This window comes from Peromyscus eremicus, chromosome 15 (assembly GCF_949786415.1).
Source record: "Peromyscus eremicus chromosome 15, PerEre_H2_v1, whole genome shotgun sequence".
Taxonomy (NCBI): Eukaryota; Metazoa; Chordata; class Mammalia; order Rodentia; family Cricetidae; genus Peromyscus; species Peromyscus eremicus.
Window position 1 is genome coordinate 22,881,058 of NC_081431.1, and position 127,489 is coordinate 23,008,546.

General features: G+C 41.4%; 2 protein-coding genes across 2 annotated transcripts; both read right to left on the reverse strand.

Annotated features, from left to right (window-relative positions):
• Positions 1 to 7,859: 7,859 nt before the first annotated feature.
• Slamf6 (SLAM family member 6) lies at positions 7,860 to 33,019 on the reverse strand. Its single transcript, XM_059281063.1, has 7 exons — positions 32,699 to 33,019; positions 16,761 to 17,126; positions 12,869 to 13,132; positions 12,144 to 12,210; positions 10,593 to 10,845; positions 9,080 to 9,151; positions 7,860 to 8,206 (listed from the first exon to the last, which is right to left on the reverse strand). Exons 1-7 carry the CDS (start codon positions 32,781 to 32,783, stop codon positions 8,165 to 8,167), a joined length of 1,149 nt encoding a protein of 382 aa, XP_059137046.1. The 5' UTR covers positions 32,784 to 33,019; the 3' UTR covers positions 7,860 to 8,164.
• A 12,595-nt stretch (positions 33,020 to 45,614) lies between these two features.
• Positions 45,615 to 89,443, reverse strand: Cd84 (CD84 molecule). The gene is made up of 7 exons (XM_059280349.1): positions 89,356 to 89,443; positions 69,607 to 69,945; positions 54,495 to 54,746; positions 54,003 to 54,134; positions 49,478 to 49,569; positions 48,521 to 48,583; positions 45,615 to 47,971 (listed from the first exon to the last, which is right to left on the reverse strand). Exons 1-7 carry the CDS (start codon positions 89,399 to 89,401, stop codon positions 47,909 to 47,911), a joined length of 987 nt encoding a protein of 328 aa, XP_059136332.1. The 5' UTR covers positions 89,402 to 89,443; the 3' UTR covers positions 45,615 to 47,908.
• Positions 89,444 to 127,489: the final 38,046 nt, after the last annotated feature.

Genomic DNA, 127,489 nt, shown 5'->3' on the forward strand with positions numbered 1-127,489 from the left:
GTGAGAGAAGAAAGGAGAGTGGGAAGAGATGCCAACCCACAGTCCAAGGAGCAACACGTAATGGGACGCAGGTAAAGCCACAGAATGCAGGGTGATACATAGATTAATAGTAGTGGGTTGAATTAAGTTATGCGAGCTAGCTAGCAAGAAGCCTGAGCCATAGGCCACACAGTTTGTAATTAACATTAAGCCTCTGAGTGATTATTTTATAAGCGGCTGTGGGACCATGGGACCGGGTGGGACCAGAGAAACTTCCAGCTACACACAGGCATGTAGAGGAAAAGCCCACGTATCTTCTGTGAGTGCATCTTCAGAGGGTCTGCAGGCTGGGAGTAAGGAAGAAAAAGCCTTGGCCACTGTCACTCAGAGATCCATTAGGAAAAGGTCAGTGACATGTTCTCCTCCCTTTCCACAGAGAGTGTCTTTGGCTAGTCTCAGGGAAGAGGAAGGTCAGAGGTCACACTTGCTTCATTTACATATGAGAAGTCATCTTCTAGCCCATTCTTCTCAACACCTTGAAACCCAAGATGAAATGCCTGTCCTATGGCCCCAGAGCAGGCTACCTTCACTCTGTTCTGCCTTCATCTGGGGCCATTTTCCCCAATTCAGCATTTATACTTGACCCCAAAGAATGGTAAACAGTTCTTTACCAAAAGCTTCAGGTAAGAGTCCTGGAACTATATAGATGTTGGTTTGGCAGTGGAATGGGGAGTGGACAAAGGGTTAGATATCGCTATTGGAGAGTACCTAGTGTGATCTTTTGACTGGTCTGAGGTGAAGCAAAGATTCATGGCTTAAGATAGGTGTTGGAGACGTAGATATCTTTAGGGACCAGGTAGATCTGACATGAGTGAAATAGGCAGAAAGGCCAGGGGGGTGAGGCCGAGAGACAGAGCCCCATTTAAAAGAGGACCCATACTTCTCAGGTAATTGCCATCCTGCAGGAACATGGTTCCAGTGTGACAGAGGCAGCAACTCAGAATCTCCAGGTGTGTTCCAGTTTCTCCTGATGCCAATAACAGAACAACTGAGAAGCTAAACGTCAGGATGACAAACCCCAGACTTTTTTCTTACAGTGACCTGATTATGCTACTGAAATCTCAAATTCGAAATTGTCCCCTCTTCTTCCCACTCTCCCTGCATCCTTGACTGCCACCCTTAGTCTCCATATGACCATCTTTAATTTCTTTCTTTTTTTTTTTTTTTGGTTTTTCGAGACAGGGTTTCTCTGTGTAGCTTTGTGCCTTTCCTGGAACTCACTTGGTAGCCCAGGCTGGCCTCGAACTCACAGAGATCCGCCTGGCTCTGCCTCCCGAGTGCTGGGATTAAAGGCGTGCGCCACCACCGCCCGGCGTCATCTTTAATTTCTTGTTCCCAGACCAACAAAGCCATTATTAGCGCTCCATGCATCCTCTCCTTTAGCTTTTCACTCACTGGACCAATATCCAAAGCAAAGAACCCCCACCCCTGAAGGGCTCTCTAACAAGCCCAAGCATTGCAAACACGTGCCAGAAAGTCTTGCTCTCCTCCCTTCCCCCTCCCTTGCTAAACCGTTAGATTACATTCCTAAAGCTAGCCCCTAAGCCCCATTCCCTTATTTGGCCACTTCCTTATGCCTGACTAAAACTCCAAGGTCCAACTATCAAACCATCAAGGTCCTGTCATTATCTGGCTACACTGGCTAACATGTCCAATCAGGACTTACTAACTCATCTTAGCATAGACTTCCCCTTTTCTCCTTAAAAAACGCTCCTGTAAAAACACCTGCTGCTGTCTTTGTCCAATCCAGAAGCAGCCCCCACGCTCCAACCTGTTTGTCCCTCTGGGGGTTAATAAATCTCCTTTGTGCTGAGAATTTGGTATCTGGGTGTGTTCTGTGCTGACTCTGAGGCCCCTTTAACTCCCATCCTAAAGAAATGACAGAACTGCACAGCAAGACGCAAACCTATCCCCACTTCTCTTTGGTCCATTGTCCCTTTCAATGGTACTTTCACTTTTCCAGACTTTCTCTCTACCTTACACATTACTAATCAAACCGCCCAGTTATAATGGCTCTTAGCCCACTCGCATCTCATCACCTCACCTAAGAAGCTCTTGGAAATGCAAATGACAGCGCTCAATCTCCAGAGACACTGATTTCATTAGTTTAAGCTGGGGCTGAGGCGACAGCATTGTTTAATTCCCCCAAGTGACTATAGCGTTCTTCCTAGGAAAAAAAAAAGAACATTCACTTTTGCATACAGAGTAGATGAGGGTAATTTGAGAGCAAATTAATCTTCTCAGTGAGGTGGCAGGTCCTCCACTGCCTTAAAAGAAGATGGATAGTGAGTGTATTTGTGGATTTGGGAACCTAAACTACAGTAGACACAGCCACCCTCTTCCCTCACTCACATTTCTATCACATCACCCATCTGCCACCCTCAGAGCCAAGGGATAAGGAGAGAAGAGAAAACAGTGATGAATAAGGAAGAAAGGGGGGGAGAGAGCGGGGTACGAGTATTGTGGGGACAGGAGGTGAAAGTCATGTACTAAGAAATGCTGGGTGCGTAGGTCAGTGTGTGTGTGTGTGTGTGTGTGTGTGTGTGTGTGTGTGTGTGTGTGTATGTGTGTTTCACTGTACTTAATTAGGGTTATTGAGTGAGCAGAGGTTGAGAATATCCATGAATGTACCTGTGGATACACCACTGAAGGGTAGGACTCCCCCTCTCCCTGTGACCTCTAACTGCCAGTAGCTGCTCAGGGAGGGCTGAAAACACTATTTTTCATAGGAACTTAGCGACCAATGAAATTATCTTCCCTGTTTGCAAATGCATGCTTTGTGTTGTGTGAACCGGACACCTGGGTCTTAAGGTATTTGCCTTCAGGACAGTGGGTTAGTTACAGTTCGTTAAAGCCACCTATTTCCTACAAGAAAAGAAAAGGATGGGCTATATTCTGAGCTCTATGTGGTCTTCAGACCTAAAAAGGGATCTAATCAAGTGCTATTGACTGATCTGAAGAAGGACAGAAGAACAGAGTTGGAGAAAAAAAATCAAGCGTTTGATTAAGAAATACTTTGATACACATACTAGAATGTAAGTGGAGACGCCAAGAAGGCAGTTGATACAAGCCGGGAGGCCAGGGATAAAGACATTCTTTTGTGATCGGTTAGCATATAAAGTGGCGTTAAGAAAATGGGAACAGTCACATCAGAAAAGAACAGGAAGATGGAGGTGACCTGAGTGACCTGAGTCTGAGCTCTGGCTCCCAGCTCTCTCTGTGGGTCCTGCAACGGAAGAGGCAGAAGAGGCAGCTCACCCAGGAGAGGCAGGGAAGCTGAGGGGACGCGGCATCGTGGAGGCCAGGAGGAGAGACTTGGCATCAACAAGTGTGCTGAAGGTTTGTAAGAAGGAAAGAAATGCCAGAGTTAGGAAGTCTCTCGTTTTGTTACTTGATCCACTGTGAAACAAAAACTCAGTTTTTCTCACACAGTTTCTTTGCCTGTGAGATACAAGTAGAGATGTTCCTAATTTTTGTTTCGGTTGCCATCCTTGATCCTTGCCAGTGCGGTCTAGACTAGCGTCTGGTCAATTTCCTGGTTCTAGATAGATGGACTGTCCTTTCCAAAACATAGGCCTAAGTCTGTTAGCTGGTTTGGGCACTCTATCTGTGGAATGTATTTTTCTTTTTTCCTTTCCTTTTCCTTTTTCCTTTCTCCTTTCCTTTTCCTTTCCTTTCCTTTCCTTTCCTTTCCTTTCCTTTCCTTTCCTTTCCTTTCCTTTCCTTTCCTTTCCTTTCCTTCCCTCCTTCCCTTTCCTTTCCTTTCCTTTTCTTCTTCTCTTCTCTTCTCTTCTCTTCTCTTCTCTTCTCTTCTCTTCTCTTCTCTCCTCCTCCTCTTCTTCCTCTCTCTCTCTCTCTCTCTCTCTCTCTCTCTCTCTCTCTCTCTCTCTCTTAAATGAATTTATTTATTTATTTACTTTACATCCTGGCCAAAGTTTCCCCTCCCTCCCTCCTCTCCTCCCAGCCCCTCCCCCCCACCTCCCTCTGTTCCCACTCTCCAGTCCACTTCTCCTCTGTTTCTGTTTAGGAAAGGGCAGGTCTCTCATGGTATCAACAAAACATGGCATATCAAGCTGCAGTAAGACTAAGCACCTCCCCATGTATTAAGGCTGGGAACTTAGTATGAGGAGCAGGGTCCCAAAAGCCAGTAAAAGAGTCAGAGACAGCCCCTGCTCCCACTGTTAGGAGTCCCACAAGAGGCCCAAGCTACACAACTGTAACATATATGCAGAGGGCCTAGATCAGTCCCATGCAGGCTCTCTGTTTGTCAGTTCAGTCTCTGTGAGCCACTATGAGCCCAAGTTAGTTGATTTTGTGAGTTTTCTTGAGGTGTCCTTGACACCTCTGGCTCCTACACTCCTTCCTCCCCCTCTTCTGTAGGATTCCCCAAACTCCACCTAATGTTTGGCTGTGGGTCTGCATCTGTTTCCATCAGTTGCTGGATGAAGCCTCTCTGATGACAATTGGGCTAGGCACCAATCTGGTCACAGGAGATGGCCAGTTCAGGCTATGTATCCACTATTGCTAGGAGGAATCTTAGCTGGGATTATCCTTGTAGATTCCTGGAAGGTTCCCTTGCATAAGGTTTCCTGACCCCCAAATGCCCCCCTTTCCATTAGTCTCTTTCAGTACTCTTTCCCTCCAACCCCCTCAATCTGATCCCTCCTGTTCCCATCCCCACCCGCCCTCAGTCCACTCATGAAATCTCTTCTATTTTCCCTTCCCAAGGAGATTGGGGCATCCCCCCATGAACCCTCCTTGTTACCTAGTCTCTCTGGGTCTGTGGATTGTAGCATAGTTACCCTTTATTTTACAGCTAATATCCATTTATGAGTGAGTACATACCAAGTTTGTCTTTCTCAGTCTGGGTTACCTCACTCAGGATGATTTTTTTCTAGTTCTATCCATTTGCCTTTAAATTTCCTGGTGTCATTGTTTTGGAATGTATTTTTCTACCTTCCTCAACTTTACAGATTTCTTCTCTGTGACGGTCATTGGACATCTTACTTACTTATTATTTTTTAATCACTTGATAAATGAAGAACACTTCAAGGTCTGGGTGGGAAGGTTAGCAGCTTTAGAGCAGTCAGCCAAACCTGATGAGTCAAGTTCAATCCTAGGAGCCACGCGGTGGAAGGAGAGCTCTCCCTAAAGTTGTCCTCTGTGCAGGACAGTTTTATGTCAACTTGATACAAGCTGAAGCCATCAGAGAGAAGGGAACCTCAGTTAAGAAAATGCCACCGTAAGATAGGGCAGGCCAGTAAGGCATTTTCTTAATCAGTGAATGATGGAGAAGGGCCTGGCCCATTGCTGGGTGGTACCACCCCTTGGCTGGTAGTCCTGGGTTCTATAAGAAAGCAGACTGAGCAAGCCATGAGGAGCGAGTTAGTAAGCAGCACCCCTCCATGGCCTCTGCATCAGCTCCTGCCTCCAGGTTCTTGCCCTGTTTGAGTTCCTGTCCTGATTTCCTTTGATGATGAACATCGATATGGAAGTGTAAGTCAAATAAACCCTCTCCTCCCCAACTTGCTTTTTGGTCATGGTATTTTACCATAGCAATAGATACCCTAACCAAAACATCCCCTGACTCCCACATGCCTGATAAGTACACAAGCACACATACATGTAAAAAAGCAAAGGAAGACACTTCATATTCGTCCAGTGAGTCTTCTTCCATGCTTTAGGACATCAGCACTCGGGAGACAGAGATAGGTGGATCTACATGAGTTTGAGACCAGCCTGGTCTACAAAGAGAGTTCCAGGAGAGCCAGGGCTACACAGAGGAACCCTGTCTCATAAAACAAACAAACAGAAAAGAAAAGAGAGTTGAGGGCCATGGGAGGGGTTTAAAGGTTAGCTAGGAGGACCTGGAGAAGGAAAGGGAGGAGGAAGTGGTGTAATTATATTTCAATTTAAAACATTAAATTTTTTAAATTAAAAAATAAAACATTGATGAGAATTTGGTTTTAAAGACCAACAGAATGATGCTTTGTTTTGTAATGATTTAAGCATTTCATGTATATGTAGAAGAAATCGAAAGTTAGGATGTCTCAGAGTAAAAAATTATCAATGGATTGTCTAAGGTAGTGGTTCTCAACCTTCCTAATGTTTGATCCTTTAATACAGTTCTTCATGTGATGGTGACCCCCCACTATAAAATTGTTTTTCTTGCTACTTCATAACTGTAAATTTGCTACTGTTATGAATTATAATGTAAATCTCTGTATTTTCTGATGGTCTTAGGTGACCCCGTGAAAGGGTTCCTATGTAGTCCAGGGTGGTCTTGAACTTAGGATTCTTCTGCCTTAGGTGTTGAAGCTATTTAAAAAGATTCTGTGACTTCAGGAGAATAAAATTTAATAGTGATGATAACAATAGTGATAAGATCAATTTTGTTTTTGAAACAAGGTTTCATGTAGCCCAGGCTGGCCTTGAACTTTCTGTATAGCTGAGGATGACATTGAATCCTTTTGACTCCACTTCCCAAGCATTGCGGTTCTAGGAGTGCCATACCACATGACACCAGGTAGACCTTGCAGTTAGACATGATATTTCTTGAGCTTTTTAATGTGCCAGGCCCTATGCTAAGGGCTTCAGGCTTACAGCCATCCATTGGTATCCCTGGGAGATTGTTCTAGGCATCCCTAGATGCCAATTCTTTATATAAAATGGGATAGTCTAGAAATTATGTCTACCTCAAGGGAATAATAAGAAAAAGCATGTATATACTTAGTATAGATACAATTCTTTCTCAAATATTTCAGTTTGCAGTTGATGGAATACACAAAAGCAGACCCACAGTTGCAGAACCAACTGTATTGTCTTATTTAATTCCCACACAAACCAATTACATATGCATTCGTTTATTAAAAATATTGTTTGAACACTTACAATGTACTAGGTATTAACAATTACAATGTCATTAATTAACACAATGTACTAGCAATAAAATAATTATTGTCTCTGATCCCACAAACTTATGCTTTAATGAGGGAAACAGATATTAAAAATAAAAATAAATATTTGGTGACATGTGATAAACAACACGGAAGGTTTAAGAGAATGAAAAGGAAACCCACTTTAGGTAGAGCACTCTGGGAAGGTCTCTTCCAGAAGCTGACATGTTTAAACTGAGGCCTAAAGAACAGGAGGAACCCAACAGGCAGAGGGAGGGCTTTGAGGCAGGTGTAAATGACTATAACATGGAGAACTTTCTTCCCTCATAGAGGAGCTGAAAGATCACAGAGGCCAAAAAGAGAATGGAGAGAGAGTGATGCTAACTGTCTGGGATGTGTCAGACCATCCTGGGCCATGGAGACTGGCTTTCACACTGAGTGTAATGAGGAGTCAGCAGGGTTATGAGCAGGGAGGAGAAAGAGCTGGTCTATGTTGGGGACATTGTGCCGGTTGTATTTCGGACCATGGGTTGCAGGGAGACAAAAGCAAAATTAGAAGAGATGTTTAGAGGTTGTTGGAGTATTTAGGTTCCAGATGGGGCGGGTTAGATATAGGATGATGGTCTACAAGTTGGAAAGAGATACGTTTAATGTATTTTGGAGGTAGAGTCTGCAGGGCTTGGTGATAGAGAGAGGTTGCAATCAAGGATGACTTAGATTCCTGGCTTGAGCAACAGACTCAACGTACTGCTTTCCTCCTCTTATTTTTGGCTATGAGATTAAAGCACCAAGAACATAGAAAACATCCCAGGAGGCCTGTCTAGTAAATGATTTGTAGGATAGGAGTGTGGGCCCATCCAACGCCAGATGCTCCACACTTAACCAAAACATCGTGCTCCCTCTCCAACCAGTCACATCCTGCTTGCCTTCTATAAGGAGAGAAATGATTACCTGCGGAATTATAATCTGTCAGTCAAAACTCTGTTTGGTTATCAAAGAGAAAGCAATATGTAGGTGTGTTATCCAAAGCAGGATTTGTCCTGGAGTGGATTGGAAAGCAGTTTGGGGGTTCCATACTGGAGCTCTTGCTATTCCCCAAGCATCGTCTGACGTGCTAACTCTGGATATCCAGATTCCATTGCCAGTAGGGAACCATGCTTCTCTGATCTCTTCCAAGGAGTCAGCAGATGTGCTTGCTCGGCCTGAATTCCTTTCAAGTCTTCCCCAACTTACTTGATGTCCTTAAGAGTATCCATCCTGGGAGAAATGGGCTTGTTTTATGAGAAGAGAAAGAAATAGATTAATAGGCAGACCATAGCCTACCCTCTACAGCTACAGAGAGGACATGAGAGCCCTGCTGGTCAGATAGTAGGGTTATTAATGGATGAGTCAGGATTACATTAAAAAACAAGTAGGTTAATTATAATAGGTGATCCTAATACAAGATAACAAAAGGAGTTATGTATTTGTGTATGTTTGTGTGTGTGTGTGTGTGTGTGTGTGTGTGTGTGTGTGTGTGTGTATGTGTTTATGTTTCTGCTACAGAGAACAACTTGTGGGAGATGGTTTTCTCCTACAATGTGGGCCCTGGGGATTGATTGAACTCAGGTCATCAGGCTTGGTGAAAACTGTCTTACCCACTGAGTCATCTCAACAGTCCCAAGATCATTTTTCATATTTTGGTAATGTCCCAAGACTTTCTTTCTTTTTTCAAGTGGTATTTGGATATCTATAAAATGGATCTTTTACTTTCAGTTGCAAAATCATAGGTTTGAGAGAAGAATCAAAATATAAGAACATAGGGCCTGGCAAGATGGCTGAGTGGATAAGAGTGGTTGCTGAGCAAGGTTGCTGAGGATTGGAGTTCAAATCCCCAGTGCCCATGTAAAAAGCTGTGCATGTGCTTGTAATGCCAGCACTTTGGGGGTCAGAGGCAGAAAGACTGTTTGGGCTTTCTGGCCACAGGTTTACCTTCAGGTTCAGTGAGAGGCACTGTTTAATAGGGGTGAGATAAGAGAATGGTAGAGGAGGGGACTGGCTGGGGTTGTTCCGATCCTCACACAGATGAATGCAAACCACAGACACACATTACACACATATTCACACATACAAAATAAAAGAAGATAAAGCAGTTACGGATTTACCTGTCTGGAATGATTAACTATAGAGTAAATTGTCATGGAATCATTTTTCACGGATTTTGGGATTTCCATTTCCTGTAAACCACAACGAAAAAGAGTCACATGCATTTGGCTCTCACAGAGACAAGGAGGTCCACGCAGACACGTCTTTGGGGAAAGGCACTGTGACGAAAGAAGTGGCATGCCAAGAGGAGGTGGGGACTAAGCTCTACCAGGTCAAGCCTGTGAGGTGTTAGCAACATTTCCCGAGAAGCAGACAAGTAACCTAAAGAGGAGAGCAACATCCCAGCAATCCAAAGGTCCTGACCAGAGAGCAGCAGAAAGGTGGCCTCGTGTGAAGGGATGAAAACATTCTCGCCTTGCATCTGAATCTATGTTTGCTCCTCCCATCTTTATGAACTTACATGTCGGACACTTATGGCATCCTATCTTTTGTCTCAGTCTTTACTAGCTGTAACTGGAGCCGCCCTCTTTGCTGCCTCCATTTATCCCTGTTACTCGAATGGCCCAGTCACCACGTTGTGGTCGTGGTTGGGAACCAGATGTATAGAAACTCCTGGTTTTAAGAATGGCTCTCTAGAGATACACTAAGCAGTAGAAAAACAGAAATCCCAGGCCCTAGATGACATGTTGACGTATTTTGATACTTTAAATTAGAGAATAATTAAGACCCCACAAACTCTCCAATGCTTTTTCTTTTCTTTTTTTTTTTTTTGAAAAGAAGCTGACAAATGGACTAGACATTAATGTTTTGGGCTTGTTGGAGAGCTTGCTCCCAGCAGGAGTTGGGAACAACAATCGAGTAAGTGGTATGAATGCCCCTTATTGTCCTTTCTTTTAGGAGCCTACTCTATAAAGCCTGTGAGTTTGGCCAGGAGTGTTTGCTTAGGGGAATCCAAGACTTCTAGCTGGGCTGTTGCTTCCGTTATTTTGAGAATGCCAAGTTTTTTTGGCTTATTTGTCAGAAAACTTGAGAACTGGCTCCCTAGTCTGTCTAGTTATTCAGAAAAATGTCCCTACAATTGTCTCATTCATAGGTAGTGGGGACAGAGGATTTCCTGGCACTTGACCAAGGCCATTCTATTATGTTGAAGATCTCTTGCTTTAGTTTTCTTTATTGTGGAGGGGTTGTGATTCTTGCCCCCCTCTTCTCTTGAGAGGCCACTTTAGGCTCTCCTAGTACTCTTCTACCTGGATGACAGCTCCTACTAGGGTTCAATCTCCTCTGTCTATTCAAGTGTTCATTGAGTGTCATGCTACATGCCGTGAGGGAAAGGGAGGATATTTAATTTGTACTTTCAAGCTGGTTGTCCCTTCCCCTTAGTGGAACACTAAGCAGTCAAGAGAACACTGGGAAGCAAGTCAGAGTAAACATTCCCTTAGAGGTGATCATCGCAGAAACTGGGATGGTCAGTCCTGCGGTTGCCTTCTCCAGTCATGAATGTTGATAATTATAATGACAAGTTTGTGAGTAATCATAACAGTAATGATGGAGGACAGAGTGGAAAGGTCTTACCTGTACTGGATGAGTGACTTGTGCATACACCGTGTTCCCTGGAGAGCCTGGAGTATCTGTGTTCTGGGAGGAATCTATGGTCAACACAGAAAGGTACAGATGGCTGTCAGTGGTAGGACTGTGGGGCTGCTTCCTGCAGGATCTTGGGTCTTTCTTGTCTCCAGAGCACTTTTTTTTATCCCCAAAGCAGTTGTTTCTAGCTTGCTCTTCCCTAAGGACTTCCGTTCTACCTCCCAATCTTTGGAGATGTAGGCTGAACAAGAACTTTCATATGGTCTATTTCTAACCTCATTTCTTGGGTGAGTTGACAGTGTTCTTATGACTTAGCATCTCAGCGACTCCCTCATGGTCAACACATGAAGGACTAAATGCCACACCCCACGGGATCTCTGGAGACACTGTTTTCACAGGCAGTTGTGACAGATTTGACTGTTTTAGAGATGAAGAATTGCAGGTTCAAGAGTATAGCTGAACTTTTCCTGTGTCCCACCTGGTCCATAGCCGCTCAGACCCAAGTAAATACACAGAGGCTTATATTAATTGAAACTGCTCGGCTATTAGCTCAGGCCTACCACTGACTAGCTCTTACACTTAAACTCAGCCCATTTCTGTTAATCTATACGTTGCCACGTGTTTTGTGGCTTTACCTGTATGCCATTACATGCTGCTCCCTGGATGGTGGGCTGGCATCTCCTGACTCACAAGAGAGCTCAGTAGACCTGTACAAAGTCACCCAGGAAGCAGTGAGACAGGAACTGGAATGCGAGTGCCCGACCTTGTGCCCTCTCTTCAACAATGGTATCTTGAAACTATCATCCATGGGATGAGACTTAGAACATGAACCTGCATTCCCATCTCTTTATCACACCTTATTTTTCAATGGTGTCTATCCACTGGGGTCTAAACCTTGATTGAACATCAATGGTGTAGTCACAGAGCCTGATTTTCAGTGTTTCATGCTCAAGCCTTATTTCTGTCCCAAACCAGCTGGGTATCAGGGGATTGTCCATGGATCCTTTCACTGGCACTTATTTTCTCCATCAGAAAGGAAGTGATCTTGACTTTGCAGAAAACCATGTTGTCCCTCACATGCTTGGGAGAAACTCTATAGGTCTCATGGTGACCAACCAGGCTCTCTGACACCATAGAGTCCAGCTGAACAGTGATGTTCTGATTTCTCTCCTCTCTCACTGTTCAGCTCTCTGGCCAGCCCCTCTCTCTCCTCTTTCATTTATCTCTTCCTGTCTGCTTTAAGTTTTGTAGTTAAGAGCATGGATGCTCACCTGGATGTTGGCTAGTCAAAGAAAGAAAACCTGAAAAATAAAAGCAGGAAGTTGAAATGCATGACTTCCAAGAGGGAAGTCTCCTGCCCCCCCTCCACTTCCCCAACAGGTGTCTTTCCAGAGGATGCAGGTGACAGGTCCCAAATGAAGGGCAGGTGAGCAAGTGCATCCTAAGGCTGTGTCCTGTTTTTCTCAGTAAAATACCTCCCTTGAAATATTAACAGATGTATGGCCACACCCCAGGGGTCATCCCAATGCATTAACTTGCCAGAGGTTGTGTCCACCTTCCCTTGACCCTCGACAACCAGGGGCCCCAGACTCTAAACACTTGCAGTCTTAGAGGAGATAGAAGAATGCAGAAGGAAAACTTACCTGTTCTTTTCTTCCAAATACATATGCATATGCACATCAAGACTATAGCCAGCAGCAATCCAATTATAAGCAATATTTTATCCTGGTGTAGCTTTTCCTTAGTTAAATCACCTAAAAAGAAAAAGAAGGAGAAGGAGGAGGAGGAGGAGGAGGAGGAGGAGGAGGAGGAGGAGAAGAAGAAGAAAAAAAAGAAGAAGAAGAAGAAAAAGAGAAGTGAAACTTCTTAGGATACATAAAATGAGGGCTCCTTTGAGCTTGTTTTAGGGTCTCTCTTGAGTGTCTTCTGGGCTGCCTACAGGGGCTGGGTATGGTCATTTATACTCCCATCTTGGGGTCCTGTCAGGCTTTCTGGGGATCCTTGGGGAAGCAGGACAGGTAGGGCCTGGCTGGGGGAGGGAGAAACCCATCCTGGCTCCTGAGGCCTTGCTCTTGGAAGAGGATTTGGGGAGGGAAGGAGGGAGACTAATGAGAGGCACAGAGTTTTAGAGCTTGTCTGTCCCCCTCCGCAGGAGTTCGGCTCCTCCCCTTGCCACTGTCCAAGCACTCACACAGGCTGCAAATCCATGCTATAATACTACACCACTGCTTGACGCTCTCAGAAAGACCCAAGGTAGGCGTTACCTGTGCAAAGACTCTGGGCAGAGACAGAGATGGACAGATTGCTGACAGCGTTCTCGGCTTGGCAGGTATAACTCTGGTCATTGGAATTCTTCGGGTCCCAGGAGACAGTGAGATTTGGTTCCCTTAAAGAGGTGCTTCCTGACGCCTGCCATCCAACTGAGACAGTATGATTTGGATTCTCCACAATACAGGTCAGGTGGATTTCACAGGTCCCATTCTCAAACACGCGAGTATGGTTGGTAACTTCTAAGTTACTCAGCCGTTCTGTGTAAAAAGACCTTAGTTAAGGACACATGACTTGGGCTGGACAGATGGTTCAGCGGTTAAGAGCACTGACTGCCCTTCCAGAGGATCCTGGTTCAGTTCCTAGCACTGACATGGCAGCTCACAACTCTAGGATCCAACACTCTCATACAGACATACATGCAGGCAAAACACCAAAGCACGTTAAAAAAAGAAAGGACACAGGGCTGTTGTGGAATATTATTTTAACTAGGCAAAGATGTGTTACATTTGTTTAAGCTGTGGAATATTACTTTAACTATGTGAAGGTGTGTTACATTTGTTTCTGCTGCCTTTGTTAATGATTCAAAGATGTCTTAACGTTTGTTTGTGCTGCATTTGTTTAATTATGTAAAGATGTGTTGCATTTGTTTCACCTTGCCTGCCTAAGGCTCCTGATTGGTCTAATAAAAAGTTGAACAGCCAATAGCTAGACAGGAGAGGGATAGGTGGGACTGGTGGGCAGAGAGAATAAGGAGGAGGAGGAGAGAACAAGGGAGAAAGAGAGGGGCACACCCGGGGCCAGAAGCCAGGCAGCCACCAGCCAGCCAGATATGAAAGTAAAAATACACAGAAGGGCTGAAGAGATGGCTCAGAGGTTAAGAGCACTGGCTGCTCTTCCAGAGGTCCTGAGTTCAATTCCCAGCAACCACATGGTGGCTCACAACCATCTGTAATAAGATCTGGCACCCTCTTCTGTATACATAATAAATAAATAAATCTTTAAAGATACACAGAAGGAAAGAAAGGTTAAAAAGCCCCAAGGCAAAATGTAGTTGAAGAGAAACAGGCTAAGTTATAAGAGTTAGTGGGACAAGGCCGAGCATTCATAACTGTAAGGGTGAGGACAGCCCCAAAGAGACACCCACATCTCAATTCCAGACTTGTGTTATCTTACTTGAATAAAAGGTCTGTGTAACGTTTATGTAAACTAGTTGAGGAGCTCATCCCGGATTTTCCAATGACAAGTGTCTGTCTAACAAATAAGCAAAGGAACATTTGAGACAAACAGAAGATGGGACATGAAGAGGTGGAGAAGGCTGAGGCAAGAATGATGGAGCCATGGCCAAGGAACATGAAGGAATCTATAGTAACCAGAAGCAGCGACACAAAGAACAGATGGCCTTCTGTCCATACCTAGAATGTCACAAGAGCTGATTGTGCCATGAAATTTGTGAAATTTTGTTTTGGCTACTTCAGGAAACAAATACATTGCCCTGAGAATACCTGACCCATTTTCGTGGAATCCTCTGCTCAGAAAATTTCCAGGCACTCTTTTCTCCCTGTCATACTTACTTGTTTTGTGTCATGTTCTTTCAGTGATGTGACTTTAACTAATGTAACAAGGCAAACTCACCAAATATTCAGGGGATATAAAGGTTAACGTGTAACCGATTTGTGGAGACATTTTATTTTAATGCTGCCTTTTAAAGAATTCCACATCTTAAGCCAAAGGGCTCTAAATGGATTTTAGATCTTGTGGACTCTTCAGTAGATAGAAATTACAGAATCTCAGTAGTCTGTAAAGTTGTCTAGTATGGAATCCAAGCCACATATTTATTTTTAAAATTGTAATAACATTTAATTTTAATTAATTTAATTTTTGTTTGTTCTTTTGAGACAGGTTCTCTGTACATAGCAACAGCTGTCCTGGAACTCACTATGTAGACTAGTCTGGCCTTGAACTCACAGAGATCCACCTGCCTCTGCCCTTGGCGTGTTGGGATTAAAGGTGTACACCATCATGACCAGGTAATATTCAGTTAATTTAACTATTTACTTTTATTTTATTTTTTATTTTTATTTTTATTTTTATTTTTTTGTGTGTGTGTGTCTGTCTGTCTCCGTGTCTCCTTCTCTCTCTCTCTTTCTCTCTCTCTGTGTCTGTGTACATGAGTGCCATGGTATGCATAAGAGGTCAGAGGACAACTTGTAGGAATCTGTTCTCTCCTTCCACCTGGACCCTGGAAGTCAGACTCAGGTCATCAGGCTTGGTAGCAAGCACCTTTGCCTACTGCACCGTCTCAATGCCTGTGGTAGTTCTAATATAATTGGCCTCCATAGGCTCATTGGGAGTGGAACTAATAGGAGCCATGGCTTTGTTGGAGTAGGTGTGGCCTTGTTGGAGGAAGTGTGTCACTGTGTGAGTGGACTTTGAGGTCTCCTATGCTCAAGATATGCTCAGTATTTCAGACCACTCCTATTGCCTGTGGGTCACGATGTAAGAACTCTCAGCTCCTTCTCCAGTATCATGGCTGCCTACATGCTGCCTTGCTTCCCACCATGATGATAATGGACTAAACCTCTGAACTATAAGTGAGCCACCCCAATTAAATGTTTTCCTTTATAAGAGTTGCTGTGGTCATGGTGTCTCTCCACAACAATAGAAACCCTAACTAAGAACACTGCCCCTGGGTAGCCAATTTAGTGCTTGGGTTTCCTGTAAAATACTGCCGCTAAGTGATTGTCCTAAAGCCTTCCATGGCATTTCTGAACGTCTCTAGTAGCTAGATTTTTCATGGTTTAGATTAATAAAGTATCTTGTTTCCATAATTTTATGTTGAAGATACTTTCATTCTTGAATATTAGGAAGGTAGGTTTATTTTTTTGAGACAGTCTGGCTATGTAGTCCAGGCTGGCCTCAAAGTCCTGGTTCTCCTGCCTCAAATTCCCACATGTTGGGTTTATAGATGTATATCATCACTCCAGTTAGAAAGGCAGTTTTTTTTTTTTTTTTTTGATTAATGATCAGTATAAGCCATCTTGAGAAATTAAATAACCTTGATAGAAAAAGTTTTCTATTAATTTTTCTATTAGTTTTTCTATGAATTGGCTCACCTGTGCAGAGCACTTCCTAAGTAGATAACTCTGCTGGGTCAGCTTGGCCTTTGTGTAATGAGAGACAGGTCAGTCACGTGGGAAATGTTAGCATTTAGGCTTCTGTACTGATCTGCTCTTAGGGTCCTGACAGGATACATCCTCAGCTGCAGCCACTAAGAGCACGCCCTGAGCGCATTCTCCCTTTCCTTATAAAAGGCGGGCCTCGTACACCTCCTGTCTCTTTCTCTTTCTTCGCTCTTGTCCCCAGGGACTGGTCTTTGTCTCCTTCTGTGCTCCTTTACTCCCCTCCCTTAAATAAATCTCCCACGTGGGCCCTGTTGTGTGGTTTGACTTCTTTGTGCCAGTTTTAAAATACAACAGGAAGTGCCACCACGTACCATCTCCGAGACTGTGATTAAACCTATGCTTTGGGCATAGGATTGTGCATACCTTGCAGAGCATTTGTAAGGAACATGTGATAGAGACCCACTGCTCATGTTAAGAATATCATCAAGTATTTTGCTTCTATTAACTCTACATTTCTGGTTGAAAGGGGGAATTGTAGTGACTGGTATAGAGAGCCACAAGAGTCAAGCTTCTAACTCAGCTCTGCTGCTATTTAACTGGCAGTGTTATCAAACCAGCTTGACTTCTGGACCTCACTGTGATGCCAAATGCCATCCTCTTTATCACTAGGCTACAGTGCATTCTTGTCGGCACATAGGGTTGCCATATGTGATTTGTACTTGTTTTTACTTTATATGTGATTAAATGCTGTATTTGGACTCACCAAAGACCCTTAGAATATAAATAATGAAGTCCGGTGGAGAGTCCTCTGTGATTATCTGGGCAGTGTATGATCCTGTGTCTGCCATTGTGAGGTTGCTGACTTGTAGAGCATAGGACTGGGTGATGTGCAGTCTCTTTCCCCACTCTGGATCAGTTTTCATGATGTGTGGATTTTCAGACTTATTTAGCTGGATGATAAGGATTATAGTGACATGTGATACTTTTCCTACGTAATTCGATGCTTCTCCTACGTAATGCCAGACGATGGCCTTCGTTCCTGCAGGAAGCTCCAGAGGAAGGGTTATAGACTCCCCTAGAACACCATTCATCACTGTTCTTCTTGTACTGTTTCGTGAAACTTCATTCCCTGTAAACACAGAAGAAGAAGGCTATAAAGCTGTCCCTGACAGCCCCTTCCATTCCTGTATACTTTCCCTTACTTCTGCCAGTCTGTTTAAGCTCTTTGGAAGAAAGCCAGAGGTATGATGAGGGAATAAAAAATGTTAGAAGTGTTGTAGTGGACATCACACCCCCGTAGCTCCACCTCCAGCAAAATATCTGGCAGTCTTGGTCAATAGGCAATTGGTCTAGTTAGATGATCCTGACTCATGGTCTACTTCTACCCTGGCTGGTCACACTTTTGTGACCTCAGCCTTTGAACTCTTTTGGCACCAATCTGTGAGAGGGATAAGGAACTTTATTAACCCCTTGACACAAACTTCAACAATCACAAGTCTTTGCTGATGGCAGTATTGTCAGGTCCAGTCATTTACAGTTTACCTAATGTCTGTCTTTGTGTCCCCATAAGATACAGTGCCCCCCTCCAGCAGGAAGTAGTGAGAGAAGCTATGCCCAAATTTCCAAATATACCAAGCTGGCTTTGGAGATGGAATTGGCTCACTCCTTCTCTAAACCCAAACATATTGCTAAAAAAAAAAAAAAAAAAAAAAAAGGTTAAGGGATACTTGTGTCCCAAATCAGAAGAACCCTCTGGTGTGGGACAGAGAAAAACCAATATTTTATTTAAAACAGGTTGATTATAAATGCAATCTCTTTCTAAAGAAGAAAGAGGGATAGTATAGATAATGATAGGATGAAAGGGTAGATTAATGAACCTACTTTTAAAGAGCAACTTGTTTTAAAATGTTTTACATTGCTATGGATTTTAGTTTATTGATACAAATTTAAAGTTAATTTTGTTATACTGTATGTGTATTTTTACTCTTGTTTAAGGTATTATGTTTATACAACTCATTTAAATTGTAATGAAACAATTAGTCTTCTATGATAGTCAAACTTATAGTCATGTTAAGTTTTCTAGGTATACATAGATGTATTTCAGTTAGGTAGGTAATCTTCAAATACTTCAAAGACCTACAGAATACAGCATTTAAAATGTTTTAAAAAATTTAGACTTTCTGGACAATGAGACATGTCTGCTCCTGGCAGCACTGATTTACTTCAGAGAGGAGGATGGGCATCAAAGACATTCTATATAGAGTTTATCTTCTTCTTGGCAAAAATAGCCATTTGGGCAAAAAACTCTTCTTGCCTGGACTGCTTGATCGACTGGACATACAGGACCCATGGGAAGGTGACCACTGAACTTTGCTTGGAAAAATGGTCCTTCAGGTTCTTGCTTCACAGAGGAAACTGCCAGACATTCTACAGGACACAGAGAAAAGTGACTGAGAGACTCTAGCCCTGTGGGCTGAAGACAGATGCCCCAACTTTACAGAGAAACTTTGGGTGACTGTCCAGGCTGCCAGCTGTCTCTGTCTACTCTTACAAGACTCCCAAAAGTTGCTTGCATCCTTCTCCCATTTCTCAGGTAGTATTATATCCTTCTGAGGTCTTTGATGTAGTTGAAGCTAGATATAATTTTCCTTAGTTATGATAAAAGATAAGTTAGATATGAAACCTTAGACTCACAAACATAGGATAGATAGGATATCTTATTTAATTTTGCCAAATACAAATAGACTAGATATTATAAATAGACTAGACAGTATAACTGTAATTCTTGCTTGATAATTGTTTTGTTATCTGTAATTTTACTATGTGAAAGTTAAAACCTTCCTTTTTGAAAAAAAGAAAAGGGGAAGTGCTGTGGGATGTTCTGTATGTCAAATGTGTTGCTCTGATTGGTTAATAAATAAAACACTGATTGGCCAGTAGCCAGGCAGGAAGTATAGGTGGGACAAGCAGAGAAGAGAATTCTGGGAAGTGGAAGGCTGAGGCAGAGAGACACTGCCAGCCGCCGCCATGACAAGGGAGATGTAAGGTACTGGCAAGCCATGAGCCACATGGCACAGTATAGATTAATAGAAATGGGCTAATTTAAGATAGATGAAGTAGATAACAAGAAGCCTGCCACAGCCATACAGTTTGTAAGCAATATAAGTCTCTCTGTGTTTACTTGGTTGGGTCTGAGCGGCTGTGGGACTGGTGGGTGAGAGAGATTTGTCCTGACTGTGAGCCAGGCAGGAAAACTCCAGCTACAGATGTTGATAACTGTCTTTGAGGCAGATTAAAAAATGTCTGTTTATGGATAAAGAGACTGAGATAGAGAGAGGTTAACTAACTTTCCTTGGTTATACATCTAAAAAATAGCAGAGCCAGGAAAGGGAGTTGGACCCCCTGGAACTGGAGTTAGACAGTTGTGAGCGGCTGTGTCGGTGCTGAGAATCAAACCAGAGTTCTCTGAGAGAGCAGCCCATGCTCTTAACTGCTGAGTCATCACTCCAGCCCCATGATTACAACTCTTTTTTTTTTTTTTTCTGGTTTTTCAAGACAGGGTTTCTCTGTGTAACAGCCCTGGCTGTCCTGGAACTCACTCTGTAGACCAGGCTGGCCTCAAACTCACAGAGATCTTCCTGTCTCTGCCTCCCAAGTGCTGGGATTAAAAGCATGTGCCACCACCGCCTGGCTGGTTACAGCTCTTACAGAGGATGCTTCTTTAGAGTCAATGCCAAAATTTTAGCACGTGTTACTCTGCTTTCTAGTGCTCTGCTTACTTGTCTACCTGTGAGTATTCTTGTATTTCAACACTTAGCACTTAGCACTCTGCACAGTGTTTGACACATGATCTGTGGAAATGTTTGGCTATCAGTCAACAAATAAACATGATTGTGACATCCACTTTCTTGGGGGTCTCTTGTTTTCCAGGGATTGGGTCATGTAACTATGTGTTTGTGGGGTGGTCCAGAGGATCCTGACACTTACTCAGCAGTTACATGACTTTGCACTTCTGCTTTCTGTCCTGAATTGTCAGACGGTCTCCAGGCACATCCGGATCGCCATCACACATCCCCTTCTGCACCGCATGTTTCCCATCAGCCTTTTGACACATGGCTATTTGTCATCTTGACCTCTCTTTCCTCTCAGAATCATATGACTAAACTATAACAAGCAAAGTCTGGAGTCCAAAAGGCTTCCTCAAGTAGTATTCTATTTATTTAAAATCAAAACCAAGCAAGATGAATCTGTATTGTTAGAAATCATAGGACTCACCAGGAACTCTTCCTCCCATTGCCTAGCATATTCCTTTAAGTTCTCTTGATTTTATAGATCAAAATTATTAGGTTTTTTGTGGTTATGGTTTTGAGACAAGCTCTTATATAGAGCCCAGGCTAGCCTCAAACTGGCAATCCTCTGCCTTAGACTCCTGAGGCCTAGGATTACAGGCATGTGTCACTATGCCTGGATTATTAGTTTACTCAAAAAGAACAATTGTATTCTACTATTTACTTAGTTTTATGCTAATTTAATGGGTGAAAATTTAGAAATTATGCCATCCAGATTGGTTCCCCTTTATATATCTACTTCTGGTCTGGATCTGGGGAATACATAGTTGTATCTATGAGCAAGATAGTCCCGATTTGCTGGTTTGCTATCTGACAGAGAAGACTGACAGGTGAATGAGTAGCTATGGTGTGGTGTGTAGGCATTGACTTGGGATTAGGTTTGCCTCTACATTGTCCAAGTACCACTATTATACCATCTATGTTGAGTACTCTTTATTTTTCTTTATTACAATTATGATGTTATTTCCTCATTTTCTTGATAAATGAGAGCAGGCATTATGCTTGTTTCCTATGTACTCTTACTGCTTAGCACAGTTTCAAGCCAATAAATAATGAATTGATGGAGGTACATATGTGCTTTACGGAAGCACAAATAGTGAATGATGGGCCCGGCACAGTTATGAAGGAACAAGCCACAACATATGATGTAGGAAGATTCTGAGTAACAAGAGGGACTTTCCTGTTGCTCAGTGACTTGTGAATTTCCTGGATGATTCTGCTGTGTTTACACTGCTGTCACTTCTGTCTGAAATGCTTGCCCCTTCATTTCTACATGGCAAGTGGTTACTTATCTTTGAAAGATTGCTGAAATACCTGTTTGCCTTTGATTATATTTGTGGAAGTTTTCACTGGTCCAGGGGGAGAAGAAGGGAACTGTGTTGAAGATAGAGAGGTACATGGACAGAAGGAATAGCAGGAGTAGTTCCCCACAGGTCTAAAACAAAATAATGGCAAAACCAGATTTGAGCCAACCTGCTTATAGTGCATGAAGATCAGAAGTTATGGAGCATGTTCAAAATGACCACCAGGTAATATGGTTCGGCCCAGAGGAAACACAGAATTTTTTTTTTCTGGAGATGCTTTTAATCACTCTGGGCCAATACCTTTGGTGTGGAAACTGTTCTGGGACATCCAAGTGCTCTGCTGGCAGTAAATATGGAGGAGTAGAGAACAGAAGAGTAGAAGTTGGAAAGGTGCTTCATGGTGGCTCTGGCTGTGGCAGGCTACTTGGCATTTTGCAGGGAGGCTAGGAAGAAAACATCCCTTTGGCACTCTATAAACCACTGCAGGACCACTGGGACTATGGAGAGGGTGCTGATATTCTCTGGTGATATCAAACCAAGCAAAATCATCTCACATCTCATAGTTTTTATGTTCCACCTAATGGATGATGTGTTTCTGGGAACATGAATGTCTGGCTTAGCTTTTTATTTCTCCAGAAGTTGCTTCAGAGTATCCAGTGAAAGCTATGCAGACTGAAATTAGAATTTAGAAAGTCTTAAAGGGTCACCTGAATAGCAGGAATTTACTTTGTCAGGTTTTAGTAAATGTAGAGTACTTTGGAGAAGTAGAAAAGTATATGGAAAACAGTGTTTCAGGAAGGATAAGGCATAGGTGGGCATACTATGGCCCTGAAAAGGAATGAAAAGTCGCAAGAAATCCTGGTGTTTCTAACCTAGAAGACTTAGGTCTGTTCATATGTGGGGCATTTACCCACCAATCCCACAGTTCGCCAGAGTTTTCTTGAGTGAGAGCAGCAGGAAATATTAGGTAGAAGGATTTAGAGTGTGGAGATAAACAGATAGAAAATACAGGATAGCCTTGAGAGGGCCTGGAACCTATTCCAATGAGCCCTGACTGTCTCTGCCCTAAGGTATTTATAGAAACTCCAAGGGGTGGAGCGAAAGACCTTCCCCCAGCACAGCCAAGTTCAGACCATCTCAGATACCTGCACTCAGGCCCATGTTCCAATCATCCTCTCTATGTGGACCTGTTGGGTAAAGCCACGAGGGACCTGAAAATGGGCTCCCACATTCATAGCCAAAGGGGATACAGTGGGCTGTCTTATTCCTAGGCAATGAATTCAGAATGAAAGAAAGTGGGGCCTGATTAATCAAGCAATTTGACAGAGAAAGGAAGAGAAACAGACCTTTTAGGTGGAGGTGGGACAAAGGAAAGGTAGACATTAGGATAGTTAGAGCCCTTGGTAAATTTAGAGAAAATGAAGCAGTGCGTGGAGAAGGGCTTTGAAGATATGGTGGAAAGGAATGTTTAAAACACAGAGTTGCTTCTGAGGAGGAAGCCAAAGTGAGCTCTGGAGCACAAGTGTGGTGTCAGTTTTGAATGGAGGTGGCTGTCTTCTGCCATCAAGGTAAGTAAGAATGAGGCTAAGACTTTAAGAGATTTATAGGTGAAGGGCAATATTTAGACACTTCAAATAGCTTGATCTCAAAGTTGTAAGATGAATTTATTGGATAGGTCCCGAAGGAAGATATTCTTGGATCATTCCCCAAGACAGACTATATGTGAAGGCACAAAGTCAGTTTCAAAGAATTCTAAAAGTCTCAAATAATAGAAAAACTCTTCTTTGACTACTATGGAATTAAACCAGAAATCAAGAACAGAAAGAAAAATGGAAAATTTGCAAATAATGTGTAAGTTAGACTTCACTGTCTAAAAACAGTCAATGGACTAAAGAGGAAACCACAGTGGGATTAGATTGTATCCTGAGAGACATGGACGTGAAAGCACAGTGTGTTAAAACATAGGGAGGCAGCAAAAGCGTGGAACAGAGGAGTATTTGTAGCTGTAAATGCTTATATTAACAAAGAAGGAAGATCTCAAGTCAATAATTCAACAACAAAGCCAAAGACACCAGGGAAGAAAAGTAAGGAAAGAGAAAGAAAAAGAGAAGAAGCAAACAAACAAAAATCCTTACTCTCCAGCGATTCTCAACCTGCGGGTTGTGACTTTGGAAAACACATATTTCCGATGGTCTTAGGAACCGAGACACTGTTCAGTAGCAAAATTACAGTTATGAAGTAGCAACAAAAATACATTTATGGGCCAGATGGTGGTGGCGCACGCCTTTAATCCCAGCACTCGGGAGGCAGAGGCAGGCAGATCTCTGTGAGTTCGAGGCCAGTCTGGACTACAGAGTGAGTTCCAGGAAAGGCGCAAAGCTACTGTCTTGAAAAACAACAACAACAAAAATACATTTATGGTTGGGAGTTTCTAGGACCATTGGAAATATGTGTTTTCCACTGGTTGTGACCTACAGGTTGAGAACCACTGATAAACTGAATGTGGGAAAATACTTAACAAAATATCAACAAACTGAACAACACTATATATATATATATCATGAGGTTATACATCATGAATAAATGAAATTTATCTCAGAAATGTCAGAGTAGTCAAACACACACACACACACACACACACACACACACACACAAATCAATGCAAATTGGGCAGTGGTGGCACACACCTTTGATCCCAGCACTTGGGATCTCTGAGTTTGAGGCTACCATGATCTACAAAGCGAGTTCCAGGACAGTCAAGGCTACACAGAGAAACCCTGTCTCGAAAAAAACAAACAGAAACAAAACAACAACAAAACCAAGACAAAACAAAATAATAACAAAACAGAGCAACACATGGATATTAACAAAATAAAGGAAAAAAAGACACGATATCTCCTGTGATATAGAAAAAGATTTGAGAAAACTCAACACTGAGAATCAGGGACAAAAAGGGAACATCTATAACCTGATAAAAGGCATTTATGAAAACCTACAGCTAGCATTCTACTTAATATGTGTGCTGGATAGTTGACTTGACAACTTGACACAAGCTGAAGTCACCTGAAAGGAGGGACTATCAACTAAGAAAATGCCTCCTCAGAGCCAGGCGGATCTCTGTGAGTTCTAGGCCAACCTGGTCTACAGAGCGAGATCCAGTATAGGCACCAAAACTACTCAGAGAAACCCTGTCTCAAAAAGAAACAAACCAACAAACAAACAAACAAAAACCAAACCAAACCAAACCAAACCAAACCAAACCAAAACAACAACAACAACAACAACAACAACAACAACAAATGCCTCCTTAAGATAGGGTTGTAGGCAGGCCTGTAGGCATTTTCTTAATTAGTGAATGATGGGAGAGGGCATAGCCTATTGTAGGTGGTGCCACACCTGGTCTGGTGGTCCTGGATTCTATAAGAAAGAAGGCTGTGCAAGCCATGAGGAGCAAGCTAGTGAGCAGCACCCCTCCATGACCTCTGCATCAGACCCTGCCTCCAGGTTCCTGCCCTATTTGAGTTTCTGCCCTGACTTCCTTCAATGATGAACAGCCATATGGCTCTTTCCTCTCTAACTTGCTTTTTGGTCATGATGCTTCATCACAACAGCAGAAATCCTAAGACAATAAGGAAGACCGAATGTCTTCCAGTTAAGACTGGGAGAAGATGATACCCACTTCCACCACTTCTATTCAGTGTTGTTCTAGAAATTCCAGCCAGAGAAAATAGGTTAAAAAAAAGAAACAAAAAGCATATCAATTTTTAAAAAAAGTAAAATGATTCCCGCTCAAGATGCTGTGGCCATATAAACAGAATTTCCTAAAGAATCCACAAAAGTAACCAGAGCTAATAAGTGAATTCAGCAAAGTTGCAGGTCACAAGATCACACATACAAAAACTAGTTTGGCTGAGTGTGGTGGCTCATGCCTTTAATCTCAGCACTTGGGAGGCAAAGGCAAGTGAATTTCTGTGAGTTCAAGGTCAGCCTAGTCTTCATAGTGAGTTCCAGGATTCCCAGGGCTATGACAAGAGAAATTATCTTAACAAACAAAAACAAAACCCCAACAAAAACTACTTTTTGTATTTGTCTACACTAGCAATGAAGAACAATCTAGAAAAGAAATGAAGAAAACAAATTCCACTTACAATAGCATCCAAAAAACAACATAGCGAGGGGTATATAGATTAGCACCAACCTTAGAAGAGAAGCGTCTTCTGTCATGGGCAACAATGAATGCCATGACTCCTAGTCAAATGGTGAGACTAGGTTGAGTGCTCATCCCTAAATAAGACATCTATTTCAACTTCGAAAGGCTCAGGAAACATCAGGGAAGATGATGTGGAAAGAATGTAAGAGACTGAGACTGTGGAGGGGAGGCTATGAAATGCTGTTTTCTAGACCCAGAAAGTTTCACTCCTGAACTCACTGCAACTATGGTTACTTGCACAAGATCAAGCCAACAAAACCAGTCAATATTCCAGCAGGCAGCACTAATTGGACTCGGAGGGCTACAGAAACAACACCACCCCACAAAAGCAGCTCAGTTCCAGGCACAGATACTCCATAGGAGTTATTGGTCAGGGAGGCCCTAGAGAAGCCTCAAACACACCGGCTGTTGCAATTGCTCTTGGTTGCCCACCATAACAACACGGTAAGACCCTATTGCTGAAGATACCACTCATTTTGGATATAGGACATAGAGAAATCAACCTCTACCTTATGAAGACACTCTCTTCCTGCTGGTGAACTTACTTAATGCCAGAAGGTACTGTGCAAGCTGCTAGGGGAGAAAAGCTGTCAATGGCCTCTCCCAGTGCTGAACCTTGTATGCTACAACATTGACATGTGGGCAAGATATGTCTTCTGGTTCAATCATAGCATGAAAGGTTATGGGGGGTAACCAACTATTTTCTGATCAGATATAAGGTCTGTTTCACAGGAAAGATTTTGTACCTGGTATGTTAACATGGTTAGAAGACTTTGACAGGGGAAATCATAGGCCCTAGGCAAGGAAGAGGGAACTTACTATTGTTTGCTAGCATTTTGCTAAATGTTCATTTGGTCAAACTGAGTTCTAAACGTTTGTGTTTATACCCACAGATTTGTGCTGTTCTCAACTTTGGTCAGGGAAGCTTCTTGTTGCAACAGGTAGTTAATGCAAAGACTCATAACTGGCCGAAGTACTGGGTATAAATAACTCTGGGTGCTCAATTGTGAATGGGTCATTAATATCAACTTCTCACTATTCAAGGCTCAGGGACTTCAAAGGAGAGGGAGAGAAAAGAATGGAAGAGCTGTGAAATACTGACTTCTAGACACGAAGGGGATGTTGTATGTAACGACTCACAGCACCTGTGGCTACCTGCATAAGAGAAGCCAGTCAAAATTTCACACATAGCAGAGGGTCTAAGGGGCAGTTAATGGCTGCTGAGGGAGAGAGATTCATTCTCCTTTGGGATTGTGGCTGATAGTAGGTTGTTCATGCCTCAGTGGATGGCTACACACTCATATGTATATGGGCAGCACTAATTGGACTCAGAGGGCCATTAATGGCAGCCTAAATAAAAGAAGAAGAAAGGATAACATGAAGCTGAGAGGGAGGTAAAGTGGGGTGGGGGTGCTAAAGGGGAGTGGGAGAGAGGAAGTGGTGAATGGATTGACCAATGTACACTGAATAGATGTATGGAACTTTCAAAGAAAATAAAAGTTTCCATATAACAAATGAGTCTATTAAGCAAATGTCAAAGCAACTTTCATAATGGAAGAATATCTCTACCAGCTGTATATCCTAGTAGAGGATTAATATCTAAAATATGCAAAGAACTGAAAAAAAATGAACATTAAAAAACAAACAACCTAATCAAAAAACGGGCTAGGGAAATGAACAGAGAATTTTCAAAAGGAGAAACACAGAATACTAATAAACATTTTAAAAAGTATTCAATATCCTCTCCCATGAAGGCAATGAAAATCAAAACTATTTTGAGATTCCATTTCAGGCCATTGAGAATGGCCAACATGAAGAATACAAATTATTATAAATGATGGTGAAGATGTGGGGAAAGAGAAAGCCTCGTCCTCTGTTAGTAGGAACGGAAATGTGTACTGTGGAGTTCCTCAAAATACTAGAAATAGAACTGCCATATGATCTAGCAATACCACTCCTGGGTATATACCCAAAGGATTCCACATCCTACCACAGTGAACCTACATAACTATGCTCACTGATGCTCTGTTCACAATAGCTAGAAAATAGATTCACCCTAGATGACCATTAATAGATGAATGAATTATTAAAATGTCATACATATACAAGATAGAATTTTTGTTCAGTTAAAGAAAAATGAAATTTAAGGAAAATGGGTGGAACTAAAATTTTCCTGAATGAAATAATCAAGACCTAGGAACACAAATGCCACATGTTCTCTCTTATATGCAAGATCCTAGCATCAATTTTTTTTTTTTTTGGTTTTTTGAGACAGGGTTTCTCTGTGTAGCTTTGTGCCTTTCCTGGAACTCACTTGGTAGCCCAGGCTGGCCTCGAACTCACAGAGATCTGTCTAGCTCTGGCTCCTGAGTGCTGGGATTAAAGGCGTGCACCACTATTTTTAGTTTTTAAGCTGAAAAAAGTGGTACAAAGTAATTGTTCAAGTCCTTTTACCAAACCAAAAATTTCAGTTATAAAACAACCTCAGGCAGTTAAATATTTCCCATTGTGAAAAAAATTAAAGAATTAGTTGCTATCCTTATGCCAAAATAAATAAATAAATAAATAAATAAATAAATAAATAAATAAATAAATAAATAGGAAAAGATGCTGGGACAAATGGATATCTAGATACAAAAGAATGAAGCGAAGTTTCCATCTCTCACACCAGCTTAAACTATAGCCAGTCGTGGTGGCACATGCCATTGATCTCAACATTTGGAGGCAGAGGCAGGGAGATCTCAATAAGTTCCAGGCCAGCCTGATCTACATAGTGAGTTTCAGGCCAGCCAAGACTACAAGTGAATCCCAACAAAATCTCAACAAAACAAAACAACAAAACAAAAGTCAAACTATGTCAAGTATCTGTAAGAGTTAAATCTATAAAACTCATAGAAGAAAATGTAAGAGCTGGGCTGGGGGTACAGCCAGTGGTGGTGTACTTGCTTAGCACTCATAAAGCTCTGGATTGGAACTACAAACAACCATATTAATGATCTTGAATTTGACAATGGATTCTTAGATAGGATACTGAAAACACAAGCAACAAAAGAAAAAATAAGTAAATTCTATTATATCAAAATTAAAAAAATATGTATCAAAGGATGTTAGGACACAATGTCTTAGCAGCAGATCCTTAACATTCGGTTAGATGAGACACAATAGGTCAGCCATTGTATGCTTTCATTTAGTTGCCCAATGGATGCAGGAAGCATATTGTGGTTGGCTAGGAGATGAGGACGGGAAGAAATGGGAAAATGGGAGGCAAGGAACAGCTTTCTCTCTTTCTGTTAGGTACGATCCAAAAGAATTGAAGTATAAACTCTACCACTGAGCTACATCCTCAGCCTGGAATTTTCTTTTTGAGCGATGGGCATTTTAAAACAGTAGAAGTGATGATTGTAGAACACGTGCTATGTGAATTTCATCTTGAAAATTAAAAAAAGGCCTTAGCATGAGTAAAGGAAACAACCTGAGCTAGATCTAGAGTGAGGGACCCAAAGCAGAGAGGTGTGAGGCACGGAAGGCTAGAGATCTCACGTGGGGGGAATACAGAGTCTGAGCAATGGAAAGTCATGTGTATTTGAGCATAATAACAAGATGGGAAACAGCACTCTGGCTTTGATGAGGTAAAATAATCACTTGAACATGCAGATGGTTGTTAAAAAAAAGATAACGGTACTCAGGGGGAGGGCCATCATAGACAACAAAATAATCTATTAGCACTAGAACCATATACGCTTTTGACTCAAAGAATTTCAGAACCAGGGCTGCAGGTGTAGTTCAGTGGCAGAATGATAACCTGCTCAAGGCTCTAGGTTGGATCCTTAGCTGCCAAACAAATGGAAGAAGGAAAGAAGGAAGGGAGAGAGTAGGAGGCAGGAAGATTTCAGAGCCAGCCCCATGTTTTTCCTTTACTTATACATCCAGCCACTGCTCTTCCCTGGGTCCCAGAGTACCTGCATCTGCTTCCTTCAAACTCACCCAAAGGATTAGTTCCTATTTTCCTCTGGCACGAGTTCCAGTGTGACTACATTTCAGAACCTTGCTACTCAAGGTGTGTTCCATGGGCAGGCAACACTATAACACCTGGGAGTTTGTTAGAAATGCCCGAGTCATAGCTTCCTCTCAGAGTCTCCATCCTAATAAAAATCTCAAGGTATATACACATTAAAGTTTGACAAATTCCTATGTAGAAAGAATAAATAGAGAAGTCGCTGAGATCCATCAAGTTGCTTGATTTCATTTACAACCATTGTTTTGCTTTTAGTAAAGTTTTTCTATTTTGGTTTGCTGTGTAGCCCAGGTTGCCTCAGTATTCTAAACTGTGGTTAAAAGCATGGACCATCACACTTGGATGTTAGACTAGTTTCAAAAAAAAATGTTTTTGTTAGGATCTATTAATTATATGTAGCAATAGGTTTCATTGCATTTTCATACATGTATATATTTTGATCATATTTACCCACAGTACCTCTCTGACCCCTTCCCACTCCTGTTAATCTCCTTAACTAATCCATCTTCTTCTTTTTTTTTTTTCCTTTTTTTCCCCCTTCTGATGAGCCAATGAGTTTCTTAGGGTTGCTTACAGGAACATGGGTAAAGGGTTATGTACAGAGGCCGGGACACCTTACAAGTGGCCACACCACCAAGGGAAATGTCTCTCCCTCCCCAACCAACCATTAACCATTTATAAGTCCCAAGGGAGGGGTGAACCTGATTGGTCTCCTCCATCTCCTTGACAGGATGTTGTTAGGCCTAATTTTGTGCATGTCTTGTGCTGATTAATCACAGCTGCCATGCACTAAAGAGGACAGCTGTCATGTCACGAGGTAGGTTAGTGTTGCCCCCAAGGAAATGAGTTCAAGGGAACAAAGGGGACTGGGGTGAGGGGTAAATCAGCAAAGTGCTTGCCATGTACGCAGGACCATCTGAGTTCAGATCCCCAGGACCCAAGGACAAAGCCCAGGGAATGTAATGTAAAGCCAGTGCTGTGTTCTCAGCACTGGGGAAACGGGGAGGAGCCCTGGGGCTTACTGGTCAGGCAGCCTAGCCAAGTGAGCAAGCTTCAGGTTCATTGAGAGCCCCATCTCAAAAAATAAAGGTAGAGAGAGGAGCAGTTGTTGAAGACACTCAATGGATGTCCTTCTCTTGCCCTTACACATGTATAAACACACAAGAATAAGTAGATGCTCATTTATGCACACAAAAGGAAACAAGATTAGATTTCCAACATGGTTCATCTTTGACCTAAGTTTCTTAAATGGAATCAGGATATGTCTCGCCTACCTGAAAGCTTGTAGTGAGAGAGTTATTCTCTCCAGCTTCTCGGAGAGCATCTTTGTCCTACATACTTGCCACAGTGGTCTTGTCTTTCCTCACTCACTCTAAACTTTCCTGCTACGTTTCCCTCCCCCTCCCATGTGTCTTTATTTGATTCCTTCCCTACTAAACTTCTCACATCATTTCCACCTGTTCCAGAAAGTTCTTCCTCACCACCCAGGCCAGAGCAGTTCCCTTGTTTTTGGTGTGCTGCCTAGTTTTACCTTGCAACCAGACTCTCCACTTTCCACCCCAGCAACCACAGCTCTGCTCCACTGAGCGGTTTCTGACCACCTGCAAAGTGCAGTCAACCATGTTCTTCACTTTACACCCTCCCCCACAGCTGCGTGGCAGTGAGCTGTTACTTAGGCTCTGTACCTTCTTTCCTCATGCACAGATGGGGACTGAGCCCTCATATTTCACAGGCTTGTTAGAAGAAGAATCCACAGAGATGTGGAGGAGGGATTTTAATGAGAGAACTCTCAGAAATTTCCAGTTTTACAGAGATAAACATGAGGTTAAAAACCCAAGTCGCGGGTCGGTCCCAGGATGAGAGTGAAATAATTCTCATCCTTTTCTGTATCTTGTATGTGTTTCCCGAGGTTCTGTCCTGGCTCCTCTGTTCTCCTCAGTCTGACTTAGTCTCTGTTCTCACAGCCTTAGCCTTGGGCCTCAGTTTCCAGCTGCTTTCAAGAACCTCCTCTTGGCTATTGCACTGAAACCATAAAACAAACAGATCCGAAGAGGAGCTGACCTTCCTCCTAGTGGCTACTCCTCGGTTCCCCCTTCCTACCTCTGTCCCCGTCTCTGACTGTCCTGTCTGCAATGTGACTTCTCTCTCCATTCTCTCTCTCTCCCTCCCTCCCTCCCTCCCTCTCTCTCTCTCTCTCTCTCTCTCTCTCTCTCTCTCTCTCTCTCTCTCTCTCTCTCTCTTATTTCTTCAAAATTATTTGTTGCTAGCCAGTGCACATTTTACTTGTTTAGAGCTTATCTTCCCTGCCAAGATGTTAATTCGGTAAGAACAGGAATTTTGCTGACTTAGGTCCTGATGTAGCTCCCGAAACGACTACAGTGCCAGCTGTCCAGCAGGCGTCTAATGAATGGTTAAATGGTTATCAAATGACTGAATGAATCTTCCTTTCCTCTTATTTCTGTTGTCAACTAATCTAGTTAGTTCTATGTCTGCAGTATGTCTTGATTTTTCTCATGTTCCTGACAGGTTGAGTCACTTTTTTGTTTGTTGTTTGTTTGTTTTTCAGCCTATTGCTGGCTAATGAAATTTTGGCAAGTTATTTAAATTATCGTAGTCTCAGTTTCTTGTGTCAACATGAAGAAGCTATTACTAGAATAAATTCACATACATGCCATAAGACTTCTAAACATAATGCGTGTTTAATATCTAGCCCGTTTCTGGAGCAAAACAAGTGCTAGCTATTTTTTTTCTCAGTGAACTCCCTCCAGGCTAGGTCTGAGTTAGCAGCCTTTTGTTTGAGCTCCTAGAACACTATACTTCAGCCCAGATAGACACCCTGTGACTTGCAGACATGATGTGAGCCTCCCTGCTCTCTCACATAGCAGGGAAAAGAAGCAGGCTCAGCCAGTCCCTTCCTAACTGCAGTGCTGGAGTGTCAGTATTTGAAGGAAAATTGAAGCTCAGAAAAGTTAATGAATTCCGCCCCCCACCCAAGTTACACAGTATCACAGCAGTTAAAATGTAGAAGACTTTTTTCCCCCCTTAAACTTATTTTTGTACCACGACATGCTGGTCACCAACAGTCCCCGACTTACAAAGACTCATGTTCTGTGCCACAGAAACAGTCAGCCGCAGCTGAAATGTTTGCCCTAAAGCAGGACCGCAGCAGTCTGAGGGAAGCGGTTTGCTATCAACCACCTTGAACTTCCTCGATCTCTGAACAGAGAACCAGGCAGTCAGCCCGATCTAGATGACTTAGACTGAGCAAGTTGTCCCAAAGAAGGGACTCATTCAGCGATAATATCAGTGTCCACAGACATTTACCTGAGCCAAGGCAGAAGATAAGCGGGAACAGCCAGATCATCATCTGACGGGCGGAGTCAGGCGCCGGAGCCCTTGAGACAACCATTCTTCACCAGCTTGTCTCTGAGACTTCCCTTTTCTCTAGTGATGAGAGCTCTTCCTCTACGCTGGCAAACCTCTGGTTATTGATCTTTACCTTCACACATTGCTTATAGAAATGCCTCGGATAAGTTAAGACTCCTAGTAATGGTGGATACAGAAACTGAACTGGCCATCTCCTGTAACCAGATAAGACTTCCCGAGGAGGGATTGGGACCCCAACCTGGCCACAAAACCTTCGACCTACAGTTTGTCCTGCCTGTCGGCTGTGCTGAAGAAACGGCGGCGCAGAAATTGTGGGAGTGGCCAACTAATGGCTGGACCTGCTTGAGACCCATACCACAAAAACGAGTCCACCCCTGACAGGGCCTGGAGAGTAAAGAACTAGAGGCTGGATAGCCCAGAGACCTAGGATAGAACCAAACACACCCGGAAAAAAAAAAAAAGACAATGAAATGATTCCTAATGATATTCTGCTATAGACAGGCACCTAGCGTAATCGTCAGAGAGGCTTCACCCAGGAACTGATGGAAACAATGCAGAGACCCACAGCCAAACATTAGGCTGAACTCAGGGAATCCCGGGGAAGATGGGAAGAAAGGATTGTAGAAGCCAGAGGGGTCAAGAAGACCTCAAGAAAATCCACAGAGTCAACTTACCTGGGCTCATAGGGGCTCACCGAGACTGAAGTGGCAATCAGGGAGCCTGCATGGGACTGACCTAGGCCATCTGCATGTATGTTATGGTTGTGTAGCTTTGTGTTTTTGTGGGATTTCTAATAGTGGGAGTGGGGGCTGTTTCTGACTCTTTTGCCAGCTTTTGGGACCCCCTTTCTCTTCCTGCGTTGCCTCGTCCAGTCTTAATATGGGGGAGGCGTCTACTCTTATTGCAACTTGATATACCATGTTTGGTTGACATCCCTGGGAGGCTGTGGGGCGGCTACCCACCAACCCCACAGTTCCCCAGAGTTTTCTTGAGTGAGAGCAGCAGGAAATATTAGATAGAAGGATTTAGAGTGTGGAGATAAACTGATAGAAAATTCAGGATAGCCTCCAGAGAGCCTGGAACCTATTTATTCCAATGGGCCCAGACTGTTTCTGCCCTAAGGTATTTATAGAAACTCCAAGGGGTGGAGCAAAAGACCTCCCCCCAGCACAGCCAAATTCAGACCATCTCAGCCACCTGCACTCAGGCCCGAGGTCCTGATCATCCTCTCTATGAGGACCTGCTGGGTAAAGCCACTCAGAACCCGAAAATGGGCTCCCACAGGAGGCCTGCCCTTTTCTGAAGGGAAATGGAGGAGGAGTGGGAGGCTGGGAGGGGAGGAGGTAGGAAAACTGTTGTCGAGATGTAATATATAAGAGAAGAACAAATAAATTAAAAAAGAAACACCTTTATAATTTTAACTTAAAAAATTTAGGGAGACTTGTATCATGAGTTGTCTTCTGAAGTGTCTGTCAGATCCTAGTGTTTTGTAGTGTTGCTCAGGTCCTCTATTTACACATTTCCTGTAGTTCTGACCCCAGAAGATTCATCTGCCGGAGCCTTGGTCTCCAGTGTGGAGACTCAGAGGGGTGGTGGGATCTCTGAGCAGTGGGTCCTAAGGGGAGACTATTAGGTGCTTTGACCGTGGGTTTTCAGGTGTGCAAATGCCTCTGAACCACCCGTATGCTCACAGATAACCCCTCACTCATGCACCGGTAAGTAAACCCAAAGAACCAATCTAAACTTGGCGTGGGCTCTTTCTTTGTTCTGTTGTCAGCATCCTATCTGGGGTGAATAGAGATACTTCTTCAAATCTCTCGCCGGGCGGTGGTGGCGCACGCCTTTAATCCCAGCACTCGGGAGGCAGAGCCAGGCGGATCTCTGTGAGTTCGAGGCCAGCCTGGACTACCAAGTGAGTCCCAGGAAAGGCGCAAAGCTACACAAAGAAATTCTGTCTCAAAAAACCAAAAAAAAAAAAAAAAAAAAAAAAAAAGAAATCTCTTCAGAAAAAAAAAAAAGTCACAATTGGTGCCTGAGCTGGGACAAACAAAATAATGATGAGTCTAGAGGAGGGTTGTGTGACCTCCCCTCCGCCCCATGGGTGAGACACGTGCAATAGTGACTGATCCAGCTGCAGGTAGATCATCCATGGGGCAATCCTGATAGGATAACTCTTCCCCGGTGGTATGGGACAGTGTGCCTCCTTGCTGGAGTCTCATGTGTCCCCTGATATGAATAAGACATGCAGCTGAAGCCGAGCATCTTTGAGGGGAAACCCAGAGTGGCTATCTTCCTCTGTGTGGTGTAGTTGGCATACCCCTTTTATGAATGTGGTCTGTTGCTCAAGTACAGGAATGCCCCCAAGGTGGCTGATGGACTAGAGAATCTATTGTAATCCCCCCAAATGATACATATGGCATGTGATTATAAGCAGGTCACGGAAATAGACACGTGGTCTCCGCTGGATGCCATAAGAGATGTTACTGAGGCTACGATTTCTGCCCAGAAGGAAGTGCCAGCAGAAGGGGGCGGGGATTACAATAGAAGGGACACATGGACGTTATACTCCACACTGCCTTCTGATTTGGCAGGAAAGGAGGGAAAAGAAGGATTGTTTCCCATTCTTTTTTTCCCTCTTTTCAGTCAGTTAAAGAGAGTTCATTAGGCCTGGACTAGAGAACTCTTCCTGGAACTCAAAAACCTTGATCCGTGAGAAGAATTAGACAGTGAGGTGTGAAGAGATGAAGTAGAAATGATAGAAGATATCCTTCAGGCCTAACTTTTAATCCATAAGAAGGAAAAATCTATGATTTAGTATGCAGATAGAAGCCTTAATAATTTCTCAGCCCAGGAAACGATGCTAGTCAGGGGATATTTGGCCCCTAAACTGCCTCAACAGGGAGAGAGACTTTTAAATAAGAAATAGCAGAACTTTACAAAGCCTGCCTTGGGAGGCCACGGGACATGGGGGAGGCAGATGGGATCAGCTTGACATTGTGGAAGTGAGAAATTGAGTGATATCATTGATTTTTCTCTTTCAGACACAGGCTGCAAAGTTTGAGTCAATGTAAGGGAAACCATTCCCAATGAACTGGCTTATATGAACAATTAGGGATGCTTGACTATCACTGGCTGCAATCTCCATGAATGTCAGGGACTAGAAGACAATGAAGGAATGATAGACATTGTCAAGAGAACTGTGTATGCAAGACAAGGTATCTGATGGCCAGGTGAGCAAGCCAGATGGGATTTTGTTCATAGGAGAGATAAAAACACTGATTCAGCAGCCACCCTGGGACTGGGATAGGGCAAGTGGTTTTGCTGAGTCTGATGCTGTGTTATGATCTTTTTTTTTTTTTTAAGATTTATTTATTTATTATGTATATAGTGCTCTGCCTACATGCCAGAAGAGGGCACCAAATCTCATTATAGATGGTTGTGAGCCACCATGTAGTTGCTGGGAATTGAACTCAGGACCTCTGGAAGAGCAGCCAGTGCTCTTAACCTCTGAGCCATCTCTCCAGCCTGTGTTATGATCTTTACAAAACTGGAAAGTCCATATGGATCTGACTACAGATTGTGTCTATATGGTTGCTGAGGTATTTAGGGAGGGATTAGAAAAAGAGAAACCTGGACTAGTGAGATGGTCCAGTGGGTAAAGGTGTTTGCTGCCAAGCCTGATGGCCTGAGTCCCATACTTAGCACTCACGTGGGAGAGGAAGAGAAATGACTCCTGAAAGTTGTCTTCTGACCCCCATCCCCACACAAAATGTCTCAGCACCCACCCCTATAAATGAACAACAAATAAATCAATGCAATTTTTAAAAAAGAGAAAGAGAGGAAAGCAGATAATGGAGCCTATTGCCCCGACGCAACTGTAGACAAATTCCGTGCTTGTGAAAGGCTTTAAAACACGAGTAACAGTTCACAAAAGGGGCGAAAGAAGGAGTGAATGACAGATTAGTGCAAGTGGAGAAGCTTGTCTTAGGATTGGGCAGTTCTCATCCAGTGTACAGTGTACATTTTTCTTCTGCAGGAAAGGGCGTTGGGAGTAGAGATTGCTTAGGATGGAGTTCTGTTAGAGGTCAGGGGTGACTGATGGAGGTGGCGGTTAATGAAGCAGCTTGAAACCTGTTTGATCCAGGGAGGAGGCTCCCTGAGTGGGTGAGGTGGATGACAGCATGGATTGGCTTTCCCTTGCCCCTGCGCAGAGCATCACAAACCAGCCCCATGGAGCCTATCAAGGTTGGGGAGATGTGTAGCTCCCCAGGATGAGGTACTGGATGACATACAGATTATAACGACTGTGGATGATAAAGATCTAAGTAATGTGGTACCCCCATCCTTGTATCTAAATTGCATTTTGGAAAAAAAAACCGTTGACAAGAGGGATGGGATGTTTTTCAGGCTATATTGCTAACTTTAAAAATATCCCTTCAGGCTGAATTCCAAGATCAATTAGTATTTGCTTAGAAGAGACAGTAATGGACCTTTAGAGGCCCTGCCCACCCTCTGTAAAGGGACTCATTACATGACGCTAAACTCTGTGTGTATTACAGATTTGGAAAAGCATCTAGAAGAACAGTAAAAATAGTAGTTGAAAAGTTTTAAGGAGTGCACCCTGTGTGGGTGGGGCAAAAGGCACTTCTAGGAACACAAAGTTGTTGAGTTAAAGAAATGAGTGTCAGGAGTAGATTACCTCTTGAGCAATTATTGGCCAGGAAAGTCCATGAGGACCCCATAAAATAGAAAATATTGCCACTGCTGTTAGCTACAGGTCAGAACTAGATGCTAAGTTTCTACAACTGAAGACACTGTGTACTTTGGTTGCAGGATGTTAAGAAATCAAATTTGGACTAAATTGAAAGCTTACTTCTTGTTTACTAGCTTTCGTAGTAACTTGAAGGAACTATAACAGGATTATGGAAGAGAATTGTGACCAACAGTCCTGCTTGGCTATGGACCTTGTGTGCTCTACTATTGACATGCCAGTCAGAACATGCCGTTGGTTCATTAGTGGCACAGCTGATGTAGGCTCAACCAACTGCTTTCTGCTTGGATTTGAGGCCCAACTCACAGGAGAGAACTCATATTTGGTACTGTAAACCAGGGTAAAATCTGTGACTGGGGGATTATAAGGTTGAGGGAGGCTACTGTTATTGTTTTGTTAAACAGGTATTTGTATCTCTTAATTTGCCTTCTAAATATTTATGTTTATACCCATACATTACTGCAGCACATTACTGCAGAATTCACCCCCCCACACACACATAGGTAGTGATTATTTTAGAAGTTGAAAACCAGTCAAAATACTGAGAATAAATGACTTTTGCTGTGGAACGGTGAGTGCCACAGTACTCAGCCATAAATGGAAGAGAATATCCAGACATCATTATAACTCCCTTAAGAAACCTTGTGGAAGAGAAGGTAGAAAGAATGAAACACCTGGAGGAAGGGGTGGAGGTATCGCATAATTGTTTCCTCTGAATTGAAGCATTTCCTCCAGGAGGGAGGAGGAGGAAGGTTCACAAGACCCAGGAAACTCATCAAGAAGAAGGCACAACTTACAAGGTTTAGGAAGCGCATTAAAAACTTAGAAGACCCAGGAAACCCACCACCAAGTTTATACAAGCAGCAAACAACTGTGGTAGGAAAGGGGACTCTTCAGCGGAGCTTCCTGCAAGTTGCTGAGGGGACTTGAGTGATGTGGGTTTCACGAGTTATCAGCCATGCCTGGGTGGGCTTTTCAGTGATGCAGCCATCTGCCCTGGAGTCACCCACGTGACTGTAAGTAACCTGTCGCCTGTGCACCTGAAAGCAATCCCAGTACATTCATGCCTCACCAAGCTAACCTTGGATGAAATTGTTCCTTTGGTTTATTATCAGTGCACTATCTGGTAGGAGTGGATGTTTTTGTATATCTCCCCAGGAAAAGACACACAACCCTTGGATAGTGTATAAGAATACTCACCGATCTGATCTATTTCAGTGAATGTATGTAAAGCAAAATCAGCCGAGGGAAATGACTTTACAAGGCATGTGCTGACAAAATGGCTCAGCGGGGAAAGGCATTTGATGTCAAGCCTGATGACTTGAGAACTGACTCGCACGAGCTGTCTTCTGATTTCTACATGCGTGGTGGCATGTGTGTGCCTCCCCTCATACAATAAATGAAGTATAATAATTAAAAAATAAAAGAGAGAGACAAGGGACAAAGACATTTCCTGTTAAGAGCTTCATAACGCACCTTCAGGTCCTGAAGGTTTTGTGGGTTGTCTTTGTCTAAAGCCTGGTTGTCTTTGTCTAAAGCCCAGTTTCTTAGTCCCTTTCTTCTAAGTGGTATTATGGGTGACAAATCTCTGGCTCCCTAGTCTCAGATCTAAGTATTTTGGGATTTCAGACTGCACAGGGCTTATGCTATGTTGACTGTCTTTTGCTGTTTCAGCTAGTTCATTGCTTCTTTCCTTGGGAAAAAAAGTCAGACAAATCAAAAGAAGCATTATAAAACAATCCTTATCAGATGCAGAGATCTAGGGCCAAGCACCAGGCTGAGCTCCAGGAGTCCAGCTGAAGAGAGGGAAGAGGGATTCTATAAGCAATGGGCATCAAGATCATGATGGGGAAACCTGCAGAGACTTCCAAACCAAACTCCTGGGAACTCATGAACTTTAGACTAACTGCTGTGGAGCCTCCTTGGGACCCGACTAGGCCCTCTGCATAAGTTAGACAGTTGTGTATCTTGATCTGCTTAAGGGGCCCTGGCAGTAGGATCAGGATCCATCCCTGGTACATGAGCTGGCTCTTTGAGGCCCACTACCTATGGTGGGACACCTTGCACAGCCTTGATGCAGGGGCAGGGGCTTGGATTTCCCTCAACTGAATGTACCAGGCTCTGCTGACTCCCCATGGGAGGCCTTACCTTGCCAGAGGAGGGAATTGGGTTTGGTTAGGGGGGAAGGCTGGTGGGGGTAGGAGGGAAGAGAGGGGGATTTATGGTCTGTGGTTGCTGTGTAAAATGAATAAAAAAAATTCTTAATTAAAAAAAAAAACTCCAAAAAAACCAAGACCCTAAAACCAAACCAAACCTGAAAACAAAACAACAAACAATGCTTATTTTGTTTACCTGATAAAATGGGGCTTGTAGTCCAATGTCTTAAACACTCACAAAGTAAAACTCATAGATAAGGAAATTTACAAATGAGTGATATAAAAGGTGACATGAAGAGAAGACAAGACACTGTGTTGCTAACTTCTGAGACAGGTTTAGTAGCATGTTTATTATTGTTGAGCATGGTCTTCTTGTTTGTCATGAACTAATCTAACAAAAAAATCATTTTGAGAATTTAATATTCATTAAGCCCAGAGAACTCAATAAATGGTGTAAGATAGGTTCCTGACCAAAAACCAATTCACTGACTAGTCAGAGAGACCGTTCGGAAAATACAACAGGATGTGGTGAGTGCTACCACTACATACTCAGGTATGAGATACTGTAGGAGTGAAAAATAGAGTGATATATAATTAGCTTTGGCTGGGGAATTTGGGAGGGATAACAAAGAGAAGCTACTCAGATTGACTCTGAAGACAGAGATGATATGAGCAAATGTATGTATTGGGAGTAATGATTTGGCAGTTTATGGACCCATGATAATTCTCTGCCACTGGAACCAGGCAGCAGCAGGTTCCCTCATCTTTTGTGGGGAGTGAATTCCAGTAAGGAAGAGGAAATTAAGTTATTGCTTTTTATGTGCGACAGTTCAGGTAGCACATGCCAAGGCTAGCAGGCATGCAAAAGAGGTCTGCTTGAGAATCAGGCAGATGGAGGGCATGAGCTTGAGATGAGCCACGTGGAAGAGTTGGGGTCGACAAAATCCAGTAACTGATTAAATACAAAGGGGAACTGTGATGTCAGGAAGAAGGAAAGGTCGAGATTTTTGCCTATTCAGTTAAATGAGTGACTTAACCTTTCTGTGACTCTCAGCTTCTTAATCCACGACACAGGATGATGTATCTGCTTAAGAAAGCAGATGGTTTTCCTGTTTCTCAAGAGCTTTAAGTGATTTACATGCAAAAGAGCACAGGGAGGGACGCATGCTGTGCACTGAGTGCGTGTGAGTCTTTATGTTTCCCCTGTGCTAGGTAGTGGTCCACTACCTAGCACAGGGGAAACAGGAGTGCAAGGTGGGGAGGTCAGGAAAGACTCAGTTCAATTTGGGGCACATTAAGTTAGGGGTGACTTTTGACATCTATAAGTAGATCAGGGTTGGAAATAAACAAAAGTGAAAGCGTTGAGACTGGGGAATGTTTAAGAAATGACAGATGACTTATAAGAAAAGACATGTTTCAGTTTCTCATTTTCAAAGGCAGCCATGTTGAGGTCAGAGGGTGGACCCATCTATACCCAGAGACTTGTATAGGGCTGTTGAGAACAGACTGGACCATCATCCAGCAAAAGTTTACTGCCATCCATGCATTTTTTTATGCATTCTTAAAGTAAACCTCTCAAGGTCTGAAAGCCTCAGATAATACTCTGCTCATTATTTTGCTTCTTTGGGTTATAGGTCAAGACTTCTACCAACTGTTATTTGTCAAAACATCTTAACACTTTAATGTATTTTGAAAAATCTCAAAGGCTTCTCATACTAGCAAGCATTAAGTAGTGTGGTGCAACCCTGCAAATTCTTACCTCTTCAGTTCCTGTTATTCTTATGATGTTAATGGTGGAAATACACACACTATTCCCCTCATATTGTAAATACTCACCAGAAACACACATGACTATGCTCTCTTGTTTGATATGAAAGCATCTCTGCTCAGAGGCAGCCGAGAGCTCTATACAAGCTTCTTCAGTTTGATAGGCATTGCCAAAAGAGAAGTTGTGTGGTTGACTACAGTACAATGGAGTTAACATGCCAGTATATTTGCATTGATATACTTCTAGTACCTTTACAATAATAGTCTATGCAAATATTCATTCAACAGAGGTTTGATGATCCATCTATTATGCAAAAATGCCAGATGTGTGTTACATCTGAGGCCAAGTGTCAAGCCTTGGGGATCCACAGCAGGTAACTGGAGGCTGTGTGTCAGGGTGCAAATGCTTGAAATTTCACATCTGACTCTTGTTCTCCCAGCTTTCTGATTTTGCCAACATATTTATCCCCTTAGTCTTAATGCAAACTAGAAGAATTAATTTCTACTTTACAATATACAATGTAGTAACAGTTGCCATGCAACATAAGCTCTCAGTGAATTGTTATAAACTCTTTGCCCTGCAAGAGCTCCCCATTTCATTTTAATTATTACTTAGATATAGCCCTTGTCCTTTCTGTCTCTTTGAAGACAGACTGGCGTGTGTGAATGACAGAAGGAATACATGGGCCTGTAACAAAATAGCCTTAGTTAATAGGACCCAGGACTTTACTGTGTTCTGGCACATTCTTATAGTAGCACCTCACTTAATGCTCACAACCAACCCTGCTAAGGTAGGTACTGTTAGCTACTTCCATTTTACAGATGGGCAACCCAAGGCACAGGAGGTTAAAGTGACTTGCTCTAAGGTCATAGGAAACTAGGTTTTAGATTTAGGTGCTCCAGTGTCAGAGCCTACATTTCTCATCATTCATGTTTTCTTCTGTTTTTCAAGCTTCATTTATACCCAGTAGAGACCATGTTCTCTAGAAAATTATACAAATTAAGGGAAATTCAGGAAAACATCAAACAGAAAAATAGGTATAAATTTGGAAGAAACTGGGGCCCAATCATTTCTTCTCACGAGGTTTTAGCTAAGACTGGATTCTGTTGACATAGACCAGACCACACGGGCTTCTTCGTGCCTGTAGTCATATTTCCAAGGAGGTCCAGCCAAACTCTTTTCTTGTGGGATGTCTAGTTTATGGATTTTTTTAGATTAAAAATATTTTAAATAGCTCAATTTTCCCATTCTTTGTGGAGCATGATTTGCACCTTCTCATTTACTTAGTTGAGTCCCTGATGAAGCCTTATATTTGTGAAGCGGGATCATCCTGGCTCACCAGCACTTTCCACTAGAGGGCACTGTGTAGGACCTCTCAATTTTGTGTGTGTGTGGGCACATTGTAGTCTAGTAAGAGATTCTGCTCTGAGAAAAACAATGCCATCATGAAATTTGGAGGCAAATGGATGGAGCTAGAAAACATCATTCTGAGTGAGGTAACCCAGACTCAGAAGGACAAACGTGGTATGTACTCACTCATAAGTGGATACTAGATGTAAAGCAAAGGATAACCAGACCGCAACCCACAGCTCTAGGGAGGCTAGCTAGCAGGGAGGACCCTAGGAAGGACACATGGATCACCCAGCGAAGGAGAAATAGATGAGATCTACATGAGCAAACTGGGGGTGGGGTGGGGGTAATGGAGGGCAAGGGATGGGGGATGAGAACATAGGGGAATAGGAGGTTCGAGCTGGAACAGGGACAGAACGGGAGAGCAAGGAAAGAGATACTATGATAAATGAAAACATCATGGGAATAGGGAGAAACAGAGTGCTAGGGAAGTTCCCAGGAATCCACAAGGATGACTCCACCATAGACTGCTGGCATTAGTTGAGAGGGTGCCTGAACTGGCCTACTCTGGTGATCAGATGGCTGAGTACCCTAACTGTCATCATAGAGCCCTCCTCCAGTGACTGATGGAAGCAGGTGCAGAGATCCATGGTCAGATGCCTGGCCAAGCTCCAGGAGTCCAATCAATGAGAGAGGGGGAGGGATTCTATGAGCAAGGGACATCAAGATCATGATGGGAAAATATACAGAGACGACTAGCCAAACTAGTGGAAAAGTATGAACTGTGGACCAAGAGCTGAGGAGCTCCCATGGTACTGGACTAGGCCCTCTGGATAGGCGAGACAGTTGTTTAGCTTGAACTGTTTAGGGGGGCCCCAGACAATAGGATCAGGACACATCCCTGGTGCATGAGCCAGCTTTTTGGAGCCTAGTGCCTATGGTGGGACACTTTGTGCAGCCTTGGTGCAGGGAGGAGGGGCTGGGACCTGCCTCACCTGAATTTACCAGGCTCTGCTGACTCCCCACGGAAGACCTTGCCTTGGAGGAGGTGGGAATGGGGGTGGGTGGGTTGGGTGGGGATCCTAGGGGTTAGAAGGAGGGAGGAGAGGGGAATCTGTGGTTGGTATGTAAAATGAATAGAAAATCTCTTAATAATAGAAAAAAAAAAGAAAAAACAAAAAAAATATGACAACAACAACAACAAAGAGATTCTGTTCTATTGAAAGTACACTTTTATTTTTATGGGCCTATTGGCCACAACCTAGTTCATTTAGAAAGATTTAAATGGGAAAATATATTATTTTATAACTATTTTAATATAGTTATATATTATATATTTTTATAACTATAATAATTATTTTTCAAGGCCGGCCTTGAACTGGTTGTGTAGCTCAAGCTGTCTTTGATTCCTCAGTGCTGGGATTATAGGCTTTCATCACTATACTTGGCTTTAGCTGGCCTCTTAGTTGGCCTGTGGTAAGGTCTTTTCCTTCCAGGTGCCCTTACATTAAGGCGATAGCTGATGTCTACATCTTTAAGATTAATGTTGAGTGTAAATTGGTTCCTCTATGTCTATTGGCTTCTATCTATCTCTACTTTCAACGTGTGTCTTCTGAGCTGACGCCTCACTTGGATTTCTATCCAACAGCATTTATTGCTTTCACACAGGCTACAATGTGTTACGTTGGGTTGTGGCAAATGCAAATGGAAATTAAGTAATAAATAAAAGTAACAGATTTTTTTTTTTAAAATTGTGTCTGACACCCAGAGGAAAACAAATAATTACTTCTTCTCTAAGTCAAAAATGAAATGAGTTAAAGTGAAAGAAGGACCAACAAGGGAGAAAAAGTGAAATGTTTTAATAGTTTATACCAGGGGAAGCTTCATAGAGGAGGTACCATTTGAGGTGGGAATTGGAGGACATGTAAGTAGACTAGGGTGGGGCCATATATCCTGGCTGAGGCACTGTGTTACAAATGAGCAAGGAGCTTGAGACCATGTGTGGTGTATCTGAGGAGGTTCCCACAGGGGCAGACCCCTGGTTAGTTTTCCTGCTTCCCTCATTTGGAGTCCCTGCCTTTTCTATCACATTCCCTTCTATGTGTTGAGGTCTGGCTTTAGGCTTGTACCTCCACTAGGTCTTTTCTGTTTTAGCTCATGTTACAGTTTAGGACTTAGATGTAGTTAGTGTCAGTGCTGGAATTGTCTCTTCAGTTAGACAAGGGCAAAATGTAGCTGGAGTTTTCTCCAGTCCTGTCCAGCCCCACGAACCCCACAACCACTTATAAAATAATCACTCAGAAAAAAAAAATCACTCAGAAGCTCATATTAGTTAAACTGCTCGGCCATTAGCTCAGGCCTACCATTGTCTAGCTCTTACACTTATACTCAGCCCATTTCTGTTAATCTATATGTCGCCACGTGTTCTGTGGCTTTACCTGCTGCCTTTACATGATGCTCCCTGGATGGCAGGCTGGCATCTCCTCCTCAGCCTTCCTGTTCTCTCAATTCTCCACTCTGCTAGTCCCGCCTATACTTCCTGCCTGGCTACTGGCCAATCAGTGTTTTATTTATCAATCAAACATCCATAGCAGCAAGATATAATGGTCATCTTATATTTTGGGTCCTTTCAGCCCTAGAAACAGTAATTGGTGCTAGAATGCTCTATGGATCCCTTCTTCTTCTTCTTCTTCTTCTTCTTCTTCTTCTTCTTCTTCTTCTTCTTCTTCTTCTTCTTCTTCCTCCTCCTCCTCCTCCTCCTCCTCCTCCTCCTCCTCCTCCTCCTCCTCTGCTTCTGCTTTTCCTCCTCTCCCCTCCTCCCCCTCTTCAGCCTCCTCTTCTTCTTGTTCTTCTTCTTTTTACTTTTTAAAGCTTTTTATTAAATTTGTTCTTGGACAATTTCAAGCATTCTGAATGCTGTCTCCTCCATATAGTGAGAATTCTTACAAGAGAACACTTTGTAAACAAACAAATAGGGAAATGAACAGAAGGTATTGAATGAACATGAGGACATGATTGCTCCTAGGCATGGTTGAGGAGAAGGAGAGAAGTTTTTATTGTGACATGAGGGAGAGTACATCTAGAGGCATCTGGAAGAGTTCAGAGCAGAGAGAAAAAGTAGCAGATTGAACATAACCAGCAGAATAGACCAGACCATGAAAGGAGAGAATGAAGGGTAGAGTGAGAGAGGAAGAAAAGAGAGAAGAGAGAGGGCCAAGGGGACCAAGAGAGTAGGAAGGAAAGAGAGAGAGAGAGAGACAGAGACAGAGAGAGACAGAGAGACAGAGAGGGAGAGACAGAGACAGAGACAGAGAGCTACAGAGAGACAGACCCACAGAGAGAATAACCAAGAGAGAGCAATTGCCAAATGGCTGGGTTATATAGGAATCAGAGGCTGGGGGAAGGGAAGTGGTACTCCTGGACTGAAGAGAGTTAGGCTAGGGGGAGGGATGAGAAGAGTAGAGAGGAGTCACAGGTACTGAGTGAGCCTGGCCAGTGTGCTCTTTGGTATGTTAATAGAACCTCAGTTATCCATTTGTCCCAGGTTTCTTTGGGACCTGACGGTATCAACAGATTTTCAACACAGAATGAATACAGTCATCAATAAGCATTTGGGCATGAGCTGCATTTCACTTACAAATGGTTAGAATACAGGAGAAAAATTCCCCTGTCAGATAGGCAGAGCAAAGATATATGGACACCAGCACACTTATTGGAAATAAAAGTCAATTTAACCTTTTCAGAGGACAATTTAGCAGTACCTCTCACATTTTCAAATGCCCAAGACCCTTGTGAGACACACAATTTTATTATACCTAAATACAGCTCATTCCTGCTGTGCAGTCTGGGATTGTTCATGGGCATTGGAGATTTAGCTGGTAAAGATTGACGCAAAAGATCACAATGTCCTCAAATGATCACATGCTGTCCTGTCCAGCTAGAGGATTCTTCCTCATGGCTAGTTAGCTGCTTTTGAGTGTGTAGGGGTGCTGGGGTGAAGGAACTCAATCCTAGCTTGAACCCTATGCCTCTCTGAGCTGGCTGAAACACAGGAGCCGGGAGGAACCCAGTTTCAGCAGCTGTACTGTCACCTCTCAGGTTCCCCAATACGTGGATGACTGCGATCTTCAAGATCTCTTGTTTTGATGGCTTGGTTGCACCCACTTCTCCCAGGGCGTCAGAAATGTAGTTGGCCAATTCTTTTTGGTGAGTAAGGCTCTTGGGCATGGTGTCTTCTTGCTGAGGCTGACTGAAGTAATATACAGGGAAAGAAAGCCTGGCCAGAAAAGAAATCTTATGAGGCTTCTGAAGATCTCCAGCAGTCTTAGTCCTTACAGAAAGAATATATTATAATGCTACACTTAGAGAATGTATCTGCCTGACTTAGGGCCACAACTCACAGCTTTCCAGGTAGCATAGCCACCTATATTTGGGCTAAAAAATAGTGACAGTTGTGTCCTGAATAATGGTTCCTGAGTTGAGGAATGAGTAGGGGTTGCCATGTAGCCTACACTTGGCTTTCCATACCATGCATTCAAGTGAGGGATTACTTATCTTCCAAGGATGTCTTTCCTAAGTTGCTTAAGGTCTGTAGCAACTGGTGGAGGCCTTGCATCAGGGTTCTTTACACATGTGGCATCTGCACAGAACATCTAGCTGGTATGCTATGGTGTGTTCCAGGTGTCCAAAATACTGAGTGGTATCTCCCCACAGCTGTTGGATGGTGATGCTATATCTAGACATGAGAATCCTCCAGCTATCTCCAGTCTTCTTTAAACATGAGCAACCTTGATGATTTCATCCAGTGTGCCATAAAAATAACTTCATATGATCCATGATGTTATAAAGCTTGGGAGGCACCATATTAGGGTATTTCTTGCCGTTCACATAGAAAGGATTTGGTAAGTAAGGGCAAGTGTCCATAAGTCCATCTGGGTACCATCAGTGCCCACCAACAGGTTTCCTGCTCTGCTTGTGTGTTTGGATATGGTGATTTGCAATGTCCTGATAAGGGATAGCCAAAGAAGGTCTAGGTCTCCAGGACACCTGCCCTATCGCTGGTTGTAACTTCGGTTCTCAGTGGGAGAATTCTGCCTGCTCACCTAGACAATTTCATTACCCAGAGTCTTGGGAGGGCTGTCATCCTTTGTGCTGTTTTTCTGCACCTGTGTAAGAGAGAGAAATGTGAAAACATGTTGGCTATAAGGTGTGCCTGGGTAAGTCCCATCCCATGAGGTACCAGGAGAGTTAAGAAAATGGCACAGGGTGATGTCTTAGATTTCCCCTGTGCTTTGGAAAATCTGGATGGCAAGGCTATTTCCTTTAGTGAGCCCTTTGCCTTTGCTCCAGCCACCCCATTTGGGAGTCTCAGGGAAGTTCTTAGGCCAGAAAAGATAAGAAGGAAATAGGAGTATTTGAAACTGGTTTTGATTGTTAGGCTTCCAGCAACATCCAGGCTGCGTCATTTGTTCCTAGTTCAGTCTTAGTGCTTTCTATTCTCCAACAATTCTGTTTTCACCCCCACATAGAGACAAGTAACTGCTGGCATCTCATCCCTACTAATGTCTCACGTGATCTGGTACTTAGGACGCTGTGAACAACTTTCCCATCACCTTGAGGAGACTTGGACTTTCAATCAAATATTGATGGATGGGATACACCAGGGTGGATAGAACAAATGGAAAAAGAGAGGCAAAAAGCCATACAGGATTTACCTTCTCAGAAAGCTGCACTGAGCAGTAAATGGTGTGCATTGGCTTTTCTTTGTGGGTCATCACCTGGAAAAGAAATACTTTCTCCTCAGTGAGATTGCAGAAGACAAACCTTCCTAATTCCACCCTCTCCATCACCCATTTCTGATCCGACTTTACTGTATAGCCTCCAACATCAGCTCTTGTTCCATCCAACTTTAGATTGGGTTAATTAGAGGTAAGGATGAATGGGTGGCAGTTGGCAAAAAACCTCCAAGAGCCAAGAGGAGGGTTCTGTGTAGTTTAGACTGAGTCTTGCTCAGTTGGGAGTTTAGTTTTCTGCAACTTATGTGAATCTCTTATAGCATCCCTGACAGTTCAAGTGCAGGGTCAAACTAACCAGAGAACCCTGAGTGTCTCCTGTTAGTCCTTGGAGACCCCAAGGGAGCAGGCTTGTGTAGACAGAGAAGGTGATCTTTGGTGGAGGTGAGGCACAACAGGCAGACAGAAGGCAAAAGGTGTGGGTCAGATGAATAAAGAGTCTGAGAAAACAAGCCTCTGATAGACCAGCTAGTGTACTTCAAGGGTGTCTATTATGTGTCCTTGGTACAACCTTAGCAATGACTTTGCCCTGTTGGAAACCCGTTAGTATCCCTCATCTCACAGTAAGGACTTCTTTGTTGTTTGATCCCTCTAGGGAGAGCTTCTTAGACACAAATCACATCTAATCCACAGCTAGGCCTTCATGTGAAACTCAGGGTCTTATATACCATGGAGGCTGCCATGAGGAGACAATGGACTATGTTTGCTTTCGTGGGGAGATCCATGGCATCATTTCCTTAGCATAGTGTTTCTTGATTGGTTCCTACAGATTCTTGGCTGTAGCTTCTTTCTATGCAATGGCAAATAGAGAGCAATTGTTGTCCAAGACTCCTAGTCTGCTGGTGGTGTAGGGTGTATTCATGAGTAGCACCAGCTCACCTTGGACTCAGGGATTTCATCATAGATTCTTGACTCTGTGGGATGATCACTTCTTGAAATTTGGGCATATATTGTTCCCTTTGAGACATCACCTGCCACAAATAAACATAGAACAACAGTCTGTGAAAGATAGATTTTTTTTTAGAGACTTCTTAGTCTTATTTTATCTTTCTGTGAAAAAGAAATAAAACCCAAAGGTTAAATGGCCCTCACCCTACAGAGAAGGGTGCTTGGATCCTCAGATGGTCTTCCCATCCCAAGGGTTGCATGTGTAATAGGACACATCTTGTTCAAGTCTCCCCTAAAGCCCAGTGGGAATTCTTTTTTATTCCTGAGGTCTAGTTTAGCCTAAAGAGAATTTCCCCAGTCCTGTATGGAATTCAAAGAGAGCTCTGGCATTGATGACCTTGTATGGCTAGTGGACTTTCCACGTCAGGATCTTAGTTGTTTAACTTGATTGATCCTAATTTTAGTCAGTGCTTTATTATCCTGGTGCATAGCCAAATAAACCACAAACATTCACAAGATAGTTTAGTATTTATTAAGCTTCTCGTGTGTGCCAGGCTCCATTGGAGGCCCCAGAGAAACAAAGAAAGGGTGCATAGATCCTTACTTGCAAGCACTTCTGAGCTAGATGAGGCATTAATCTCAAATATTCTTTTTCTTTAATATTAACACAGTGTTTTAGGTTCAAGTTAAAAAGAGATAGCCAGAGTTTTGTGCCTTCTTATTACAGGACACCAAAATTTGTACAAATAATGGGTTGGATACAAGATTATCACAGGCTTCAGTATTTCAGAGCTAGTCTTGTCTCTGCCCCAGACGTGGTGAGGGAGCCAGACAAAGCACTCTCAATCTTATTTGTGGATGCAAAGAATAGTCTGTCTCCATCTATCTCACTTTGTTTATCTCTCTCCTCCTTACTCTCTTGGTTGTGAGAGGAAGACAGATGTTTCTATGACTAAACTTGGAGATCATGCCTGAGGGACGATGGTATTTCCCTTTTGTGAATTCATTTGATTTATGATGCATGTCACAAAACCTTTCCCTTAGAATGCCACCTCTGTACCATACTCAGGCCTGCCAATTATACACCCAGGAACTAACACTTACCTAGTACCCATGTACCAGGGGTCAGGCTGACTATTGCATGTGTGTAGTCTACTTAATAAGTACATGCAGTAATCCTCATTACAGCTGATGAAATGGAATCTTACAGAGCTAAAATAACTGGCCAAATAATAGTCAAGGTGGGATTTCATCCCTACATGTATTTTGTCACAGTAACGGGAAAAGTAACTCATACATCAAGGGTGTACTTTAGTAGGACATGAGGAAATCAGAAAGAGAACAGCCCCCTTACAGTTTGTAAGAATGAAGGGGAACCTCACTCTCAAAGGGTAGTGCAGTGGGCAGCAGCAGCTTGTCCAGGGTGAATGTGCACATATGGTGAGGACTCACTCTTTCCTCTCCTCTCTCATTCCTTTTCCCCATTCAGGCATTGCTGTTACTCTCCAGAGCAGGTGGGAGCAGAGCCAGTGGTTAACGGTGTTTTCCCCTATAATTTCTGACTCTTGTCAATACTTCCCGATCCAAAAGACCCATAGGTAACCTAGTTTTCTCCTGGATGGTGAGTCCCCTTCTTTCCCTTATGACCAATCCACAGCAAGTGTGACATTGTAAAATTTTACCTTCAAGGTTGGTTTGGCTTCACTAGCTGGAGAGATTTAACTCTTGAGTGAAACCAAATTTAACCTCCACGAACCAGGAGAGTCTCTATTCTCTTATATTTTGGTTGTTAAGTCCAGCCTTTTCACAGCTGAACCATTATTTTTCCAGCCCGAGAGTCTTTATTCTCAAGGGAAACCTTAGTTTACAAGCACATCTACCTCCACTGAGTCAGTGTAGTGTGACCAGGTCTTGTCTTTGACACAAGAGTTCTGTTGCTCCCACACGTGGTGCATTCTGGGTAAAAACTTCACCCCTGGTAGAACCTACATGATAGGTCTCATGCCCATTATTCCTTCTGACTTAGCCCTGAGATGTATTCTGAAAAAGAAATTTGAATCACAGATTATCAAAAGAAAAATATGTCCCTTGGTTTTACTTTGCAATAAAACTTACCCCTTAATAGACACTCTCAGATCAAGAATGTTAATCACCTCAAGGCACACTGAGCTATAAAACTGGGTATTAAAATCACACCTCTTTTGTCACAATTTAGGTAAGGGCATAGATCTTTTCTATTTAAGCCTTTATGGCCTCATCACAGTGCCTCAAGCTGCAAGATGGATGTTGTATTGTCTTACTAGATAATCTCACACTAGTCCATCTCCTTTAAACTTGACTGTTCAGCTCTCTAGAGGTGGTAGGACCTGGAAGCATGGAGCCTAAAAATGAGGCAGACTTAAGGGTCAAGCAATAGCCAGCTTTATTCAGAGCCTCAGACATTTTATACTCTGAAGGTTAAGAAGAGTCAGCTGAGTAAAGTGTACAATCACAAGGACAAGCCATATGTGGCAAAGACATGTTTTCCCATAGAAGCATATGAACAAATAACAATCGCCAGTTGTAATGAATAATCTGAAGCAAACTCTCTCCTATCCACTATACCTGGGAGGAACACAAAAGCACATTCTAAGAACAGTTCTGTGTTTTAAAGAAGCTGGAGTCACAATACTCTTGTCTTGTTTTCTTGAAGTTTTCTCGTAAGCACTGAGACTTTTCCTCAGGTGACTCCATTCTTGTACCACATTCCGACACTCAACCACAGAGGACATCTTTGATCACCCTTCCTTTGTTGGACTCAAGCCCTTGCTCACCAGCCACTCCATCTAGCAACTATGATTCCTCCTCTCCTTTAAATTTTATTTGGCTCACTCCCTCCTCTCTACATGTGGAGTTCTCTCCAACCACCACCTTTCCTTATCCAGGTCCTTTTCCCTCACAGAGTCCTAAGAACTTCATATAGGGAATTCATGGAAGAATGAAAAGCCATCTTCTCTTTAGAGAAAACTCTTCCCCTTCACAACGTGGCTAATGGAGACCTTTGCACCATTTGGATACATATGTACACCAAGCCTCTCTAGATATTAAACAAAACCTTCAAAAACTAGACCAGGAATCCCAGACTCTTTTCTTCTCTTTATGAGACACAGTCTTTAATGATCAGGAGTTTCTATATATTTATATCTATCTATGTATCCACCTATAAATTAAATGAACACACACACATATATACACACACTTATATACATATATACATATGTATATGTATAGATTAAATAGACAAAGTGAGCCAGCCTCTGAAGGATGATTCCTTTTGAAGGGCACATGGGGCTGAATTTCCCATTTATTACCTTTCCTGGGTCAGCTCACCAGCAGAACTCTTATTCTTTCTGGTCCTTGTTTATTTAGCCTTCTGGTATAATTGATATCCTTCAGATTAGAAGCCTTTAAATTCCACAAGGCATTGTCTTGTGAGTATCAACCATTATCATCAATGTTAGCACCGTTTTCCATCATGATGACCTCTCAGTCAATAAATGATTCCTTAGTTTGTCCTTGAACTTCTCGATACTTTTTCCTCTATACTACTACTTAATCCTTTTTTTTTTTTTTTTTGCATTATGGTTCTTTAACCCTATGGCAGATCAGAAGCCCCAACCAGTGCCCCTTGTCACCCCCATCAGCTCTGAAGCAGCTCTAGTTAAAAAAAAAAAAAAAGACTCTCTTCTCTTGTCAGTTATTTGAGCTTGTTGATTTATAGGGTGAGGGGTAGAGATGGGGCTGAAGAGATGGCTCAGCTGTTCAAGACCTGCCTCACCTCCCAGAGGACTTGAGTTCATCTGTACCGACATTGGGTGACTCACAACTGCCTGAAACTCCAGCTCCAGGGGATCTGATGCCCTTTTCTGGCCATTTCAGGCATGTAGGTGTTCATATGTGCATGCACACTCATGCACACACACATGTATACACACGTAAATAAATATTTAATAATTTAATAAATACAAAATGTCCCCTCCCTCAAAAGCATACACACTCACCCTTTAACGGTTAGACCCTTGGGGCCTGACCTCAGTGACTTGTGACATCTCATGATTAGTCAAATGTCTAGTGTTAAGAAAAACAGCTGATATTGTAAAATTTACTACTTAACAAGATAGTGAGATGCCCAGATATGGACCACATGCAAATGTCTTGGAAGATAAGACAAAAGACCAAATAATTTCTTCTAACTGTTAGAAAAGAACTCCATTCTCTCTCATGGAATAGTCTCTCTCTGAGACTACCTACTGCATCTCTCTCTTGTAGCTTATTTTCTTTGTTAAATCTTGTGTGTGTGTGTGTGTGTGTGTGTGTGTGTGTGTGTGTGTGTGTATTTATTCTAGACTGGTAAACAGTTTTACCCCTGATCCTTTGGCTTGCTACTATGGTTCCCAAAATGATACTCTCTACTCCATCCCAGCTAAATAAATGACTTTACTCCTTGGAAGAAAGAAGACACATTCTCACATTTTACCTTCCAGGTCAATCCTCTTTTGTCTTCTCTTGTACCAATACAACAGAAATACTGAAAATGGAATGAGAATAAGCAGGAGAGCCGCCAGTCCACTTAGCAACATACGAGGGCGAAGGTGGTCACTTGGATTGTCTGGAAATAGAAATTGTTGTGAGTCTTAGTTATCAGAATACAGGGCCAAGATTCTGTGCAGGATTGTCCATATTCATGGCCACTGTCAAAATGAGATGCCCTTCAGAGAGTGCCAAAGTTCTTCAACTTACAATATGAATCAGAGTCAACCAGGGGCTCCTCAAAATACCTGGGAATGCTTAGTGTTTTATAGAAGGCTTTGGTCTTTTCACCCAGTAGGCTACCTGGGTGAAGATATACCTAGGGCTAGTGTCAGCATAGAGGAGGCACATACATGTAAAGATTAGTCAAAGGGTAAGCCTTGAAGCTTTTCAGAGTGATCTCTGATGCTTTCCAGAAGAGATGGACGGAGCTGGTTACCTGTGCAGAGTTGCTGGGTAGTGACAGAGTCAGAGCTGTTGCTGACAGGGTTCTGGGCTGTACATGTGTAAGTCAAGTTTTGATCCTTGGGGGACTCGAAGATTTGAAGGACATTGCTTTTCTCTCCTGAGGGACTCCAACTGTATGTCACATTCTTTTCTTCTTTCTCCACAGAGCAAGTCAGTGTGACATTACAAAAATTGTTTGCAGATGTTTTTAAACTCTGTGTAATTTTTGGTTTTCCAAGCCGAGCTATGAGGAGAAAACATACAAGCCTATAATGAGCTAAAACCAGCATCTATAACCTCCTGAGAATCAATTGTTAACTTTTCAGGAATTTGTATGATAGATATTAAACACAGTATTAAAAATTAAGTTATGACAACAACTTAATTATTTTTAAATTGTTTTTGATATATTATTATAGTTTATGTGTTGGCAGTGAGTTGTACAAATTATATCCATGCTCTGTAATGACATATAAATAAGTATGTCCTTTCAATGCTGTAGATCTTAAAATCAGCGATAGAAGATGGGTTTTTAAATGTTTTTTCTATATTTATTTATTTTTCTGTCACTCCCATTAAGCATTTCACAAGAACTGTTTTCTTTGCTTTTTGAGATTATAATATAATTATATTATTTTGTTCTTCCCTTTCCTCCCTCCAAACCTTTCCATATACCTCTCCATTTTCAAACTCATGGCCTATTTTTTCATTATTTGCTGTTACATGCATATATGTATACACTCATATATACATATCTATTTTTTTCAATTTTCCTATTTATTTATTTATTTATTTATTTATTTATTTATTTATTTATTTATATATTTATTTATTTGGAACAGGGTTTCTCTGTGTAGCTTTGGAGCCTTTCCTGGAACTCACTCTGTAGCCCAGACTGGCCTTAAACTCACAGAGATCCACCTGCCTCTGCCTCCCAAGTGCTGGGATCAAAGGCATGCTCCACCACCACCCAGCTTATTTTCCCTTTTATTGAAAATATATTTTTTTCTTATCTGATATATCCTGAGACAGAAAGGGAGGGGAGGTGGAGAGGAACTGGTAGGAGTAGAGGGAGGGGAAACTAGTCATGGCAGAAGTTCTTAAACCACAGAAATTTGGAAATGTAACTTTGGGCTTGATTTATCCTTTTCGTCATTGATGCTCTACACTTGAGAAACCAATAGAGGAAAGATACTAAAACAGATGAAACTTAAAAGCATATCATGTTTGTAGCCATTATATCAAAAAGCATATCATGTTTGTAGCCATTATATCATGAATATAAAACAAAACCCTCTACTGATCCAGTATCTGTAAAACATTTTTTTCCCTTGGTCCCAGCAATGAAGCTGCTTGTATTTAGACATGCAGATGAGTGCCTATAATCTTTGCATTTGGGAGTGTGAAGCAGAAAGATTATGAATTTGAGGCCAGCCTGGGACACCTACTAAACCATTCAAAAACCAAAAAAGACTGAATCTGAAAATTATGAGCATTGAAGGTGTGGTGGTTTGAAGGAAAATGGCTCATATGTTTGAATGTTTAGTCACCAGGGAATGAAACTATTTGAAACAATTAGAAGGATTAGGAGGTATGGCTTCGTTGGAGTAGATGTGGCCTTGTTGGAGGAATTGTGTCACTGGGGGTGGGCTTTGAGGTTTCAAAAAGCCCACACCAGGCCCAGCATTTCTCTCTGGCTCTTGGCCTGTGGGTCAGGATGTAGCTCTCAGCTCCTGCTCCAGCCCCACACATGCTGCCATGCTCCCTACCATGATGATAATGGACTAGACCTCTGAACTATAAGCAAAGCCCAAATTAAATGCTTTCTTTTACAGGAGTTGGCTTGGTCATGGTGTCTCTTCACAGCAATAGAACAGTGACTAAGACAGAAGAAGAACTCTACCCTGTGATGGTTGTTCTTGGTTGTCAACTTGACTACATCTGGAATTAACTAAAATTCAAAAATGGAGGGCACAGCAATGAGGGAATTTTGCTTAATCTGAAGTAGGAAGATCCACTTCTAATCTGGATCTTGAGGTGGGAAGACACATCTTTAATCTGGGCCATGCCTTCTGCTGGAGGCCTATATAAGGACATGGAAGAAGGAAGCTTTACTATGTGCCTGGTTTCTCTTGCCTTGTTAGCAAGTCTACTCCTCCACTGGCACTAGAGCCTACTTCTTCAGGATTCCAGCATCTACTGAAGACCAGCTAAGACATCCAGCATTGTGGACTGGGAAATTTCTGGATTCTTGGACATCTTATTTATAGCCAGCCATTGTTCATTTTGCTGAAAAACAGCCTGTAAGTCATTCTAATCCTCTTTCAACACAGAGAGATTCATTTTATAAGTTTTGTTACTCTAGACTCTAGAGTCTAAAGAACCCTGAATAATACAGCTTTTGGTACCAGAAGTGGTTCTAAAATAACAGAAGTATAAAGACGAATATTTTAAGTATTGGGAATAGGCTTTCCAATTTGCCAATACCTACAAGTACTGAACCCTCCTCAGTTACTGAAGCCTCTCCAAGGAGCTCAGAGAGTACTAAAAGTCCATGGTCTGAACTATTTTATGAACTTAAGGAGACAAGTACATTTGATTATTCTGATTCACTAATCATGGGTGGCAGTGGATTTGGTGACTGTATATAAAACTTTTGACAGTTTGTGGGAAAATGAGGAAAATTATATTGCTTTTTGTTTGCTCTTAGCATCTCTGGATAAATTGACAAAGGATAAGAATGAACTCTGTTGCTAAAATTAACCAACTTCCAGCATCTCAGAATATGGTGAAGGAAAACAATGAACTTAATGATAAAGCTGATCAGCTCCAGATGCACATAAATAGTCTAAAGGTTTCTAAGGGTGCTCTGGAAGAGACTCTTCTCTCCAGCAGCCACAGAGCTCAAGTTGTGGAAAATCAAACCAAAGTCCTCATTAAAAGGGAGTCTGAATGACAGTGAAAATTCAAGTCCCAGCCTTGAAGGGTGTACTTCATCTCACTCATTATTGGAGAATTCATTAGGATAGCCTTCATATACTTTAATACGTTTCCACAGCACTACGTTTCTACACCACTCCTCAAATGCCCCTCAATTCCAGCTAATTCTCCCTGCATTCTTTCTCTCAACCCCATTTTTCTCACTCACTACCTGATCCTCCTGTCTCTATTCTCATCTCCCAAACCTCCAGTCTACCCACAAATCTATTCTATTTCCCCCCTCCCAGGGAGATCTATGTGTCTCTCCTAGGCCATTCACAATACCTAATCTCTCTGGGTCTTCAGGCTGTAGCTTGGTTATCTTCTTTTTTTTTTTTTTTTTGGTTTTTCGAGACAGGGTTTCTCTGTGTAGCTTTGCACCTCTCCTGGAACTCACTTGGTAGCCCAGGCTGGCCTCAAACTCACAGAGATCCGCCTGGCTCTGCCTCCCAAGTGCTGGGATTAAAGGCGTGCGCCACCACCGCCCGGCGGTTATCATTTTTTTAATGCCTAATATTCACATATAAGTGAATACATATTGTAATATCTTTCTGGTCTGGGTTACCTCACTCAGGATGATTTTTTTCTAGTTACATCCATTTTTATGCAAATTTGATGATGTCATTTTTTAAACAGCTGAGTAGTACTCCATTGTGTAAATGTAACACATTTTCTTCATCTATTCTCCTGTTGAGGGGCATCTACATTGTTTCCAGTTTCTGGCTATTATGAATAGGGTACCAATGAACATGGTTGTGCAAGTGGCCCTATGGTATTTGAGTTGTCCTTTGGGTGTGTGCCCAAGAGTGGTATAAGTGGATCTTAAGGTAGATCAATTCCCAACTTTCTGAGGAACCACCATATTGATTTTCATAGTGGCTGTACAAGTTCACACTCCCACCAGCAATGGAGGAGTGTTTCTATTATTCTACATCCTCACCAGCATGAGCTGTCACTTGTGTTATTGATTTTAGCCATTCTGATAGGTGTAATAGAATCGCAAAATAATTTTGGTTTGAATTTCCTGAGGATGTTGAACATTTCTTTAAGTGTTTCTCAGCCAGTTGAGTTTCCTCTATTGAGAATTCTCTGTTTAGATCTGTGTTCCATTTTTGAATTGGATTACTTGTTTTTTTTTTATTTTTTTTATTGCTGTTTTGTCTTTAATTTTTTAAAGCTTTTTTTTCTTTTCTTTTTTTTTTTTAGTTTTTATTTTGCAATACAATTCAGTTCTACATATCAGCCACAGATTCCCTTGTTCTCCCCACTCCCACCCCCCCTCACCTTCCCCCCAGCCCGCCCCCCATTCCCATCTCCTCCAGGGCAAAGCCTTCCCCGCAGACTGACATCAACCTGGTAGACTCAGTCCAGGTAGGTCCAGTCCCCTCCTCCCAGGCCGAGCCAAGCGACCCTGCATAGGCCCCAGGTTTCAAACAGCCGACTCATGCAATGAGCACAGGACCCGGTCCCACTGCCTGGATGCCTCCCAAACAGATCAGGCCAATCAACTGTCTCACCCATTCAGAGGGCCTGATCCAGTTGGTGACCCCTCAGCCATTGGTTCATATTTCATGTGTTTCCGTTCGTTTGGCTATTTGTCTCTGTGCTTTATCCAACCTTGGTCTCAACAATTCTCGCTCATATAAACCCTCCTCATTCTCGCTAATTGGACTCCCAGAGATCCACCTGGGGCCTAGTCATGGATCTCTGCATCCAGATCCCTCAGTAGTTGGATGAGGTTTCTAGCACGACAGTTAGGGTGTTTGGCCATCCCATCACCAGAGTAGGTCAGTTCGGGCTGTCTCTCGACCATTGCCAGCAGTCTGTTGTGGGGGTATCTTTGTGGATTTCTGTGGGCCTCTCTAGCACTTTGCTTCTTCCTATTCTCATGTGGTCTTCATTTACCATGGTCTCCTATTCCTTGTTCTCCCTCTCTATTGTTGATCCAGCTGGGATCTCCCACTCCCCCAAGCTCTCTTTCCCTCGACCCTCGCCCTTCACTACTTCCACTCATGTCCAGGCTGTTCATGTAGATCTCATTCCATTTCTCTGTCATTGGGCGATCCCCGTGTCTTTCTTGGGGTCCTGTTTTCCAGGTAGCCTCCCTGGTGATGTGAGTAGCAGTCCAGTCATCCTTGTTCCACATCTAGTATCCTGCTATGAGTGAGTACATACCATGTTTGTCTTTCTGAGTCTGGGTTACCTCACTCAGGATGATTTTTTTCTAGATCCATGTCTGCAAACCTCATGATGTCATTGTTTTTCCCTGCTGAGTAGTATTCCATTGTGTATATGTACCACATTTTGTTTATCCATTCTTCAGTTGAAGGGCATCTAGGTTGTTTCCATGTTCTGGCTATTACAAACAATGCTGATATGAGCATAGCTGAACAAGTGCTCTTGTGGTGTGGTTGAGCATTCCTTGGGTATATGCCCAAGAGTGGTATAGCTGGATCTTGGGGGAGATGGATTCCCAATTTTCTAAGAAAGCACCATATTGATTTCCAAAGTGGTTGTACAAGCTTGCATTCCCACCAGCAGTGGAGGAGAGTTCCCCTAGCTCCACAACCTCTCCAGCATAAGGTGTCTTCAGTGTTTTTTTATCTTAGCCATTCTGACAGGCATAAGGTGGTATCTCAGAGTTGTTTTGATTTGCATTTCCCTGATGATTAGGGATGTTGAGCAATTCCTTAAATGTCTTTCAGCCATTTGAGTTTCCTCTGTTGAGAATTCTCTGTTTAGTTCTATAGCCCATTTCTTAATTGGACTGCTGGGCATTTTGATGTCTAATTTCTTGAGTTCCTTATATATTCTGGATATCAGTCCTCTGTCAGATGTGGGGTTGGTGAAGATCTTTTCCCATTCTGTAGGCTGTCGCTTTGCCTTGTTGACCGTATCCTTTGCTCTACAAAAGCTTCTCAGTTTCAAGAGGTCCCATTGATTGATTGTTTCTCTCAGTGTCTGTGCTACTGGTGTTCTATTTAGAAAGTGGTCTCCTATGCCAATGCGTTCAAGACCACTTCCTACTTTCTCTTCTAGCAGGTTCAGAGTAGCTGGATTTATGTTGAAGTCCTTGATCCACTTGGACTTAAGTTTTGTGCACGGTGATAGATATGGATCTATTTGCAGCCTTCTACATGTTGATATCCAGTTTTGCCAGCACCATTTGTTGAAGATGCTTTCTTTTTTCCATTGTGCACTTTTGGCTTCTTTGTCAAAAATTATTTGTTCATAGGTGTGAGGATTAATGTCAGGGTCTTCAATTCGATTCCATTGGTCCACATGTCGGTTTTTATGCCAGTACCAAGCTGTTTTTATTACTGTAGCTCTATAGTACAGCTTGAAGTCAGGGATCGTGATGCCTCCAGAGGTTGTGTTATTGTACAGGATTCTTTTGGCTATCCTGGGTTTTTTGTTTTTCCATATGAAGTTGAGTATTATTCTTTTCCAGGTCTGTGAAGAATTGTGTTGGTATTTTGATGGGGATTGCATTGAATCTGTAGATTGCTTTTGGTAAGATTGCCATTTTTACTATGTTAGTTCTGCCTATCCATGAGCATGGAAGATCTTTCCATTTTCTGACATCTTCTTCAATTTCCTTTTTCAGGGACTTAAAGTTCTTGTCATATAGGTCCTTCACTTGCTTGGTTAGTGTTACCCCAAGGTATTTTATGTCATTTGTGGCTATAGTAAAGGGTGATGTATCTCTGATTTCCTTCTCCGCTTTTTTGTCCATTGTATATAGGAGGGCTACTGATTTTTTTTGAGTTGATCTTGTATCCTGCTATGTTGCTGAAGGTGTTTATAAGCTGTATCAGTTCCTTGGTGGAATCTTTGGAGTTGCTCAAGTATACTATCATGTCATCTGCAAATAGGGAAAGCTTGACTTCTTCCTTTCCAATTTGTATCCCCTTAATCTCTTTATGTTGTCTTATTGCTCTGGCTAGAACTTCAATTACTTGGTTTTTTATATCTAGTTTCTTGAGTTCTTTATATATTTTGGATATTAGTCCTTTGTCAGACGTTGAGTTGCTAAGAAATCTTTTCCAGTTCTGTGGGCTGCTGCTTTGTCTGAATTATAGTGCCCTTTGTCTTACAGAAGCTTTTCAATTTTATGAGGTCCCATTTATTAGTCTTGGTTCCTGTGCTATTGGTGTTCTTCTCAGAAAGTTGTCTCCTGTGCCAATGAGTTCAAGTTCAATTCCCTACTTTCTCTTCTATCAGGTTCAAGGTGTCTAGTTTTATGTTGAGGTCTTTGATCCAACTGGACTTGAGTTTTGTGAAGGGTGATAAGTATGGATCTATTTGCATTCTTCTACGTGCAGCCATTGATTTGACCAGCACCACCTGGTGAAGATGCTGTCTTTTTTCCCCCAGTGTGTATTTCTGGCTTCTTTATAAAACAAACAAACAAACAAACAGGTGTCAATAGCTCTATTTATCTATGTCTGGGATTTCACTTTGATTCCACTGATCATCGTGTCTGTTTTTATGCCAATACCACACTGTTTTTATTACTATAGCTCTGTAGTACAACTTGAAATTTGAGAATGGTGAGACCTCCAGCAGTCCTTTTATTGTTCAGAATTGTTTTAGCTATCCTGTTTTTTTGTTTTTCCATATGAAGTTCAGAACTGTCCTTTCAAGTTCTGTGAAGAATTGTGTTCAATTTTTGATGGGGATTGTATTGCATTTGTAGATTGCTTCTGGTACGATAGCCATCTTTTTTAATTATATTATTCCTACAGATCCTTGAGCATGGGAGATCTTTCCACCTTCTAATATCTTCTTTTATTTCTTTCTTCAAACACTTGAAGTTCTTTTGTTGTTGCTTTTGTTTTGTTTTTTGTCTTTTTTTTGAGACAAGGTTTCTCTGTGTAGCCCTGACTGTCCTGGAACTAGCTCTGTAGCCCAGGCTGGTTTTGAACTCATAGAGATCCATCTGCCTCACCTCCTTGGTGCTGGGATTAAAGGCATGTGTTACCACCGCCTGGCTGACTTGAAGTTTTTGTCATATAATTCTCTTAATTGCTTGGTTAGTTACCCCAAAACATTTTATATTTTTTGAGGCAATTGTGAAAGGTGTGATTTCCCTGATTTCTTTCTCAGTCCATTTGTCATTTGTACCTAGGAGGCTCTGCTAATTTTTGTGAGTTAATTTTGTATCCAGCTACTTTGCTGAAAGTGTTTACTAGCTGTAGGAGTTCCCTGGTGGGTTTTTTAAGGTCACTTCTATATACTATCTACAAATATAGATACTTTGACTTCTTCCTTTCCAATTTGTATGCTCTTGATCTTCTTCAGCTGTCTAACCACTCTACCTAAAACTTCAAATACTTTATTGAATAGGTATGGAGAAGCTGACAAGCTTCTCTTGTTCTTGATTTTAATTGAAATGCTTTGAGTTTTTCTTCAGTCTCTTTGATGTTGGCTATAGGCCTAGTGTAAACTGCCTTTATTATGTTTAATTATGTCCCTTGTATCCCTAATTTCTCTAGGAGTTTTATCTTGAAGGGGTGTTGGATTTTATCAAAGGCCTATTATACATCTAATGAGATGATCATGTCTTTTTTTCATTCAGTTTCTTTATATAGTGGATTACGATGGTATCTCTGGGATGAGGTCTACTTGATCATAGTGGATGACCTTATTGACGTGTTCTTGCAATCAGTTTGAAATTTTTTTTAAAGATTTATTATGTACACAGTGTTCTGCCTGCATGTATGCCTGCATGCCAGAAGAGGGCATGAGATCTCATTATAGATGGTTGTGAGCCACCACGTGGTTGCTGGGAATTGAACTCAGAGCCTCTGGAAGAGCAGCCAGTGCTCTTAACCTCTGAGCCATCTGTCTAGCCCTAGTTTGAAAGTATTTTATTGAATATTTTTGCATGTATGCTCATAAGGGGAATTAATCTGTAAGTCTCTTTCTTTGTTGGGTTTTTATGTGGTTTGGGTATATGGCCTTATAAAATGAACTGGGTAATGTTCCTTTTGTTTCTATTTTGTGAAGTAATTTGAGGATGATTGACCTTAACTTTTCTTTGAAATTCTGGTAGAATTCTATGTTAAAATCTGGCTTCGGGGCTTTTTTTGGTTAAGAGATTTTAATGGGTACTTTTATTTTACTATTTAAATTGCTTATATATCTTAGTTTAACTTTGATAAGTGGTATCCACGACAAAAATTATCTGTTTAATTTAGATTTTCCGATTTAGTGAAGTACAGGTTTTAAAAGTATATACTTAAGATTCTCTGGATTTCCTAGGTGTCTGTTGTTATGTCCCCTTTTCATTTCTTTTTTTTTTTGATTTATTTATTTATTATGTGCCAGATCTCATTACAGATGGTTGTGAGCCACCATGTGGGTGCTGGGAATTGAACTCAGGACCTCTGGAAGAGCCTCTGGAAGAGCAGCCAGTGCTCTTAACCTCTGAGCCATCCCTCTAGCCCCCCCTTTTCATTTCTGATTTTGTTAACTTGGATATTCTTGCTCTGCCTTTTAGTTAATTTGGATAAGTGCTTGTCTATCTTGTTGGTTTTTCAAAGAACCAACTCTTTGTTTCATTGATTCTTTGTATTGTTCTCTTTGTTTCTATTGTATAGATTTCAGCCCTGAGTTTGATCATTTTTCTTACCTTCTACTCCTCTTATGTGTGATTACTTCTTTTTGTTCTAGAGCTTTCACGTGTGCTCTTAAGCTGCTAGTATGACATCTTTCCAGTTTTTTTTTAAAGTTCACTTAGTGCTGTGAACTTGCCTCTTAGATCGGCTTTCAATGTGTCTCACAAGTTTTGATATGCTGTGTATTCATTTTCATTGAATTCTAGGACATCTTTAATTTCTTTCTTTATTACTGTCTTGACCCATTTTCCATTCAGTAGAGAGTTGTTCAGTTTCCATAGTTTGTAAGCTTTCTGTTGCTTTTGTTATTGTTGATATTCAGCCTTAATCTGTGTTGGTCTGATAGGCTGCATGGAGTTATTTCAATTTTCTTTTCTCTACTGGGACTTGCTTTGTGTCTGAGCATGCGGTCAGTTTTGGAGAAAGTTCTATGAGGTGCAAAGAAGAAGGTATATTCTTTTTTGTTTGGGTGAAATGTTCTGTAAATATATGTTAGGTTCATTTGGTATATGAAGTCTGTTAGGTCCAGAATTTCTCTTATTAGTTTTTGCTTGGATGACAACGAGGATTTAAGGTCTCCCATTATCAGTGTTTGAGGGTCAGTATGGTACTTAACCTGTAGTAGTGTTTCTTTTACAAAGTTGGGTACCCTTATGTTTGGGTACCCAACATAAGGACAATTGCAATGTCCTCTTGGTGGATCTTTCCTTTGATGAGTATGTAGTGTCCTCCCTATCTCTTTTGATTAGTTTTGGTTTGAAGTCTATTTTGTCTGATATTAAAATGGCTACACCAGCTTGTTTCTTAGGTCCATTTGCTTTAAATATCTTTTTTCAACCCTTTACTCTGAGGTAATGTCTATTTTTGATGTTGAGGTATGTTTCTTGGATGCAGCAGAAGGATGGATTCTGTTTTCACATCCATTCTGTTAGTCTATGTCTTTTTACTGGGGAATTGAGACCATTGATATTGAGAGATTTCAATGACCAATGATTCTTCATTCCTGTCACTTAGTTTTTGTTGTTGGCAGGGGTGTGTGTGTGTGTGTGTGTGTGTGTGTGTGTGTGTGTGTGTGTATGTGTGTGTGCTTCCCATTTTTTGATTTTGCTGCTTTAAGATTATTTATTCCTTGTGTTTTTATTGGTGTAGTTAACCTCCTTAGGTTGGATTTTCCCTCTAGCATCTTCTGTAGGGTTGGATTGTGATAGATATTGCTTAAATTTGGTTTTATCATGGAATATCTTATTTTCTCCATTATGGTGATTGAAACTTTTGCTGGTTATTGTAGTCTGGGCTGACATCAATGGTCTTTTAGTGTCTACAGCACATCTGTCCAGAACCTTCTGGCTTTTAGAGTTTCAGTTGAGAAGTTGGGTGTGATTCTCATAGGTCTGCCTTTATATGTTACTTTGGTCTTTTCCTCTTGAAACTTTTAATATTCTTTCTTTGTTCTATAGATTTAGTGTTTTGATTATTATGTGTTGAAGAGACTTCCTTTTCTGGTCCAGTCTATTTGGTGTTCTATAAGCTTCTTTTATCTTTTTTTTTCCTCCCTGAGACAGGGTTTCTCTGTGTAGTTTTAGTGCCTGTCCTGGATCTCGCTCTGTAGACCAGGTTGGCCTCAAACTCACAGAGATCTGTCTGTTTCTGCCTCCCAAGTGCTGGGACTAAAGGCATGTGCCACCACCTCCTGGCTCAGCTTCTTCTTTCTTCTTCTTTTTCTTTTTTTCCTTTTTTTTATTAAGATTTTTTTCATTCATTTTACACACCAATTAAAGGTCCCCCTCTTCCCTCCTCCCTCTCCACCCCCAGCCTCCCCTTCTTAACCCACCCCCCATTCCCACCCACAAGAAAGCAAAGCCTCCCATGGAGAGGCACATCCAGTAGAGGCAAGCCCAAGTCCTTCTCCCTGCCTCAAGGCTTCATGAGGTGTCTCATCACAGGTAGTGGGCTTGAAAAAGCCCACTCATCCAGCTCAGCTTCTTATATCTTTATAGGCATGTCCTTCTTTAGGTTAGGAAATTTTTTTCTATGATTTTGTTGAAAATATTTTCTGGGCTTTTGAGCTGGGATTCTTTTCTTTCCTTAATACTGTCACTCTTAGGTTTGGCCTTTTAATAGTGTCCCAAATTTCCTGTATTTTTTTAAACATAATATTTTTATTTATTATTTTGGAATTTCACATCATGCACCCTGGTCACATTCACTTCCTAGTCCTCCCAGGTCCACCTCCACCCTTGTGTCCCCCTAAATAGGAGAAGGAGGAGAAGAAGAAGAAGAGAAGAAGAAGAAGAAGAAGAAGAAGAAGAAGAAGAAGAAGAAGAAGAAAAAGAAGGAGAAGAAGAAGAAGAAGAAGAAGAAGAAGAAGAAGAAGAAGAAGAAGAAGAAGAAGAGGAGGAGGAGGAGGAGGAGGAGGAGGAAGAGGAGGAGGAGGAGGAGGAGGAGGAGGAGGAGGAGGAGGAGGAGTCCAATTTTTGTTGTTCATATATTCACTGGAGCATAGTTAAACTTACAGTAGCCAGCCCCTTAAAGAAAAATGAGTCCTACTCCACCCGCAACTTCATAAGAAGCCGTCAGTTGTGGTGAGCTACACATCAGCATCCTTGTCACAAATTTTAGAGCTCTCTTCAATAGTTCCCTGTCTAGGCTGTTACATTTTTTTGGAGGGGTAGGGTGGGGGCAGGGTTTGTTACAGAAACCTTCTATGTCCCTGTTCAGTCACTGATGCAAAAGTAGTTTTCTTGCCCCTTTTTTGTAGCAGGAATCTTAGAGAGTCTTATTAATAAAATCAAACCTGAGGCCAGTTATTGGGGTGAATGCTGGAAGATCAGAGAAGCAAAACAAGCCACAGCTTCATCACCTCGACAGTTCCTCAGCTGTTCCTGTTTCCTCAGACTGGAAGCTTCTGTGTCCTCATCCCAATGGCTCTCAGCTGAACTGCTGCTTGAAAGCCTGAAGCTTAACCAGCTAAAAGCTTCTAGTTCCTGGTCTTCACGCCTTATATACCTTTCTGCTATCTGCCATCACTCCCTGGGATTAAAAGCTCACTTTCTGGGATTAAAGGCATGTGTCACCATGCCTGGCTGTTTCCAATGTGGCCTTGAACTCACAGAGATCCAGAGGGATTTCTGCCTCTGGATTGCTAGGATTAAAGGCATGTGCTACCATTGCCTAACCTCTATGTTTAATATTGTGGCTGTTCTATTCTCTGACCCCAGAAAAGTTCATTAGGGTGCACAATATTTTGGGGAACACAATACCACTACATTTTTTTTTGTCAGGAACTTTTTCTATTTAACATTTTCTTTGACTGATTTATCCATTTTCTCTATAATATCTTCAACACCTGATAGTCTCTCTTCCATCTCTCATATTTGTTGGTGAAATTTGCCTCTGTACTTCCTGTTCAAATTCCTAAATTTTTCCTCTTCAGAATTCCCCTTAGTTTGGGTTTTCTTTATTGATTCTATTTCTCTTTTCAGGTCTTTAACAATTTTATTCATTTCTTTCTACTGTTAGTTTGTGTTTTTATGCACGTCTTTAAGGAATTTGTTAATTTCCTCTTTGAAGACCTCTATGTTCTCCTCCAACCTTCCTTTCCCCAACTCCAACAGTATCCCATCCTCCAACAGGCATTCCAGAAAACACCAGCAGGCATTCCCTGCAAATATACCAGTTGAGCAGGCCAGGAAAACAGGTAAGCTAACAGAAGACCTTCACCAGTCCCTCCTCTCTTCCAAACCCAATACCCCAGTCTCAACCCCAGGTCCACAACGGAACACCTACTTCCTTCTAACTTCCCACCCACATATCTTGTGGCTCCCACAGACCTTCTCCTCCACCCTCCCTCTCCCCACTGGTTGCTCTATCCCGGCCCCCAACTCCAGCAGGCACTTCCTGCTAATCCACAGGCCACTCCTGCCAGGGAAGCAGGTAGGCTGTCTGTAGATCTTCCCATCTCCTTCTGTTCCTCTAGATCCAATCCCCTAGTCTTGTCCTCAGTGATATAGCAGATCCTCTGGGGTGACCTCTCTCTACTGACTCTCCCATTCCAAGGAGATGAAATAAGCAGATGCTAGTTGAATACTCTCCTCTCCTCTTCTGTGAGTCTCTTCAGCTCCCTAGCCTATCCCAGGTCCTAAGTGTCAGTTCCCAATACCCAGAAACACATTTTACCTGAAACCCTCAGTGGTCACAACTATCAGTTCCAAAGAAAATTTCCTACCAGACAACACATATCCATCACAGTCTCTGAAAATCCAGAGAGGAAATAAAAACAAGGAACAAAACACCCACCCCAAAAAGACAAATCCCCAAATCAGCACCTAGACTTATAATTATTCCAATCTCAGGTGCCTAGATGCCAGCATCAAAGCACAGTCAATAACAGGCAGGGTAATATGTCTCCACTGGACCCCGGCAACCCTACCACAGCAGGCCCTGAATACTCCAGCATAGCTGAAGCCCCCCAAAAAGACTATATTTACCTATTTTTAGAGAGACTTTAAGTGTGTGTATGTATGTATGTGTGTGTGTGTGTGTGTGTGTATGTATGTGTGTGTGTGTGTTGTGTGTGTGTGTGTGTGTGTGTGTGTGTGTGTGGTGTGTGTGTGTGTGTGTGTGTGTAGGGTAGGGTATTCATAATGGTGAAACTACAATCTCATTTCATTTTCTCAACAGGAACAGAGATGTTATCTGCACAAAGCTGCTGAGCAGAGAAAGCAAGGGTCGGGGCTGACAGATCTCCACCCTCCAAGCTGAGACAAGGGAATCTTGGGATGGTGCACTTAACTACCTTGATGGTGGTATCCAGTGCTACACACTTGATTAAGTTCTATAGGACTACAAGAGATTCTATTCATAAATAAGCGCAGATACAGGTGGAGCCTTCTAAGTAAGCTCTGCAAACTGCACTAACATCAACTTCCTGTTTTGCACACTGAACTGCAGTTCTGTATTAACTCTTACTGGAGGAGAGTGTTCAACTAGCACTTGTGCATTTCATCTCCTTGGATTCAGGGAGACAGTGGAGAGATGTCACCCTAGAGGGTCTGCTATAGCACTGGGAATCAGACGGGTGGGTTGTTGGATCTAAAGGAACAGAAGAGGGGAAAATGGAGGGCACACAGCACCTCCTTTTGTGGTTCTTTGAACTTTCCTACGCATTCTGCAATTATTTTGAAATAAGAAGCTTTGTAAAGACCACTTTGCAGATGGTATCTTACTAGAGTGTCATAATAACTCTTGTGAATTGAATAGTATGATTGTTGGCATTTAATAAAACAGGAAAATGAAGATCCAAGGACAAATCCTGCTGGAAAAATAATATAGCTAAAGTCTGTGCTGGCCACCACTAAAGTTAGACCTTTAGAGGTGCTGTTATGCTTATACAGTTATGAGTATGAAAGAGTTAGGAAACCATTCTCAGAAATATGGGTGTGCTTTAGATCAGAAATCTCCAAAGCAAAAGTAAAGTCTGCCCTCTGTTCTCCCATAACTTACAGTAGATACGGAGGTGGTAGTGCTTCGTGGTGGTGGGGATATTCTCTTCATTTATGTCTGCTTTGTAAGTTCCCGCATCCTCCATCCTCAGGTCTCTAATGACTAGGTCATAGTTCTGAGCTATGACATCTAGTCGTCCTTCATAAATGACCTGGGTCACAGTAACATCAGGTGGTGCTCCTTGGAGTCCTGGTTTTACAAAAGCAACGGATGATTCAGAAGTCCAGGCAATGTTCTTAACTTTCTGTGGCTCTTGAATGTTTAAGGGGAAAGTAACCGACTCCCCAAGAATCCCATACACCACGGATGAATCTGCGCCTCTTCCTGCTGCTTCAGACCCTGAGGATATAAATAGAAAATCATAAACCATCGGACTGTTGAAACACTTGTGTTCCTTCTTTCTTGAGTATCACTGAGGAACTTCCTCAGACACTGTTCATCCTGTGTCTTGAGGATTTCTTCTTTCATTCTAGGTGGTTTTTTTTTCGTGTGTGTGTGTGTGTGTGTGTGTGTGTGTGTGTGTGTGTGTGTGTGTGTGTGTGTAGGCCTGGATGTCCTCGAACTCCCTCTGTAGATCAGGCTGGCTTCGAACTCTAAGAGATCTGCCTGCCTATTCCTCCAGAGTGATGGGATTAAAGTCATACAACAACTGCCCGACTTACTTTAGGTATGTTTAATGTGCTATGACCACCAAAATTTAGCTAAATACCTGCAAATTTGTCTGAAACAAAACTATCCCTGAAGAAATACATGTATTCCTTCATAAATGAATGGATGAAGAAATGAACTTAGCCTATTTTGTAAGTTGCTTCAAGACAGTCTATGCAACACAAGAGTGAATTCCAATACTTAATTCACTCTGTAAGTGTGAGTATCACACTTTGATACTCATCTATTGTGTGTCAAATACTCTATGTAGTTTGGGAAGACAGAGGGAACAGAAAAGATACCCCTAAACCCACCAACTTAGGGAATAATTTTGCCAGAAATCTTTGCCTGTATCTTCTAAGGATAAAAGAAAAAATGTTATGTGTTTTTTTGAGGACCACAGTAAAAAACAAAAAACAAACAAAAAAAGCAGTGACCCACATACTCCTGGAACTCATCCAAAATTCTTCTATTACTGGGCAGAAGGACCAGAAAAGGGACGCATTTGATATCTTGGACCTAATGAAGGTTTCTGGTCTTTTTTTTTCTTGAATGCCTTCTAGCCTTCAGAATTTATGCATCTAGGAAAACATGTTTTAATACAACAGATCTCTTACTGGGGATTCTTTAATAATTAGCAGTGTTTGAGATTGGCATGGATGATACATGAAGTATGTAATAATGGATATGACATGGGAACTGAGCAGCCAGAAATGGTGTTAATCATGAACAACTAGCTGAGCTGTTTTCATGTGAAATAGTTATGTGTAAGCCCCAATGGCCAAGCCATGATTTCCACATAAGTGGGTTCTAGTTAACTCTAAAGTTGACATAGGGCTTGCTATACAGAGGGTCTTTTGAGAATGCAAATCACTAAAATGAAAGAATTTCTTAACCTGGTGGTGCTCTCACTGATGGCCACCTTTGCCCTTCAGCTCAGTAGCTACTGCAGGATCCCAGGACTGCTAACATGAATCTCTTTCCGTTTGGGTCAGTGGAAGGTTTTCCATCAGGAAGAATGTACTGGTGACTTAGTTGGAATGGGAAAGCCAAGTCAATATGTTTTAGGGCACTACAGCAAGGAGGGATGGGGCAGGAGGAAAGTAGGGACACTTTACCTACCAACATTTATTACGTACTACCTACGCATCCATGCTATGTTAGGACCACAGGGATAATAGGAAACCATTACAGCCCTGAGGAGCCATGGAATACAAAAGCTAACATGATGAGTGCCAAAGGGAAAGGATGATAAGAAGAAAACATACAGAGAACATTAAGTTAGGCTAATGCTATCTGTGGCAGCCACACTTTGCAGAAGTCCCCAACACCAACTGTCACCAGATCTTATCTTCCTGGGCTGATAGGGTTCACAGAGGGCACTTGGAATACCTTAGCTTCTGTCTCAGGTATAGATCCCAGAAGCTGGGCTCAAAGGATATTGAACTTGTTTTCTCCTGCTGTGTGACTTCCAAATGCTTAATGCATTTCAAACAGAGGGCCCCAAATTTTCATTTGGCACTGGGTCCTGCAAATGCCATAGCCAAGCCCTGTCTCAGATCTCCTACATGTCTCAAGGCTTTTTTGAATTGACGTCCTATGGCTTAACTGTCATTTGACTCTTTGGGTTTAAGTTAGGTATGAGATGAATCAGATATATTATATCTAATTCTGGCTACATTCCATCATCGCCTTCTGAAACACGGGGGCCATCTGCTAGGGCTGAGAACTTCTTGGTATTAGAGCAATCATGCAATCACAAGTGGTTGAATGTGGTGTTTGTGTTAAGCTATGCTCCACTCCCTACAGCAAAGTCATTCAGGAAATGATGCCAGGCTCTCAAAGAGCAATGGAGCAGGGAGGGTGATGTGTAGGTGACACTGTAGGGGAAATACTGCAGCTTTTTGCACTGCTGATGATGTTGCAAGACCTTGAGCTCTCGGAGAAAAAAACCAAAGAGTTTGAATAGGTGTGAACTGACTTTTCTGCTGCATTTAAAGGCACACAACTGCTCCAAGAGAGGTAGCTTTGGGGCTTCAGCAAGTAGCTGAAAAACATATGAGATAGGCTCCAGACTGGGCACCTGCTTTCAAATGGGGCAAACTCAATACAGTTACAAAACCTTTCTCAGTCTAAAATAGCTGTAACATTGGCCCCATCTACTCAGTGTTGTAGAATATTATTTTAAGCTGTGTTACATTTGTTTATGCTGCGAAATATTTGTTTAATGGTGCAAAGATGTGTGGCATTCTTTTATGTTGCATTTGTTTAACTCTGTGAAGCTGTGTTACTTTGCCTGTCTAGAACACTTGATGGTCTCATAAAGAGCTAAATGGCCAATAGCGAGGCAGGAGAAAGGATAGGCAGGGCTGTCGGGCAGGGAGAATAAATAGGAGAAATCTGAGAGAAAAAAAAAGAAGAAAGAGCAAGAGAATGAGGAGAGGAGGATGCCAGGGGCCAGCCACCCAGCAACCCAGCCATTCAGCCACCCAGCCACCCACTCAGCCATGCAGTAAGAGTGAAAGTAAGATATATAGAAGTAAGAAAAGGAAAAAGCCTAGAGGCAAAAGGTAGATGAGATAATTTAAGTTAAGAAAAGCTAACACTGGGCATTTACAATTAAAAATAATCCTCCATGTGTGACTTATTTGGGAGTTGGGTGGCGGGCCTTCCAAAAGAGCAAAAACAATCAACAACAACTAGTGAGCAGCAAACAGTGCAATGTGAGCAGAGGTGCTTTGTTAACTGTCCAAGTGAAACTAATGTGGATTATTCCTGGTGTTGATCACGAGCAAGTGGTACATGCATTTTCAAGATTGCATGGCCCTTCCCTATGAGGGCTCAGTGATGCTGAGGCCATATTGGATCTCCCTTAAACAGATTTATGGTATAGTTCAAGTAAAGCTCATCTGGATGCTTTTAACTGCTCTACTTGGCAGATTTCAATCTGCTCTTAAAACACTTCAGTTTTCAAAGAAAGGAATTGTCTGCCAATCAACTCCAATATTTATTTTTCTACATGCCACAGAGACTCGAATAGTATAATATCACTGGAGGGAATCTCAGCAAAATCCAATTTTGGAGAGAACTTGTGGCACAAAAATGTCTTGAAAGGGGGCTGAGATTTGCATGTCCTGTATGAAGCCCCACGTTTGAGCCTCAGGGGAATTAATACCAAGTTGGGGTGATGAGACACACACACACATACACATAAACACACACACACACACACACACACACACACACACACACACACAACTTTCCTTTGCAATGTGAAGTGGGAAATGTCAGGCAAATGAATGACATCCATCAATGGCAATTTCAGTCAAAACTCAAAAAAGAGAAAGAGTACTTTGAACTGTGGCTGTTAAAAAAAAACTTATTGGAAAGATAGAGAAGGAAAGGTGTCTCAGGTCTTTGGGTTCTGAATCCACGTTCACAAGTTTTGATGTCAATTGAGTCCAGATTTTCATGATAGGGGAGGTGAGGAGAGAGGGGGGAAGAACATTAGAAACATAAATTATGTTTGGATTTGGGACACTCTTAAATTTGAGTTTATCCAATAGGTAGGGGGATCTATTAAAGTTTTTAAGGATTAAGATTAAGATTATATGTTGGGGTAATTTAAAATACTAACGATGTACAGAAAGAAAAAGAAGCTTTGGTAATAGAGGAAATAGATATGCTGTAAATAAACTAGAGAGAACTTTAAGAGGCTAATGTAGCCATCAGGGCATGAACCAAGGGAGTTATAATAGGAAAGGAAAGGAAGGGCTCAGTTTGAGAGATAGTGCAAGGAAGGGAAATGAAGAAATAGGCACCTAATAAAATTCACTTGTTCTGCTATTTATTTTTAGTTTCTGCTTTCTGTCAGTGAAAACCTAATATTGGAAAACAGATATTCAGGAAAGATGTCAAAGGGAAAAGACAAGGCTAGTGTTAGAAGTGCTAAATCTGAGATGAGATTGGACCACCTAAGTAAGCAGTTGGAAGGAAGGATGATAGGAGAAAGTATGGTCTAGAGGTATTGTTGGATGGAAGAGAGTGGCAACAGAACCTGCTTGTCATGGGATATTTGTATACTGTATAAAGATATATTGCTGTAATTGGTGTAATAAAGAGCTGAACATCCAATAGCCAAGCAGGAGGTATAGGTGGGATTTCTGGGTAGAGAAAGGTAGAGGAGGAGGAATCTAGGTGTGAAGGAGATGCCAAGAGACACAGAGAGGAAACAGGAAGTACAAGATGGAAGAGGGGTAACACCACATGATAGAATATAGAATAATATGTGGTGATGTATTGTGTACCCTAATAAAATTTGCCTGAAGACCAGAGAACAGAACAAGCTACTAGATTAAACATAGAGTCCAGACAATGGTGACACATACCTTTAATCCTAGCTCTCAGGAGGCAGAGATCCTTCTGGATCTCTGTGAGTTCAAAGCCACCCTGAACTACATGAGATTGAGTCAGTCTAGGAGAGAAACAGAGTCAGGCAGTGGTGGCACACACCTTTAGTTCCAATACTTGGGAGTCACACGTCTTTAATCCCAGCATTAGGAAAGTTGAGATAGGAAATGATATGGCTGAATTGAGAAGGTATATAAGGCTTGAGGAGACAGGAACTAGAGGCTATTCAGCTGAGGCTTTTCAGGCTGAGAAGTTCTAGAGGTAAGACGTGGTGGTTGCTGGTTCCTTTGTCTCTCTGATTTTTCAGTATTTACCCCAATATCTGGCTCCAGGTTTTTCATTAAAAGACCTTTAGAAATTCCAACAACATTAATATAAATGGGTTAATTTAAATTATAAGAGCTAGTTAGGAGCAAGCCTAAGCTATAGGCTGAGCTTTCATAATAAGACGTCTCTGTGTCATTATTTGGGAGTTGGTTGGTGGGACAGAAAAAGACTTATTACACCTGCTAGCTATTTTCCAATATTTGTTCTCTCCTTCATCATAGTGACAGAATCCTTGATGGTTAAAAGGGTAGATAACCACCAGAATAGCCTATATTATCCTGTTTTCTGCTAGTGAAGTGTCATCATGCCACTAAGTTCTGGCCAACTGAATATAAAATATAAGTAAAGGTACTATATATGCCTTCAATGTCTTTTAGAAGAGGGAAAATATTCTCTCTATCTCTTTTTCTTTATGCTTTATTTTGTCATGGTAGCTGGGCCCCTGAGAAATGTTAGGAATCATAATGAGAAAACCAAGTATTGAGGTTGGTGATATAGAAAGATAAAAGTCTGGAGCTGAGCCTGTGAGAAGTGTCCACAGTTACAGAAGAATTATCAAAACAACAACAAAACAAACAAGCAGGCCAAATGGCAAGAGCGTCATCAGCAGGGAGCCTACTATAGTCTCAAGAAGGGGTTGTCTGTGATATAATGATTCAGAGTGTTCAAAGGCTGAAAACAGCTTTTAAATTTATGTGTTGGAAGGTGTGGTAGTTTGAAAGAAAATGGGCCCCAAAGAGAGTGGCACTATTAGGAGGTCTGGCCTTGTTGGAGGAAGTGTGTCACTGTGGGGGTGGGCCTTGAGGTTTCCTATGCTCAAAATACTGCCCAGTGAGTCAGTCCACTTCCTATTGCCTGCCGGATGTAGCACTCTCAGCTGGAGTCTGCCTGCATGCCTCCATGCTCCCCATCATGATGATAATAGACTAACCTCTAAAACTGTAAGTGAGCCACTCCAATTTAATGTTTTCTTTATATGAGTTGCCATGGTCATGGTGTTTCCTCACAGCAATAAAAACCCTAACAAGACAGAAGTGTATTGATGATCTTTAAGATTGGAAAGCATGTGAGATAATCCAATGGGAAGCCATATTATCCTTCTTGGGGAGGTGGAAGGGACAGGGGTTTGAGCCAGCTGGGTCTGTGTTGATTTGATGAGCCCCTTTTTAAAGTTGACTACAATATGGACTGTAATAAAGTCTGTTTCATAGAACTATTATCATAGCACACAGAAGATGCTTAAAACAGTAAACATTTAGTGTAGACGAACAAATTGAAAGATAATCATTCTTGATGGTTTCACCCCTTCAGTCATGTAGAAGGTGAGACCAGCTGCTAAGAATAAGGAGACCAGGGTCAAACTTTTTAGGAAGTCTGACAATAGGTACATGTTTTGAATTTAGATATATTTGAGCCAATTAGTATAATTTTGAAAAAAAATTATTGAAATCCAATGATCCTCAATTTTACATTTCTAAATGTGAATAACTATTTAATAACGTATGATGAAATAACACTTAGCACAATGTTTGGGTGGTACATATAAATGGTAGTTTCAATTATTTTGATGGGAAAACTTTGAGACACGGTCTTATAAGCCTACAAGAGATTGATGAAACAGGCCAAATGGTTCCAGAAACCCTGGGATCCAAGTGAAGAAGTGTAAAGACTTCAGCTACAACATCAGCTGACCAGATTCATTTTCAAACTTCCATATAGTAGATCACAAAAGGGAAGAGTGAGTGACAGACCACAAAGAAGAAACAAGGACTAGAAATGGCTACCACTGAGGCGGGTTTGAATGATGTCTGTTCAGATCCCATAGTGAGAGAACCTATAACATACATCAGAGGAGGGCAGATTTATTTTGGCTCCAAGTTCATAGTTTTTAGTCCATAGTTACTTGCCTCCACTGTTACAAGCTGAGGCAAGGTGGAATATCACAGCAAGGAGCATGCAGCAGAGGCTAGATTTTCTTCTCATGGTACCCAGTAACCAGAGAAAGAACAGAAGAGTCTGGAAACAAGGTATCCCTTTCTAGGGCATAACTTCCAGTAATCAACGCTCCCTAATTAGACCCCATCTCCTACTTTCTGTCACTTCCCAACACTGTCATCAGATTTAGAATATATCAAAGGATTAACCCATTGGTGAGGTTAGAACCCTTGTAATATGATCACTTCCCAAAGCCCAACAGATTAAAACTAAGGCTTTAACATGAGATTTGGGAGCTGGGGGGCAGATATTGCATATTCAAACTACAACACATGGTAAAAGTCTGTTTGCAGTGATCCTTTAGGTAGCTCTGGGGAAGAGGGAATCTGGAGCAGAGATCATGAGATGACACCAGCATGTTTAGAGCACCGTGGACAGACCCTCTGTAAAAGGCAGCCTTGCTCTCCTTCTGCTCTTTCTTTAGTCTGGAGTACTTCTCCTGTCATGACAGATCACTTCATGGGTTAGACAGTGACCTGTGTTTTATTGGATGATATATTCTGTGTCTGTGGGTGGACTTTACAAATGCACATTTCATGAATAAGTTAGCTGCCAAAAGCTGCTACTGGAAGTAGATGACAGAGATGATGAGAAAAGACATTTGAAAAAGAGTAAACAAACAAAAGAGTTTGAGAACTTGATGGGCTAGACTGTCTCCTTGTGGACCGTCTTAAGTTCTATGAGGAACTTACACCATGTCTGGTGGGCTTGTGAAATCACTTAGTTTCCTTTCACACACTTCACCATCGTCTGGTCCCTGCCAGATCAGACCTCAGTCACTCACCTCCATCCTTTCTCTCCCTCAACAGCCATATAGGCCAGGAGCACTTCATCTCCGAGCACGTGTATGCTCTGTTCTCTTCTCTTAGCTGACTCTCCAGCACTCCTTCATCTTATGTAGGTCTTGACTCTAGCATCCTCCCATCAGAAAGGAGCTTTCCTGACCATCACCACTCTAACAGCACTGGGACCTGGAACAATGGAGTCTAAAAATGAGGCAGACTAATGTCTCATGCAATAGCTAAGTTTATTTAGAGCCTCAGATAATTTTTATTCTGAGCTTCAAGCAAGGCCATCATGTAAGCAAGGCTCACACAAGTTCAGGCTACATATAATTACAAGGACAAACATATAATTACAAGGACAAGCTACAGTCAATGAAATGGGTAATCAGAAGCAAACCCACTCCCATTTGCTACACCTAGGAGGGGCACAAGAGCACATTCCAAGAACAATCCTGTGCTTTGGAGGACTGACGTCACAAGACTCTTGTGCTGTTTTCTTGGCGTTTTCTCACAAGCACTCATAATTCTCCTCACACAGCTTCACTCATGGACTGTGTTCTGACACCTGACCATCAGTGCTCAAGCAGCCCACTCCTTGTGTTTTGTTTCTGTGCCAGACAACACTACTGAAGTCTCAAATGGGTATATTAATTTATCATCACCCCTCCTTCCCTGGACACAGCCTCGTTTAATGCAGAGTCTTTGCTTTCATCACCAATATTTCTCCTATAACCAGTGGATGGTTTTTAAGTATTTCTTGTGGGGAGGGTGGAGAATAAACATGAATCCCTTTTCCTACTATAGGTACAATCACCCTCTCATTTGTCAATAGAAATATGAGATAAAACAAGACAGAAAATCTGACAGCGAAACTGCAAACTCTTCACTGGTCTCTCGGTCTTGGTCAGAGTTTAAACTGATTAATAAGAAGGGTCAGTCAGCCAATTGTAGCTTCCTTCTACTGGAACATCTGCTCTGTTTGAAAGGAAAATCCACATAGAAAACTATAGACTGGGGACCCACGAGTTAGCCACAGTGCCGCAAACTGCAGATCAAGAAACATATTCCATGCCAGGCTCTATTGCTGGTTACACCCAGTCCCTCATGATCCATGAGGAGGGAGAGAGACGGCACTTATGGGTTCCAAAGACTTTAATAAGTCACTACATAAAACAGTCACTGATCAACCAGGGCTTCAGGACAGGGCCTCGGGAGCCTTGTTTCTCCTGGCAGCCCCAAATGGGGGCAGAAGCAGGGTTTGTAAGCACAAAAATCACAAACATTTGCTGCCAAGTTACAGATACAATTTTCGCAATCAGAAGTCAAAGATCAGGGACTTTCTACTGTCAACTGACACAAAATGGGGGCTTTTCATTCCAACCAATCAGATTCATGTGTTCTTTCTGTTGTTAGGAATAGCCATAATGTTTTTAGAGAACTAAGGGACATAGCAGACTATTTGTCGTCTAAGGAGGAGATTGGTCAGCCATTGGAAAGTTCTCAGCTCCCTTAGGGCTTGGGAACCTGATCTTTATTTCACCCTGCAGGTAAAATGGAGTCTGAAAATGGCAGTTCTTAGGCCAAGGTGCCTTTGTCTGCCCCCTTCATTGCTGACTAGGTAGACACCCAAGAATGTACTGAACAGCTAAGTCTCAGGGTCCTAGCTGGTAAATGAAACTAAGCAGAGCTGTCATTTCGAGGTACTTGGAGGACTAGATAATGTGACAGATCTCTCCAGTTTGTGTACTCATGGGGAAGAATTCAGAGACCCTCAGGAGGTCTTGCCTTGAGGAGCCTCCTTGGCCTGCCCCTTTGTAAGTCACTGTTGACCTACTGTTTAAGAACATGACTTCCTGGATGTGACTACCAGTGTTATGTGATACTAGCCATCAGTCCTAGGAAAACTTAGCAACTCCTCCATGCCTCAGTTTCCTCAGTTTTACTATGGCACTAGGAATAACACTGACCTCATAAAAGTGTCAGGAGATGCTTTGCTGATGCCCATGGGAGGCCTACCCCTTTCTAAGCGAATACAGAGGAGGGGTGGGTTGAAGGGGTGGTGGTGAAGGGGAGGTAGGGGGAAGGAGTGAGAGGAGAAGAGAGGGGAAGCTGCAGTTGGGATGTAAAATAAATAAATTAATTAATAAAGAAGGGTCATGAGAGCTAACCAAGCTGGTATCTGTGGGCTGGCATATCCTGACCACTGTATTGCTTATTAAATGCGAAACAAATGAGAGGCTGGAGGGATGACTCAGTCTGTCAAGCAACTGCTTAGTAAGCATGAGGCCCTGGATTCAGATCTCCAGTACATCTGTTACTCCAGCACCATGGGGGAGTGGGGCGGGGAAGAGACGAGCAGATCCCTGGAAGCTCATTGGCCAGGGAATCTAGCTGAATCAGTGAACTCCAGGTTCAATTAGAGAACCTGTCTTAAAAAGTAAGGTGGAATGGAATCAAGAGAGACATTGTGTGTTGACCTTTGACCTCCTCATGCAGGTACACATATGCACTTGTGTCCATGGGCATATATACTCGTACACACACACACACACACACACACACACACACACACACACACCACACTCATAAATATTCACCAAACAAATAATCATTGTTGAAGGGACTAAAATAATACTTTAGGTTGGTGACATTGGGTGAGGTGGGAGGTTATGTTAGAGGAAGTAGGGACAGTTGAATATTGCTTAACATTCATTGCCACCCATTGTTTCTTCGTGTCTCTTTAAGTAAGCATTTCTTGTTCTTGTTTCGGGGGTGAGGCAGTAGCTAAACTCTCTTTTTTTTCTTTGTTCTCCATTCCAGAGTTAACAGTGTGACTAGCTCCCTCCATATTTGAGACCTGGGAGGATGAACAGATACAGCGTGAATCTACAACACTCAGATAAGAGTCAGTTATAATTAGTCAAAATAAGTCAAGAGATGTTGAGAGCAATGAGGTAAGAAAGGACTGGGCAGCAGAAATCCTATGTCACTCTCCATAACTATAGAAATTCTTATGTCACAGTTTTTTTAAAGACACCTACAACCTGCACAGCAGTATACCATTTTTTTCCAGATGTTTTTACTTTATGTCATCTTTATTAAGATTTAGGTTACTCTTAATCAATACTTTAAAAATCTAAATCAAACACAAAATCTCAAACAGGTGGGGACATGGCCATCCATTGCTTTACTAGTACTTTTCCTATTAGCACATACTTAAACTTTGAATAAAAGAAAATTCCTCACTTTTGGACCAAAGTACCTCTGAGTGTCTATGTATCAATGTTGTCATCTGAAAATGGGCTTATTAGTACTCTCCATCTTATAGGGTATCATGGGATTGAACAAAGTAATAATTGTAGAGGACTTAAAATTATGTCAGACATATAGTGATTGCCTCATATATGGTTAATGTTTGCTCTTATTGATGGGAGATAGGAGAAAAATCAAAGGGAAGGGTTGAACAAATAGATACAAAAATGAGAGGAGAAAGGAAAATAATCAAATCAATACAGAAAAGACTTGTAGAGAGAATGAGCAAGAAGCAAGGTGGTGGACTCTTCTGTAAAATGATCTGTCCCCGGAGGCTGACTAAGTAGCTCTAGGACACATGGAGGACAATCAGTCACAGAGTTCACTAAGCAATGAGAACATTGAATCAGAGCATAAGACTGGAAGTCTTGGTTTTGAAAAAGCTTCTCCAGCACAAAGAAGTCATGATTCGCTGTCTCCAACTTCCTTGAACCAGTGATTCCAGGGAAAATGGAGATGTCTACATGCATTTCTCCTTCAGCCCTTGGCTGTCTCATTGCTCTGATTGCTGGGGAAGGGCAGAAAAGCAGGACCATGCCCAACACTGAATAGAAGGGACCACTCTACCAGGGACAGCAGCAGGAGGAATTTAGAACATATCTTGCCCTCAGGAAGTATCTGTGAAATAACCATAAGAGGGGAAACATAGGTACACTTAGGGTGATCCGTACCTGACTTCTTTGAAAACAAGGCCTCACTCCTTTTTTTAACTATCCCTGACAAAATGAATATCTCATCCCTGGTTTCCTTTACAGAACCCCAATAGCCTGTACTCAAGCTCAAACTGCTACCACTTTTCTTCCTGTTTAGCTTCCTTGAACCATGCCACAAACAACCAAGTCCTGTCCAGGATCTCTGTACAACAGAACTCAGACCCTTCTTAAAAAGCATGAAACACAAGTATAAAACACAGCAACAGGATTAGCTAACATATACATGATTTTGAGACAGTGTCTCACTATGTATAGAGGACTGGCCTGGAACTCAATATGTAGACCAGAATGGCCTAGAACTCCCCTGCCTCTGTTTCCCAAATGCTGGAATTAAAGATGTATACCACCATACTTGGTTAATTTTTCAAGCATATTCAGACAAACACACACACACACACACACACACACACACACACACACACACACACCCCATCACCACCACCACCATTACCATCACTACCAACAACAATAGAATAGGAATCAACAATCATTTGTCACTGACATTTCTCATATCAGTGATCTCATTTCCTCAATAAAAAGATACAGACTAACAGAATGGATATGAAAACAGGATCCATCCTGCTGCTGCATCCAAGAAAAACAACCCAACGTCAAAAATAGACATTATCTTAGGGTAAAGGGATGGAAAAAGATATTCCAAAAAGATGGACCTAAGAAACAAGCTGGTGTAGTCATTTTAGTATCAGAAAAATTAGACTTCAAATGAAAACTAATCAAAAGAGATAGGGAAGGACACTACACACTCATTAAAGGAAAAATCCACCAAGAGGACATTGCAATTGTTAACAACGATGCCCAAACACAAGGGTACCCAAGTTTGTAAAAGAAACACTACTACAGCTTAAGTCACACACTGACCCTCACAAACTGATAGTGCGAGACCTTAATACCCAACTCTCACAAACAGACAGGTCATCCAGACAAAAACTAATCAGAGAAATGATAGCACTAACACATTATAAACCAAATGGACCTAACAGATATTTACAATAAATTTCACCCAAAAGAATACACCTACTTCTCTGCACCTTATGAAGCTTTGTCCACATACTTGGATATAAAGCAAGTCCCAATAGATACAAGAAAATTGAAATAACTCCCCATATCCTATCATATCACCATAGATTAAAGCTGGATATAAAAAAACAACAAACAACCAAACCAACCAACCAAACCCAGAAGCAACAGAAAGCTTAGAAACTTATGGAAACTGAACAACTGTCTACTGAATGAAAAATAGACCAAGACAGAAATTAAGAAAGACTTTCTAGATTCCAATGAAAAATGAATACAGGCAGTGGTGGTGCATGCCTTTAATCCCAGCACTTGGGAAGCAGAGCCAGGCAGATCTCTGTGAGTTCGAGGCCAGTCTGGGCTATAGAGTGAGTTCCAGGAAAGGCACAAAGCTACACAGAGAAACCCTGTCTCGAAAAAACAAACAAACAAAAATACAAAAAAAAAAAAACAACAAAAGAAAGAAAAATGAATACACAACATAACCAAACTTAAGGGACACAATTGAAAGTGGCTCTAAAAGGCCTAAAAACAAACAAACAAACACCTGTAGAGATCTCATATTAGCAATTTAACAGCAACCTAAAAGTGCTAGAACAAAAAGAGGTAATCACCCACAAGAGGAGTAGATGGCAAGAAATAAACTTGGGGCTGAAATCAATAAAATAGAAACAAAGAGAACAATTCAAAAAAATCAATGAAACAGAGTTGGTTCTTTGAGACAATCAACAAGATAGACAAGCACTTATTCAAAATAAAAGGCAGAGCTAGAATATTCAAATTAACGAAATCAGAAATGAAAACAGGAAGCATAAAAACAGACACTTGAGGAACTCCAGATAATCAAAAGTATATTCTTAAGAAACTTGTAGAAAATACTCAATAAAATACTTGCAAACTGAACCCAAGAACATATCAAAAAGATCATCCACCACAATCAAGTAGGCTTCATCCTAGAAATGCAGGGATGGTTCAATATACAAAAACTAATAAATGTAACCCACCATATAAACAAACCGAAAGAAAAAAAAACCCTCGTGATTATCTCATTACATGCAGAATAGGCCTTTGGTAAAGTCCAATACCCCTTCATGATCCTGAAGAGAGTAGAGATACAAGGGACATATCTAAACATAATAAAAGCAGTTTTCAGCAAGCCCACAGGCAACATCAAATTAAATGGAGAGAATCTCAAAGGATTTCAACTAAAATCAGAAACAAGACAAGCTTGTCTACTTCTCCACCCCTGGGCAGTAACACCTAAAGGAGTTCAAGGGCATATAAATTGGAAAGGAAGAAGTCACAGTATCTTTATTTGCAGATGATATAGTAGTATACATAAGTGACACTAGAAATTCCACCAGGGAACTCCTACAGGTAATAAACACTTTCAGCAAAGTAGCTGGATACAGAATTAACTCATAAAAATCTGTAGCCTTCCTATAGAAATCAGGGAAACAGTATCTTTCACTATAGCCTCAAAAAATATAAAATATCTTCTTGGGTTAACTCTAACCAAGCAAGTAAAAGACTTGTATGATTAAAAACTGTAAGATGTTGAAGAAAGAAATAGATAAAAATATCAGAAGATGGAAAACTCTCCCATGGTTATGGATCAGTAGGGTTAACATAGTAAAATTATCATTCTATAAAAAGCAGTCTACAGATTCAGTGCAACCCTCATCAAAATTCCAACACAATTCTCCATAGAACTTGACAGAAGGACAATTCTCAACTTCATATGGAAAAACAAACAAACAAACAAACAAAAAAACCAGGATATCTAAAACAATCCTGAACAATAAAAGAAATTTGTGACGTCTGACCATTCCTGATTTCAAGTAATACTACAAAGATATAGTAATAAAAATAGCATGGTATTGGCATAAAAAAGACGTGTTGATCATTGAAATTGAATTGAAGACCCAGACATAAATCCACAGACCTTTGGATACGTGATTTTTGAAAAAGAAACTAAAATTATACAATGGAAAAAAGAAAGAATAGTCAACAAATGGTTCTGGTCTAATTGGATGTCTGTATGTAGAAGAATGCAAATAACTCCATACTTATCACCCTGCACAAAACTCAAGTCCAAGTGGATCAAAGACTTCAACATAAAAATCAGATATACTGAACTGATGGAAGAGAAAGTTGGGGATAACCTTGTACTCATTGGCACAGGAGAAGACTTCTTGAATGGAACATGGATAATGTAGGCACTAAGATCAACAATTAATAAATGGGACTTTATGAAACTGAGACATTTCTGTAAGGACACTTTCATTCAGACAAAACGGCAGCCTACAGAATGGTGTGGTGATATTTTATTTGTGCTCTAACAAAGCTTGCCTGGGGATCAGAGGAAAATGCCAGCCACTATTTTAAACATAGAGATCAGGTAGTGGTAGCATCCACCTTTAATCCTAACGTTCAGGAGGCAGAGATTATTCCAGATCTCTGTGAGTTCAAGACCACACTGGGAACAGAGCCAGGCTTGGTGGCACACTCCTTGAATCCTAGCACTAGTTAACCATAGAGGTCTGGAGGTCTGTATAGACAGACAAGAAGTGACAGAGCTTGGCGGAAAGAGGAAATGATGTAGCTGGGTGGAGAGAGGAAGTAAGATGTCAGGGCACAGAAAGGTATATAGGCGTGAGTATACAGGAAGTAGCTTGCTTGTGCTGAGGATTTCCTAGCGGTAAGAACTTGTGGCTGGCTTGTTCTGTCCCACTGATCTTTCAGCTTTCACTTCAATATCTTGCTCTGAGTTTTTTATTAGTAAGACTGTTTAGCAATTCATGTTATAGTGTGGGAAAAGACTTTTAGCAACTTATCATTTAATAGAGAACTAATATCTAAAATATATAAAGAACTCAAGAAACCAGATATCAGAAAACCAAATAATCCAGTTTAAAAAATGGGATACAGATCTAAACAGGGAATTCTCCATAGAGAAAACTCAAATGACTGAAAAACTCTTAAAGAATTGTTCAATATCCTTAGTCATCAGTAAAATGCAAATCAAAACTATTTTGAGATTCCACCTTACATCTGTCATAATGGCTAAGATCAATAATACTAGTGACAGCTGTTGTTGGAGAGGATATGGAATAAAGGGAATGCTCATCCATTGCTGGTGGGAGTGCCAACTTAAACAGCCATTATGGCAGCTCTTTAGAAAGTTGGGAATCTATCTACCTCAAGATCCATTTGGGATGTGGGATGTTCTGTATGTCAAATATGTTGCTCTGATTGGTTAGTAAATAAAACACTGATTGGCCAGTAGCCAGGCAGGAAGGATAGGCAGGACAAGCAGAGAAGAGAATTCTGGGAAGTGGAAGGCTGAGTCAGAGAGACACTGCCAGCCGCCATCATGACAAGCAGCAAGTGAAGATGCCGGTAGGCCACGAGCCACGTGGCAAGGTATAGATTTATAGAAATGGATTAATTTAAGATATAAGAACAGTTAGCAAGAAGCCTGGTACGGCCATACAGTTTGTAAGCAATATAAGTCTCTGTGTTTACTTGGTTGGATCTGAGTGGCTGTGGGACTGGCGGGCGAGAGAGATTTGTCCTGACTGTGGGCCAGGCAGGAAAACTCTAGCTACATACTGCTCTTGGTCATATACCCAAAAGATGCTTCATATTATTACAGGGATACCTGCTCAACCATGTTTATTGCTGTTCTATTCATAATAGCCCAAAACTAGAAACCACCTAGATGTCCCTTAACAGAAAAATGAATAAAGAAATTATGGTACATTTTCACAATGGAGTATTTCTTAGCTTTAAAAAAAACTTGACTTCATGAAATTTATATACAAATGGATGGAACTAGAAAAAAGTCATTCTGAGTGAGGTAACCCAGAAAGATATAAGGTATGCATTTACTTATATGTGGATATTAGTCATTCAATAAATGATTACCAACCTACAATCGACAGACCCAGAGAGGTTAGGTACAGAGGAAGGTAAAAGAGCGGGACACATGAATCTCTCTGGGAGGAGGAAAATAAAATAGATTTTATGGGTGGACTGGGTACAGAGTTGGGACAGAAACAGGAGAGGAGGATCCATTGGGAAGGGGGAAGGGAGATTGGGTTGAGGAAGGGAATGCAGGGAGGGACAGCTAGAACTGAGGGGCATTTGAGGGATAACATGGAAATCTAGTGCAGTGGAAACTTTCTAAAATGTATGAAGGTAATCCTAATGAGGCCTCCTGATAATTGGGGAGACAGGGTCCCGGCTGGCCATCTCTTGTCACCAAATGCGGCTTCCAGTACTATGACTGGGTTTCCTTTAGTTGAGTTGTTGGACTAGAGAGTCCCATGGAAATCCCTAAATGACCCAGGCTATTGTTAAGACAAGGGTTTGCTCTCCACAAACTGATAGTGGGGCCCCATTTTGGAGGATAACACCAACACAACTCAGCTAGGAGAAACCTAGCTGGTGCCTATGTGGAGCCTTTACCCCTATATTCTAGTGTCTCTGGTATAGGAAGGGACTCTGCAGGTACCAAAAGAGAAAGTAAACACTGACACAGCCTCAAAACCTTTGGCCTACAACCTGTCCTGCATGAAGGATGTGCCAGGGCAATGGTGGCAGAGAACTTGTGGGAGTAGCCAACCAATGTCTGATTTGACTTAAAGCACATTCCATGAGATGGAGCCCATACTGACCACTGCTTGTGTGACCCAGAAACTAGATAGCCCAGAGACCTAGGGTAAAACCAAACACTACTTGTCTTAAAAAAAAAAAAACAATAAGATGACTCTTAATGATATTCTGCTCTACTCATAGATAAGTGCCTTTCTTAACCTTCATCAGATAAGCTTCCTCCTGTGGCAGACAGGAACAGATGCAGAGACCCACAACCAGACATTATGAGGAGAGAGAGTTCTTGGAACACACACACAGTTCTAAATGGGAAGTCTCCATCAAATCCCTCCCCTTAGAGCACAGGGAACCCCACGGAGTAGGAGGCAGAAAGAGTATAAGTGACAGAGGTGATAGAGGACACCAGGAGAACAAGGCTCATATGAGCTCACAGAGACGGATGCAGTGAGCACAGGGTCTTCATGGGGCTGCACCGAGTCCTCTGCATATATTCTCTAGCTTTCAGCTTAGTCTTTTTTACAGGACTCCTGTGTGTTGAACTAATGGATCTGATTCTTATATCTGCTCTTGGGCTCTTTCCCTTCTCTTGGGTTGCATTGTCCGGCCTCAGTGAGATGGCTTTTGTTTCCTCCTATTATATTTTATTTCGTAATGTTTGTTTGCTATCGTTAGAAGCCTGGTCTTTTCTCACAAGAGACAAAAAGGGAGTGGATCTGGAGGGGAGGGGAGTCAGGGAGGAACTGGAAGGAGTTTAGAGAGGGGAAACTGTAATCAGGACATATTGTATGAGCAAAGCATCTATTTTCAATAAATGGGAAAAAAAGAAAATAAAAAGAAGCATTGGTTCTCCAGTAACTGATGGAAGCAGATGCAGAGATCCACAGCCAAACACCAGGCTGAGCTCCGGGAGTCCAGTTGAAGAGAGAGAAGAGGGATTATATGAGCAAGGGGTATCAAGATCATGATGGGGAAACCTACAGAGACAACCAAAGCAAACTAGTGGGAACTCATGAAATTTAGACCAACAGCTGTGGAGCCTGCATGGGACTAGACTAGGCCCTCTGCATAAGCGAGACTGTGTGTAGTTTGATCTGCATAAGGGGACCCCTGGCAGTAGGATCAGGACCCATCCCTGGTGCATGAGCTGGCCTTTTGGACCCCACTACCTGTTGTAGGACACCTTGCACAGCCTTGATGCAGGGGCAGGGGCTTGGACCTGCCTCTACTGAATGTACCAGGGAGGCCTTACCTTCTTATAGGAGGGAATGGGGAGTGGAATGGAAGGCTGGAGGGGTGGGAGGAGAGAATAGGGGGAATCTGTGATTGGTATGTAAAATTAATAATAAAATTTCTTAATAAAAAAACAAGAAGCATTGGTTCTTATCTTACTTGCTATAGTGTTCCATTATATGATTCTGGTGCCTAGCATTAACTAATTAACTATCCAACAAAACATTTATTAACTGCCTACTATGTCCCAGACATTTTATGGAGACAAGACCAGCTAAGGTGAGAGGATTAAATAAAGAGATGGAAATGCAAAAGAAAAATCAAACTGAAATGACACTGGAAATGAAAGACTTATGTCAAATAAATAGTTTGATGGAAAGACTCACCAACAAATTGGATCATGGGGAGGAGGAGAGAGTATCAGGAATCAAAGGCATAGTTAGGAACTGAACTATCAAGTGGAAGGTGATTGGTTTATTGGTTTAATGAAATAAAGCACATAGTTTGGATCTTAAGTTCTTCCTGTAGTTAAATGTTGTGAATATAATACAAATAGCAACTCAGGATGTGCTGCTGAAAATAGATCAAAGGCACATGTCAATGCCTTCTCAAGCATAATTTCTAAAATTTTATGGGGAAAGGAGGAGTTAATTCTAACAAAGTTCAGAACTTACAGGTTTGCAGGCAAAGGAACCAGATCCACAGGGGGTGCTGAGCCATCTCCGGCAGGCTGGAGTCTTCTCGAGGAGAAGTCTAGGAGACTCTATTTCACGTATGGTGTTTCCGGAAGCTTGAGAGAGGAAGTGTGAGCTGATTAAGAGGCGTTTGCTCTTGCTCTGCTTACTAGTGTTTTCCACTGCATGACTCCAGTGCCCACTAGCCTATTAACTGTTAATTAATTAATTATTCAACAGTAATAAAGTAATTGACTGCTTTCCTTTTGTGGTTTTTTTTTCCTTTTTGGAGGGATCGATAATTACACAGGAAATTTCAATAAATGGTGATATGCGTTGCAGCAGCAAGAAAAACAAGGACCTCTGAGACTGGAGGCCCCTACTCCAGGCTAGGGTGAGTTAGAGATTTCTGAAAGGAATTGACAATTTAGCTGAGACAAATATGCAGAATGAATTAGCATTATTAGTCAAAGGGTTAATTATATTTTGAATCACAAGAATAAATTGTCCATAAGCACTGTATCCCTCCCACTGACCCACCATCACCTAGGTAAGTTAACTCCCCAACTCATGAATGGGCATCAATTGTCTCTAAGACTGAATTACATGTAGCACTTAGTGAGACAAGACCAGCTAAGCTGAGAGAACACCAAGGCCCAGTCTGAACGCTCAGTGTAGGTGTGCCAAACTCATTTCAAAAGGCAGACACACATTTCCAGATGGCAAGCCAGAGTTAGAGCCAAGGCTAGATCTAAAGTCAGCCAGAGCCAAACAAGATCTAGAGTAGAAGCCAGAGCCAGAGTGTAAACAAATTCAACCCCAGAGCTGGTCCAGACAGGTGCTCACCATTAGAGAGCACAGGAAGGAATGCTGAGTGCCCGAGGAACTCCAAGCTGCAAGACAGGTTTCTAGGAACCAGGAAAGGAACATGAGAGATGACAGATCATCTCCAGCAATAAATGGACCTACTCCTTGTAGTGACTATTATTGAAGATGGTATCCCACTTTCAGAATAGGATCAGAGAGACAGAGCTTAGTACCCTAAGCACAGAGGGAAATGATAACTTTTCTATAACCTAATCCCTCTGAAACACTGCAAACCTCATTAAAACAAGAAAAGTGACCTAAGAGAAATTAAGTCTGACACTGGACCTGGAAGCTCCAGTGCAAAATCACCAATAACATGAAAAATCAAGACAACTTATCTTGTGCTGGAGAGATGGCTCAGTGGTTAGGGCTGCCTGCTCTTCCAGAGGATCTGTGTTTGATTCCCAGAACCTACAACTGTCTGTAACTCCTATTTCAGGGGATCAAACACTGTTCTTTGGCCTCTGAAGGCAGTGCACACATGTGATGCACACACACACACACACACACACACACACACACCTAGAAAATAAGGGGCAAAAATCCTGTTTCTTCTTTAAACTACACACCCCAGAGTAGTGACTCCTGATCAAAGTGACTTAGAAATAATTTTTAATAGAATCATTATGAATATGTTCTCATTTCCTTGACATATTCAAAGAAGTGAAAACCTATTTAAAGAAATGAAAGTGGATATAAATAAATAGCTTAAGGAAATAAGGAAGCTAATGTCAGATATGAAAGTGGGATTAAAGAAAGAGATAGAAAAACCAAACTGAAATGATGCTGGAAATGAAAAACTTAAGTGAAATAAATAATGCAGTGGAAAGCCTCACCAACTATTGATCCTGGGGGAAGAGAGAGTGGCAGGGATTGGAGGCACAGTAAGGAATTGAGATATTAAGTCAAAGTTAATGATTGGTGTTTAATAAAATAAGTGTGTGGAATGTATGATATCCTTAGGACACCACGGAAAGTCCAAATTTATGAATTGTGGCTTAGAGGATGTTGAATTCCACGCCAAAGTTGTTGAAAATATTTTCTACATAATTGTAGTAAAAATATTTCCACCTTAAGGGAAACAGAGGTCCATCTATGTACAAAAGGTACATAAAACACCAAATAGGTATGACTAGAAAAAAAGTCTCCTCCATGTTAGATCATGGTTAAAACACTCAAATAGACAACAATTCAATTGTATTGAAAGCTGCAATACACTAAAGACATTGAAGAAGACACTAGGAGATGGAAAACCTCCTCACGTTCATAAATTGGAAGAGTTAATATTGTGAAAATGACCATTTCCCTCAAACCAATCGACAGATTTTCAGTGCAATCTCCATCAAAATTCCAACTTTATTTTCTATATTAATGGAAAAGCAATCTTAAAATTCATACGGAAGCGCAAAAGACTCTGGATAGGCAAAACGATTCTGGATAAGAATGATAGAGGGTGGATGGGGAGGGGCTTGTGAGCCCTCCTCCCCAGCTGAGGAGCCAGTGACAATTCATGACTGCTGCAGAAAGGACGGCTATTTTTCTTTGGGAGTGTGGCCACTGGTAAGTTGTCCATGCTCCAGTGTGTAGCTCCACATTCATGCATTTCTGTTCCACATTCATGCTTATCTGAGCAGCACTAATTGGATTCAGTGGATATCTGTGTCTATATCTATCTATCTATCTATCTATCTATCTATCTATCTATCTATCTATCTATCTATGTGTGTTCATATTTGTTGGGGTTTGGCGGTCAGCAGGTTTAGGGAGAGTTGGAAGGGGATGATTGTATACATGCATGACATTCTCAAAGAATAAATTTTAAAAAATTAAAAAAATTTTTTTAAAAGAAGAATGTCAAGGGTCTCAGCCTACCTGATTTCAGGTTATACTGAAGAGTCATAGTAGTAAAAACTGCAGAATGGTACTAGTACAAAAACAGACATATAGATATTTGGGATTAAACTGAGAACCTGTCTTAGTTAGGGTTTCTATTGCTATGAAGAGACACCATGACCATTGCAACTCTTATAAAAGAAAACATTTAATGCGATGGCTTACAGTTTCAGAAATTTAATCCATGGTGGCATGCATGGTGCTGGAGGAGTTGAGAGTTTTACACTTTGATATATAGGCAACAGGAAGTGGTCTGAGGCACTGGGGGGCATGGTTTGAGCATATATGAGACCTCAAAGCCCATCTCTACAGTGACACACTTCCTCCAAGAAGACCACACCCACCCCAACAAGACCACACCTCCTAATAGTGCCTCTCTCCCTTTGGGGGCCATTTTCTTTTGAACTACCATAGAATCCATAATACAAGCTCTCCCAATTATACTCACCTGAGTTTTGATAAGCAGGTAAGCAGAGCTGGGAAAATCATTTATCTACAAAGAGAAGAGTGGAACTAGATCCACAGCTCTCACCCTGTATAGAAATCAACTCCAAATGGATCAAAGTTCATATGTGACACTTTAAACTGGAACTGCCAGAAGAGAATGTAGGGAAAATACTACAAGATACAGGCGTAGGCAAGGGCTTTCTGGATAGGACTCTAGTCGCTCAGGAAATACGATCAACAACTGACAAACCGGACTTCATGAAATTAAAAATCTTCTGTATAGCAAAGACAACAGTTTATTGAGTGAAGAGGCAGCCTAAAGAATGGGAAGAAGTTTTTGCAGCCTGTATATCTGAACAGGAGATTGATATTTGTAATATACAAATAATTTAAAAAGCAAAATAATAAGGAAACAATTCAATCCAAAAAGCTGGCTTAGTTTTTAAACTTGAAAAAAAGAAATACAAATAGCCAATACATGCTTTAAAAATGTGATCAATATCCTTATCCATGAGGGAAATGCAGACTAGAATGACTGGCATTACATTGGAACGGCTTTTGTTAAGAACACAGATGATAGAAAATGCTGGCTAGGATGTGGAAAAATGAATCCTTCTTCACGGTTGGTAGGAGTGTAAACTGGTGCAGCCATTATGAAAATCATTGTGGATTCCTCGGAAAGCTAGAGATAGGATCTACCACATGATCTGCTATTAGGCACACACCCAAAGGACTCTATATCTCACCACAGAGATACTTGTTCATCCATGTTTATTGCTGCTAGATTCACAACTACAAGGAAGTGGAATCCGCCTTGATGCCTATGGACTTATGAATAGATAAAGAAAATATGATGTATATACACAAAGAAACTGAAGTGATGCAAATTTCAAGGAAATGTATAGAACTGGAAAAAACTATAGTAAGACAAGTATCCTAGGCTCAGAAGGACTGCTACTTAATGTTTTCTCAAATACACAGTTTCTAGTTTCTATTTTTACAAATTGCATTTTTGTGGGAGTGAGTGTATATAGAGATCAGAAAACTAGAAAGGGGCCCAGGAGACTGGGAAAGAGAGATTTTAAAGGACATGGGGTAGTAGGACACAGATACGAAAACGGAAGGGAAATAGTGGGGGTGGAATGTTTAAAGTAGGGAGATGGGGACAGCGAGATGAAGAGACAAGAGTCAACTAAAATCAACAATGTGTGAAAAATTCATTAAGAAAATCTGGTCAGGTGGTGGTGGCACATACCTTTAATCCCAGTACTCGGGAGACAGAGGCAGGTGGATCTCTGTGAGTTCAAGGCCAATCTGGTCTACAGAGCGAGTTCCAGGATAGGCTCCAAAGCTACACAGAGTAAACACGTCACAAAAAAAAAGAAAAAAAAATCTGATACTTGGAAAGCTAAATTTAAAAAAATAATAAGAAAAAGAGATTGATGAAGCTGGAGAGATCACTTAGCAATCATGCACACCTGTTACTTTTGCAGAGGATCACAGACTGATTCCGAGCACCTACATGGCCTCACAACCATCTGTAACTCTAGTTCCAGGGGATCAGACACTCTGTGACTTCCATGGCATCTGAATGAAAATCCCAGTGCCAGGGGTGGGCTGATTCCTGACAGGTTGGTCTGGAGGCTCCTGAGGACCTTCAAACAATATAGACAATTTCTACCAGTGTTGGTTGCACACTAGAGCTACACAGTAAGATATTATTGCTGAAGAGGCCACATACTGTAGTCACAGAACAAAGGAAAATAAAGCTGGAATTAGGGTGGAAACCTCCTCTGTCTTGTCTAGCCCTCATAATGCTGGAAGGTGCTGATGGGTACAAATTGTCATAAACAGTCTTATTCAACCGGGGACCCTGAATGCACACTAGTGACCAGCCAGGAAAAATGTGTCCCTTGGTGCCATGGTGGCAAGTCTGTCATGCATGAAACACCCACTTTAAGATTGGATTTGAGTTTCACTCCCAAGGAGAAAACCTGCATCTAATACTATTAACATTTCCAAAAGCCTTTGGCTGGAGGGTCATAGGCCTTAGCAGAGAAGCTACTGCTATTGTTTAGTAAATGGACATCACGTGTCCCTTGAATTACCTCCTAAATGTCTATGTTTAGGTCCATAGGATTGTGGTACTGTACTCTTTGCTTTAGTTAGAAGAATTCTTTTTGCAGTGGGCTGTGGCAACTTCAGAAACTGATCAACTGTTGAGAAGTGACTCAGCCATAATTGAGGCATCTATATCATCTCCTCTAAGGCCCAGGGAACATTGCTGGAGGAAGGGTTAGAAAGGCTGTATGAGCCAGAGGAAGAGCAGGTGTGTTATGGAATGTTGACCTCCAGGCATGATGTGAATTCTACACTTTTGAACTCTAAGCAGCTGTGATTTTCTGCACAAGATGTACATCAGATTGGGCCCATTAATATCCTGTCATGGAGTATGGATGGGATCAGAAGGCAAACCCTTCTCTGGAAATTATACACAGTGAATGGTTTACAGGGAAGGAAGAGACATTTTTTTTCAATGATATAGCCATTTATTGTGATTTCTTTTATTGTTTTATTAAAAACAAAACTCGGGAGTAAATATAAGGGAATAAACCTGAAAGATCCACCGAGTGACAGAGACACAATCACCTGCCCTCTACTACACTTCCCGGATTGAAAAGCCTGAGCAACCCTTCGGCTTCTCCTCTTCCCCCTTCTATCATCACTGAATCAACCAGGAAACACTATGGTCCACTCTGGCCAGCTGATATGGACTCCACACTCCGAACCGAGGTCGAACTCTATTGGTGGTCTTGGAGCAATCAAAACAAACAAATCTCCCCAACAGCCAGTAGTAAGGCACTCTCACCCATATTCTTATAAACAACCTTAATGAAACTCACTGGGAGAGGAAAAAAAAAGACATCAAAGACTAAGGAGAACTTAGTAAGAGGAGAAAGGGGATCAGTGGGGGTGGGGGGATGAGATGTTAATAGGGGAGTGATTGTGGTCAAAATTTATCATATGTATACATGAAAAGTCAATGAAATCATTATATATATATACATATATATATATATATATATAAATTATATATGCTGTGGGATGTTCTGTATGTCAAATGTGTTGCTCTGATTGGTTAATAAATAAAACACTGATTGGCCAGTAGCCAGGCAGGAAGGATAGGCAGGACAAGAGGAGAAGAGAATTGGGGAAGTGGAAGGCTGAGGCAGAGAGATACTGCAGCCGCCGCCATGACAAGGAAGATGTAAGCTACCAGTAAGCCACGAGCCGCATGGCAAAGTATAGATTAATAGAAATGGGTTAATTTAAGATATAAGAGCAGTTAACAAGAAGCCTGAACCATTAGGCCAAACGGTTTAAATAATATAAGCATCTGTGTGTTTATTTTATAAGTGGGCTGTCAGACTGCTGGGGCTTGGCAGGACCCAAAGAGAAAACTCTATAGCTACATATATATTACATATATATATATATATATATATTTCTGTTCTAGGCTAGGCTAGCCTGGTCTACATAGTGAGTTCCAGGACAGCCAGCCAAGGACACATAGTGATACCATGGAGAGACAAACACACACACACACACACACACACACACACACACACACAGAATAAAAATTAGAAAAGAAGAGATTAAACTATTTCTATTTGCAAATAATATGATTCTATACTTAAAAGAGCCTACAGACAAACCACCAGAAAATGTTTGGATCTTAAACACTTTTAGTAAAGTAGTAGGATACAAAATCAGTATACAAAAAAAAAAAACAGTGTCTTTTATACATGCCAATAACAAACCTACTGAGAAAGGAATTAGGAAAAGTATCCCACTAACAATAGCTTATAAAATACATCTAGGAATAAATTTAACCACTGAAGTGAAAGACCTCTACAAGGAAAATTTGAAGACACTGGGAAAAGAAATTGAAGAAGACATCGGATTATAGAAAGACCTGCCATGCTCATGGGTTAGCAGAATTAATAATTGTGCTTATAGTTATACTGCCAAGAATAATCGCAAATTCACACAATTTCCACAAACAGCTCAACAATATTTTTATTCACATAACTTGATAAAACAGTGGGCTAAAACTTGGAAACGTAAAAGATCAGTCAGTGTAATTCTAAACAGAAAGAATACAGCCTGAATTCTCTCATTACCCTACTTCCAACTACTACAGTGTTATAGTGACAAAGGCAGCATGGTATTGAGACAAAAACAGATGGGAAGACCGGTGGAGTGTAATAAAAGACACAGAGATAAACCATACATCTATGGTCACTTAATCTTTGTTGAAGGTGTCAAAAGCATCCAGGTTTTGTTCGTCTCAAAAAATTTAATTCACACAACCAATAGCAATGTGTGCTGGCTTGTTTTTTATGTCAACTTGACACAAGCTAGCATCAGAAAGGAGGGAACTGCAATTGAGGAAATACCTCCATAAGACACAGCTGAAAGGCATTTTCTTAATTAGTGATTGAAGGGGAAGGGTCCAGCCCTTTGTGGGTGGTGTTAACTTTAGCCTGGTAGTCCCAGGTTGCTGTGGGAAGTTCTGTATGGCAAATGTGTTGCTAATTAGTCGATAAATAAAACACTGATTGGCCATTGGCTAGGCAGGTAGTATAGGCGGGACAAGGAGGAGAATAAAGCTGGGAAGTGGAAGGCTGAGTCAGAGAGACACTGCCAGCCGCCACAATGAGAAACAGCTTGTGAAGATGCCAGTAAGCCACAAGCCATGTGGCAAGGTATAGATTAATGGAAATGGATTAATTTAAGATATAAGAACAGTTAGCAAGAAGCCTGCCACGGCCATACAGTTTGAAAGCAACATAAGTCTCTGTGTTTACTTGGTCGGGTCTGAGCGGCTGTGGGACTGGCAGGTGATAGAGATTTGTCCTGACTGTGGGCCAGGCAGGAAAACTCTAGCTACAAATGGCATCCAACGTGGTGGCAAGAGTTTCCACCTAAAACCTGAGAAAAGATTCTAAAATGGAGCTAAAAATAGTTCCTAATTGTCTCTCTCAAATGAGCAGCAGCTGCCGGTTTGAGATACTGGTGGATTTCTGGTGTGCGCGCTCGACCTGCAGTTTGGCGGGAATGAGGCCTCTGCAAGTGGCACATTAAGCTGCGTGGTGGATTTAGCCTTTGCAGGTACAAAAAAAAAAAAAAAAAGAGGTTTCTGGGCTACACGCTGCTTGGATAAAAGCATAGACCCACGATAGCTCCCAGAGCTGGTGGTAAAGGTAACCATGTTGGGAAGCTGAGGTGGGCGGAGCCAGCAGTCAAAGCTGCTGCAGTTTAAAGCAACAGATTCACAATAAGACAGATTCAGGTGTAATAGTTTACAATGTGTGTAAAAATGTACGTAGGCTTGAAAGAGAAAGAAAAAGGAATGTATACAGTTATATAAAGAGATAAATAGTTTTTAAAAATAAAGTCTTTAAAGAGACAGTAAAGGTAGTATAAAAAAAGCCACGTAAAAATGGATATTACACAGAGAATCTGGATTGTGTTGTCTTTGGGATTTTTAACTGCAGAAAAACATTTGATTGTAAAAGCTGTTGAGTTATGCCAAAATGTATATTTTAAAGATACCTTGACTTCAAAATTTGGATATAAGGATATGTTACTTTGGAAAAGAGTCTTTGCTTTTGTTCCCACAGAAAGCCAGAGGCTATGGATTTGTTCAAGATTAAGATACATCAGGTTTGACCAGCCAAGACCCCCTGAAAGGTCTCCGATGACACCATGGCCCAGATGATCCAACATCCAGAATGATTTGAAGGCAACTGGCTCAGAAGATACACCCTCATGGACTATTCCATAATCCTAAAATTTTCTTTGTATCCCCATAAGATACAGCACCCCTCTCCAGCAGGAAGTAGTAAGAGAAGCTACGCCCAAATCCCCAAATTATATGTAATTTTACTTTGTTAAGGTTAAAACCTTCCTTTTTGAAAAAAAAAAAGGGGGAAGTGCTGTGGGAAGTTCTGTATGTCAAATGTGTTGCTAATTAGTTGATAAATAAAACACTGATTGGCCATTGGCTAGGCAGGAAGTGTAGGCGGGACAAGGAGGAGAATAAAGCTGGGAAGTGGAAGGCTGAGTCAGAGAGACACTGCCAGCCGCCACAATGAGAAACAGCTTGTGAAGATGCCGGTAAGCCACAAGTCACGTGGCAAAGCATAGATTTATAGAAGTGGATTAATTTAAGATATAAGAACAGTTAGCAAGAAGCCTGCCACGGCCATACAGTTTGAAAGCAACATAAATCTCTGTGTTTACTTGGTCGGGTCTGAGCGGCTGTGGGACTGGCAGGTGATAGAGATTTGTCCTGACTGTGGGCCAGGCAGGAAAACTCTAGCTACACCAGGTTCTATAAGAAAGCAGGCTGAGCAAGCCACGATGAGCAAGGTAGTGTATCCTTCTATGGCCTCTGCATCAGCTCCTGCCTCCAGGTTCCTGCCCTGTCCGAGTGACTATCTTTATTTCCTTCAGTGATGGACTGCAATGTAGAAGTGTAAGCCAAATAAACCATTTCATCCCCAATTTACTTTTGGTCATGGTATTTCATCACAGCAATAAAAATCCTAACCAGGACACAGTGACAGTAGTATTTATCATTGAAAAAGTCTGTAGGGTCTCCCTGGCCAATAACTCCTAGAGGCAACCCACCATTAGTTCTGGGCTTTTCATTTAACAACCTTATAGCTTTTGGGAGCCTCTTTTCCAACCCATGTAGGATACCTTTAAAATAATACATACAAAACAACTCCTTTTTATTTTTATTTTTTTTAGATATTTCTTTTAATTTTGTCAGACACTCAGAAGTTAGCATAAAAACAACAACAACAAAGAAAAACAAAACAACCACCACCACCACCACAACAACAAAAAACCCACCCCAAACTCATGTAATAATACCTCTTAACAGACGGTGAACGGGTTCTCCAGAACTCCACACTAGTTCATCTGAATCATCAGTTGATAGGAGTTAGCAGCTAAGGTAAAATGTTAGCAAGCTCCGATACAGAAGGAAGATTTATCCCTTCCACAGCGGTCTGGTTTCCTCTTCCCGGCGCATCTCTGTGGTGCATTTCCTCCTCCTCCTCTCCTGGGAACAGCTTGAGCAGTTTGGGTCAGGACTAAGGAGGAACAGCGGGGTTTCCTACCACAGTTGTACGTGCCTGGGTCTGATAGGCTCTTGGTCAGAACTGTCCCTGTAGGCACTCCAGTTATCTCTCCGTCAGCCACATCTGACTTCTGGGAAGTTCTAGGCCAGGCAAACAATTTCTACCCCCAGCCTATTTTTTTTTTCTGGTAGGAGAAAGATGTACACAATTTAATTTACTCAGGGAAATTATTGTCCTCCCTCAGGACAAGCTTAGCCCTTTTGTGTTGTTTAAATACTTATGTCTTCTATTAATACAACTTTTTTTTTCATCTTTTTTTGGTAGGAACTTGGTTCAACACAAATCTTGCATATTTGTCTTCAGGTGACATGGAAAGACCTCTCTCTCTCTCTCTCTCTCTCTCTCTCTCTCTCTCTCTCTCCTCTTTCTTTCTCTTTCCTTATTTGTTCTAGATTAGCACTTTATAAACATAATTTACATGCCAGTCTAAGTCATTTAGATCCACCAATCCTCTCCTAACTCATAAAATCCATGTTCCATATGGGGCTCATCAGGCTACTGAAGCACTTCTCTAGTCCAGAGGGCTCTGGGAACCCCCTTTCTTAATTCTCTGCTAAACAATGTCCTAGACTGGGCATCATGCACCACCTCTAGCATGGTTAGTTTCTTTCTTATCACTTACCTCAGTTTACCCTCACCACTGTCTGACTCTTCCCATAGGTTCCCAGGATCCCAGAATGGGCTCTTACAGATGTGGTAAGTGTTCTCTTTCCTTTCAGTGGGTGCAGAGTTACTTATAGATGCATGGATGACTGACTCAAAGGCAGCTGAATCAGAGAGCACCCACCCAGCCTAAGCAATGATGTCAAAGCTGCATCCCTAGAGCTCCATATATGACTTGCATCTAGTGCCACAGGTGAGAGTCTACCCCCTCAGTAGTAGTGTATTGTTTCTACAAGCCAGGGGGAAAGGTCTCGTGGATCTTAACAAAAGGTTAAAACTCTCTGAGACTTGTGAATTGTTTACTCTGGGAGTCTAATGAGCTTCACTTACCCTCTCAAGGAGGGAATGTTTTGACTCAGAGGAAATTATTGCACAACACATATCCTGTACACAAATCAATTTCTAATGAATTGAAGACCCCAAATTAAACCCAGAAATGCAAACTGCTGAGGGAATATGCTCTGGGATACAGGTACAGGACTAAAATCTGAATAGAACCTCAGAAGCACAGAAATTAGCCCCAAGAATTAAGTGGGATGGCATCAAATCAAAGAGCTTTTGCACAGCAACAGAAATGTCAACAGTATGAATACCCTACAGATCAGGAGAAAATCTGCCATCTACACTTCAGGGGAAGAAGGGTGGATATCTAGAATGTACAAAAGTACTTCAGAAATCAAACAATGAAACCAATACCTTGCCTCTCAATAAATGTGCAAATGAACTAACCTAACAGTTCTCAAAAGAAGTGTAAATGGCCAATAAATATTTTGAGGAGTGTTCAATATCTTTAGCCATTAGAGAAATGCAAATAACTTCTTTGAGGATGCCTCTCACTCTAGTCAGAAGGCGGTCATCATGAAAACCAATACTAAAAAGTGCTGGTGAGCGTGTGAGGAAAGAGGGGTGCTTGTTGACCGTTGGTGGGACTCTAAGTGGTGCAACCACTATGGAAATTTGTGTGAGTATTTCTCAAAAATCAACAAATAGGACTAGCAGATGACCCAGCATACCACTCCTGTCCACACACCCAAAAAACTCAGTGTTCTTCTGTAGAGACATACACATCCATGTTTACTGATGCTCTATTTACAGTAGCAGGGAAATGGAATTAGCCTAGTTCTCCATCAACTGATGAATGACTAATGAAAATGTAGTGTACATATGGAACTTATTCAGAGATAAAGAAAAAATGCAAGGAAACGGATGGAACTGGAGAATAGTATCACATGAGGTAACAGACTCAGAAAGACAAACATAACATGCTCTTTCTTAATCTAACTTCTGACGATTAAATCTATGCAGTTACATGGGAGAGTGAAGAGAAGGCAGGAGGCTAGTGCCTGTGAGATGAGAAAAAAGCTTTGAGGACTGGGCTGTGGAGGACAGCAGAACACACAAGATACAAAAGAGGAACACTGAAGGAGGAAGGATGCAGCAGAGAAAGGGGGCAACCAAGGGTCACGGGGGGGAGAGGAGTAGATAACTGCATCTCACTGATGTGCATATTTTTCTTGCCATTATTTCCTCAGTGCTGTGTTCACAACATTTCCATTGTATTAGCTATTACAAACAAAATTCAAAAACTTCAATACAATTTTTTGGTAGATTCCTGCTGGGAATTCCTTTGCTCACAAAAGAGCAGGCAATGAACAGTCCAAAAGAGACAATTATTACTTATTGCATGCACAGGTTCATTTCCAGAACTACAGGAAATAATTTCACATGAGAAACAGCTGAAGACTTTGGGGCTGACTTCAGTTCTACCTGAAGATCCCTTACTCACAACTGTAATCATCTCACAGCAGACAGTAGAGTTCTAACAGTAAAAGATGGGCCTCTGACATGAATGCTATTATGGGAATTTCTCATTGTGAGGTTGAATTGTGGATATTTCAAAATAAAAATGAAAAAAAAAATTCTGCTACTTTCTTTGTGAAATCCTCTCAAGCATCCAATGACGTTTGGGACTATTTATCTAAGAGATGATGTTTTTCTAGAATAAAAGCAGCTGCAGCATGTGATATAGCATGATAAATATAAGTGTGTGTGTGTGTGTGTGTGTGTGTGTGTGTGTGTGTGTGTGTGTGTGTGCGCAAAAGTTTTGATGTTAGCTTTTAAGCTGAACTGAAGGAACTACTCACTGGACTAAACAGTGAGAATCTCCCTTAAAGAAGAACAATAAAAGCATTGAAAAATTAGTATATTGCCCCCTACCTCTACATCTCCTCCCCCTTATGACCTTGTTATACAGCCAGGTGGTCCAGAACTTGTAATCTTTCTGCCTCTACCTCCCCAGTGCTGGGTTCACAGGTGTATCACTATATCTGGCTCCCTTACCTTACTTTCTAGTTTCATTCTTCTCCAACGGGGATCCAGAGTCTTCATCCCCATGTTGTGAACTCTGTTGGTCAGTTCTCCATTGTAATCATTTGAATAAGAATGGCCCCCATAGGCTCTATATTTGAATGCTTAGACACCAGGGAGTGGAACTCTTCAATAGGATTGGAAGGACTGGGAGGTGTGGCCCTGTTGGAGGAAGTGTGTCACTTGGGGTAGGCTTTGAGGTTTTAAAAACCCATTCCAGTCTCCCGTGTCTACCCCCACCCCCAACCTGTGGATCAGGATGTAGCTCTCAAATACTTCTCTAACACCATGCCAGCTGTCTTAGAGTTTATATTGCTGTGAAGAGACATTATGACCACAGCAATTCTTATAAAGGAAAACATTTAACTGGGGGTGACTCACAGCTTCAGAGGGTCAGTCTATTATTGTCATAGCAAAACACATGTCAGCATACAAGCAGACATAGTGCTGGAGAAGGAGCTGAGAGTTCTACATCTTGATCCATAGGCAGCAGAAGGAGACTGTGTGTTATGCTGGGTGTAGCTTGAGCATAGGAGACCTTAAAGCTTGTCTCTACAGTGACATATTTCCTCCAAGGCCACACCTACTTCAACAAGGTCATACCTCCTAATAGTATCATTCCCTGTGGGCCAAGCATTCAAACACACGAGTCTATGGGGGCCATTTCCATTTAAACAACCACACCTGCCATGCCTGCCACCATGTTCTCTGCCATGATGATAATGGATTAAACCTCTGAAACTATAAGCAAGAAGACCCCAATTAAATGCTTTCTTTTATAAGAGTTGGCCATGGTGTCTATTCACAGCAACAGGACAGTGACTAACACATCCACTGAGAGAAATAAAACACTAGTATATGCTTGTGATTAAAGGGGACACCAAATTCACGGACATTATTTGATGTTTTGAAGTGATGATATATTGGGTGAAATACCAGGTTTTGTTATAATGGCAAACTGATTTTAATAGTTTTATTAAAATATTTTTAAAAATGATTTCTAGGAGCTAGAGAGATGGTTCAGCAGTTAAGAGTATGTATTGCTCTTGAAGAGGACCCAAGTTCAGTCTAACAGCCAATCCGACAGCTCACAACCACTTGTAACTTCAGATACAGGGCATTTGATGCAGCTCAGCAGACAATATCTTTGTGTGCATAAACTCAAACACAGAACTGTACATATGCACATAATTACAAATGAAATAAATCTTAAAAATTCTTTCTAAAAACAAACCTAAGACATTGTGTGTGTGTGTGTGTGTGTGTGTGTGTTACACATGTTTGTGTGTACGCAATGTAGGTGTGGGTGTGTACATGTCCAACATGCATGGAAGTCAGAGGACGACTTTGAGTGTTGGTCCTCAGGAGCCTTCACCTTTGACCTCAAACTTTACTGTGTCACCCAGACTAACTGGCCCATGAACTTCCAGTGACCATCTGTCTCTGCCTTCTGTCTCCCCATTGCTGAGGTTAAAGGTGGGTGCCACCTCTTCCAGCTTTCCATGTGGTTTCTGGGGATCCAAACTCAGGTCCTCATGTGTTTTCCTGAGCTCTCTGCCAAGCTCAACATCTGCTTTTACTGAGGTAAAATAAGATAAACATTATATTTATTACTGTTTATATATTATGTTACATTTAGACAACTGGATATCTGGGCCCCAAATATGATAATTTCTCGTGCATGGTCACAGAGTTTCACTAGTTTTCTACTTTTAGCATCTTTAGTATCTTGTTATTGCAGTTTATTCTAAATAACATATATTTTTTATTTTATTTTAGTTAATTCTCTTATAAATTAATTGCCTATAGGCTTTTTCAAGTTCACCTTTTATGGTACTTAAAATCATTAGAATAATTAAGTGACTCCTCTTGATGTTTTTCTCTGCGACAGTAATCTCTCTGTAAGTGTTGAGGGACCATGAAACTCTGAAAACAAAAACAAAACAAAACAACAACAACAACAACAACAACAAATAACAAAATGTCTGCTGAGTAGAAGATGCTTTCTGTCCTATTCTGGTTTCTCCTACAGTGTTGTTGTTATAACGAGCTATCATAAACTGAGTGACTTCTATTGGTCACAGTTTTCAAGGCCAGAAAATTGAAGAAGGTGGTTCTGGCTGATTCAGGGTCTGGTGAAAGCCTTCTTCCTCATAAAATGTTCCTTTTGCTGTGAAAGAATAATGGCAGAAGAGAAGAGGCAGCGCTCCTACACACACACACACACACACACGCACGCACGCACGCACGCACGCACGCATGCACGCACACACACACAGACACACACACAGACACACACACAGACAGACAGACACACACACTTATTTTATTTTATTTTACTTTAATTTGTATATAGGTGTTTTTATCTGAATATATGTCTATGCACCACATTTTTGTATGGTGTCAATGGAGGTCAAAAAAAAGAGTGTCAGATCCAATGAAAGTAGTTACAGATGGCTGTTTGCTGGAAATGCAGCCTGGTGTTCTGGAAGAGCACCAGCCAGTTAACCACTTAACCATCTCTCCAGCCCCTCCAGGCTATCTATTAAAAGGGCATAAATCTTGACCCACCTTGCTGCCAGGCCCCTTCCCCCAACTCTGGCAGACTCCTGCTGCTCAGGTGGAGGCTGCAGAAGAACAGGGGAGTGACTGGCCTGCCAGCTGAACTGCCACACTCCCTAGATTCAGTTCCCCCAAACCCATCCCACTTCCCCCACCCACATCCTGCCCTACTGCTGTCCCCTCCCACTGTCGTACACTTACCCTGACCCCAGTCTTGGCAGACATACACTGCCCAGGAGCAGGCCACACCAATCAGAGCTGATGCAAGCCATGACAGTTTGAAACAGGTGCAGGGCAAGCAAGCCAGAAAAACAGATGAACTCAAGGGGAGACTCTCTGCTGGCACAGAGACCATACCTGTCACCAGAGTCACAGATAGGCAGCCCACCAGCAGACCTCCTCCACTCCCTCAGTGACTCAGTCCTCACTCCCTTCTTCAGTACTGTATTCTACCCCCAACTTGGGCAGAAACTCCCTGCTGTCACAGAAGCTAGCCCCCAGAAGTCTAGCCGCAAACTTCGACAGAGACTCTCTACTGCATCAGAGGTCACGCCAGTCTCCAGAAATCCAGGCCATAACAAAACAAAACAACAAAAACAAACAAACAAACAAAAAACAGAAGACCAAAGAGGAAACAGAAACCAAGGAACAAAACACTCATACAGAAGTCAGCACCTAGACTTATAATCATCCCAAATCCAGATGTCTAAATGCCAGTGTAAGAACACAATTGACAATTAGCCAGGGCAATATGGCTATATTGAGGATATATAAAAATAACCATCACTAGAGCCCAGCTATCCTATGACAACAAGACCTGAATATTCCAATGCAGCTGAAACACAAGAAAATGACCATAAAACCAACTATACGAAGATGATAGAGGTCCTTAAAGAGGAAATGTAAAAAAAAAAATCCCTTAAAGAAATTGAGAAAAAGACAAAAAAAATTGAAGGAAATTAATGAATCCCTTAAAGAATGCCAAGAAAAAAAGGAAACAGATGAAGGAAACTGTTGAAGACCTGAAAATTGAAATAGAAGCAATAAAGAAAATACAAACTGATGGAATTCTGGAGATAGAAAATCTAGGTAAGCAAACAGGAACTACAGACACAAGCATTACCAACAGAATAGAAGAGATGGCAGAGAGACTCTCAGGTGTTGAAGATATGATAGAAGAACTAGATTCACTGGTCAAAGAAAACGCTAAATCTAAAAAATTACTAACATAAAACATCCAGGAAATCTGGGACACCATGAAAAGACCTAACCTAAGAATAACAGGAATAGAAGACAGAGAAGAATCTAGGCTCAAAAACCCAGAAAATATATTTAACAAAATCATAGAAGAAAAATTTTCTAACCTGAAGAAGGACATGCCTATAAAGGTGCAAGAAGCTTACAGGACATCCAAGTAGATTGGACCAGAAAGAAAGTCCCCCTGCCACATAATGGTCAAAACACTAAACATACAGATCAAAGCAAGAATGTTAATAACTGCAAGGAGAAAAGGCCAAGTACTGTATAAAGGTAGACCTATTAGAATTACAGTTGACTTCTCAATGGAGACTCTAAAAGACTCTTGCAGACTCTAAGAGACCATGGATGCCATCCCAAACTACTATACCCAGCAAAACTTTCAATCAACATAAATGGAGAAAACAAGATATTTCATGACAAAATGAAATTTAACTAATATCTGTCCACAAATCCAGTCATATGCAAGGTACTAAAAGGAAAACTCCAATCCCAAAAGGTCAACTACATCCATGAAAACATGGGCAATAAATAAACTCAAACCAGCAAAACCCAAATTAGGGAAACACACACACACAAACATACAGACACAGATATACACAGACACACATACATATGCAAACACACACATACACTATCACCACCACCACTACCACCATCATCACCACCAAAATAACAAGAATTAACAGTCATTAGCCATTGCTATCTCTCAATATCATGGACTCAGTTCCCCAATAAAAAGACACAGGCTAACTAGCAGAATGGATTAAAAAACAAAATCTATCCTTCTGCTGCATACGAGAAACACTTCAACATCAAAGATAGACATTACTACAGAGTAAAGGGCTGGAAAAAGATTTCCAAGCAAATGGACCCAAGAAGCAAGCTGGTGTAGTGATTCTAATAGCTAACAAAATAGACTTAACCAAAATTAATCAAAAGAGATGGAGAAGGACATTTTATATTCATCAAAGGAAAAATCCACCAAGATGATATTTCAGTTCTTTTCAAGGGCACCCATATTTGTAAAAGAAACATTACTAGAGTTTAAACCACACATCAAACATCACACATTAGTAGTGGGAAACTTTAGTGGTGAGACTCTGCCATGGACAAGTCATCCAGACAACAACTAAACAGAAATGCTGGAGCTAACAGATCTTATGAATCAAATGGTACCTAACAGATATCTATAGAACATTTCACCCAAGCACAAAAGAACATATCTTCTTCTCAGCACCTCACAGAACATTCTCCAAAATTGACCACATACTGGATCATAAAGCAAGTCTCAACAGATACAAGAAAATTGAAATAACTCCCTGTATCCTATCAGACTACCAAGAATTAAAGCTGGATTTCAATAACAATAGAAACAACAGAAAGTCTACAAACTCATGGAAACTGAACAACTCCCTACTGAATGACTACTGGGTCAAGGCAGAAATAAGAAAGAAATTAAAGACTTCCTAGAATTCAATGAAAATGAATGCACACCATACCCCAAATTTATGGGACACAATGAACGTGGTGCTAAGAGGAAATTTCATATCACTAAGTGCCTTCATAAAGAAATTGGAAAGATCTCATACTAATAACAACAGCACACCTGAAGGGTCTAAAACACAAAGAAGCAAACACATACAAGAGGAGTAGAGGGCAAGAAATTTAATCAAATTAAGAGCTGAAATCAATAAAATAGAAACCAAGAGAACAATACAAGGAATCAATGAAACAAAGAGTTGGATCTTTGAGAAAATTACCAAGCTAGACAAACCCTTATGCAAACTACCTAAAAGACACACAGAGAGTATTCAGATTACCAAAATAAAAAATGAGAAGGGGGACATAGCAACAGACACTGAGAAAATCCAAAGAATCATTAGATCATACTTCAAAAACCTGTACTTCACAAAATTGGAAAATTTAAAACAAATGAATAATTTTCTTAATAAATACTACTTGCCAAAGTTAAATCAAGATCAGACAGACAACTTATATAGACCTATAACTTCTAAGGAAATAGAAGTAGTCATTAAAATCTCCCCCCCCCCAAAAGCCCAGGCCCAGCCCAGACAGTTTTAGTGCAGAATTTTCTCAAACTTTCAAAGAAGACCTAATACCAATACTTCTCAAATTATTCCACAAAATAGAAACAGAACATTGCCAAATTCATTTTATGAGGTCACAGTCACCCAGATACCCAAACTACACAAAGATTCAGGTAAGAAAGACACTTAAGACCAATTTCCCTCATGAACATAGATTCAAAAGAACTCAATAAAATACTCACAAACAAAATCCAAGAACACCTTAAAGAGATCATCCACCATGATCAAGTAAGTTCCATCTTAGAGATTCAGGGATGGTTCAACACACAAAAATCTGTCAATGAAAATCCACCATACAACAAATTGAAAGGAAAAACCCCCAACATGATCATCTCATTAGATGCTGAAAAAGCCTTTGGCAAAATCCAACACCTCTTCATGATAAAAGTCTCGGTGAGATCAGGGATACAAGGGACATATCTAAACATAATAAAGGCAACATACAGCAAGTCTATAGCTAACATCAAATTAAATGGAGAGAAACTCAAAGCAATTCCACTAAAATCAGGAACAAGACAAGGCTGTCCACTCTCTCCATATCTATTCATTATCATACTCGAAGTTCTAGCTAGAGCAATAAGACAACAAACAGAGATCAAGGGGATATAGATTGGAAAGGAAAAAGTAAAAGTATCAATATTTACAAATGGTATGGTTGTATATATAGATGACCTCAAAAAATTCTACCAGGGAACTCCTACAGCTGATAAACACCTTCAGAGAAGTGGCTGGATACAAAATTAACTAAGAAAATCTGTAGCCCCCCCTATATACAAATGATAAATGGGCTCAGAAAGAAATCAAGGAATCAACACCCTTCCCAATAGCCACAAATAATATATAATATCTTGGCGTAACTATAACCAAGCAAATGAAAGTCCTGTATGATTAAAAACTTCAAATATTTGAAGAAGAAATTTGAAAAAAGTATCAGAAGGTGAAAAGATCTCCCATGCTCATGGATCGGCAAGATTAATATAGTAAAAATGGCCATCTTACCAAAAGCAATCTACAAATTCAATGCAATCCCCATCAAAATTCCAATGCACTTCTTTACAAATCTTGAAAGAACAATACTCAACAACAACAACAATAACAACAACCCCCCCAAAAAACCCCAAATAGCTAAAACAATCTTTTACAATAAAAGGTCTTCAGAGGTATCACCATCCTTGATTTCAAGCTTTACTACAGAGCTATAGTAATAAAAACTGCATTGTATTGGCATGAAAACAGAAGGTGGATCAATGGAATCAAATGGAAAACCCAGATGTAAATCTACACACCTATGGATACAATAGAAAAACTATATACAATATACAATAGAAAAAAATCATCTCCAACAAATGATGCTGGTCTAATTGGATATCAGTATGTAGAGGAATGCAAATAGATTCATATCTATCACCCTGCACAAAACTAAAGTCCAAGTGGATCAAATACCTCAAGATAAAACTAGATAAACTGAACCTGATAGAAGAGAAAGTGGGGAATAGCCTTGAACACATTGGCACAGGAGACAACTTCCTGAACAGAACACCAATAGCACAAGCACTAAGTTTGACAATAAATGGGACGTCATGAAACTGAAAAGCTTCTGTAAGGCAAAGGACACTGTCAATAGGCCAAAATGGCAGCCTACAGAATAGGAAAAGATTTTTGCCAGCTCCACATCTGACAGAGGGTTAATATCTAAAATACATAAAGAACTCAAGAAACTAGGTATCAACAAACTAATCCAATTTTAAAATGGGGTATATATCTAAACAGAGAATTCTCAACAGAGGAATCTCAAATGGCAGAGAAACACTTAAAGAAATGTTTAACATTCTTAACCATCAGAGAAATAAAAATCAGAATGATGTTAAGATTCCATCTTATACCTGTCAGAATGGCCAAGATCAAAAATACAAAGTACAGCTCATGCTGGTGAGGATGTGGAGTAAGAGGAACATTCCTCCATTGCTGGTAGGAGCGCAAACTTGTACAGCCACTTTGGAAATTAATATGGTGGTTTCTCAGAAAATTGGTAATTGATCTGCCTCAAGACCTAACTATACCACTCCTGAGCATATACCTAAAGGATCCTCCATTATATCGCAAGGACACTTGCTCAGTTATGTTCACAGCAGCTTTGTTTGCAATAGCTATAAACTGGAAACAACCTAGATGTCCCTCAAGCAAAGAATGGATAAGGAAAATATGCTACATTTACACAATGGAGTATTACTCAGCTGTTAAAAATAACGTCATGAAATTTGCAGGCAAATAGATGGAATTAGAAAAAAATTATCTTAAGTGAGGTAACCCAGACCCAGAAAGACAAACATAGTATATGCTCACTTATAAGTAGATATTAGCTGTAAAGTAAAAGATAATCATGGGATAATCTGGGTTCACAGACCAAGAGAGGCTAATTAACAAGGCTTAAGGAGTGTGTGTGGGGGAACACAAGGACCTCCCTGGGAAGGAGAAACAGAATAGATTTTGTGGGTGGACTGGGGGTGGGTGGGGCTGGGAACAGGAGAGATCAGGTAGAAGGGAGGGAGAAAATACTGGGAGAAACAACTGATATTGGGGGATGAGGTGGAATCCTAATGCAATGGAAACTCCATGGAATCTATAGGAGTAACTCTAGCAAAGACTCCTAGTAATTGGAGACAGCCTGAATCAGCCATCTTCTGTAACCAGGTAAGGCCTCAAGTGGATGAATTGGGACACCAACCCAGCCACAAAACCTTTGACCCACAGTTTGTCCTGCCTGCCGAGTGTCCTGGGACGGGAGCCTAGCAGAATTGTCATCAAAGAGAACAGAGAGACTTCATCCAGTTGCTGACAGGAGCAGATGCAGAGTTCCACAGCCAAACATTGGGTGGAGCTCAGGGAGTCCTCCGGAGGAGGGACAGGAAAGCTTAGAGGAATCAAAGGTGTCAGGGACACCACAAGAACACTGCCCACAGAATCAACTGACTGGAATTCATGGGGCCTCTCAGAGATCAGGAAGCTTGTAGGGGTCTGACCTAGGTTCTCTGCATGTATGTTATGGCTGAGTACCTCGGTGTACTTGTGGGATTCCTAACACCGGGAGCCACAGCTATCTCTGATTCTTTTGCCTGCTCATGGGACCCTTTTCCTCTTACTGGGTTGCCTGGTCCACCTTGATATGATGGCAGGTGCCTGATTTTATTGTAGCTTGTTATGCCATTATTGGTGTCCCTGGGAGGCCTGTTCTTTTTTGAGGGGAGGTGGTGGGATGGTGGTGGAATGAGTCTGGGGGAGAGGTGAGAGAGAAAGACTGAGGAAAAGGGAGGGAGGGAGAACTACTGTTGGTCTGTAATGTATGAGAGAAGAAAAAAGAAAGGGCACAAATTTCAATTAAGAATGGTAATTTTTTTTCCATCTCAGGACATAAATGCCTTCCAAAGGCCTTATACAATACCATCATCTTGGATGTCATGAGTTCAACGTATCAATTTTAAGGAAGTACTAGTATTCACATCATAACTTTCTGAACTTTAAATATGTATATAAACATAGGAACCATATTTTCAGATTCTATATTAATACTTCTACTCAAAATGCATTTTTTAATGCAGGAATTCTTATGATAAAACATTTATCAAATAAGTTGTACTTAATTATTGCCTTTTTTGGGGGGGTTAATATTAGCAAACTTAATGACCACAAAATTTATTAATTTAATTCCTATGGAATATAAGATTTTGACTTATAAATTCTTCACAGATATCAAAAGATACAGCATAGCTTAAGTCTTTAACTTCTGAGAGCAGTGCCAACACTTGATGGGAGATCAGTGTTTCATGTTCCTCATACGAACGGAATAAAGATGAATTTGGAACTGTGTTTTCAAAGCTGCCAGAGAGCTTTGGAAAAAACAGCATACCATGATCTGTAATTCCATGAGCCAACAACCACCAGCCATTTCCCCACTTTGTTGGGCATGGAGAGGAAAGACTGAGTCTATGCACAGGCTGAATATTCAACTTTTTTTTTTTTTTTTGGTCAGGGAAGGGACAGGCAGAAAAGAATAATTGAAGCTGGTGAGTATAGAGAGAAAGTTGGAAATATGAAATGGTCTCTAATGCACACTGATTTTTCTCAATAGGATGGGAATTCGTGGGAGGGTAGGCAGTTAGACTGATAAGAACCGGCAAGAGGCCAAGTTATGATAAATTTAGTTTTAAAGGCTTTAATTGGCTTTATTTGTGGTTCTGGATCCAGCCAACCTTTTATTCCAGAAAATAGACTAAATATTCCAATGAGCTGAGCAGAAGTGGCTTCTTTTTATGAACAGAGCATCTCTAAGGAAAGCAGAAGCCAAGATCAACGAGTAACTTTTTTTTTTCAGCTTTGATTCCAAAGTTGCTTTCCCTAAAAGTTAGGACCAGAAGGCAAGGCAACAGCAAGATAACTGCTGAGCACTGGGTTACTTTATTACATTATTTTACCATGGCAACCTGAACCTTGTCAGGGCTGGACCCATAGCTCAGTGTCCCGGATTGCTTAGCATGTGTGAGGTTGATCCCAAGCATCACCAAACTGGACAAATCAGAACACATTAAAAAAACAAAACAAAACAAAACAACCAAAAACTGGCCTGTTTGGAAAATGTTGCTGTTTCTCTCTCCCCCCCCCCCTCTTTCTCTCTCTCTCCCCTCCCCTCCCCTCTCCTTCTTCTGATTTCTCAAACCAGGTTAATAAGTTAGTTAGTTAGGGAGTTTGGTATGAGTGACTCCATTTCTAATTTGTAGTTTAGTCTGTCAGGTTCTGGGTTTTGGAACTTAATCCCAAATAATGGTGTCCTATTGTGAAATCATTGCTCAGTCCTGTAGTTCTGGAAGAGCCTTGCATGGTTACCTCTCCCTTAACTAATTTTCCAGATTGTGTGGAATACCACACTGAAGTAGTGGGCTGGGGAAATTGAAAAGATCTCTCAGAGCTTAGAAAACAGATATTTACCAGTATCTTATCCAAAGGCTCAGGAGGACCACACCCAAGGAACTGGGTAAAACAAAGGTTTATTAAGTCTTACTTAAACTGAAACTCAACCTGACTAAGCTGAATCCCTAATTACAATGAAGTGATCAGCCTCTTACTAGATCTTCCTGATGGAAAAAGTGGGATGATATTTTATTTGTGCAGAAATGTGGTGATATTTTATTTGTATGTTAATAAATAAAATTTGCCTGGAGATCAGAGGAAATAGCAAAGACATTTTAAGTAAACACAAAAGTCAGGCAGTGGTAGCACAAGCCCTAATCTGATCACTTGGCAGGCAGGGTCTCTGTGTGTTCAAGGGCATACTAGGGAACAGAGCCAAGCGTGGTGACACACGCCTTTAATCCCAGTACCAACCATAGAGACTTGGAGGTCTGTACAAATAGGTAGTGACAAGGAAGCAAGGTAGCTGGGCTAAGAGCCAATGAGAGAGCAGAACAGCAAGGCAATAAAGACGTGGGTAGACAGGAAGTAGCACACTTTGAAAGCTGCAGCGTGGTGAGGTAAGGTTAGCTGGTAAGGTGGCTACTCCTATTTTCTTGATCTCTAAGGCTACCCCTATATTTGGCTCCGTGCTTTTTATTTAATAAGACCGCTTAGAAATTCATCTACAAAAAAAGAAGTAGATTGTCTGATAGAACATAACATAACTGGAAGCCTTGACTTCCTGTATATACAATGCATTAAGTGTAAAAATACCATGCAGACAAAAATATTGATTGACCAGAGTGACTGTTTAATGCCTGGTCGTAAAGGAAGCATCTGGGTCACTTCCTCCAAGGATGAGGAGACATCACATGAAAAGGGGTGGAAAGAATGTAAGAACTGGAAGGAGTGAGGGAAGAACAAAGGCAGGGTTGTTGCGTATTTGCATTTACACACAACTGTGATTACCTGCATGATGTTGGTTTTATTTTTAGCTGATCAAGTATGTGGTACAGAACACTCATTTTCATTTTCATTATCTCTGAACCCCGGTGGCAGGGAGGGAGATGAGGAGTGCTCTCAATGTGCATTCTGTTTTCCACTTCAATACCCGTTAAATATGCCGTCACAGAAGCAGGAAGGTTCATGGGGCTCCAGCTCTCCCTGAAGACTTATGCACAGATCATGGTTGAGTGTGGAGGGAGAGATATTTTCTTTAGTGGTGTAGACACTGGTATGGTGCATATATTACTAGAAACAAATTGCCACCCATGCTCCTGGACACCTTAATTAAACTCTTAGGACCACACACACACAAAAGACATGAAAGTAGAAGTGGGGTTCAGCTGGGAACTGGAAGTGAGATACGAAAGAGTAACTAGGAGTGAACATGGTCTAAATACATCAGGTACATGTGCAAAATATCATAATGAAACCAATCAGATGGATAATTAATATTTACTAATAAAAAATCTTAAACGTTACTGATAACCAAGAGGAGAAAGAGATAAAGCAAGGGCTTGGGGAGCAGATGAGTGGTAGAGCACATGTCTAGCACACATGAGACCCTGGAATCAATTCACAGCCCTCATCCTCAATGAGAGAGACAGAGAATCAGATGATGATGTAGAATACCTTAACAATCTTGTAATGAGGGAAAAATTCTAAAAAGATATAAAAGCATAAGTAATAATCTAAAAATGGATATCTAAATCAAAATTGGCTTTTGCTTAGTGAATGATAGTACAATGTCAAAAGTGGTGTCACAGCTGACTAACATCACAAAAGGAGGGTAAAAGCCTATGCAACCTCAAGAACAGAAAAGGTTATCTGGTAGGAGAATCAGTTAACGGTTTGTATAAATAATTCATAGAAGTAGAAAATAGAATGCAAATAAGCATTGAGAGCATTCACCATCTCCTTCCCTGCCAATAGGGACCAGAGATATGAAAATGAAAACAAGTGTTCTGTATCACATACTTGATCAGCTAAAAATAAAACAAAATTCCCAACCCCCAGATACTGTAGTACCAAGTGCTGGAGAGGAAAAGAGGAATCTTAATGTACTGAGACTGGGAGTATGCATTTTGCATAATAACTACATATACTACAGCAATTAATTTGCATAATTTTCCATAGAGTAATTCCACTTGGTGACTACTCAGAACACTTACATAGATACAAAGACATGAAAAAATCGAGTGAGAGAGTGTTCACAATAGATATTCCCAATAACCAGGAGTTAGAGAAACCTGAATATCAACAACAAAATAAACTATAGAATATGTCGTATCCATAGACTACAACACTATTAAAAAGATACAGCTAAAGCCACATTTGCAACTTGAAAAGATCTGAAGAGTACAATGTTGAACAACAGACAAAAGGCCTGAGAAACAGAATGACATATTTATTTATGTAACTTGAAACTAATTTCAGATATGCACATACATATTGCAAACACAAATATATACATGTATAAAAAATGAACCAAAGGGCACAAATTATGAGACAGTTAGGGACTATCATGGTTTGTATCTGATTGTCCCATATAGGTTCATTCTAATGTTTGTTTTCCAGATGGTAGTGCTGTTTTGGGAGGCTCCTGAACTTTAGGAAGTGAGGTCAACCTGGTGGAAATAGGTCAGTAGGAGTGAGCCCTTGAAGACTATACTTGGCCCCTTGTTCCTGCCTTACTCTTTGCTTCCGGGTTCACTGTGATGTGAACCATCTCCACCACATGTTCTTGCTGCCATGATCTGAGTTATTTTACCTTTCTTTCCTGCCATGATGGACTGAAATCCTCTGAAACTCTGCACCAAAATAAATATTTCTTCTCTTACATTGATTTTGGCAAGCATTATGGTACATGATACAGAAATAATGAATACAGGGACAAAGAGTAAATAAGCTCTCTGGCCTTAACTCACAACCTGTTACCTAGTGCATCATGAGGTTTGCAGGCAAATGGATGGAACTAGAAAATATCATCCTGAGTGAGGTAACCCAGACTCAGAAGGACAAACATGGTATGTACCCACTCATATGTGGATATAGATATAAAGCAAAGGATAATCAGGCAACAACCCACAACTCCAGAAAAGCTAACTAACAGGGAAGACCCAAAGAGGGATGCATGGACTGCCCTGGGAAGGGGAAATAGATAGATCTCTGTGAGTAAACTGGGGATTAGGGGTGGGCAATGGAGGGTAGGGGATAGGGGATGAGAACAAAAGGGAATGGAGTGGTTGAGCTGGAACAGGGAGGGAGGGGGGAAGCAATGAAAGAGATACTGTGATAGAGGGAGATATCATGGGAATAGAGAGAAACCTGGTGCTAGGGAAGTTGCCAGGAATCCCCAAGGATGACCCCAGCTTGGACTACTAGAAATAGTGGAGAGGGAGCCTGAACTGAACTGGCTTACCCCAGTGATCAGATCAGTGAATACCCTAACTGTCATCACAGAGCTTTTCTCCAATGACTGATGGAAGCAGATGCAGAGATCCACAGCCAAACACCAGGCAGAGCTCCAGGAGTCCAGTCAAAGAGAGAGGAGAGGGACTCTATGAGCAAGTGCATCAGGATCATGATGGGGAAACATGCAGGGATGACCAAGCCAAACTAGAGGGAACTCATGAAAGTTGGATCAATGGCTGTGAAGCCTACATGGAACTGGACTAGGCCCGCTTCATGGTGAGACAGTTGTGCAGCTTGATCTGCTTGGGGGGACCCCTGGAGGTAGGATAAAATCCACTCTGGTGCATGAGCAGGCTTTTTGGAGTCCACTACCTATGATGGGACACCTCGTGCAGCCTTGAGGCAGGGGGAAGGGCTTGGATTTGCCTCTACTAGATGTGCCTCCCCATGGGAGGTCTTGCCTTCTTGTGGTGGGAGTGGGGGATGGGTTGGGAGGGGGAGACTGAGGGTGGGAGAAGGGAAGAGGGGGATCTTTGATTGATGCGCAAAATGAATGAAAAAATTTTCTTAATAAAAAAAGGGAAAAAATAAAAAATCCATTAAATACTATTAAAAAAAGTGTGGTCTGTTTCTCAATCACCGTGGGAACAAAGGATAGATGTACTGCTGTGGACTTACTCCATGGTCTGTTATCCACTGAAAGTATGAGGTGTGTCTTTTTATAACTTCCAACTCTTTCAATAGTTTTATTGACCACAGGAAGAAGTTTGTGCCATAATAGTCTCCAAGAACAAACTGGATGGTTCTTGGGGAGCACTACTAACAGTTAATTTTGGCTCACAGTTTGAAAGGATACAGTTGCCATGGCAGGGAAATCGTAGCAGAGTTTATGGCAGTAGAATATGCAGCTGGGCTTGTCCACATCTTGGTGGACAAGGAAGCAGGGAGCTTGGACCAGAAGCAGGTTTGACTTTGATTGTCTACCCCCCACAGTGACTTTCTTCCTCTAGTTTAGGACCCATCTCTACATTCCACAGTCTCCCCAAATATTGCCAACCTCTAGGGAGTAAGTTTTCAAACATGTGTCCCCTAGAGGGGACATTTCACACTTGAATCATGATATTCTGTTCCACACCCCCACCCCACCCCCACAACTTATGGTCCTCTCATAGTCTAAAATATATTCAGCCCAGTTTCAAAGGCCAGTTCTAACACTGTTCAAAAGTCCAAGGTCTAAAGTCTTTTCTGGAACTCAAGGCAATCTCTTAATTGTGAACCCTTGTAAAATTATTTTAAAAAACCTATCACATTGCATAATTCCAACTTATAATGGCAAAGTAAACATTTCCATTCCAAAAGGAGAATAGAATGGAAACACCAGACCAACACAGGACTGAAACACAACAGAATAAATACTAAATCCTGAAGCTCCATGTCCAGCATTTGGAACTCCTGGTGTCAATATCTGGGCTCCAATGGGCTTGGGTAGCCCCAGCTTTATAGCTCTACTGCTGCAGTACATGGGGCCTCTCTTGGGCTGGCTATACTAGATGCCTGCATCTTTTCTCAAGTGTGTGTCTCACGTTCCTGGCATCTACAAGTGTAGAGCTATTGGAACTCATGCATGGTTCCCCTTTACAGCTTCATGTACAGCCCAGTCAGGAGCTCCACATAAATCAAACCCTGTTACACATTGGTCTCAGCAATTTTCTTGAATCTTGGTACAAGCCTTAATGATCCAATAGCTCTTACATTCTTCATGTTAGCAGGACCTATCACTATGTGGTGACCACTGTCAAGTTCTACATGTGGTCTAGTTCCCTTTTCATCATAGCTGTAGAGGCCTCTGAGTGCCTGTGAGGCCAAACCTGGGTAAACATTTCTTTAGGTGGCCCTAATGGAGTGGAACATTACTACCATGGCATCTTCTGTTTGGGCACTTTCCTTTTAAATTCAAGTTTTCCGGGGGAGCTCTCGCTGTTAAACAATGGAGCTTTCAATGGGTGGAGTCTTGTCTAGTGCAGAGATCCAGGCTTCTCTTAATTTGTGCTCATCTGTTTAACAATTACTGCTGCTTTGTTGGTAACTTTGAATTTGCTTATGCTTCTTTCCTCATCAAACTAGAAATTTTTCACATCTTTTCTGCCATATGTTCTCCTCTTTCACACTGTAATTCGGCCTAAGAGCTGAATTATAAACAGTAATAATGCCACCATTCAAATGCTATACCGTTTTGAAAATTCCTTTGCCAAACCAACTAGTTTAATCTTTTACTTTGGCCTCACTCAGATCTTCAGGACATTGGCAGAAAGTAGTTATGTTCTTTGTCAGAATATAACATTAATGGCCCCTAGCTCAGTTCCTAATAGACTCCTTGTTTCTCTTCTGAAATTTTATGAGTTAGACTTCTCCATCTCTCTAGGTAAACCCAGTGGCAGTGCTGTAACTGGTCCCGGTGAGTTGGGAGGGGGGAAGGGCGTAGTACCTGCACATTTGTGAAGCGCTGGGTCCCCAGGAGGGTCAGGACTTTGCCTCATGTGGGCACCAGATAAAGTGGCAATTAATAAGGCAATTCCACATAGTTTATCTGGTAGTTAAAAGAGGTTTATTTTGGGGTAACTTACAACCAGTAAAGGGGTCGGTTACAGGATCCAAGAGAGGTGAGGTGCAGTACAGCATGGTTCTCTGGAGAACTCTGACTTGGTCAGCAATCCAGCATCCAGCATCCAGGATCACAATGAACCAAGAGAGTTAGCATGTGCGCATCTCAGTCTTAATGGGTCCCATCTCAGCCATGTCCCAGGGGCAGGTCATAGACAGGTGTGAAAGTTACCTGCAGCCTCACTAGGGGCAGTGCTTCAAGGCCAAAGCTGGAACACTACAATTAGCCTTGTAGTCTTTTGATCTTCTACCAGTTTTACTCATTAAGCTTATCACAGCAACAAACCCACTCTTGGTACCAATTTCCCCTATTATTTTCCTTTCCCATTTCAGTCACAGAATATTACAGAAACAATTTGAGATGGCAGAATTTATTTTGGCTCATAGTTTGAGAAATCACAGTCCATCATGGTGGGAAAATCACGGCAGGGTTTATGGTGACAAAGCACATGACTGGAGTGTCTCATTTTTTTTTCCTGATGTATTTATTGGTCTTAAGCTAAAAGCAAGGATGGGTTATATTTCCTGATGCCTGCCTCTAATGGCCCACTTATGTAGCTAGTCTCTACTTCCTAAACATTCCATGACCTCCTAAAATTGAGCACATTTTACATTTGAAATACAATTCAGTCTTAAACAATAAATTTTGAGAGACATTGGCAAGCAGAATGTGTTTAGAAAATAAGGGATGATGAAAAGACATGTAGGAGATCTGTACATGTATTGGATAGTTAAACAGAGATACAATAGAATTTTAAGGGAGAGGAAAGCCTTAGGAGTTATCTGGTTAGCTCTTAAAAGAGCATTTTAAGAAGGGAAGACATGAAATTTGAGAAGCTCGCAATTATTCATGATATTGAATCACATAGCAATGACAATTATTGTCAAATATTTGAAACTTTTCATGTGGAAGAGGAATTAGATTGTTATTAATAACTAGGCAAGAACAAGCAAACTCTAGGAAGCATTATTATAACATGTGGAACACGAGAAACTGTTGTTGGGAGAAAGCCCAAGGAAAGGGTGGATAACGTTTGGACAGGAACTTGAGTGTTCAGTAGCTTTGCTGTTGCTCTAAGGTTAAGTCCTAAGTACCACCTCAGCTAACACCCTGAAGAAATGAGCTTCTATAGGAAATTTAAACAAATGTATCTTTAGCAACTGATGAGTGGCCACCAGAATAATTACTAATCCTGTAGTGTCTACGTCTTCAGTGTTCATGCTAATGTTATCTGAAGATCATCAGATTTTTTTGGTTCTATACATTTAAAGAAATACTATGAATTAGGAGTTCTTAAGGACACTTTTCTTATTCCGTTGTCCTGGAACAATAGTGATTATCTTGAGAACTTGGATAAGACTTTTCTTAAGAATTTAGAATACCTGGCAAAGAGAAAGAAAATAAATACCGAATTTGTAAAGGACAAGTTAACCCATTAGGCAGTATCAGTTTCAGGGAAGGAGCATTAACTGATGCCTTCCTTACTCTTCCTGAGTTTGGAATTGACTTTGAATTAGAAGAATCACATAGGTAGAAAAAAGTTTCAACTCCATTATTAGTAAATATGTTTGTCAAATAAGACTTTAGGTGAAGGCATATGTGGTTGGCTCTCAGCACCATGCCTAGCATTTGGAAACTTCTAGGTCAGTGGTTATCAACCTATTGGCCATGACCCCTCTGGTCAAATGACCCTTTCTCAGGGGTGGCTTATCAGATATCCTGCATACCAGCTATTTACATTATGATTCATAACAGTAGCAAAATTACAGTTATGAAGTAGCAACAAAAATAATTTTGTGGTTTTGGTCACCACAACATGAGGAACTGTATTAAAGGGTTGCAGCATCAGGAAGGTTGAGAACCACTGCTCTAGGTAAAGGTTGACTATCATTATCATTATAATGAAGAAGATGAGGTGGGGAAAGGGGCACTAGGGGAGGAAGGACTAGTTCATAAAGGCACAAGCTTGTGACTCCCAGCATGAGTATAATCTGTCCTTGTAAGCTGTAGTAAGTAGACAAGAATTTATGCAGGTGGCTCTAAGACAGCACACAAGGACTGAGTGGAGCCTGCTCAGTTGTCTTTGCAAACACATAAGGCAGTTCTTACTCTGAATTGGAGTAAGTGAGGGGTAGAGTGGGAGAGAAACCAGAGAAGTCAATACAGATGAAATGACTCTGCCTCATGAAAGATGCCTACATAGAGTCAGGGTTAGGCTCTAAAGAATGCTAAGACTTCCACTGCTTATTTAAGTGATTGAGATGATCTGTTCGTGTGTGTGTGTGTGTGTGTGTGTGTGTGTGTGTGCACGTGTTTGCACGCGCGCGTCTTTTTCCTTGATTTCTGACCACTTTATTTACTGAGGCCAGGCCTTTCGCTAAAACTAGAACTCACCAGTTCAGCTCATAAAGCTAGTTGGCTTGCCATGAGGATCCTGTCGGTCTTCCCAGTGTTGGGGTTACAGGGAGGCCACCATGTCCACCCAGCTTTTTCACGTGAGTGTTGGGGATCAGAACTCTGATTCTCATGCTTGTGCAGCAAGCATGCTTTATCCACGGAGCCAACTCTCCCGAACAGATATTTCATAAGATATTCTTAAGCCAGATATGGTGGTACATGCCTATAATCTAATACTCAGGAGCCTGTTCAAGGCTAGCCTGGACTACTGGACTACATTGTCTTGCCTGCCCTCCCTCCCTCCCTCCCTCCCTCCCTCCCTCCCTCCCTCCCTCCTCTCTCCTCCTCTCCCCTCCCTTCTCTCTCTCTCTCTCTCTCTCTCTCTCTCTCTCTCTCTCTCTCTCTCTCATTCACACACACAACACACACACTCATAGTTTCTGTTTTAGTCTATCCTTCGCCATTGACTTTGACACTTTGCAAATACCTTTCTTTTTTATTTTCTGAGACAGGGTCTCACTATTTAATCCTGGCTGTCTTGGAACTTGCTAATTAGACCAGGTTGGTCTTGAACTACAGAGATCTGCCTGTCTCTTCGTCCAGAGTGCTAGGATTAAAGGTGTGTGCTATTACACCCAACTATTAAGACCTTCTAGATACCCCCCCCCCCACCCCAATTGATGTAAACTTCTTCTAGGCTAAAAGTAACACCAAGACCAGCTTATTCCTGAGTTTTCTCTCCCAAAGTTGGCAGTAAAGGATTGTTCTGCTACTATACCAGCCAGCAGGTAAACCTAGAAGCCTTCAAAGCCACATTAAGTCAAATTCTCAAGCAGGTTGCCATTAGGTTTTACACAGAGATGGAAGAGCACACCAAGAAACACCAGAATTTTAAAATCATGTCACCCCTCTCCTGACCTTTCTGGGAGGCAGTTGCAAGATCCTCTTACCCTGAGTCATACACACACACACACACACACACACACACACACACACACACACACATTGGCAAAACTTCTACGAGGAGAAATGTGTTAAGTATAAATAAAAGTGGAATAAGAAAAAGGTAAGAATAATTAAAGAAATGTTGGGAATAGGAATAATGAAAAATGTTTTGAAATATTCAAAGAATTTAAAGATGGAAGGAGGACTGATTTTTATTTTATTCCACTCTAAGCAGAAGAACGGGGTAGATGCAGGTTAGCAGGTTGTGGATGTGATTATGCACATATATATATAGCAGCAGCTTTCCACCTGCGTTTCTTGGCTCATTTCTCCCATTGCCCTCAGTGTTTCCAAAGTGACTAGGATACTGTCGGGGTGTTGCAGCCCCAGAAGCAGGCCTAGTTCTATGACCTTCTGCTCTACACTCATCAGTTCCTCTCTCTCTGTGGAGAGCAGTCTGCTTGCTCTGCCCTGACAGCAGTTTTCCCTGGGCTAAGGCAGAATGACTAGGGAGCAGCTGACCACTGTCCCGAGACACAGAGCTGACCACAAAGAACAACTACCACCTTCAGGGACTAATAAACAACTTATCCATTCTAGTAAAAACAACAACAACAACACACACAACCAAACACTCCCATAAACTTCATATGTTATAATACTGAATTCTCTGCCCAGAGACATTTATATATACCATTAAAAAATATTTTGATCTCTGACCACACACTGAGTATGCTCAGAAGTACACCCACCTCTACATGTGACAATGAGTCTTTCCTATATGAACACATGTAAGTTCCCCCACTTTCTTTGTTCCAGTAGACCATTGATTTGGGAACATCTCGATTGTTCTCCTTATTTGTTAAACCTGTCTCCATTCTTTTTAAAAATGATCTATTTATTTTGTGAACATTGGTGTTTTGCCTACATATATGTCTGTGTGATAGTATCCAACCCCCTGGAACTGGAGTTACAGACAATTGTGAACTGCTATGTGGGTGTTGGAAATTGAACCTGGGTCCTCTGGATGAGCAGCCAGTGCTCTTAACCACTGAGCCATCTCTCAAGCTCTATCTGTACTTTTAAATCTTCTACTTGTGCTCATTGGCTTTGCCCTCACCATTAGCTGAGCCCATCGAATTTGGTACACATCAGTGATGGACTCAGGGCTACTGGAGTGTGAATGTCTCCTCTCCACCAGAAGCAATGATGTCGGAGAAGACTGAGGAATTTGGTCTGGCCATAGACTGACACTGAGTACCCCTATGATCACTTCAAACCCTGACTATCTACACTTGTGTAAAGCAAAATGTTTGATTTATGAGCCTCGAAGATCTTTGAAGAAGAAATAAGTAAATAAAGGTAAGAAATTTAAAAATGTGCTGCTATTCATTTGACCCAACAATCTCTACTGATTTTTAAGGCTCCTGTTTCATTTCCTCCTCTTCCAAATCATGTCACGCAATCCCAGTCTCTTTATGATCTGTGACCACATCAGTGTCCTTCAGCAGTTTCCATTACAGGTGACTATTTTATCTTCTTTAGAATTTTCCTTATTTTCTGTGATTCCAAGTGATTTCATAACAAAGGGAATGTAACATAGTGGTTCTATTTCTTATTTTACGGCACAGAACCTCATCTTTGGTATTTCATTAATTTTCTCTGCATTTCTGTAGTCAGACCAAACTTCTCACATAAAATAATCTTACCTTCTTGACTTCTGAAGTCTAAGTTGGGTATACTTCCCATCTGCTTAGCTAGGATCCCATACTTCCTCTAGCATTAAAGTGACCACACATTGTAGCTATGGTCTTTGTGTGAACATTATCGATATACACTTTTATTTTTCAATGGGTCCCAGTAGATAACACGTTGAACTCCTTGCAATGACCCATTTAACATATTTCATAACAAGGTTTTGATCAAGCAACTGCATAAACAACAGTGGCCCCATAAGATTACAAGAAGGCTGAAAAATTCCTATCACTCCCATAAATAGTAGCACAGTGCATTCCTTACACATTTGCAGTGATCTTGGTGCAATCAAACTCACCACATTGTGAGTCCTATAGAACATATGTACGTATGTAGAACGTATGTAGCACACAATAGTTGATGAGTTTGGTGCTAACTAATGTGTTTATATGCTATAATTTTTGTTCATTGTTCTAATATTTTTGTCTTACACTTGTTAAGCAGTTTTGCTATCAATAGTCCAGCAGGATGTAGAGCACAGCAACCGACACTCATCTATCCTGTGTTTAGAGTGCATCGTTTTCCCCTTGTGTGTGATCTAATCTATAATTTTGTTAAGTATGGACTGAGGAACAATAAGCTAATATATATTATACACACATATACCACAGACACGTAGTCAACTATACCATTTAGGCTTGTGAAAGCATATTTTAAGATGGTTGAACAATAGTGAAATTAACTAATTATGCATTTCTAAGAAATTAACCTCATTGTTAAGTGCCACGTGACTGTTTTACTTTCCGGGGATCAAATTCAGAGCCTCACACCATAGGCGCGGCCCTACCTTTAGACAGTATCTTCACTCATAGAGCTACTGACACCTAGTGGACAGAGCGCAAGGATGCTGTTAACCGAGCAGAACAATCCATTGCGACAAGCTCTAACCCGTAGGAGGAACTCAGAAACTCTGTGTTAGTGAGTTATTGAGTACAACTAGGATTCTTCAGTGAATAACTTACTGCAGCTAACCGTGCTTAGACCGGTCACTAACCCGTATTAGGCCTTCTCATCTGCTATGGAGGGGGCAGCTCCTTCGAGCTTGTAAATGTTTTGAGCTAAGGTGAACCTAGTTACACTGTTGGCAGGTACATGAAAGAGTCCACATCCTTTAGACGCAGAGGAGAGACAATGTTGGAGCCACTGAGGTGGGTTAGATGGTTTTGTCACACTACCCTCTTGTGGACATTGTGTAGAACTTGTTTTGAGCATTGACTTTTCTTTTTTTCCCTTTTCTTTTTTCTTTTTCTTTTTTTTTTTAAGGTATCTGGATACTTTTAGTACTTTGAGAATCCCTGGTAATAGTGAAAGTGTGTATGATAGCTGTTCTTGGTGTCAACTTGACTACATCTGGAACTAAAGCCTCCAGATGGAGGGTACACTTGTGAGGAAATTTTTGCTTAATTTAAGTAGGACAATCTACTTCTAATATGGATTTTTGAGTTAGGAACACACACACACACACACACACACACACACACACACACACACACACCTTTAATTCACATCTTTCAATCTGGGAAAAGACATGCCTTTAATCCAGATCTTGAGGAAAGAAGACACACCTTTAATCTGGGCCATACCTTCTGCTAGAAACCATAAAGGACGTGGAAGGTTTTGCTCTTTTTCTGCTTGCCCTCATCTTGCTGGCAAGTTCATTCCTTCATGGGGAATTAGACCCTACTTCTTCGTGATTCCAGCACCTACTGAAGACCAGCTGAGACATCCGACCTTGTGGGCTGAGCAACTACTGGATTCTTAAGACTTTCTGTTCACAGCCATGCATTGTTGGGTTAGCTGGACCACAGCCTGTAAGTCATTCTAATAAATCATATATATATATATATATATATATATATATATATATATGGGATTATATATATTCACGTAATTTAAATAAAATTCATAAATATTAAAAGTAAATAATATATAAATATAAGTAACTTTTATTTATATAACATAAATAATATTCATAATACAAACATATTATATAATATTGTATATAATATAATAATATTGTAATACATAATGTATATGCAGTATATTATGTATTCTAATATAACATAATAATTATTATAGTGTATAATAGGTATATTATATGTAATATATAATATAATGTTTATGTTATACATATAATATTTATATAATATAAATAAATGTATAATATTTATATAATATAAATATATGTATAATATTTATATTATATATTCATTCTATAAGATCTTTTACTCTAGAGAACTCTGACTAATACAAATTTTGGTACCAGAAGTGGTTCTAGAACAATAGAAGTATAAAGAACAATCTTTTAGGTATCTGGAACAGGATTTTCAATTCACCAACACCTACAGCTACCAAAACCTCTTAGTACTGAAAACCCATGATGTGAAGTATATTACAAACTTAAGGAGATAAATGCACTTGATATCCTGGTTTCACCAGTCGTGAGAGGCAGTGAATTTGGTGACACTGTATACGAAGCTTTTGACAGTTTGTGGGAAAATAAGGAACGTGATGACTCTGGTTGGTTGTTCTTAGCATCTCTGGATAAAGTGGCAAAAGATAGGGAAGAGCTCTGTGATAAAATTAATCAGCTTCTAGCATCTCAGAATATGGTGAAAGACAATAATGAA

Coding starts and splice junctions, on each gene's coding strand:
- Slamf6 (XM_059281063.1), bottom strand. CDS start 32,783: ATGGTTGTCTCAAGGGCTCCGGCGCCTGACTCCGCCCGTCAGATGATG. Junction 10,846..12,143: donor GAAGGTGGACACAACCTCTG/GCAAGTTAATGC, acceptor GTTCTTGTTCAG/CCTACATCTCCAAAGATTGG. Junction 9,152..10,592: donor AAGTCACTCATCCAGTACAG/GTAAGACCTTTC, acceptor TGTGGTTTACAG/GAAATGGAAATCCCAAAATC.
- Cd84 (XM_059280349.1), bottom strand. CDS start 89,401: ATGGCTCAGCACCCCCTGTGGATCTGGTTCCTTTGCCTGCAAACCT. Junction 49,570..54,002: donor AAAGAGGATTGACCTGGAAG/GTAAAATGTGAG, acceptor TATTTGTGGCAG/GTGATGTCTCAAAGGGAACA. Junction 47,972..48,520: donor CAGTGCAGCTTTCTGAGAAG/GTAAATCCTGTA, acceptor TCTCTTACACAG/GTGCAGAAAAACAGCACAAA.